This window comes from Acanthochromis polyacanthus, chromosome 13 (assembly GCF_021347895.1).
Source record: "Acanthochromis polyacanthus isolate Apoly-LR-REF ecotype Palm Island chromosome 13, KAUST_Apoly_ChrSc, whole genome shotgun sequence".
Classification (NCBI taxonomy): Eukaryota; Metazoa; Chordata; class Actinopteri; family Pomacentridae; genus Acanthochromis; species Acanthochromis polyacanthus.
This window is the reverse complement of record NC_067125.1, coordinates 29,164,899-29,309,077: the sequence shown is the minus strand read 5'-3', so window position 1 is coordinate 29,309,077 and position 144,179 is coordinate 29,164,899. Positions and strand designations below refer to the sequence as shown.

At 39.2% G+C, this 144,179-nt stretch overlaps 6 protein-coding genes and 1 pseudogene across 9 annotated transcripts in view; 1 reads left to right on the top strand and 6 right to left on the bottom strand.

The window, feature by feature from the left end:
• The window catches only part of postnb (periostin, osteoblast specific factor b), an 11,767-nt gene extending 10,624 nt beyond the window's left edge, over nucleotides 1–1,143 (bottom strand). For both annotated transcript variants that reach the window (XM_022189181.2, XM_022189182.2), the window contains exons 1-2: nucleotides 977–1,143; nucleotides 374–472 (exon numbers count right to left, since the gene is read on the bottom strand). In XM_022189181.2, the coding sequence (XP_022044873.1) occupies nucleotides 374–472; nucleotides 977–1,095 (218 nt within the window). In that variant the 5' untranslated portion in view covers nucleotides 1,096–1,143. The remainder of the gene's footprint in view (nucleotides 1–373; nucleotides 473–976) is intronic.
• A 7,304-nt stretch (nucleotides 1,144–8,447) lies between these two features.
• On the bottom strand, nucleotides 8,448–11,236 carry trpc4b (transient receptor potential cation channel, subfamily C, member 4b). Its single transcript, XM_051958267.1, is given in 9 exon segments — nucleotides 8,448–9,866; nucleotides 9,970–10,059; nucleotides 10,179–10,220; nucleotides 10,358–10,374; nucleotides 10,377–10,457; nucleotides 10,460–10,550; nucleotides 10,649–10,785; nucleotides 10,788–10,842; nucleotides 11,003–11,236. Coding segments are annotated over 9 exon segments (1,284 nt in total). The 3' UTR covers nucleotides 8,448–9,329.
• A 385-nt stretch (nucleotides 11,237–11,621) lies between these two features.
• Nucleotides 11,622–18,409, bottom strand: LOC127536679 (short transient receptor potential channel 4-like). The gene is given in 9 exon segments (XM_051957719.1): nucleotides 11,622–12,002; nucleotides 12,005–12,044; nucleotides 15,455–15,477; nucleotides 15,480–15,612; nucleotides 15,614–15,973; nucleotides 17,354–17,416; nucleotides 17,418–17,600; nucleotides 17,602–17,768; nucleotides 18,189–18,409. Coding segments are annotated over 8 exon segments (1,209 nt in total). The 5' UTR covers nucleotides 17,734–17,768; nucleotides 18,189–18,409; the 3' UTR covers nucleotides 11,622–11,727.
• Nucleotides 18,410–34,111: 15,702 nt separating this feature from the next.
• frem2b (FRAS1 related extracellular matrix 2b) lies at nucleotides 34,112–83,922 on the top strand. 2 transcript variants are annotated; one of them, XM_022189184.2, is made up of 24 exons: nucleotides 34,112–39,308; nucleotides 40,455–40,544; nucleotides 57,046–57,192; nucleotides 60,865–61,095; nucleotides 63,233–63,358; nucleotides 64,017–64,268; nucleotides 71,498–71,647; nucleotides 72,569–72,778; nucleotides 72,889–73,086; nucleotides 73,201–73,365; nucleotides 73,578–73,760; nucleotides 73,856–73,986; nucleotides 74,121–74,276; nucleotides 74,549–74,852; nucleotides 75,058–75,186; nucleotides 75,425–75,756; nucleotides 77,761–77,953; nucleotides 78,094–78,198; nucleotides 78,574–78,701; nucleotides 78,798–78,932; nucleotides 80,201–80,327; nucleotides 80,940–81,127; nucleotides 81,221–81,367; nucleotides 81,550–83,922. In XM_022189184.2, exons 1-24 carry the CDS (start codon nucleotides 34,298–34,300, stop codon nucleotides 82,051–82,053), a joined length of 9,342 nt encoding a protein of 3,113 aa, XP_022044876.2. In that variant the 5' UTR covers nucleotides 34,112–34,297; the 3' UTR covers nucleotides 82,054–83,922. The 2 variants fall into 2 exon arrangements, with proteins under 2 accessions (XP_022044876.2, XP_022044875.2); XM_022189183.2 differs by having other exon boundaries at nucleotides 74,118–74,276.
• Nucleotides 83,923–84,685: 763 nt separating this feature from the next.
• Nucleotides 84,686–100,908, bottom strand: LOC110947873 (tripartite motif-containing protein 3-like). 2 transcript variants are annotated; one of them, XM_022189185.2, is made up of 13 exons: nucleotides 100,742–100,907; nucleotides 91,639–91,811; nucleotides 90,880–91,120; nucleotides 90,578–90,729; nucleotides 90,270–90,450; nucleotides 89,420–90,149; nucleotides 89,039–89,142; nucleotides 88,778–88,945; nucleotides 88,506–88,674; nucleotides 87,939–87,998; nucleotides 87,623–87,693; nucleotides 86,953–87,093; nucleotides 84,686–86,852 (listed from the first exon to the last, which is right to left on the bottom strand). In XM_022189185.2, exons 2-13 carry the CDS (start codon nucleotides 91,782–91,784, stop codon nucleotides 86,700–86,702), a joined length of 2,316 nt encoding a protein of 771 aa, XP_022044877.1. In that variant the 5' UTR covers nucleotides 91,785–91,811; nucleotides 100,742–100,907; the 3' UTR covers nucleotides 84,686–86,699. The 2 variants fall into 2 exon arrangements, with proteins under 2 accessions (XP_022044877.1, XP_022044878.1); XM_022189186.2 differs by lacking the exon at nucleotides 87,939–87,998 and having other exon boundaries at nucleotides 100,742–100,908.
• A 2,409-nt stretch (nucleotides 100,909–103,317) lies between these two features.
• fhdc4 (FH2 domain containing 4) lies at nucleotides 103,318–108,882 on the bottom strand. Its single transcript, XM_051957718.1, has 11 exons — nucleotides 108,455–108,882; nucleotides 107,455–107,516; nucleotides 106,651–106,753; nucleotides 106,434–106,519; nucleotides 106,247–106,347; nucleotides 106,069–106,139; nucleotides 105,874–105,981; nucleotides 105,691–105,761; nucleotides 105,461–105,578; nucleotides 105,201–105,365; nucleotides 103,318–105,120 (listed from the first exon to the last, which is right to left on the bottom strand). Exons 1-11 carry the CDS (start codon nucleotides 108,818–108,820, stop codon nucleotides 103,837–103,839), a joined length of 2,535 nt encoding a protein of 844 aa, XP_051813678.1. The 5' UTR covers nucleotides 108,821–108,882; the 3' UTR covers nucleotides 103,318–103,836.
• A 10,396-nt stretch (nucleotides 108,883–119,278) lies between these two features.
• On the bottom strand, nucleotides 119,279–125,568 carry LOC110947874 (arfaptin-2-like; annotated as a pseudogene).
• Between the last annotated feature and the right edge of the window lie 18,611 nt (nucleotides 125,569–144,179).

Here is a 144,179-nt window from a genome sequence, read left to right as displayed (position 1 = left end):
CCTGGAATCAGTGGTTCACCACTGTGGCATCCAACAATCACCAGGCTTCTTAAGTTATGAAAACCCTGACTTACAGTTTATAGGACCAAACGGACTGTCTTCAATACAAAGAGTTTAGGGCTGCTTCCTCAAGTGTGTTTTTCATTTTAAGCGGTAGACTAATTTAAAGCTAGATAACAGATGTCTATCTCTACGGAAACATCCAAGTTTCCATGAAACCCCTTGGAAAAGAAAGAGCAGAAGAAGAGGGTGCAGACAGTGAAGAGACATGCATAACTGATACTAAGGGTAAACTTTTCAGAGACTAAATTTGCCTTTAATGTCTGTAAATGGAGAAACAACTTGTCCCAGTGGATACAGAAACAACACTTACGCTTTATTTCCACAGATGGCCCCTTGGTACCAGTTGCGACAAGTGCTAAAGTACTTCTTCTTGGTCCCCATGACTTGCTGGAGTGCACAGACATTGGGTCTAATGATAATTGATAGTAAAAAAGGAGGGAAAACATTAATCAACAGGTAAAACCGGAATAAGAATCTATGAAACATTAAATAATTCTGCATGAAGCAGCCCTGCTGTGTAAGACATCACACCATCAAGTATGAATAATTTTTTGGCAAGTACGCCTGCTGCCTCTGAAACCAGACGGTCAGATATGAATAATGATATTCACCCTTGCTGTACATAAAAAGTATTTTGAGTTACAGCTGAACAGCTATTCCCTTACTGGTTTCTACATTTTCTGATTGAAGTTAGCTGTATTTTTTAACATGTCTTAATAAACAACTGATATTTGTGCAACAATTGGGACTACACTACAATATAGAAGATTTTGTCTAAAAATAACAAAGATACAGGTGGGCAAAACTTATAACTACTCATGCTCAAAGTTCATGCATGCACAATAAAATAAGAAATCACAAAAGTGAAAAAACTCTCCAAGAATAAAGTAATAAAACATATTGATAAGCTTACCCTTCTTTTCTTGCCCTGATGCGACTGTGGGCAACTATTTTGTCATAAGCTGAGGAGTCAGCATTGTCAAATGTAGAGAGTAGAAAGACAGCAAAGGTAGTTACAAAAAGGAGCTTCATCCTTGATTCCTTAGCTAGCTCTTCCAGACCCAGAGTAACAGGAGCAGACTCAGAACAGGAGTTTATATACCACAAGTCTCATCCTCCACTCTAGGAGGATGGCAACATTTCTTACATGTATGGACCACCCAGATTCTTTCAGAAACCACATTTCTATACACAGATATACTGGACTTTATTTATTTTGTTGTAAATTATGAACTATAAATCTTTTTATTTAGAGTATTATTTTCTATACGAAATGAGATTAGTAGAGATTAGTGAGTAGTAAAATTAGGGCCACCATCACATTTGGTGTTTTGTAATCAGTGTCATTCCTCATTTGTACAGGTTTGAAGCTATACATATTTTTAATGTTTTTGCCATAAAATAACCTGCTATTTTGAAACATTCTAAACTTGTTGGTTTTACTTGTGTTTAGAAGTGTTCTATGAATTTTAAAAGTCACTTATCAACTCAAGTCTAAAGAAATAGTTTGGCCATTAAATTCAAATGTAGTCAGTTGCACTGCACTAAAAACAAGCAGTTATTTGGATACAATGACAAACTTTTTCAAATGCAGGATTTTAGGGTTTAGCGTGCATTCTCAGTACGCTGCTTCAAAATAACTTGTGCGTTTCTTAAAACCTAAAAGCTGTGACACATTAATAGACGTAAATTGAGCAGATGGGTTGAACTCTTGCCTATAAAAATGTCATTTATTTGGACTGCAAACAAAGAAAAATTGCATAATCTCTGCTCTGAACAAATGCCAGAGCACAAACTGTATAAATCTTTCAAAAGTCAGTTTGCTCCACCTAGTGGCCGGGGAGAACTCAGGCAGTGAAGATCACACCTCATGCACGTCACATTTGTTTTTTCTACAGGGGAGAGGGACTAAATATTGATGTAAATAATTATTTGAAAATTCTATTAAGAAGAACAAAATAACTTAACCAGAGCACCCAAAGTAAAGTCTCCATTTTGGAAGATTAGGAGTTTAGAAGTTTAGTTTAGCATTTATTTGTATACTTATTCATTTAACCTGGATGCCTAGCAAACTATATTTATCATATTGCCAAGTGTTATCTCAGTGGAACCACGCTAGCTTTTAAAAGCTACAAAAGTCTACCCTTAGGTGTTCAAACATGAGAACATAGACATTTGTAATTTTATGTTAACAGCAGTATCTTAGATACAACCTCACAGACACAACAAAACACAGGAAACAATTGCCTGTGAAACGTGTTAGGTATGCAGAATGTAATATCCCAAAGCTGTTACAAGGAAATGACAATAAGCTGCAATTTATAAACAGCGTGAGCACATGTTAAACATGTGAAAGCAGGTACTTTATTTAAAAAAAATCCTTCTGGGTTCCTGCAAATTACAATTTATTTCTTAACTAATAAAAAAAATGATCTATTGCATTGGTTTATGAAACACTGCATAATTCTTGACATGCAAACACTATGCATTCTAGATGTGTGGGTATTGTTAAGCTTAACTGGTCAGTGTTGTAGGATGAATGCATACCACATGTTAATGGCCACATGTTCCAAATCAGATTAGGAAAGTGATGTCTGACTGGACATCTGAGTCATAAAAACCCAGAACTGTGGGATAGAATATTGCAAAGACCGAAAGCACAAAAAGCACTGGCCTAACTTGCTCCAGTGCGTTATATACATTTTTTTTTGCATATAACACACAGTGAACATGAAAGTAAAAAACAGCATACCTCATGTCCAAAAAAATGACAGTCAGGAAGTCTTTTATAACCCCAATTCATGGCTTATTCAGCTTATATAGGAAAAGTAAAATCCGCTAAAACCCCCAAATACTGCAATACATTAATTTTGTAGCCCTATTATACCGTGAAACAGGCCATGTTTAAACTAAAGACTGTGCTTGCTTGCACAGAAGAAGGATTGGCATCGATTAACTCACAGTGATAATAAATGCAGTGTGGCTTTGGCACTTTATTTGAACACACTCTGAGTCTTTCTCACAGACATTGACAGAAACACCACATGTGCTACAAAGAACATACAAGTTCTGAGCCCAAGTATAATCTCTGCTTTCTGTATACTGCTTGGAATCTTTTTTGAAAGTTGAAACGAAAGGGACAAAATGCAACTGCTAAACTGCATAAGCTGCAGATGTAGTACAAAGCCCAAAACAATGTTGACTGGCTTCTAAAGATAGCGTGGCTGCTATGGTAACAGAAACTGACTTCATCCAGTTTCATCCAGCATCCGTGGTTGTTTGAAGTTGTATATCAGCGCAAATACAAAATATGAGTAAGGAAGTTTCAATAGCACAACACTGCTGAAACTCAGAACTGGTAGTTCTGTAAATTAAACATACTCTTATTTGCATGTTTCTTCACAGGTTTAGAAGTTTTATACCTCAAGGAACATGATTGAGTGCCTTCATGTAACCCACTACACAAGGCCCTTTTGCTTACACATCAATAGATGGCGCTGGATGCCTGGTTGGTAGTTGGCACAGCTCATTTTTCTTCCAACCACATAATCACTTGCATGTGAAACTATATTTTGAGAAAGGGAAGAAATAATGACATTAATAAAAAAAAAATCTCTGATTTATGCAGTACTTGGGGCAAGGTTAGTATCAAGTAGGTTAGTAACTTTAACCCACTCATGAAGAATTTTTCCTTTCAGTCTTATATTACTGCATGATAATTACTGACGCATTGAGATTTAGTATTACTAACCTATTTCACTTTAGAATAGTTAACACATAGCAATTCCGGTTTTATTATCAAGCTGTTAATTATGAAGCTAATATCAACTTACAGGTTTTTGATTATAAAGCATTATTTTCATTCAAAACCTCTTTCAAGTCCCCACAATACTGGCCTAAGAAGAACAGAATTAATGTAATTTTAAGTCATATTAGTAAAAATTGAGAGAAACACCGTGTTTCTGACTTTTCCTTTAGGATTAAAAAAGTTTTATCTCATCTGATCTTAAAATCAGTGCTTACCAAAGGCTCTTTAAACAAATCCTCCTTTTCTCTAAAAAGCAACCACAGACTGCATATAACAACTGACGACACCTCGCTGTTGGGACAAGCTATGATTTCAGTTTTAGGACTGATTAAAAAGGATTTCTCATGCCAAGTGCTGATACAGTCAGTAGCTGTTTCCAATAAGTCAAAGCAAAACCAAATATTTACCAAGTAAAGTAGCCATAAATATTGTTTCTCTGGCAGCAGTCTGCAAAACAATTTGGGGCAAATTAAGCCAAGTTTTAGTCAGTTTTAAAAAAGATTTACACTAAATATTTAGGTTGCTCTAAGTTGATGGGCTACATTTTTTCTTTAAGTGAAGGCAAAACAGCTTTGCTCAAATTGATAAATTAATAAATTAAAGCATTTTCTGAATTTTCATTTTGATTGTCTTACATTAGGTTATCAAATGACTAAAACATGTAGCTGTATGTAACAAACCTTATTTCATTCCATGGTAACTTATGCTGTACATCTAATTAGGTCTGGAGCAGGTTATTGTTGAGATGACACATCCACATGTGTTATAACACACCGTCTACTGACCAATCAGTTCTCTTGGAAAATAGTATCATCGTTCTTAGAAGATCCCACAGAGATAGTGAGAGGGAAAGGTATGAGTTTTTGAGCTGCAAGTAATTTCAGAGTCAATTCATTGTTCTATATACCTTTGTAGAGCAATATAAACTTAAAACAGAAGCAGTTATGGTCTGCTTCGTGACCTTATGAGATTTGTGGTAAGCCTTTACTGAACTGAATGATGTTTTTATATATGCTTTTTACTTGCTCCCAAGACTGTTAAGCATCACCAGGACTGCAGCTGAAAGAATAAGGCTAAAATGGATTCGACAAATGTTAATATAAAAACAGTTCAGTCTTTAATAGTTTTATTCTTTTTTGTGAATAACAAACTGCATCTCTAATTTTATCATGCAAGCTTGTGATGCATCATCTATTATTAAAGAAAATCTTAAGTCATGAACAAGAAACCTAACAAGAAACCTACACTACCAGCCAAACGTTTGGAAACACCTTCTCATTTTATGGTTTTTCTCTATATTCATGACTGTTTACATTGTAGATTCTCACTGAAGGCATCAAAACTATGAATGAACACATATGGAATTGTGTAGTAAACAAAAAGCATGAAATAAGTCAAAGCATGTTTTATATTTTAGATTCTTCAAAATAGGCACTCGTTGCCTTGATTACTGCTTTGCACATGCTTGGCATTCTCTGGATGAGCTTCATGGCTTTCAAAAGTCAGTCTGTAAATAAAACAACTATAAAATAAATAAAACCACCCAAAACCTTTCTCAAGCTGTCATTACTCTTAAAATCCCAGGTAGGAAAGGTGTCATGAAATATATCTGAGGGGATTTATGTTTGTTTAGTGTGATTCAAAAGTGTTCCCTAACATTTTCCAAAACCTATTTGCCAACATCCTTGTCAGCGACACAAGAAATAAAAATTAAGATACAAAAAAGACAAAAACGTTTCATTTCAAGATCAGGGAGAGTAATTAAAACGCAGGCCTACCTCCTGTCGACAGATACGTAAACACTATTCCGGTTTTGTTTTGGCGTTTTCCTAAGGAAAGCGGACGATACGGTGTGGAGAGAATTTTATAATACGGCGCTTCCTTCTCCACCAATCACAGCAGAGCATCAATCACACTACGTCCCTTCGGCTATTACCGGTCAAAGAGTCATAGACAATTGTAGAGATAATTTTGAGAGGACTCTGGCAAATGAGTTCTGTTAGTTCCTTCTACTTCCGTGTTTCTAGTTTATTTGGCCTATTAAAAGGTGCACCGACTGGTTCTGTGGCGTTTGTCTCAGGAAAAGTTCTAGTGGGTGAGTTCTCTCTGTTCAGCTGCACTCTCCTGCTTCATCCTAAATACTATGAGCATACTAATAAATGCAACTTTGTGCTGCACCTTCCACCTATGTGTTGAATAAACCAGACACAAGAGGTAAAGCAAGTGAGTTTATTTGTGTCACACGTTAAACACAGGTTATTCAATGTGCTTTAAAAATAAATATTAGAAAAATAAATTAAAATAATCAAAAATAGTACAGACAAGTTGGAGAAAGTACACACAGATTTAAAAGATCATTCAAAAGATTGAATGTAACAGCAAAAAGACAAATGATGAGAAAAAAATATAAACATTTTAGAGATAACGCATATATTAAAAAATAAATAAAAATTCTGTGAATAAAAGTACAGACAAGTAAAGGCTGATGTTGGAAGCTCGGTCTAAAGAAATATTTTCTCCCCCTTTTTGTTTATTTACGGTCAGTATTCATTAACAGTCTCCTCATGTGCACACACTTTGTACTGTAGAGTATTTTTAACAGTCCTTGTGGCCTTTAACTAATCAAATGTAATAAAGTTAATGCTTTTTAATATTTTAATTGTACTGTGTAAAGGACGAATCCTGGAATCTTGGCGATTCCTTTGTCCCTCCACCTATTTCTATGACATACCGCTGTAACAGATCTTGAGACTTTTTAGCCGATTAGAGGATCAGAGGATCAGTGCAACCTAAAATGAAAAAACAAACCACATTATGGCCTGGCAAATCACAGTACCCCTCTATCCTTTTTCACTCTGTGCACTTTCACAGATGGTTGGGGAACATTGATAGGCACAGCCAAAAGAATCCTCAGCAATGAGAGATCCAAGGCTCAGTTCTCTTTGTCTCTGCTGGGAAGACAGCAGATCTTTGATGGACATGTGTCCCATATGTCGAAAGATTCATTGCAAAAAATAAAACTCTGATGGACATTTGCTCTTTGTAAATCCCCTTTATTACAGAAATTTCCACAACACTAAGTCTTCAGCATTCAGTCTGAGTTTCTTGCTCAGCCCTCTTCCTCTATGCTCCCTTTGTCCTGACAGATGATGATGGAAGCCAGCTGGTCCTTGTCTTCACCTGAAACCGTTCTTCTATATGCCTCACCATTTTCCCCCAAGGAGGTGGAGAACATTCACATCCACTCGCAAACACATCACCTCTGTTATACAGTATGCTTCAACCTCCACTCTTTGCCTTGTTCTCTACTTGAATCAGTTACCTCTCTGGTAATATTTGCACCATGATGAAACTATTCATAGCCAGTCTAAAATTTGTTTGAGTGGTCTGCTATGGTTGGTTTATGTATGTAAACTTGACACTGTACTAACAGAGGATATATAAACTTGAAATTGTGTGACAACCATGCAAGTAAACGCTTGCCCGAGTCACAGGTGCACTCTGGTAGACGACACAACACCTCTATCAATATCATCTGAAAAGTCTCCTGGAGGTTGACCCTTTATATGAAGGTAAGACACAATTTTATTGTCATTGCACACAACAGCACAGCAAAATGGAGTCCTGCTTGTTAGAAAGCTAGGGTCAGAACAGAAGGTCAGATGGGGTTATAAGGGCCTTGCTCAAGGGTCCAACAGTGGAAACATGGCAGTGCTGAGGCTTCTGATCAGTAGCCTTAACAATGATCCACCGCTGTATGTAAGGTGTTGTTGTAGTTGTTTTTCTGGTTTCTTTTTGACAGGTTTTACTTATATTGTGGATTTTAATTTACATGGCAGTTGACTTCCCCTTCCTACTCTAATGATAATAAATCATTTCTTTGACCTTGGCTTATATTGTATATATGTATCATATTACTATAAATAATATTTCTCTGCTGCCTTTACATTTTCAGTACTGAGTAGATATGATATTTGGCTTTTTTCTAATACCAGGGAGGGAGAGAGAGAGAGAGAGAGAGAGAGAGAGAGAGAGATATCCACTGCTATTCATAAAATATTTGTGACTAGTCTTGGACACTTGGGCCAAACAATGCGACTAGGTCCAAGAATTCATTTTAAGTTTATGCCAAAAGCGGAGTTAGTTTAAACCAAACTTACAGGATATAAATTGTGCCAAATTAGTTTTGATTCTACAAATAAGCGTGTGTCTTCAGTGATGTTTCTCCTGTGACAGGTCAAACAGTCCAAGAGAAAAGAAACATGTTGACGTAAACTGTGCATCTAGTTCATTATGTCAGAGGGACAGCTGTATACACAGTGAGAGAGAAGGTAAACTATTTACCGGATCCTTTTTTCTAGTAAACACAAGAGATTTTGTCAGTAATGAGAAAAGTCACTTCAAGTGCTACTCATTTGTTCAGTTTATTCCCACTTTACCACATTTGCCTTAATTTCAGTTTTTAGCATCAATATGCATCATTTTGAAATTAGAGAAATGGAAAAAAAATGTTACTTGCAAGTTAAGGGGGAGAGCTACTTAGTGTGTTGTTGATGAGACCAAAAAATACTAGAAACACTTTTAGTTTCCACTTTTATTTCATCACAGAGTAAAATCACAAGTTTCTAAGCTGCACAGTTGTAACATATTTCTAGAAGGTCCTGGTGCTTGCAAGTTATAGCAGCTGATATAAAAGCACATGGTTAAGGAGTAAATCCTGCAACAAAACCGAACCAGTTTACATTGCCTCTTCTGCTCCAATAACAAAATCAAGAGTAAAACTGTCCTTTATACCCTAAGCATGTTAGGGAGGTAAAGGAGTAAAAGTGAAGCTGCCTCTGATCTCTGAATTAGCTCGGTGCTGCATTGCTCATTAATTAACTAGATAATAACATGAATGAAATATAAAAATGCAACAGATTTTGAATGCAATGTATGTGTTTATAGTTAGTGGTAATTGTATTGATTATTTATTCTTGTATAACTAAGTTTAGAAAAAATTAGATGGGCACTGTCAGCATATTAGGACTAGTGTTTCTTCTATGGAACATTAAGCTACATTATTTCTGCAAAGTACAGAAAAAACAAGTTTTTGTGAACATAAGCAGCAGGGTATCAGGACTTCGCTGCTAAAGGTATATCATGAATTACAAACCTTTTCCACAATTTCCTGAGTGTGAAGTCAGCACTGAGGTCAATATTTGCTAAATATTTCTGTAGTATGCATGTAATGTAACAAAAAACAAGCAAAACAAAACATAACATTATTGAGCCATTATACACATGACAGGATGCATAATTATTTAAATTGAATATGCTATTTAACCACAGTACTGTTTAACATGAGTAACCTTATTACAATAAACCAGACTGACTGGTAAATGAATAAATGACCATTTAAAAATTAAAATGGAAAATGTTGCTATGACATGATTTACATTTTTCACTTGCTGACAGATTAATTTTTATATTTTTTAGGTCCATTTTTCACTTTCTTAGCACGTTCTTTGCAAGAATGTTTAATCGTCTGAATTTCCTCCACTTTCTGTAAGACTTCCACAATATGTAGTTGTTCTTGGCTCTGTCCACCTGATTCTGAAATACCTTCTTCTGACAATGAATATCTTTCATCATGCTTCTGAGAGGGGAGTTTAATTTGTCTCTGAAGGCATTCAGCATTTGAAACTTCTTTGGATAGCTCGTTCTGAGTCTTTCCTGATATGGACAAAACAACTGAACCATTGGCTAGACTACCAGAGCAAACAGAGCTAGTGGTGTTGGCAGCTCCACTCTGCAGGGTAGTGGTGGTGGCGATTACATCAAACATGTTCATATTTTGTTGAGATTCATCAATAGGGAATTTGGGAGAATATTTGAATGAGTTTCCAGGGTAAGCCAAGGTAGAGCTTGCAATCTTACTGGCTCCACCATGAGGTTTATTCTTCATCATTCCCAGAACTTCATAGCGGAAGCTGGAGATATCCTGCTTAAGCTCCTATTGATTATCGAGAACCAGTGATTAAACGGCAGCACAGATTACAGGGCAAAAATAGAGTCTTGAGTGATTAAGCTTCAAATGTTGAATAATTGCACTCTACCTTGAAATTTTCTTCTGTCAGCCCTTCTTCTGTCTTGGCATCTCTGATCATTGCAGCCACATACCGCTTCACAAGGTTCCTCAAAACCTCCTAAAACAAAAGTTATTTTAAAATAAATGTATTAAATTTAGTTATAGTTCAGTTCAAATATAGTTTCATCAAAATCAAAAGCAAAATATTACTGTTCATGATGGACAGCAAAATGATACCTGATACTCATGGTTTAATCTCACATTTTCAGCGGCACGTCTCTACAGTTAAGAAAGCAAACATGTAATTTTTTTGCTGACTTTCCTTATGATTTACATTAACATAGCACGTAGCATAAGGTATATTTATGAAATTTAATTCTAACTCAGGTATAGAAAATTTATGCAATGCTACTTACCCCCAAAGTTCCAAAGGTTCAAGTCTTTTTATGCTTGGTCTCCGAAACAAATGTCTCTTAACCCATCCAATTAGATAATAAACAGACTTTGGACTAGGTTTATATTGAATGGAGATGGCAACGTTCCTCCTTCTTCAAAATAACTCATCCATAATTTTGTTCTTGCAAATTTCCACTCTATATCTGCATGATCCTAAAGGGAAAAACAATTTATCAAAACCTTTTGCAAAGGAGAACCAGACAAATTGGTGTGGTAAAACTATTTTGAAAAGGATAATATACAACACTCACAGCAATGTGCTGGTAGGAGTTGTTCATCATCGCAATTAGCATGTTTAGAAGCACTACCAGGGAGATGATATTATAAGTACCAAACATGGTGCTGCCCACAAATTCTGTGAATTTATGTTCTGGTTTCACATTGGTCCATAGAGAGAAATCAGGCCAAATATAGACCAAAATAACGACTGCAGCGTTTCAACAACCTGAAAAGCAAACAACCATACATCATATTATGCCCTGCTGAAAAACAGACCTATTAATTACTAACAATACAACTTTGTCAGAAACAATTAATTAAGAAACTTGAACTTGCGTTGAGAAAGCGTTGTTTTGTTTACTACAGCGAATACCCTTGCATTCAACCTCATCTGTGTCATAGTAAAAGTAGAGCTGATTGAGACCATTGGCAAAGGCTAACAGCACAAGACAGTAGATGAAGAGGAATTTCAGGATGTCCAGAAGCATGCGGCCCAGTGAAATCTGTAAAGGGCCCAGATGGGAGTTGGCAGTGAAAGGCAGATGAGGCGCAAGGAGCTGAAGATGTTGGCGATGGCAAACAATGCCTCTGCCACCAAAGTAGGGTGCCACATTTCCCATGTGCCTCTGGATTTCTCCTCATTGTACTGTTGAAAATGAGAACAAATACACAAAGTACCATTAAACATAGAACTTGCGAAAGTTTCAGGTTTTCCAGCACACTCATTTATACTGTGATATGATGGGATTGTTACTATAATAATGTCTTTCAATCCCTGCCTGTCAAACACCTTCATACACATTACCTTTGCATATGCAACAATCTTCAGAGAAATGGTTGCGAGATACAAGGAGTTCATAATGAATCCATCAAGTTCCACCAGTCATCTATGTAATCCTCAAAACCACTATCCCACATCTGTTTGATCTCAGTCCATATAAAGCCTGGGAGAGATGAACAAGAAACAGATGTTTTTGTAGATGTAGCACTGACACCGACCAGCAGTACTGACAATACATAACAGTGAATGCTAACAGGAGAATTAACAGCAGTCTCTTGTGTGTATGTGTGTGTATGTGTGTGTGCACTGTTACCAGCACCCAAGGCAAGATCATCCATTCCACAGTGGTGGGTGGTGGCCTTGAAGGTTTCGTTTTGCAGGAGCAATATGCTGCGAAGCCAAGAACAGCAGGAAGAGGAAGGTCAAGTAAGAAGCAGTGTGACAGATGAACTTGATGAAGGGCTTCCGGATGAATAAGCCATAGCGATTCTTTGGAGAGATCAGGTAGAGGATGGATAACAGTGGAAAGAGGAGGCCTATGAAGATACAAGTGATGAGCTTTACTGCCCAGTGACGTCTCCTCCAGCCAGGGAATTCATCATACACCGAGACGCTAGCAGCTGTTGGCAGTTCGGCTGAGCAACAAACTGAGGGAAGGAGAGAAAAAGTAAAAACATTTATGTTTTCTAAAATTAAACTGAGGTGTAGTGTAATTTAAATCATAAATGATAAGTCAGAACAAGAGAATTAATCTTTGACCAGCTTTTGCAAACGGTATGCAAAAACTAGATTAGACACAATTCATCCCAATTCCTTATGTTGGCATTTGAAATGTTAACTTTGTGTCTGAATGTAGCTTCTGGCACTTTTATTTAGAGATGTGTGAAATCCAATTACAAGAGTAATTATACAACATATGACTCATGAGATACAAAGTGAGTAACAGGAACATATCTTGTATATGCACGCAAGACAAAGTTTCAAGAGGACAAAATGTCATAAGTGTTTTCTAATTCTTGTTAAGATGTGACTGTCAAATCTGTTTTCCATACACATTTACTCTGCCTCTGAGATTTGATATAAACATCTGTTGGACATCTGCACCTGGGGATGGAAGGTAATTTCAGCTTAACAAGTTATGGCAAAATGGATCTCCATTATGCTACAATATGACATGAAGTTATGGGTGATGAAGCCATGCATCATTGCAAAGTCTGATATTTTAAATTTATCTTAACTGTCCTTGTGAGATTGTGACTTGACATAATATGACTAGAGGCAGAAGGTGCATCTGGAAGGAGCAGATTTTGTCAGAGGACATTTTTGGACATTTTTTAGAAGGTCAAACGACTCCAGCCACAGGTCTCACTACAATCTCCGTATATTAATTCTGTCTGAAAGCACATGCATAGTGACAACATGCTGTAGAGAGCAAATTAATTAAGCAAATTAATGACATTTAGTCATTTATTCATGATTTGAATTTTCACCAAAAATATCCCCCTGTCGCCGTTTTTTAATAGACAGCATTAGAGACAGTAAGAAAACTGTTTATGCTCTTACATTTATAGCCATACATGTGTGTCATGCTTCACTGTAGCAATGTGAACAAATAGCAGAGCAAATAGGTTTCTGTCTGCTGGTGTCATGTGATTCTAATTAAGGCTGAAAATGATGGAAGTATAAGATTCAACTGAGAGCTACAACTTGTAATTTTTACAATAGCTAAACTTTGTTCTTTATGTAATAATAGAATTTCATTCAGGCAAATAAAAAAAGACTTGTGTTTTAAATCAATCAAAATGTGTACTTTACATTTTTTTTACCATTACAGATGTCAAAGAAATATTAGCATACAAGATTTTTCAAATGTGAGAACTCAGGTCAGAGAAGAGGAAATTTTGCCACAAATATTGTGTACAAGCAGTAAGTGCTGGTGTTCTTTGTAATTAATTAAAACTCTGTGAGCAGTTTAGATCTTGAGAGAGCTCCATATTTGCAAATCTTCCAGAACGGCACAGCTAAAGGACGTGTTACTTGCCTGGCTGTTAACAGAACTGAACAGATGAACAACACAATGCACTGACAGAATACAACAACCACTCACTGGCCCTCTCTGTGCATTCAGGTCAGAACAAACAATGGAAACCTAAGTATGCATTTTCTTGTCTTATAGTACTTCCAGCATAAATGTACATGTTTTGGTTGCAAAATAACTTCATGCACTGTGCAGTTCTCTAAGGCATCTAACTGTCTTTGTCCTTAATAACTTCAAAAGTGTTCATATTAAGTTATGCTTCAAACAGACAGACCTCTTTGAGAGCAAGTCCAAATCTCAAATCATCCAAGATTGATTAAACTAAAATCTAAAGTATGTCACAACAAAATTCAACTGACCATTACAACTAGCATTACATCTTTTTTTAAAGCTTTCCCAGGTTAATTTTTAATTAAATTTTATTTTATTCAACTAACAAGGGGTTGGCCTATGTTTGCAGTGGCCCTGGCCCACAGAACAATAGAAGAGCATGGATTTTAAATATTATTTCCTTGTGCACAAGATGTAATCACAATGACCATAAGCAAATTTTTTTAATTAAAAAATTCAACTTATCATAGTATATATGGGGCATAAATAACACACAATTCATTAGTTCATTCAATTCAACATAAACAGTATCTTCATCATTTCCATGACATCCAGTTCAACACTGTGATCATCCATGAGCATGAATAAGAACTAGCACCTAATATTAGCCACGATGAGATGCACGGCTGTTTAGAGGTACATAAGTTGAGTGAGGCAAGGACCTTGAAAACAAAACCTCAAATGGCAAAAGCATGTTTTTTAAAAAGGTTTTGGTCTTTTTTAAGTTATTGTTCTCTACCCATCTGCATTCCAGCTGACACAGGCCAAATAATTAAATACATAAGATGAGTGGTTCAACTGTAAAATCTCTTCCATGGAGACCAAATGCGGCACAAATGTGGAGTTGCTGACAGTCACACTAATCGTTCATTTTCACATTGCCAACTGTGTGATAAAAATATAACAGAAAACCCAGAACACTGAATACAAACTCTAAAATGTTTAGTGCTTGGACTAGATTTAGATGTACACTGTTGGCATGAGTCATTAACTCTGTAAATACTACTCTTGTTGTTGTATACAATTGCTGTATACAAACAAGACCCAAAAGCTCTGAGTAGTCTTTTTAATGAATGGAGCAAATAAAAGACACCCGCTGAGTGTACACAGTGTGGACTTTTCATTGCAGTCTGTTTTGCAGGAAACAACAAAATCAAAAAATTGAATTTCGTAACTCAGATTTTTAATGTGTTGAATTAGACCCAAAGTTATCTAATTTTAGCAATTTCATTGCCGCCCAGTGTGGATGAAGCAATCCAAAGTACTTATGTCTACGATTTATATTCATGATGAGTCGTAATTGTTGCTATTTACTCTTATATGAAATACGGAAACATATCTATTCTGATACTGCCTTTGTGTAATCCACAAGGTAATTTGAATTGTTGGCATTGTGGAGAAAACATTCAATGAAGATGTTTAAAAGACAGTAATGTGGTTCCTCCCCAATTAAATATTATGATGATATTTCGAGGAAATGGCCATACTTCTCCGATCATACCATAATTATCCTAATCATCCTGGGACTGCTCAAGAATAAGTGCTACTGTAATCATTGCTAAGAGCCAGCCTGGCAGTTTCATGTTGTTCTACACTCCAGAGGATATCTCCACCCATCTCAGGCCATTTACAGCCCATCTTGGCACTTTTCTTGTCATCCAGTCCCTGTTGTTCAAATAGTGTAATCCCTGCTCCTTGTTGAACGTGTTGCACAAGTGCAGTTTATACTCTCAGTTCTCATATGCCTGTATGTGTATCAACATCACCAACTACATTTCTGTACTTTTCACACTTGTGCATATTTTATTTTTTTACTTTGAAGATGTCCAGAAAAAAATGCTCTATACTGCTGGGTGTGGTGTAGCAGTCATGTGACAAAGATGATATCACAATCAACAAAGAGCTTACCTCTTTCTGACAATATTTGATGCTAGCTTCAGTCGGGCCAGATCATTCATGCTCTCATCCAGCAGTGGGTTGATGTCATCACGGTAGTTGAGGATTATCTCCAGCTCCTTCGAGCTTCGAGTTTGGTCCAAGAGGTCCTTTGCAAATTGTTTACCATGTCCGTGACAGCTCCTCGTATTCTGACTTGAACTCATTCTCCACTCTGCTGAGCTCCTTCAGTTCCCAGCTTAGCTGAAAAGCAGTAAGGAAAGGGTCCTCACTGGAGAGGGCGATGAGAGATGGGCTGGCGAGGGCCTTGTAGATGTTAAGACGAGAACGTGAGTGACGTAGGCTGTCCACGTCGGAGCTGGACACACACTCCACACAGTTGCAACGCACTGCATGAGGCTGAGGTATAGAAACACCTCGCTGCACGAGCAGTTTGATGATTTCATAGTTGTTGGTGTGAGCTGCAAGGATGATTGGAGTAATGTCTGGGGTGAAGTCTGAAAACTGTTTGTCCAGTAGAATTGGTGGAACCTATGTGGGAATTCAAAAGAGAACACACAACGAATAGACATAAGAGAATGCATTTACAGAACACAGATATTTTATCAGATAGCTCACAAAAGACTTTTAAATCCCCTCATGAGAACTGTTTACATGGGTCCAATTTCACCTGCCTTTGGTCCCTGAGTATCTTGTCTAACAGCAAGCACACAAATAATGGCTTGTGGTTCAGCTGGCCTCAACCACCTTCATGGTTGGAAGCAACAATTCTCTCTTTTTCTTTTCCTTCTCTGCACAGAATACACCAAGTTGATTACAGAGACAAGCAGCATTGGGAAGAAACAATTTACAAAGATGTCAAGAAGTTGAACACAACAGTGCTTTTATCAAAGTGCCTGACACACAAACAGTGGGAAATGACTTTCTGTTGTGAAAGCTGTGACAGAAAGACACACAGCAGCATTAGCTCTGTAACGTTTGAGCAAAAAAAAAAAATAGCTTGATTTCTAAAATACATATGGTCATGCTTGTAAAAAAAAGAGAGGAAACACATCATTATGTGGTGCCTTTATTTCTTACTGGTACAGTTCAGTAAGTTCAGTCTGACATAAAACTGACATAAATGGCTTGTGCTGTCTTAGTAGCTTAAATCTACTGTCCAGCTTGTACTACTGTTAATTAAAGCAAGGCCTGCCCGAATCTCAGACCTATAGTCTCTACTATTTTTTCTCTTCGGGGTTGTGAAGTACTAGAGTGTAGCCTGAAGGTTACACAGTTTACCAGTGTATCCCAGAGGTGGTTTTTGAAACTACATGAACAGATATGATCAGCTGGGTGTGGACTTAGCTCTAAAACACTGCTGGAAATCTACTATGGAAACAAATTTAGCTTTTATATTTTGTGCGCCGAGTGTGAAATATTGGTCTACAGTGAAACTGATCCATGGAGCATGAAAGGAACCCAATTAGATGTATTAAGGCACTGCATTATGTACTTGTTCCTATAGTTAGTCATTTTGTTTTTACTGGTATTGACATAAGTGCATTTCACACAAACATAATGAGAAGATGTAATTCAAGAAAACAACCATTAAAAGGGAACCAGTAAATAAGTCTGGTTGGAATCAATAACTTAATGTGAGATACCAGAGGGACACATGCCTGAATGCAACCATGTTCAGTATTCACAAAACCTCAACAAATGCCTCAGGAAATCATATACATAAATACAATTAGTGTAGTGTACAAAACAATAATCACATGAGGCATAATTGTGTGACATATTCTGTTGTGTGAAAAAGGCTTAAATAAAGTTTTCTGAACAGACTAATCATTTAATAAAAACAAAGCTACTGGGTTGAAAGGTCAGCAATAACTGCATGTAGGATGTGATCATGGATTTTGATAGTACCTGTTTCTCTCCACGTGGCTTCTTGTGGTTGAGCAGCAGCTCCACAGCCCCCACTACTTCTTTTGCGGATGGCGTGCAGCAGGGCATCACCCACATGTGCATTATAGCTGAGCAGCAGTTCAATGATCTCTAGGTTCTCGTTCTCAATGGCAATCAGCAGGGCTGTGCGTCCCAGTGGGTCAATGCAGTTGATGTTGATCCTGAAGTAGATCTCAGCCTCCTCCAGGGCTTGCTTCACACTCGCATAAGTCGCCCTTCTCAACAGCCCCCAGGTAGGCCCTCTCCATGGGAGACAGTTCAGATTCTGCCCGCACAATCCGGAGAGGGATGCGGTCCCTGTATGAGGAGTTGTCAGCTTTCTTGTAATACAGCTGTGACATCGCTGCTGCAGTATCTCAGTCTCAGCTGAGAATGACTGAGATATGAAAGGACAAGAGAAATAAGCGCTCATGTTTCAGTGTGAGCTTTGATGCTTCAGATACACTGGAGCTTTACTGTACTTTAATACACCCATTTAAACAGTCTACTTTTAAATGGCAGTTATATTCATTATCAGTTTATGATGCCACATTATAGGACAAGCAACATTAACCAAGAATAGATGGATTTATGTCCAAAACATTTTTTAAAATATGTTGATTTTGGTGAAAACAAGTATGCCTGATGTGAATCTATTTACATAAACAAGCTGAACCAAGATTAAAAGAGTAAATACAAAGAAATCTATTACAGCACTTCACAGTAGATGAATAAAATACAGAGTTTTCATTTCAAGGAGCCTAATCCTCATTTGATCAAATAATTTAATCATGCACAGCACAAACAGAAACTTTACCGTTCTCCTGTTGCTTTCCAGCAGTGATTTACATGAATCACTCGACGGGCTGCGACTGCCAGGAAGGGAAGTTGGCTGCTCAGATCCTCTCTCTAATCACTGAAGTCTCCACCAAAGACGCTGGAAGTTAATGGCGTGCCATATCCCCTGCCCACCCATTTCGCTCAAATTACCGACCTGGAATTTTCTCTGCAATTACTCCTAAACGCGTCGGACCAGGGGGAAACAGCTACTGACAATGTCTGCTGGCAGAAACTGAACGGACAGCCATAAACGCTCATTTAACCGAAGCTTTCCTAACGAGCATAAGTCTGGTGTAACAGGTGCTGGACAGGAGTTACCAAATAAATGCTTTTACAGCTTGTTTCCATATTCTGTAGACTAATTAAAGCAAATTGTATAGACTGCGAACATATTAAATCCCAGTCGTTTTGTTAAAGTATCACTACATTATTACCTCTTAGACTGGGTAAAATATGACTAAATGATAGATAACTGAATTTTCACATCATCAGGAATGCTTGCATGCACTAATCAACAGATTCTATTTGTTTTCCAGATAGTTTATTTGTTTTGTTTTTTTTTAGGTTTTTGCATTGTTTCACAGCAATATTGTTGGGACATTTCCTTAACATTTAGTTTCCAGTAGTGATGTTACCAGATGTGCCGAGGCTTCGAAGCCTGTGTCGAGTAATGGAGGGGGCGTTTCCACGAAGCGCGTGTCGAGGCTTGCTTCATTTAGGGGAGGAGCCAAAATGATAACGTCCGAAGCCTCGCTGCCTGGCTGAACCACGTGACTGCTTGGGAAAGTGGTTCAGATTTTGCCGCGAGGTCTGACAGCAGAATAAACCCCTCAGGCTCCGTTCAAAATGTGGGTTTTGATAGAGAGTTGTGGTCAGTCGAGAGTTTGGATAGAGTTTTGATAGTCTGGATACTAGGGTTTGGATAGTTTTTATATAGTTTGGATATGGTTTGGAGATTTAGGAGAGTGAGGAGAGAAATATAGGTGATAGGAAGGAGCCAACCGGGAGGTGGAAAATTTCCCCTGTGTGGGAACATTTGATTTTTTTAACTCCTAATAAGGTAAGCTAAATCTAACATTATTACAGACACATTAGGTTTGCTTATCAAGAATTGTATTTTTCACTGTTTCTTATTTTATTCAAATGTGAAGTGTTTATTGTGTGTGTCAAAAAAAGGCATCATTCAAAACCAGAAACTGTTGAAAACCATTTACTTATGAATAAAATCTCCCCTTTCCTGTACATCATTGTCTAAGTTATACAAGCATATTCAGTACAGTCTTCCTAGTTCCACAAGCACTTTCACTGCCCTCTGCCTGCATAAGGCCATGCCATTTTCCTTAGGTGACAGAAAGACATTATTACACAACCTGCTACATTATATGATACTACCATTTTGGGGGGAAATTTACACACACAGAATACATGAAAAATATATTTTATTATACACATGTGATCATTTATATATAGAAATTATTTGATCATACATTTTTTTGTTTTTCATAGTCCTTCCCAACAGTCATAATGAACAATGATTCAATGCATCAGGCATGTGGTTCAGATACAGCTGCCTGTGATTATACACTTAACCAGTAGGTGGTTTCGTGTGCTCATGAAGCTTCAAGAAATGAACCCTTTCTCGAACCAATAGACCCTGTGCACGTCAAAATGCTAACTTCCGGGTTCTGACCGGAGGGGCTTACAGGTCCTTCCGGAGGCTATTTCGCAGCATGGATAACATGGAATCAAAAAAGAAAAACGTTGTTTTCTTGGCAAAACAAAAAATCAGATTTCAGCCTGTTCAAGGTCGATAGGGGAGGTACTGTAGTGTACCATTATGTTCGGCTTCTGGTGTTTATAACAGTTCTATAAGCCTTCACCGTTTTCCAAAAGACCGGCATTTGCGGGCTCAGTGGATTGCCAAAATTAGACGAAAAAAATGTTTCACACTGAGCTGAGGATCGGGAATATTAGTGCATAGTCACTGATCAAACAGCAAATATCTGATAAACTATAACAACAATCCGTGCACTCTTCAATCATTTGTTATTCCGTTTTGACACCTAATAAAATATAGAAGAAATCCAAGCATTTGTCATTTTGTTCAAACAAAACTACAAATATAATATGTCTTGCTGAACTCGACTAACCCTTTAAGCTGCAGTCAATTTCAGCCATTTTCAGTACAAAAAAATCGCTAACATTTGTAAATAAAAATATGACGAGAAATACAGGGAATATTGGACGTGCATCGCGAGGTGCATTTCCTTGAAAACGACCTATTCGTGGAGTATATACCGACTTCAAGACATGTTTTGGACAAAATATGTTACTGGCTTGTTTTGTCTGGATGTCCAAGGTTGGATTATGGCCGTTTTTTGTGGAATATTTTCATCCGTGTGTAATAATGAACCCAGAAATGTGAGTCGCGCTGTGTACGTTGAAGCCGTGTATAGAGAACGGATGGATGGATATTCGTTGTTTGTCGGACAAATGTGTTTATATTACCCGCTGTGGTAATCACATCTGAAAGTGGTTTATACCGGCGGATTCATGGGAATCTAAGCTTTCCATCGGCGTATAGTGTTTGTATAATCGCGTTTGCAGTTTCAGACATTTCGCAAATTGCTTATGCAGATCTCAAAGTGTACCGCGGGCAGCACACTGAAGCGCAACGGGCTAAGTACCAAAGACTAAAGTGTAAAGTGGATTCTAGTAGCTAACTAAGCAAAAAATAGTAACGTATAAATACTAGAAAATAAAATGATAAGGTACATGTTTGGCAAGCCCTACAGTTAAGCCAGCACTAGTTATGTAGGATGTGATGCCACTTACTTTCAAAGTTATATGTGTACTAGGATATATAAAATTTGAATCCCTTTTCCCGTTTGCTTTGATGAGCTGACGAAAAATCATCAACGAGACGATAAACATCGTCAACAGAAATTTTAGGCAAGTTGCCTAGGCATCTGGAAAAGTAAAGTGTACTGCTGGCTTCTTCCATTTTGACAGCGCTGTAAGCGGGACCGGAAGTAAATGTAGCACCCGGAGTTTTTCAACCGGAACTAGCACATGCTATCGTGCACAGGGTCTATTGGCTCAAGTGGTTCAATGCCTCGTGAGGCTTCATCTCACCATCACTAGTGAACACTAATTTGCTTGATATTTGATATTGCAAAAAAGGACATTGTGATGTTGTAAAGAATAGTGTTGGAGATTAGCCCTTTAACTGATGTTCTCATATTTGTGAAATTTAAGTTGTGATGGAACTGTTTCCTTGCAGAGGACAAAGAGATGATAGTGTCATTAGAAAGTGCAACACCTTTTATTTTTAAAAATTGAATATTTTTATTTCATCTTTTATTTAATTTTTAAGGTTTGGATATCCTTGAACACTTATTTGAACAGAATATAGATTCTGATATTGTTGTAAAGAATAATGTTGGAGATGTACACTCATGTTGGAATAAATTCTCATTGTGAAGCAACCTTTACTTGCACTAAATTGGAAATATTTTAGAAAAGCACACTGGATAAAACGTACCTTGGTCAAAGACAAGGCTAGAATTGCATGATTTTAATAGTAATACGTCATGATCTAAAGTGGGCCGGTCTGAGGCATGAAAGTCCAGGGCTGAAAATGAGTCCCACTCCGGCCCTGTTTGTGAACCCTCTGTGAACATTAAAAGCTTGTCATTGGCTATCATGGCTTCACACAGCTGGACCGAATGACTGCACAACAAAATCACTGAATAACCCAGCTCACTTGTTCCACAGCCTGCCTTAAGGAAAGACACAACAAGGAAATCAGATGAGAGTTCTAACTTTCAATAATATACTGAAATTGTGGCAAATGCAATGATGTTATCACAGATATACTCAAGCAAACCAATGTTAATGAATTAAGTGGCAGTACATTTTTTCCCAGTAAATGCAGCCACTGAGAGAGTCTGTATTCTACAGAAAGAAGAAAGATTATGTTTCAGTTTAAATGGAAATGAAAATTTGTAGGGAAACCGACACTGATAATAAATAATGCACCCTGCCTCTATCATCTTGCAACAGTGGATCAGTTTTTTGGGGGAATATTTAAATTATGTTATGTTTTTAAGTCATTTTATCAGCCAGTTTTGGACAGCTAAATGGAGTGTTCAGGTTTGTCTTTCTACAGAATATTTATTTCAGTCGTGTGCTTTGATTTTTAGATTTATTTCATAATCTGGCTGCAATAATGATTAACTACACATATAAATAAAAATACAATGAACTGAACTGGATTTTTTCCCTTTTTAAATGAGTATAAAACATTGTGCTAACAACTTTCCTTTTCCCACCACACTGCACTGAAATCTCAAACAAACAATTGAGATAGTGTAAAAATTATTGACATTTGTAAGGTAATTCTATGTGATTCAGTAAGGAATTCTTGTATTAATGTTTATCGAAGATCATAATGATGAGTGGGTTTGATGAGTGGCACTTGAAAAGATTTGTTACAATGCTTTAGCTTTCCCATTTCCCTTCAGCATTTTTCCAATGGAACTGCATAACTGCATAACACTCTCAGGTAAAGGCCACACTGTGTGATCAGTTAGTGTGCTCTATATTTCTGTTTTTGAGAATATTTTAGAGGAGAGTCATTGATAGTGAAAGCCGACACCAGTGTGCAGAATTAAATCTGTTATAATATACTGTATATTATCTTTCTAGTGCAGGCAAACCATAATGGAAGAACTGCAGGTACATATGTGTTATTTTTGTACATTGTGTATTGTTGCTTTGTGGCATTTGTCTTTAGCATGCCATGGACCGAGAGCTGGGTAAAATATTCCTACATTTGTCTGTTATTTTCAGTAGTTTTTTTTTTTTTTTAAACTGATGCCACAATGTAAGTCATATGTTTTGATTATTTGTGAATGTACAGGGCCAAAATTCAGATTTAACTTTTAATGAAAACACTGTAATTGTTTCAGTGATTCACTGATCTCACTAGCCACTAGAGGGCAGAGAGAGAGATTTCCTATTCCGTAATCCTGATAAGCCTCTTTTAATGCACAGATTTTATAGCCACCAAACCACTAACTGCATTTTTTTTATATCTTTCTGTCTCTTGATGGCACACTCCACATTTGGTATTGACAAAAAAAAAAAAAAAAAAAAAAAAATCACTCTCTTCCCCCATTACAGAAAAAATATTCCCTAAGAAGTTTTCCCAATCAGAATTACAGAAAAGCCGTTTGAGAAGCATACAAACCTCCTACAAAGGTTTATGTTTAGTGAGTGCTAAAAAAAATCTGGGCCAAATGTTTGTTAATGATGTTTGCTATTGCCAAAAAATCCTCTGACCCAGTTCCTGGTATGTTGATTACTGCTTTCACTTTTCTTAAGTGTGCAATGACTCTCACTTTCTTGTGCCAGCATTTGGGATTTATGTCTTTAATCTGCATGTAATAAATAATGAAAACTGCAGTACACTTAGAGAAAAAGTATGCGAGTTCTCTGTTGTAAAGTTTTTATCAGGTCTCTGGTTTACCAGCTGCCAGCAGACATTTATAGAAATATAAATATAAATTAAGTGGAAAATACTGATGTTATGCAAGTTGTCACATGTATTATTAAGAAATATTAGGAGCATGATAATGTTTTCTCTATGGAGATAAATGTCTACATTACTGAGCCAAAGAATTGTTTTGAATGTCACATTTGTGTTCCAGAATTAGATACAAAAACTCATATCCATCCATCCATCATCTATACACCACTTAATCCTTATTAGGGTCGCAGGAGGGCTGGATTAGGGCGAAGGCAGAGGACACCCTGGCCAGGTTACCAGTCCATCACTGGGCGACACGTAGAGACAGACAAGCACACTCACATTCACACTTACAGACCATTTAGAATGACCTTAGCGTGCGTTTGGACTGTCGGAGGAAGAGGAAAACCAACGCATGAACAGGGAGAACATGCAAACTCCATGCAGAAAGATCCCAGGCCCAGGCCAGGATGTGAACTGTGGATCTTCTAATTGTAAGGCGACAGTGCTAACCACCAAGCCCACCGTGCAGCCCTTTATATCCATAGTCCATATTGTAATTTTTAACTGGCTTTGTTGATATTCTTTTGAGTTAAAAGTTTGCTTTAGCAGAATTAAATCAAGACTATGGGACTTCTACATTTACTTGAATGTCTCACATTACAGTCAGTGTTTCCCAAATAAGTTCCCTCAATAGAGATTCAGCCTATCAACACCAAGAAAATCTCTACATATCACAGTAAACCAGCTATTTTAAATCTGGTTTCTGTGGTGACATTTCTGCACTGGCACACCAGTAGGGATGCATTTTATGTCATTTAGCAAGGATTTGTCTGTCAGAGCTAATCAAAGGTGCAATCAGAGACTATAGTAACTAGGAGCCTGTGATAGTAAAAGCTAGAAAGGTTTCTGATGCTCCAGATAAAAAACAACTCAGTATCCAGGGGAAGAATTACAGTTTAAAAATGAAAAGCGATCCACAGCAAAGCATACGTCATAACCCACGTAAACTGTGTCTGTGTAATTACTATACTTCACTGCAGGTCAGAATTCATATTTGTGTGAGTGCATAACAAATAGCTTGCATGTGTACAGATATATACAGAGACAGATGACATGTTTCATGAAATCAAATAGTCTTGTTCTTGACTTCACAGGTCCTTATTGGCCTTTGCTGTCCATGTGGGTGTAGAACTCATTTGGCATTGCAGTCCAGCTCTCTGTCAATTAGATCTAGCATGTATTGGCCAGGTTTCGACCCTGCTTCTAAAAATGAACACTGATGCAATAGTCAAGCTGGCAGCAGAAGTTCAAAGTCATTAGATAAGGTCTTGAACTAATTAGACCTGCCAGTCTTTTGGTTGTGGGAAGACAGCTCGAATTTGTAGATTGACAAGTTGAACCAAACTGAAAACATCTGAAATTTTTATGGTAACACATTCTCACTAACGTAGAGGCAAGTGTCACTGCAAGACGACACTGAAAAGTTTTCACAACATTTATATGCATTTAATTATGACCCCATGATAATGCTGTTTCTTTCAAAGAAGATATCAGATGGTATTCCATTGATTTCTCAGTTTTTAGGTTATGCTCAATGGTAAAATAAAAGCTTTAATATTATAATCATTATAATTAGCTTCATTCAAATTTAACAGACATGAAATTACAAATTATCAGTGGCACCACCATTTCTTCACAATATTTTTCTCTTAGCATATCTGTCATCATAATATATTGCTGATAGCTTGCAACACACTAGATGTATAATGTGATGTTGCCATCTACTGGCATTGGCACTTAAGTATATGGCACATGTTTCTATGACTGTAGTGTGGCATGCAAAAGTTCAGGCACCCCAACCAAATTTCTGTCACTTAAATAGCTGAGTGATCACAAGTAGTACTGGTCTTTAAGAGGAATGAAATTTAAGATAACTTTTGATGAATTTTATTAATTTCTACATTTTAGGTAAGGTTAGTGTATTATTTTGTTGTTACAAACTTAGAATGAAAAAAATGGAAAAAGCACCTTGCAAAGATATATATATATTATATATGTGTGTGTGTGTGTGTGTGTGTGTGTGTGTGTGTGTGTGTGTGTGTGTGTGTGTGTGTGTGTGTGTGTGTGTGTGTACTTAATAAATATCAAATGTTTAGATCAATGTTCAGTCCACACAAAATCTATAATTATGTTCAGTGTAGACAATGTGGAAATTAAAAAAAACTTCTCAAAACTACTTGGGTAGCTACTATGATGTTTGTATTGGTCACTCATGCATCACAACTATTTTAGCATATTTAGACCACAGATAACAGCAGTGTTGGCCCATGGATTTGCCAGATAAAGTTGTCTACAGTAGCTGCATGGGCTGTTAACTCATCTAATGGTAAGTCAGCAATTAACATTTCTTTTGATAATGTTAGTTGCAGCTACTTCAGCAGTATGAAACGACATATTGTGAATATACTGTATATGACTAAACATAACTTGAGTACAACTGTGATACAATACCTTGTCCATGAACAGGATTTTTGCCTGAATCATGCCAGGTAGATGTGCGTGAGCAATGATGGTGAAGATAAAAACTCCCATCTTAACGCTCCACTTCACAATATAATCAAACTTGCAACATTTGTTATTGTTTTGATTGAAAGGCTCCCAGTGCAGAAATTACATATTGTGATTTTAAATAGCCTGTTAGGGCTTTGGGTTGTTCAAAGTCAGTTGGGAAATGCTAGGTGATGCAAACTCTCCTTAAATATATCTCAAATCATGTCCCAATAATTAATAGCCATTTCCTCCTGTAATTAGCTTGGTACAAATACTAAAATAACTGCTGGTCTCAAAGCAGGAGACAGCTAAATGAAGAGAGTAAAGCGTTTTCAGGTATAGCTGCTTTCAAATTTGTAATTTAAAAAAAAAAAATCACAGTCAATAGGAATGTTGAAGGTCAAGTTGAGGAGCAGAAGAATAAGAGTACCTTCAGAGAGAATTTCTCATAGGATTGCTAGAAATGAAACCCCCAGTTTGACTGCAAAATACCATCAGGGAGATTTAGTGTCTCTGGAGTGGTGGAGCACTGTTTAACTGTGCACTGCAATATGACCTTCATGGAAGAGTCATTAAGAGAAAATCTTTCCTGCATCTTTATCGCAAAATTCAGCATCAAAAGAAGAACAAGTCTTCTGGTCTTCTGGACTGATGAAATTGAAATAGAACTTTGTGGCCACCATGGTCAAAGGTGCATTTAAAGGGAAAAAAAGGTGAATTTCATCAAAAGAACACCTCTCCAGCTGTTCAGCATTGAAATCAATCAGTCATGCTTTGAACTCACGTTGTAGCAAGTGGCACAGGGAATGTTTCACTGGTTGTGAAAACAAAAGAGCTGTAGATGATGGCTTCTACAACAGGATAATGATCCTAAACTACTTTAAAATCGACAATGGGCAATGAGGTGCAAGCTCAAGGTTTTGCCATAACCCTCACAATCCCCTGACGTCATCAAAAATATGGATAGACCTCAAAAAAGGCAGTACATGCAAGATGGCACAAAAAATGCCTAAGAATCTAAGAGAAGTACAAGCTTTTGGCAGAGGAGAATGATTTAAAATCCTCTAAACAACATCGGAAAGACACTTAGCTGGCCAAAAAGAAAAGTATGAACAAGCTTTGACACTTGCCAAAGTAGCTTTTAAAAATCAAGTCATCTTTTACTTGCTTTGCCTTTGCAAACCTTTCATAACTGTTAGAATAAACAATACATATTTTGTGCAAATTTTTCAACAGAAAATGATTGGCTTGCCTCATTATAGGTGCATAATAAACTTGACTGGGGTTGACTCCAAACACTCTGCAGGGATTTGTTATCTCTGTTTGCTACATGTAGAGAGGCGATGATGCTTGGAGGTTATAGGTTCTGTTTATGTCAGTCTGAGGGAGTATTTACTAAACTCAATGAGATCAGCAGCATCCATTCACCTGACGAAAATGAAGAGTTTGTCAGCTTGTGTGCCGGTGCTTATGAGAGTTATCAGCAGGGGGGGATGTGTGTTTGTGTGCTCGGCGGTCAGTGGGTTAAAAATCATCCTGAGGTCTCATAGCTAAAACTCACATCTATCAGGAAGCATGAAAATCACTTTGTTACGGCAGTTAACTTTAACAGATGACAGCTGGCTTTGGCAACTAGGGGCAAATGGAAAGATTAAGTCAATTATAGCTTGGCAGGAGGTCTTAAAAATATTTGAGACATTCTCCAGAATCTTGGAACAATAGTCACCCACATATGTGCTGTCACTTTGTTGCAGTAAATTCCAGTAATGTCAGAGTAAATACAACTGAATGTGTTTAGTTCTATTTCCAAAGTGTAAATCTTGATAATAAAATAATGATAATAGTGAAATGCGGTCAAGTTGAAGGCATTATTCTTCCCACAACTGCAGTGTTTGCAGCTTTTACAAGACAATCTAGTGAAAGCACTCTGCTTCATCTAAATGGCATTCCTGACTTAGTCCCCAACTTTAAATCAAACAAGGAAGAGACAGAACACATTAAACTCTTACACTCTCCAAAACTGCAAACTCAAATTGTTTGAGGAAGATAAAATATTGAAATAGTCTTATAATAGGATCAAATAGAAAATCCTTTATTTCTGGCCTTGATTATTCCCACGAGGGGAAGTTTGGAGTATACAAGTATATACAAGTATACACACACTATATATACAAAACAAATGAGAAAAACAGAAGAACAAGGATACTATGAATATAAATTTAAGAATATTTACACAAATGAATTGCACTTGGGTTTATATATTTACATGAATTAATGTCTTGGCAGTATATGTCATTTTTATTGTCCAACATCAAATAGTTTTCACTGTTTTTTTCTCTCAAAGTGCAGGAGGTTAGAAACTACAGAATTTCTACTTTTTTCCCTAATAATCAAGTCTGAAGGTTTGTAATCAAAATTTTCAGCTGATAACATGAAAATGTACAGATGTCACACAGTGATTCCCACTGGGTGGATTCTCATTTTTCTTTCTTGTTGAGCTGTATAAATGAGTTCAGCCCACAGGGTGGACATACATGTTAAGTGCCTCTTAGTTTGAAAACTCATCAGGAGTAGGAAGGCCTGTGGGGTATCCGGCAGCAATCCGATTAAATTATGTAACCTTTGGCCTGTAGGTGACCACACCTCCGCAGGAAGCCAATGATTTTGAGTTTTAATAACATATAAAAGTCTGCAGTCAAAAACATGGTTTTCAGTTACGGATGAATGCTTAACTGGCCTTTGCTTGTGTCCTTAGCTGCCACTGTATTAGTCAGGTTAGTTAAAATACAATGAAGGCAGTTTTGACAGTACCCTGGGGCCCCTACAATTGCTTTTGCACAGTTGCACTGCAGAGGCTTTTACGCACAGCATTACACATCATAGCTTATTAAAATCTCTCTGTAACATGGTGTCCTTGCAGGAGAGCAACAACAAACAATTAATTCCTCATACTGAGCAAATTAATTCGTTGCAGTTGTTGCTGAGACTGTGTTCAGTTAAAACAAATGCTTCATAGTGTTCAATGTTTTTACTGTGAAGTTGCACAGATCACACTCTAACATCTTTCGTATCATCAAAACCTACAAAATATTCTATGAACTGAGCATTTTACATCACTTAAAAACAGCATGCAATTTAGCAGCAGCCATCTAGTCTCCCAAAACTTACATTCCAATACAATGAAACTGAAATCTGAGCTTTATTTTGGTGGTTCGGTAACAATATGATGTAGTAACAAACATTCCAACCTTTAAGGAGCCATGTCATGACTTCTGCATCAGTTAATTTCTTCAGCCACTCTTTCACTTCATTCTCCACCGTATTCTCTTGAGACTTTCCAAACCTGCTATTTTCCGCCTGACCACATGCCTTCAGACTTTCCCACCACTCATAATCACCTGATTTTCTACACCTGTCTGCACACCTGCTCCAATTTCCCCCATTATTCCAGCCACTACTTACACTAGTCCAGTATTGCTTCTGCTTTGCCAGGTTGTCAGCGTTTCTTATGCTTTGCAGCCACTGGTCCTGGTTCTGGTTGTTCAGCTAAACTCTGCAGCCCTGTAACACATGATGGAGAATTCAAGCCATGTATTTTTCTTGTTATACCTTAATTTGCATCGGTGTCCTTCCATCTGCAAACATAGCTTAGTGTGAAAAATTGTAGCAAATCTTGAATTTCTGTTTATCTAAAAATGATATGCATTTTGATTTAAAGGCCCCTGAAATACTTACCAGAAGACATTTACATTATGTTTCAAAAGGCTATTATTCCTGTTGATTAAAATCCATAATTTTCAATAGCTATCTCTTTATAGTGACATGTTTAATTGTTTTCTATTGATTAAGAAAGTCTTTACAATCTGTTTTTATGTCACAATTTACATGAAATGAACCTTTATGAATGTTTAAATTTCAAAACGTTTAGCTCTCCTGCTGAACAAGCTTCATATTCTGTGATGCATGTGAGCCTCATCTTTGCTCTGATTGCTATTCATAACACACATGATTAAAAAAAACAAATTAAAAGTTTTTCTTTGCTGTTTCAGCCTTACTGTCACATTAACATAAACCTAATGCATTAAGAAAAAGCACAAAGAACAGAGCAACAAAAAGAACACAATCAGGTATACTGTCAGTAAAACCGTTTTTTTGTGATTAGAAAGTGCTCAAATGCTAATGTATCAATCACACTGGCACCACTACCCATTTCATTCTCAGGTTTTACTACTGCATTGTGAAGTTAAAATGCTGGGAACAGTCTGTGGATTTGCAGTGATTTAAGTGGAGGTCAGTATAATGTGTTTACAGATACATTTTAGACACATGCGGGCACACACACAGGTATATGTCCCCATTCTAATTTGTTCTTTCTCTTTAGATTTTTCCTAGATTTCTGCAAAGCACTTGGCAAAGAACCTATTTGTTAGAGTGTTCTGTAAGTAAACTTGACTTGTTCGGTAAGCAGTATGATTACTCTGGCCATATGTCATAGTCTTAATACATGGGTCCACATATGCCTGGGGAATATGGGAGTACAAATAAAGAATATGATTAAACTTGACTGGCTCAGCTGCCTTTTTAGTTCTGTAGTTTCCCAGGAGTAACATAAGCTGGGTAAGATAGATTTGGCTGCCGGTTGGCTGTACATTGTGTTTCTATAGGTTACACAATTTACTTTTAAAACGGAGGACTTCAGAGAAGCTGCCGCCACCATTTTAGCTTCGAGCTTCAGCGTAGAAGAATTGTCTGAGAGAGACGCAATGAACCAAAATAGCCTTAATGAGATCAGTGAGGCCACGGTTGTATTGTCTCGAGGGAATAACCGCCAGTAAAAATAGTCCTGATAAGTCCAAGCAATTGTTACAATGGAGTCACTTTAGCAACACGGAGACAAACATTGGGGTAGCACCAAATGAGGCAATTATCAAGAACATTTCTAGCAAGAGAGAGACACTGGTCCCATTATTTACAGTTAGAACAGTGATAATACTAATAATGACAAGACTGTGCTTAATTGGACATTGTGAGGGAAAATTACCTACAAATTCGTTCAAATATTGTATTATTCAAATGCTAGTCAGCTTTTATATTTGATATGAACAACTGTAATTTGTATTGTTTATTTGAGAGATTCTGCATTATTTTTTAGCCAGGTTGCGTCTTTGTCACCCTTAAATTTAACAGAGGACTGCAATATGATACAAGCATGCACACTAATAAAAATATTTGTCACTGTTAATAAAGGAAGTAAACATATATAATAATGGAACAATGTCAAGAGTTTGCTAGACTGCACATCTGATCTCACACCAAACACACAGATGGTCCATCCAGCAGCACCTCATTATCCAAGTATCAGGTTGACTTGATGTCACTCCTCAGAGCCCAAGGCGCCTTACATGATGTATATCTCTGTTAATATGGTTATAATAACAGCGGTGTCACTGGCAGGAGGGAGTGCAAGCCTTCCACTGTTTGGCCTGTTCGTGTTGTGTAGTGGTGACAAGTCAAGGCGTTCAGCTGACAGGGAATTGAAAGGTAGAACCACTGCAAACAATGAGCAAAGGAGGATATTTATAGATGATGGATGTATCAACTGTAAGCTTCCACAGTTTTTGTTTTCTTCTAGGCAGTCAGTATCTTCAGACTTCTGGTAGAAGTACAGTTTGTTGTCACGAAAGTCATCACAGAGTCAAACAAACATTGTTTTTTTTGAAAGTGCTAACAAAGACTAGATGAGTTCCTGAACAAACACCTTTGAGTATTTTGTTGTCTGTATTCAGCAGTGAGACTTTACATGAATGAGCAGCTCTGAATCATCTGTTGTTATTCCCGCAAACATAAGTGGTGAGCTTAACTGCAGTACTTCAACCTCAACCCTACCTGTGCCATGTGTAACTGCCTGACAACAAATCTTCTGCACATCAGGAACGCGATTACAATCTTCAAGTCTTTTCCAGACTGACAGTTCTATCTGCTGAGATGGATTGGTCATTTACAATAAATTTATTATAAATGTGATATGACAGAATATCATCAAACTTCCCCTTGCCTCAAAATAAGCTTGAAGGTTTGGGTATGATCCAATTCCCTCTCTGCCATTGCTGCTGTCAGAAAGTTCTATTCATCTTCTTTTTCATTTTCTCTTGTAACTAGGAGCTGTCAAGGCCTGGGGGCTTTGCCTTGCAGTTTGCTTGGCTATATTTATAATTGGACCCTGTCAACAGTGTCCAGTGCAAATCCAGTGCAAGGTTTGTTATGGCAGCTACTGTGTAGTGATTTCACCACATGCCAACTGTGAGATGGTTTGTATGTCATTAATGTGTAACTATAGGTAGGTGCAGACACAGTGGTTGCACCCACAAGATTGTGGATGGAATGAAAATCATCTAAAAGGGATCAAAGGAGGCAGAACACAGCTGAAGTCAAATTCTTCCAGGCAATACAAAAGCTCTAGAGGTGCCATGCATTGAAAGGGATGTATAGATATGTGTGTACATTTGATATATACAAAGGCTGTGTGTTTGCTCAAACATACAGAACAACTGTGACTGTAAGTATGTGCAATGAATGTCACAGTTGTATTGCGTATATCAGATTTTTTTTCCAGTTTGATGACTTTTTAATTGAACATAGGAACAGTGCAAATGTCAAGGAGGAGATATAGAAACTTGCCTGGCTTTATCTCTCTGTTCAACATTCTTATGCTCAGCCTTAAAAACATATCTAAATCTATTCTAACAAATCTGCGATTCCTATTTTGGTGTGGAGCAGTGCACTTTGTGCCAAACTAAAGACTAATTTTATTTTAATTCTCTCACTCTGACCGACTCCACTGTGTTGCACACTATCTGTGTGGGTGTTCTCTAAATCAGCATGGGTGCTCCAGGTAAGCGGTGCAGAAAGAGGCCAGATCATGACTGGGCTTGCCAAGAGTCAGAGGAGAATGTTCTCCTGTGGGAAGCATCTGACACCCAGAGGACCTATGTGATGAGAAGAAATGGGACAACGTCACTGCATGACTCCAGTAAATTGAACTTTTTATCTGCTTAAGAGGATTGTGGGCAGGGTTCAATATCTTGAGATGAAATGTGGTATTTTTGACACATGCATTGGTTGTTTGCAGTTCAGCAGACAGAGTCAAATTTGTGCACTGCTCCCTTTCATCTACTCTCGTGTCTATCAAGTGTCTCACATTGCAAAGTGTGACTTTTTGTCATATAATCTACAACATTTAATCATGGCGCCCAATGCAAAAACCTGTCTGACACAAGAATCTCACGGTAGAATTGATTTTTGATTGACGGCTTCAGGAAAAACTGGGTAGAAAATAACAGTGAGTGATAATGATGGATGTGAGATCCTCCCTCCTCAGCAGAGCAAACCAGGAGAGGGAGACAAAGCTCTTTTCCAGTTAGATGGCAAATTGAGATTGATTTATACCGCTGCACTTGTGACTGCTTTCTTTCATTGTCAGAAATACTCCGGAGGGATTGAACAATAATTCAAACATATAGGCAATCTGATCTGTTTAGGATGTGACAAGATGAAATAATTCGAACATAATTTCCACTGCACCTCCTGCTGCAGGATGTAGTCCAAGTGAAACCTCATGCTCAAATATATACATGTGTGTGTATTTTGATTTCTTATTCCTTATTCAACCTGATGAAGTCCATCCTACCGGGCATTGTTTTCTGTGCCCAGAATGACACAAGCCACGTCCATTTAAAACCTGACAAACGCATTCCTTCGGAGACATGGACCAATTGGCTGAGAGGAGGGCGTGACTCTCTTTACTCTAGCAAAGCAGGAGTATGAAGTTTAGGTTATCAGTGCACAGCTGCTGTGAGAGAATGGTGCACGTCAGTGCTCATAGGTGCGTGATATTGTCCAGCTCTGATTTTATACTCGTGCAACTTTAACCGAGGTGCGTACTTTACAAAAGGCTGTTTGCACAAAGTTCAACGCGTCTCCTCTGCGGTTCCAGTCTACAAATGGCTCGGATTGTCAGCCCGCATCCGCACGGGACCGGCGCTGCTTTCATTCTGCTCGCAGTGATTCTGACAGGTGATGCGGTCGCACAGGTTTTTGACAGCTATGGATTATCGTACGCCCTGAGGTCTGAGCCGTCAGAAGACACGATATTGGTTGCCAATAATGGGATCCGCGTGCCTTTCGGGAGATCAGTCTTCATTGATCCCATCAACGATTTGGTTATTCAAGTTCAGCCCGGTGATAGATGCAGCATAACAGTCCTGGACAATGATCCCTTGTCTCAAAGGCCCGGGCACCTGTCTCCGAAAAAGTTTCCCTGCGAATTTGGCCCCAACGACGTGAAGTATTCTCACTTTGGCTCCAGGAGTCCTCCGAGGGACAGAGTGAGGTTACAACTCAGGTATGACACCCAGACGGATACAATTATAATCCCCTTCATGATGGAGGTGGAGGTCGTTTTCACACAGCTGGAGGCAGTAACGAAAAATATGCCTCTCAGTGTTGAGAAACTACTCGGCACAAGTAATCCCATCGACAGAAGAATTTTAGAATTCACTTATGACAGAAGTGCACAACAATGTAAAATAGCCTCCCTCTCCAGTAGCAGCGTGCTGCCCAGGTATGGGAAACTTACGGATGAGGAGAGCCTGGGAACAATGGTGGACTGTGATGAATTTCTTAAGATGAACACCCGTTATCAACACACATTTGCATTTAAGTCACCAAACAGAGATTACATTCCGATGCTTGTGGAATTGCATGATAAAGAAGGCAATTTGCTCAAGCAGGAATTTTTCCAGATTTTGGTGAGAATTAAAGAGGGAGAGGACAACACTCCTCCCAAACCCAGCTTTGTTGCAATGATGATGATGGAAGTGGACCAGTTTGTAATGACAGCAATAACCATGGACATGTTGGCCGCAGAAGATGTTGAATCCAATCCTGACGAATTAATTTTCAACATCACGTCCCCCCTGTCCTTTGAGGAGGGCTACATAGTGAGCACAGATGATAGGAATTTACCAATAACCTCGTTTTATCAGGGAGACCTCAAAGATTTGAAAATCGCTTACAAACCTCCTGCTGTGGATTCAGACACTGAGCGGATTTTCCAGATTGAGTTTGAGGTTGTGGACACAGAGGGGGCTGTGTCAGACCCTTTTGCTTTCATGATTGTTGTTAAGCCCATGAACACGCTGGCCCCCGTGGTGACAAGAAATACTGGACAGTTACTGTATGAAGGTCAGTCCAGGCCTTTGTCCAGTTCACAGAATCTGGAAATCAGTGACGAGGACAATTTAGACAAAGTCAAAATCACTGTTATTGATGGACTGCGGCATGGAGAGCTGACTGTTCTCGGCTCGAGGCGGAAATTTTTCACTCCAGCTGACCTCGATGCTGGAATAGTAGTTTATCAGCATGACGGTAGTGACACATACAGTGATAACATCATTTTCAGAATGACAGATGGCACAAATGAGGTGGAATTCCTGTTTCCCATCACTGTTGTGCCAACAGATGACGAGCCTCCCATCATCAACGCCAACACAGGTTTGGTTTTATTCAAAAACCAAATGATGCCAGTCTCCTCACTAATGCTCAGTGCAGCAGACGTAGACTCAGAGGATTCCACCATAAGATTCACATTAGAGCCTCCTTTTTCCACAATCGGGCAAGTGATGCTACGTCAGTCTGAGGCACCAGAGGATCCATCAACCTGGAAGTTTAATTCAGAGGATGAAATGTATGAGAAAGTAGTGACTGAGTGGCTGCAGCAGGATATTACTGATGGTAAACTGTTTTACAAGCACATCGGGCCCCACAGCACCAGCACAGTTATGGATCAGTTTGTGTTTAGAGTTCAAGATGACAATGACCCACCAAATCAGTCAGGCGAGAGTTCATTCATCATCAAAATACTCCCTGTCGACGACCTCCCACCTGAACTGTACCCTGGCACGACCCTGCAGATGACCGTGCATGAGTATCAGCTTACTAACTTCCGAAAGAAATTCCTCCGTTACACTGACCTGGACTCAGAGGATCGGGATCTCAAATACACAATCATCCAGCCGCCGACAGACATAGATGAGAATAGCCCTGTTGTACTGGGAGCTCTGGTGCTAACCGAGAAGCCAAGCACTGAAGTCACAACTTTCACTCAGGCACAAATTAACCACCATAAAATAGCTTACAAACCACCGGATCTCGAGCTTGGAATTACCACTCATGTTTTGCAGTTTAGGTACACTGTGGAGGATGTTTCTAGAAACAGTATAGAGGGAGTTTTCACTATATTTTTACAGCCTGTGGACAACAAGCCACCTCAGATAACAAACTCTGGGTTTACTGTGCTTGAACGTGGCACATATATCTTTACAAGTGCTGAGCTTGACACCACAGATACGGATACTGATAGCAAAAAGATATCCTTCACTATTACTCAGCCACCACTACATGGTCAGATCCGATTTAAATTCACTGACATGACAAAAGGAGACTCTTTCAGCCTGGAGGATATTGGGAATGGTGTAATTTCATACATGCATAATGGAGATGAAACAGCAGTGGATTCAATACAAATAGATGTCAGTGACGGGGTTCACATTGTCCCAATAACGGTGAAAATTAGTGTGAAGCCAATTGATGATGAGACTCCGACTATCAGTCTCCCAGCTGGCACAATTGGCTCCTACATAGATGTGATGGAAAATGGAGCAACGGAAATCACAAGTAATGTCATTCAGGGCAGAGATGAGGACACTGATGACCTCCGTTTGACCTTCATTGTCGAAGACCCGCCAATATTGGGTGAAATCCTGGTGAGAGGTGTCCCATCTGGCACATTCACCCAAGCTGATATTATTAATGGTCATGTGGTCTATGCTCATACCAGTGGGGAAATAGGCTTGAACACAAAGGAAGATTTTTTCAATCTCACTCTGACGGACATGTCTGATGAGTGGACTGTTGGTGGAAATAAGATCACAGGTGTCAGAGTGCATGTAACTATTCTTCCCCTGGACAGTCAGGCTCCAGAGGTATTTGTGGGGCCACAGTTCACAGTTACTGAGGGAGAGAAGAATGCAATTCAGATTCTTCATTTAAGTGCTGATGATGTCGACACCCCCAATGATGACCTCCTTTGTACAATCATTGTACAGCCAACTTCAGGATATGTGGAAAATATTTCTCCGGCCCCAGGCTCAGAGAAATCCAGGTCTGGGACAGCCATTAGTGCTTTCACCATCAAGGACATCAGACAGAATCACATTTACTATGTTCAAAGCATTCACAAAGGAGTGGAGCCAGTGGAGGACAGGTTTACGTTCAGATGCTCTGATGGCATCAATTTCTCTGAAAGGCACTTTTTCCCCATCTCCATAATCCCCTCCAATGATGAAAAGCCTGAGATTTACATGAGAGAGTTTGTTGTTATGGAGGGCATGAACATAGTCATTGACACTCCCATTCTGAATGGCGCTGATGCAGATCTCCCCTCTGACCATCTCACATTCATCGTCACCAAACCCCCCAAGCACGGATTTATTCTCAATCAGCTCACCACCGGCACTGTTCCTGCCTCTAACTTCACCTTGGATCAGATCAGGGAGGCCTCCAGCATTGTGTATGAGCACGATGACTCAGAAACCACAGAGGACAGCTTTGATATCGTCCTTACAGACGGAAAGTTCAGTGTAGAGAAAACAGTAATAGTTATGATTATCCCTGTAGATGATGAGACCCCAAGGATGGCAATCAATGATGGCCTTGAAATTGAGATAGGTGACATGAAGATTATTAACAGCAATATTTTAAAAGCTACTGACCTGGACTCTGAGGATAGCATGCTAACATATATTATCAGATATGGGCCTGGCCAGGGCTTTTTGCAAAGAACAACACCTTCTGGGGCATTACAGAATATTACAGTTGGAATGAATTTCACTCAGAACGAAGTAGATCAGGGTTTGATTGTGTACATCCACAGCGGGCAAGAGGGAATTCGAGACCTCATCAAATTTGATGTGACAGATGGCATCAACCCTTTGATTGACAGATATTTCTATGTCACAGTTGGGGGCATTGACATGGTTTTCCCTGATGTTGTCAGTAAAGGTGTTTCCCTTAAAGAGGGTGGCAGAGTTACTTTGACCACAGACCTTCTCAGCACTAGTGACCTTAACAGCCCAGATGAACATTTGGTTTTCACAATCACCAGAGCTCCAATGAGAGGGCATCTGGAGTGCACAGACACACCTGGGATGCCCATCTCATCCTTTACACAGCTCCAGCTGGCTGGTAACAAAATCTACTACATCCATACTGCTGACGATGAAGTGAAAATGGATAGCTTTGAATTTGAAGTGACTGATGGCTACAACCCCGTGTTCCGCACTTTCCGCATCTCCATCGCTGACGTGGACAATAAAAAGCCTGTGCTGACAGTACACAGTCTGGTGGTGACTGAGGGGGAAAACAAACTCATCACACCTTTTGAGCTAACAGTTGAGGACAGAGACACCGTTGACCGCCTCTTGAAATTCACAGTCACTCAAATCCCTGTTCATGGTCGCCTGCTCTTTAACAACACCCGGCCTGTCACCTTCTTCACAAAGCAGGACCTGAATGAGAACTTGATCAGCTACAAGCATGATGGCACAGAGAATGCAGAGGACAGTTTCTCCTTCACTGTCACTGATGGCACTCACACAGACTTCTACGTCTTTCCTGACACCGTATTTGAGACTCGAAAGCCCCAAGTGATGAAGATTGCTATCCTCCCGGTGGATAATGGTGTACCGCAGGTTGTCGTAAACAAGGGTGCCCCAACATTGCGGGTACTGGAGACAGGCCACCTGGGGTTTGTGATCACCAGTAAGACCCTTAAAGCAGAGGACAGAGACAGTATACAGAATTCTGTGACCTTTAGGATTACTGTAGCCCCAGTACATGGCTACTTGATTAACCTCAGCAAAGGAAATGCCACTGTCAGCACTTTCACACAAGGTAAGAGAGCTCCTTTTCAAACTTCTTTGCAATGCTGTGACATCCTGCCAGATTTATGAGCTTGCAGTACCCAGATTGAAGACATTTTTTAATTCTCTGATGTATTTAGTGCCAATCCTAAACTCACTCTGCTGAATGCACTCCCAATTGATGCCTGAAAAATGCTGAGTTCAAATATAAAGATTTTTGTTTTCACTCCAGAGTTCCTATTTACAGAGATGAAGTATGCCAGTGCCTCAGGCTGACTAGAGCTCACTAGAGGAGTGCATTTTTCAAACAATGCCTAATGTATTGCACTTTGGGAAAGAACTGGTGGTGATTTGTACATTACTTGGAGTAATATTTTCTAACAGAAGACATGAGAATTACAGACATAATGATGGATACTGTGAACATGCAAACATGTCAAAGGGAGGGAGACATTATAGTCTGGCTCACAGCAAATCACTGACTGTGTAAACAACACTGTGCAGTACAGGAGACACATTTCAAACAGACCAGAGGGGTATGTTGTTAAATAGTAAATGTCTTGGTGGCTGAATTAGTGTACAGTCAATGTCCATGTATTCCCTGCTTTTATTTACTGAGCTACTGTGAGCTTTCCCCTAGAGGCCTGTTCAATATTTCAGGAGATCTCACAAGAGTAAACAGGCGGTAAATAAAGACACTATCTCCTGGGCATTTTAAAATTTTGGCTCTGCTTCTTTATGCATCATCCCCTTTGAAGAGAGATATTTTGACATCAAATATTGAAGACAGCAAGCATGTAAACTTCACAATCTTTCAAATTCGGTATCATAAAGAACCCCATCTAGTGCCATGCTATCAGGATGGCAAACTGATTGTTGTGTTAAAGCCAAAGGAGTCAAGCAATTCTTAATATTCAGTGTCATTCAGGAGTCTAATAGATGTGTAGCCTTTTTATCAGGCCATTTCCCCCCCTTTCAGACTCCCCTGATGCTATTAGTGTGCACAGTTCATCACACAGCCTCACTCTGCTTCTTAAACAGGGTTTAGGAATCATTGACACACAGTCTGACAAGAACAAATTGCATATATTTTCCTATTTGGTATTTTAGCCAAATAACTAATGTCAACTTTTGTGATATACATCAATGTTATTTACACAAATTTTCACTTTTTCAGCTGAGATTGATGATATGAGCGTCTGCTATGTTCTGAGGGATGGTGACAATGCTACAGATGACATCTTTTATTTCTCCATTGAGGACAGTGGTAAGTTCTCTTATTTAAACATCTGTTCTTGAAGTTATATTGAGAAGTTTGAAATAAGTAATTGTTATGCTGATGAAATAGGAATTTTGTCACACTGTCTCAACTTGGACTTTGAGAAACTAAAATTTATCTAAAAGGCTTGCATGCCCCACACAATGTGCCCAGTTAAGCAGAAATATTAAGTAAAAGGGTATTTGTACCATAACTTCAGTAAAGTAAATGTGAAAGTAAGCACAAATTAAAAGAGAATGAAAGCTGTACTATTTATGGATAACAACTACATTGATTCCACTAAACCAGGAGCTTAGACACAAAATTTGACTGCCAGGCTTCAACGCTGATTAAAATTTTATCTGAACATTCCTGATTGTCTTACCACAAATTATACCATAGGTATGTCAGTTTTATAGCACCATCCCTTAATCGCTCCTTATTTTTCATAAAGTAATGGTTGATTTAGAAAGTAACTAATTAGTAGAGCAATTAGCCAAGACCTTCCCTTTACTGTAGATATGTAATCGGGCACAGGCTGAGTGAATGGTTTGAGGCAATCATGCTGGTGTTGCCGATTAGCAGAAGCAGTGTGCCTCACAGTGTGTCCTTTCTGCTACCCTTCAGCTGTGATGACTGAGCTCAAAGGAACAGTCTAATAGGGGCCCTCTTTTCCCACAAGCACCTCAGTGGGCCCCCATACCCAATTTCTCATTTCTCATTTCTCAGGTCTAATCTGTGGCTTCAGTGTAATAATAGACAAAAATCAATGCCAGCAGGGTGCTCGGTGTGTTCACAACTGGTGATTAAAATGCAGGAAATGGCACTCAATGACAGTTCTTTACCTGAGCTGGTGGCAAGTGTTGCGCCCATGCAAACTCAGTTGTTGCTGACTGAGATTCCATCAGTCCCTTTGTTATTATCTCACTTGGGTTATTTGTCGTGGATCTCCGTGGGCTTCACTCCCTCTGTGTCATTTTCTTTCTCTTAGTGGCGTGCTTGATGCTCGATGACATCTTACGCGAGTAGTTGATCTCCCAGAACTGGTAGTTAAATGCATGTTTTCAGCTCTTGCTACAATCTTTTACATTACTTTCAGGCTTGATTAAAAACAGCTTGTGTCTTATTCTGTACTTAGTTATAGGTCTGTGCTCAGACAAAACAAAGAATAAAATTGCTACAGTCAGACACACGACACATCTCAAAAATGTCATTGTTTGACACAGTAATTCTACTTTGTAGTGGCACCTAAATGGCTTCACAAATGCGTGAATTGTCTTATTGGATGGCCCATCCATAAGGACTCGACACATACTGCACTGCAGCTTGTGAGGCAGTCAGAGAACATGTTTTTAATAAGATTTAAGCTGTGCTGGTGGCTGCCCTAAATCCCCAGACAGAGCCTGCAGCTCTTTGAACAGCCGTGTTGTGTGGGAGCTGAATGGTGTACACTGGCACACAGCTGCACTATGTCATGTTCAGCAGTGGAAAACATTCTCCTCCTCACTTCAAGTTCATTGGGAATTTTACCAACTGCACTTGGGCAATGTTTATAAGGGTGAAAAGTTGCTTTTCATGTCGCAGCTGCTCAGTGGGATTCCAGGAGTTCGTGCCAGCAGCTGTGATGAACTTGTGAATATGTGTACAAGTAGATTCCTGCACTTGTCTGCTTATTAATAAGTGGGTATGTATGTATGTATTCTATGATGGTCATTTTTTAAATAGTACATGTGTTTTGTTGCCTGAAAATCGAGGTGAATTCTCTGTAGTGAGGAGCACAACTGATTGTTATAGGATATCTGTGTGCTCAACTGTCATTCTAAGAACAGAGTGACTTTTAACCTGCTTTTATTACAGAGCAGGGCACTAATTTATTCTTGGTATGTTTTCTCACAAAAGGAGAGTGAATGGAAGATGCCAAGCCATTTACTAAGCTCTATCCAAATACTTATGACAGTCTGACATCTGACCACAAAGCTGTTTTAATTGTTGGAGCTGAGATCACAGTTTTCTAAAAGATGAATTGTCTTGTGACGGGCACAGTCTTGGTTTTTAAACTGAGCCACCAGAGTCTGAGTTCTTCTCTGCATCTGCTTCTTTCTGCGCCATTTTACCAGTAAATTGTGTGTTCACAGCCTAAATTTAAAGGTACGCTGGACTGTTGTGACATAGTTGTAGTTAAGTGTTCGCTTGCTTTAAGAAGGCAGATGATTTTTGAGAACTACTAAAAACGATAACAAACAGCCAGTAATCAATTTGTTTAGACAGATAAATAATGCTTCTGTAATTCAGACTCTTTCACTCAATTAACTTGGCGACATAAAGACAGCAGATGGGCTTTTCACTACAAATAACAACATCTTAATTAGACCACATCCCAAAATGCTTATCAGTTTTAATTAGTTATTAGTTGGAATCTCAGAGTGTGACTAGAACACTTCTGTTTTTAACCCTGGTGCAATATAAGAAATAGTGTAATGATGAATTTACTTTAAAATTATACTGCACATCCTTTGTAATAGCCTTCAACTTTGTAATCATGGGTAATTTGTGGGCTTGATGTGTAATTTTCCCTTGTCTCCATTTCTATTTCATTTTCACTTTAGTAGCTGCCACTGTATGCTTTTACAGCTGTATTTAAGGTGATTTTGCCAAAAAGGAGGTGACAGAAGTTATTTTCCCGGAGCCGTTTGTACGTCTCACTGTTTGCCAAGCTTGTCAAAGCTTTGAATGAACAATCACAGAGGTCTGAAATTGCACATATTAATATGTTGGTGTCTTGTTTATTGTTTAGAGGAACATCACAGCTGGACAGAAAAGTCACAAACAATGGGCTAGAAGCATCTTTAATTACATAGAAAGTGTCTTGCTCAGAAGAAAACTGATATCTGGATGTTTGTGTATCCATGTGTGTGCAAGGGAGGGTGCTGCGCTTGTCATTCTAAGTCAGTTAATTGCTGTGTTTCGGTGGGCTCCAGCCCTCCCCTTGTCTCCTGGGGATTCAGGTGCATTCAGGTGAGCTTACTTGAGCACACACAAGCCCTGGCATTCCCAGGCAGTTGTTTATGGAGCTGAATCCCTCTCTGCCTCCAGCCAGTCAGTCAGCATCACGGATGTTCCTAATGACAGACACACTGCTATAGTCTTTGTTTTTCATTCCAGGCATTCACTACTACCTTGTTTTTTTTCCTTTCACTGAGCTACAAAGAGGCAGCTAAAGATCATTTATGCGTTAGTCCATAAAAATGTGCTATTTCTGAAGGTCACACTGCATGGGTATGCTCATAGCTTCCTTGTAGTTGTCCAATTGACTAATAGGACTTGGTTAGTATAAAAAGTAGAGAGAATGTATGTCAGTGAATCCCATTTGTTGTGAAAAGTGTCTGTAGAGCGCAAAATAGAGCAAATTCCTGACTGGAACATTTTTTCTTACATCGAAGCGCCTGAAACAGTGGAATGTTTCTTCTCTCCAGTTCCCAATGTGTGTCTATAGAGGCCACCTCAACGAGCATGTTCTGTTTGTTATTTCTGCTTCATGTAACAAGATAAGTTCAGGTCACCATGAGTACCTGACCTGATAAATCCTCTGAACCATTCTGGCCTGTAGTAACATCCGATATGATGGTTGTCAACATCTTCCATGTTATCGGCGTCTAATCGCTTGTGACACTGAGTGCATTCTCCATCTCCTTTTTCTCCCCTCCTGTTTAATTCCAGGTTAGAAGGGATTATCTTACTCCACATAGCATGCAAGAGCACAACAAAAGTAAGGTAAAACATGCACTCACATGCAGTTGGGAGGTTAGTATAGACTTTGTGTATGCTATAATATCCCCATCACAACGCAGGAGATGACTCTGCAGTTTTGCAGTGTTTCTCTCCTGTTATTAATGAAAGTGTCTCCCCCTATACTTTACTTAGTGGGTGTAACATTCCCCTGTTCTTGGGACCTGTGCTATGAATCATATGCATAAAGTATGCTGTAAGCTTCAACAAATTATATAGCTAGTCCAGTTGTTGTTTTTTAAAGAGATTTTAGAGTGTTGGGATTTTCTTTACAGTCCATCTGTGCTGCCGCTAGTAAAATGTTAGGTGTAGTCTTTTTTATTATTATGGAAAAATGTTTAATGATAAAACATCTGGGAGATGATTACAGAGCCATTCCTGTGGAACAGCTGCTTCACTTTGGGGATGAAACACTGAATTGCAGAAAGGATTTAGGCTAATCGTTTTAGTCGGAGAGTGATTTTCGTCTCTCACCGGTCCCTTATGCCGTTAGTAGCTAACTTGGTGCTGTAATTTTCTCACCAGTTTGCATTGCAATTATGTTTGCTATGTTTATTACCCACCACCGGTCTTCTTTATTCAACACGGCATAACGAGGTGTAGCTGTAAGTTTGTTTTTCCTTAATGCATGTGTGAAGAGCAGAGATGACTGAAGTGAAAGCAAATCTGCAAAGAGCTGCAGCAACAAAACAAACAGGTGAAGAACCTGCCCTCATTTGGCAAGTAGATTAAACCTTCACTGTGATCCAGCACACCTGAGACAATGTAGAAAGAGATTCAAAAGCTATTAATAATGATTAGTTCATTCCCCAAGACAAGTAAGCCAAAACATCTTGGTGAGAAATTTCATTGTTCTATTATAAATTGGGCATTGAATTAGCGAGTGAATTTTTTTCTGTCTTTGTCCTTGGGTTTTCTTTGCCCAAGTCTGTCGGATTACCATCAGCTCGTAAGTTATGCTTCCTTTTCTCCATTGTAGTTCATTTTTCTCTTGAGTACAAATTACTGCTGAAGAGCCCCCATAGTAGAAACACATTTTCTGCTGCCTTAGATGTTTCTACTGCAAAGGACAGAAAAAGAGAGCACCAAATGTATTAATGATAAATGTTGAATTAGAAGAGCCACAGCAATATCTCTCTGCAATATTTTTTTCATTCTTGTGATTGTGCTGCTGAGTATCATTGAGAATTTGGGTGCATCCCTGCGAAAGCATCTAAAACACGTGTAAACTGATTTGCCCTCATTTACCCTTCATAAATCAGAATGGGATCCCTGCCTGATGATTCTTTTCACCGTGTCTTCATATCCTGCCCAAGTAAGTGTATGGAGTCAAGGTTAACAAAGAAAAAAATCCCAGGCCCAGACTTGTTCTGTAGATGATGATGTGTGTCATCGTAAGTGCCTTAGGATATCAGTCTAGCAGAACTGAGATTGTTGTAGCAGCGAGTTTCAAGAAAATCCCTCTATTTTGTGTAAAAAAAAAAACTTGCAGGCTATAATTTGTGTCATCAGTTTTCAGGACAGTCCCAGACATGTCAGTTCTAGAAAACCTGATGTCCACATGTAAAAAAAAAAATACATTCAGTACAGTCAAAAAAGACATTTCCAGCCAGTAAAATAAAAGCAAATTTAAAATTTCAATGTCTTATCTGACGGTTCCATTTCTGTCTTGTTTGATATTTGGGCTTAAAATTTCAGATCTTTTGATGAGACTGTTTAGACAAACATGCTAGTACCAGAGAAAAGCAGGAATTCTGAGTGTCATTGATGTTACAGTTGCTGCTGTGACATCTCTCTTTTCACAGTAGCAAAGCTTTGTTCGGTTTTGCAAAATCACTCTGGATAATGTGTTTTTGGCCCCTGCATCCCAGCAGTGGGCTGAAGCTGCTCTTCCCTGCCCTGCTGCATGATAAGCCTCTGACAGCTGGGCTAAGGCTGTAATGTCACAGCTCTCTACAGCAGAGCCTGGGTTTCACGATTGGAGCCCATTGCATCGTACACCTCCTTTGTATGCTTTTTTTTTTCTTTGCACATTTACATACACGGTCATTCACCGTCAATCTGCCATGGGGCCAGCTGCCTGATTCCATAATCAGAGATGAAGCTGGCACTGCTGAAATGTTTCATCAAGATGCTGGGTATCAACTGCAGTTTAATTGATAACTGTTTTGCCTTTGATTTCAAGCTGTTGTCTCTTTTGATTAGGGTGCTGTAATGTAGACCAGGAAAAACACCAGCTCCTTTTATTTTGCCACCATCAGCATTCCAGTAGGACAAGAAAATATATACAATAGATGGGAATTGAAAATGCTACACAGTTTGATGCAAAATCTCCAGAGAAGGTTCATTCATTTTCACACACAGTAGGAGTGCATCTTGGGAGTAGCGGGGCTCTCATCTCATAAAAGGTGCTGATGAAACCCTTTGGGGATTCTTTGTGGATCAAGCTCCCACTCACCACCACCTCTACCACCCGCTTTCCGTAAGTGTAGCCTGATAGGCAGGATATAAGGAGTCATCTGGTTGAGAAACAGGGGGGAAGAGCAGTCAGGGGAGATGAAAGATAGAAGTGCTCTGCTGGTCCCAGTATAGGTGGGGGCAAGGCGTCAAGCTGCTTCCTGTCGCCTGTAGCGCTGGTATGAATGTGCTGCTGTGCATTTCGTTCTCTAAACTCCGCCTGTGTTGACAAGTTGTGAGAGCTCAAATGTAGTAGGTGAGCCCACATGAATGTGACCTAATTTACATATGAATAGAAAATCTGTTGATATTTGCCGTGGACTTGATTAGCTGTAAACAAAAAGTTTGCCGCAGGCTTGTATGTAAAGTATGGATCCCACTTCTCTACATTTCTAAAAATAAATGATAGCCTCAAACTGTGTTGCTATTTATGTCAGTGAACATTCCTGTTTTTTTACCTGATGTTCATGTGAGGCATCTATAGTAAAATGTCATCTAATAACAAGTGCAAAAAAGATGTTTTTCACTTGTAGTTTCTTTTTAAAGCTATAATCAAGTGGCTAGTAATTCAAATGAAAACATGTCGTATTTTGTGTTAAAATGTAGATGCTGCCCTGTAAATCAGTCATAGTTACTTGTGCAAGCTTTCCAGAATGAAGCAGTATATAACTAACCAAAACAGTCTGGTCTTTTTAAGCTGTTTCAACATGCACACCACTGTTGAAGCATTTTTTTTTTATATAGTGTTCTGTTGCTGCCACAATTGTACTCAGTGAGTGTGTGAGCTGTTGTACATGTGAGGAACATTAAAACAAACAAATAAACAAAAAACCTTAAACCCTCATCTGGAACAGCCAGGGAAATGTCCAGAGCTCAGATGAACTCTTCCCTCATTAAGAATACTAAGGAATGTCTTGCTGCCTGAAATTAACTCGACCGTGCATGGGCTTATCTTGGTTTTTCAGGACATGGGCTTGGAGTGAAGAGTTACATATTAGCAAGCAAATGGGAGGGAAAGAAAGAAAGGCCAGAGGGTGCTGGTCTAGTAACTGGGGAATCTGATACAGGGGTTATATTTTACTCCTTTAATCCCCAAAGTAATTGGCTAGAGCCATTACAGTTACCACTAAATCGTTCTGTATTGCATTAAAGGTTATCACTGGTCACTGAGCCATATGCAGGAACCGTTTTTGCAGGAAAAGAACATTTAGTGCTGCTGAGGTCTTGCGAAACCTTTGGGAGAGTCAGCTAACAGAATTAATTAACGCTTAACTTAAATTTTAAAGAGAATTGATTATGTTTTAAAGGGCATTCAAAGTGCCTGTTAAACTGTTGCAGATAAATCTGTAGCAACAATGAGACTTCTGCACACATTTAATGTATATCTTCTTTGACCTTTACATTTTATCTTTCCTACCTTATAGTTTTCATTGTCTGGTAAATAGAACTCATCACGTCTAATTACTTTATTGCATTTCTTGGGGTGCAAAGTATCGTGATGCACAGGTTGTTTATCTGAGTGTGTCAGAGAACACTGCTGTCCCGAAGAAGTACACATTTAAATCTCTATAATTTCCAGTGTGGTGCTATACATACAATCACTGCACTGCAAACGGGTTTTGCATGTTATTAGCCACTACTTAAAGTGCACAGTCACATAATTCATCCCTGCAACAACAAGAGCATCTTTGACTTTGCACCAAAGGTTTTTTGAGATTTTTCCATCTTAAGATTCACAGTTTCCAAGAAAGACGTCCAGAAGTAGCTTTTACAATCCTTCAAATGCCAAGAAAAATATTTGCAGTGTGAGTGTCTAAGTGAAATTTTGCCTGCATCCTTAGAAGTGTTCTTATTTTATCATGCCAGCACATTTTTTTTAACCCAGGGTTTGTTCCGCTGCGCTGACTAATCTTCAGTCCAATATTACAAGAAGGAGACAATAACAACACTAAATCCTTAGACATTTTCTTTCCTCTTTTCATGAATGCAGAATAGCATGCTTATCTTTAACATGCAGGTTTGCACAGTTCTACTTGATGGCTCCTATTCACCAGTCATAAACAAAGGACCAAGAGTCATTTAACACTTCTTTAGGAATTACCATTTCAGCTTTGCAGTGTGCATTTTCCTCTCAGGCAAAAGCCCTTCTGCATGTAAGGATTTGCAAGTAACAACTGTGAAATGCAGCTGAATCATGTTGTTATAAGTGAAACCAGAGGAGGCCGGCCCTGAGAACAGACTCAACAAATACCCAGCTTTATTAGTATGGAACTCATGAGTCTGTGGGACTGGGATCAGGTTTTATATTCTATGGCCTCACACTGCTGCTTTCAGCAAACAGTCCACCATTATTCGGTATGACAAGAGAGCAAACACTGTGCATTCAAGGGTCAAGAAAAGCACGTCCCCCTCTCTTTGTCAAGTCCTGTCTTCCTCCATCCATATGTTGCTTTGTTTTCTCTCTCATTTTCACACTTCTACTTGTATCCCCTTGTTATTTCGCTACCTCTGCTCTTTTCTGGTCTGCCACTAACTGCAGACTTAAGGAAAAATTAACACATGCACACTTGTAGCAGTGCATGACTTAAGCTCCTGCGATGGAAACAGATTTTTGTCTCATGAGCTCATCCTGTCAGTGCAACCGTAGTGTCTGACATGTCTAGGAAATGTTTGTTTTGTTATTGTCAAGGTATGCTCAGAAAGAGTTGTTTTTCTCACAGTGTACATTTTGGGAACTTGCTGTAATAACTACATATATCATGCTCAAAAGGTTTTCAGATTTTGCAGTTTTGCTTTTATGCGACTTTTTCAGCACCTTTCAGAAAATTTGTTAGTTCCTTCAGCAACCTATGTGTCAGGGTGTTCAAACATAATTGACTGGTAACGAACGAGAAACTCCCGATTTTAAACCCGTGGTGACCTTTACATGTGAATGCTGAAGAAAATCCTGTAGCTGCTAATTCAGCCTTTTGTTGCTACTTCCCCTGCTATTGAGAGTTCGGGCTTTTGCTCTCTAAACTGTGCGGCTGACTCTTAATTAAGACACTCGAGGCTGCGTCCTCTTTGACAGCCAGGAATGCTATTGAAGGGCAATCAAGAAATACTTTGTCTGACCTCACCAATACAATCAAAACAACCAAAGCCCTCAGCAACGGCTTTTTGGATCCTGTGCAGAGATACATTTCAACTTTTCAGTTTTCTGGCAAAATGGTCTTCTTCCTGCTGAAAAAGGCCAGAGAAGCAAAGATCTCTCTGAATGTCAGTGAAATTATGCTCGAATGATTTTTGCTTCACATTTAGCATTTGCCAGATGAAGATTTGCTTTAAATCTTTCCAAATTGAATTTATATAGATCATGAGCTGGCTAATAACTGTAGCTTAATCAAAATGAAAGAAAACCTTTAGAAATTTCTGTGGCTATTCAACTCAGAACAGTTGTTTGTCAGACCTACAGCTGTAGCCATGATTGGGGATAGATCCTGACTTTGTGAGCCTGGCAGGACAGTCTGTGCCCTTGGAAAACAGTAAACCACAACAGAGCAGATCTGCTGCAGAATTAGTTAGGGCTGCTTGTTAATCCTCAAGGATCCTCCTCAAAAATTCTAAACTAGTATTTCTAGCTGATGCTAATAGGATTATACTTAAAAACCCTTAGTGTTTGCACGTAAGTGATGTCAGTAATTGGCAGACACAGAGAGGTATTGTCCCTGGCAAATATACAAAGGGAACTGCATTGGGGTGTTTTCTGTCTGCAGTTTGGACTTTTTACACGTGTACAGATTTGTATTTGTTTCACAAATAAAATTTTAATGTACTGAAGAACTTTTAAAAACGTAATCTCTCCCTCTAAGTGTTCTCATGTGTGAAGTTTGCTCTGTAGCGGGCGATAAATGACGTCATTTGTGGCAGTGTGTGAGGATACTGGAGCGTGAAGCAGACTCCCAGGACAGGAGTGACCTTTCCCTACAGTCCTATTGTACAGTATTTCCTCTCCCACATTTCTCTCCTGGGCCACAAATAAAGGAGCCCCATCTGAAATAAGAGCTCCGGGAATTCCTTTTGTCTTTCCACACATGTGGGGGACTCCTAGTTTTTGGACCCAGAAGAAAGTCACTGTGCAGTTTCCACAACAACCTTTTTCCTGCAATTTGGAAGTGAACGCAGCAAGTGTCAACTGAAGGTTGTTGCTTTGCTTTCAAAGTTTCTTACTGTCAATCATAAGGTAGAGGACATCGTTCAAATTATAAACCCTGAAGTGAAGTGCTTTATCTTGAATTGCTTTCTGTGGATGCTGGTCAGCAGTGAAGCCTTTTCAAACAGTTTGCCTTGTTCTCATGACCATCATCAGTTTCTGTGCTCATCCATTATGTATGTTATGTATCGGCTCTGAGGAATTGAAGAAATACATAGTCCATCTTTTGGCATACAGCAAGCCCAAGCAATTAGGAGACTGTAATAGTAATGCAACTCATTTATACACTCTAAAATGGCCAGAAATGTATTCTAATTGCACATATTGTAATTGTTGCCAACATAAGATAACTATGTCTCCATAAAATCTCTGAGCAGAGATGCAATATAGTAAGTAAACACCACTTGGTTATTGCTTTTCTAGATACATCTAAACAGTTTTAACAACCGTATTCCCGATATGGTCATTTAAGACAAAAGTAAGTGTAACTATTGTATTTCAAATTTTTGAAAGAGGACGGAGAGTATAATCACTCTATAGTTGTGGTTCAGATGTTAATCTCAAAGAACTTTCCCTGCTGAGAGCAAAGCATTGCTTGCCTTAAGCCTAGCGTGGCTGTCTAACCCAGCACTTTTGTTCAGAAGCACCTCTGGCCTTTCTTTCAGTCTCCACAAATGTCGCCTCAAAGTGACCACTGTGTCAGAGTGGAAATAGAGGCAACGACTGCCAGAATGGACCCTGTGGAGGGGCCAAATTTACGGCAGATCAGTTCCCTGAAAGGCTGAGCTGCTAGAAAAGGGTTTAGGGCCTGTGAAATCATAACCGTTTTAAATCTCTCAAGCCATGGCCAGCTCCCCACTCGTTACTGCAGATACAAGGCTTAGGGTGATTAGACCATATTGCTCTCTCGCTCTCTCTGCTCTGCCATGTGTTTTTTCTCTTTCAACAGGATTATCATATCCCTTTTCCCTTAATTGGAGAGGTGAAAAGTATGCTGGTATTGTCTGGTACACTGTGGACCTCAAACACAGATCATTTTATGGACTTATTAAAAATTGTGATGATAAAATATGTTTACTCTGCGTCCCAGAAATTAAACTTTATTGTTTCCTTAGTACAGAATTAAGTCATAATTTTTCTCGAAGTTAGTAAGTCAGCTGGCCATGAGTCCATGAGTCTTTAAGTCAACTAGAAATGTACAGATCTCAAAGACAATGCAGCTACTGTAACATAATTTAAAATCAGCTTAATTAAAAGCCTGAAAGTCCCACCTACACCCCCAAAATGCTGCAATATGTTGCTGCAAAAGAGATTTCACAGAGTTTTCTAGATAGCATGGGCGCATCTTCTGAGGAAGTCTGACCAGGACATTTTATCATACAGGAGTGTATCTACCTTGTCATGGGCAAAAAGTTTTGACGAAACAGAAAGACTGGGGTATCACCCTCAATCATCATCATCATCATCATCATCATGTATTGTGAATATTCATAATGATATTGCACTAAATCAAAAGATTTATGGCAGCCTGGTCAGTAGTGGATGCAGTGTCTTGCGTAGGAACCAAATGTTGGAGAGACAGACTAATAGACTGACTGTTGCGATCTTTTGAATCTACTGCTCAGGTGTATGGACGAAAAAGAAATGTTTCTTTTTGTAAACAATTACTTTCTGCTGCTTACTAATGAAAAATATCGACAATTTGATAAAGATTTAGGGGCTTTGATAAATTGTGTAATTAATATGAGTGAATTGGCTTGAGCAAAGTGCTTTATAAGACTCCCAGTGCAGGTGCAAAAGCTCCTTATCCAGCATTTTCTCTTTCACGTAAGTATTTTTATGCATGTAAACAAATGGTATGGGAAAATGAACTGCCCCACATTTAGGCAGGTTTTTCATTTTTAAGAAAAACTGTTCTTGCAGATGAAACCATTTTTTACTGTTTGCGCTATGTTTATTGCTTAGTTACTACAGTAAATTAAGTGTTGCTATTCTCTGTGTTCCTCTAGCGTAAAAAAAAATCTCCATTTATGAAGCAGTATAATTAAAATTTAATTAAAAGCTAAAACCTATTTTACAGCTAATGATAAATAGTTATACTTCACAAGTGTACAGATTCCATGGACATTTATCAGTAAAAGGAAACTTAATGAAATGAAATGCACCTGTGGCTTTGACTTCCAGTGTAGTCTGTTTTAATTATTTTTGATTGAATTTTTAATTAATCTAAAATGATTCATTGTAGATCACACATCTAACATTAAATTAATATCACTTTGTTGGTCCTGTGCATAATTGTTCACATGGCTTTTTCTTTTCTGATATTTTAATGCTGCAACACATAACACTTTGCAAGTCAATTGAAGTATGGGATCATTAAGTATTTTTAGATGTATTGTGCCCATTAAACAGGATTCACAGGCTAGTCCCATTTTATCCTGCCTAATCAGTGTGGTTCTAGCTCTGTGGGCAAAATGCCGCCGGTCTGTCTGCCTGGCAGTGTCCGTGGGGCACCGTGGCCCCACGATGCTTGACTGTAACCAAATAAGGGCCGTCTGCAACATGTATGCAGAGAGGAGATGGGGGCACTAAGTTGGCACTGTCCAGCCTCTCACATTCTTTGGCCTCTCTCAAAAGGCTTCTGTCCCTCAGCACACATCCACAATAAGAGTGGACAGACTTTGTGCAGCTACATGAAATGTAAAAGTGGTTTTGTGAAATGGTCATTGAACAAGGTTGGCTGTGGTTAAATGGTTGAAACTGTAGAGGTTGACACTTTGTTCTGTCATACATACATGTCACGTGGTGTCCTCTAATATTTAGAGGTACTTTTACCATGAGTGCTTTAAAGCTTAATAGAAGCCAACAGGACAGAGTAATAAATTAAGATTGCACTAGAAAAATGTATGTTATACTGCAATACAGTTTGATAATAAGTGTAAGCATAGAACCATGCACTGAACTGCACAGCAGAACAAAGACCAGAACATAAGGGATACCAATATTGTTCACTAAATTGTGTCTCAGTGCTGTGAGACCTAGTTAAAGATTAACTCTGGTGTTTTCCTTGGGGCCTCTTTGAAGTGGACTTACTCCAACCCCTGCTTATCTTAATTAGAAAGAAATCTAGAGGAGTGAAGTGGTCCTCTGGAAACAAGCACCTCCGCTCCCCGGCTCCCTGATGGCCATGCTGCAGCTTTACTCAGACTTTAAGGCCTCCTAAAGTCAATGTTTGCTCATGTCATTCTGCGATTGTATGTGCTGTCGTGTAAACTGTGATCATAAATCATTTTTCCTGAGGTTTGAAAGTGCAGTCCTGGGATGCATCCTCTTTACACCTTGCTGAATATGAAAATGAATAATTAATAGAGCTGGCTTTTGCTCGAGAAAACCATTGAAGGCAAACAGGTGTTTAGTGTGATTCATCTTTAAAAGGAGAGCATCGTCTTTGAGGTTTATTTTGATGTATAGACCCCTTCTTCAGTGTCATGTAAATACCGTTGCAACACACATCATCCATCTGCATTGTACATGGGAAAACTCTATCCTATAATTTCTCCTGGTGTTTTATTATGCATATATTCTATTCTGCTTTCTATACTTAGTTAGATTAAGTGTATTAACCATGGTATAGCTGTTGCAAAGTTTGAGCAGACAAGTGAAGTCAGATAAATAACTCGGGTCTTTTTTTTTTTTCCATTACGTCAGTGGAAGAAAGACTCCACAGCTCAGAGATCACAGATGCAGTGTTTACAGTGGCATGAGCGCCATGCCGCTGGCTTTAAACCAGATGGTGTCGGGAGGTCCTGTCATGCACAGGTCATCTGTCTGCACAAGAATTATGTGGAACACACAGGAAGCGAAAATTCTACACTGTGGTAGACCTCAAGAATGTATGGCTCATTAAACGTATCACTTTTTCATAAGAGAATTACCGGTAAATACGATACAGAATGAGTCACCTTTTATATGTGTAGTATTTGTTTTTTGAAAGCACTCGGTTCTGCTGTTGTAGCTTCCATTAAAATGGTGTTTTCACTGGTGTTGCTAGTTTTAAAAAAAGCATAACAGACATACTGCTTGTCTGTGATTTTGTTACATCAAACATAATGCTACACTAACTTTTCTCTTTGTACTTTCATGTCTTCTGATAATTTTCATGTTGCTTGTGATGCTAATTTTGTCAGACTTCAAAATGCTTCACATATGAAGTAAACCATCATTTAAAACAGCTTGCCTGGGATAAAATTAAGTTTAGATATCTAAGATTTTTTTATTTAAAAGCACAGTTGAATAGATTGCATCTTTAACAGAGACACTGAGATCAATTTATTTCATAGTGTGAACTGTGAAAGAAACCATTCTTTTCGCCATAATGAGGTTGGAGAGCCATTAACACATTGTACAAATGTACTGAATTGATGTGCCAAACAACAATGCCTGTTTTCAAACAGAGAGCGAAATTCTGTGTTCATGAGAATTTCATGAAATTCTGTAGATACTATTAAATGATTCAAGCTGCTTGTTAATTTTGTAGGGCAGATAATGTCGTCTAGTTTTTCCTCAAGCTTCACAGATTCTGAGCCTTTTGGCCCAATTACACCTCAGTGGCATCTCTGATCTGTCTGAGCTTCACTCTGAACCGGATCTGTAATTTCAAGGAACATCAGCATCTTTCTGTCTGCATTTTTCTCAGTGCAGTAGTTCTGATGAAGGCCAATCGAATGGGTATTCACAAATGAATTAGCCAAAGGCGTGTTTCTTCAACATTTTGCTGTATTTTTAATCTTTACAACTTTAAGACCTCTATCTGGTTGGAAACATCAAAGCACCCCGTTGTGTTCGTTAGAGTTGTAGATTTGCTTTGATAAACGGGGTAAAAGAACACTTTTTGCTGCTTGTCCTTGTGCATCAGTGAGTTTGTCCTTTTGTCCCAATTATGGCAGCATATTGTCAAAAAGCATCAATGTCACCAGCGTTCAGGCCCAATTCTGTTCTGTGTGAGTGTAAATATGTACACTATTAGACCAAACAGAAAAGCCCTGAACAGGTGCAGAGAACATTTCAGTGTACACACACATACACACTCAGACACACAAACTCATAAATGCATGCATGCTCACACATAATAAAACACCCACAGTGAATGTGTATAAGGTTACCCCTGTCTAACGAGGAAGGAAATGGACACAGTGGAGTGGTCGGCGCTACGTGACAGATTTACTGACCCGAACAACAAGGTTAGGGTGAGGTGGAGACTTTTAGTGTGTGTCTAACATAAACAACAGCAACTCTCTGAAACCTCTGAACAATGCCCCTGTACCCTCCTGGCACTTTCACTTTTATTCCAACTCTTTCAGAACTGCCAGATGTTCAATGGCTCAGTCATCTGGATCCCACCGTCCTCATCCACTACAGCAGGCAGCGGGTTTCACTTTGCAATCTGGGGGATACATTTAGATTTTTATTAACCAGTGTATTTTAATTTAGCCTCATAGCCATTGCTCTAGAAATGACAGTATTAAAGTGTGGCATAGCTTCTGTGTAAGTCAGCGCGTGCACGTTTTTGCGCTTTTTTTTTAATCACCAGACTTTGTGTGTCTGTGTTTGATGCCTGTGTATGTGGTTCTGCTTTGAGACTTTATGGTCAAATGGTAGCAGTCGTGCCCTCCAGGACTGGAGCTTCAGCTTTTGAATGCAACTTCAAAAGGCAAAGATAAAATAAGCCCGTTCAGACAGGAAGCAGACACCTTTTATCTTAATTAGAAATGAAGCAATTAGATGGCACAAACCCTATTCCTTTTGCATAAGGGTTGCGCACACTTCATACCCACCCACTGAGTGCTGGCTAGAAGTCAAAGTCAAGACCTGAAGTTATCCAAGAAATCCTTCTAATAAGTGGTACTGGAAATTTCTGAGCTAACCAAGAAACAAAATGATGTGGTCATTTTCATAACATATTTTGATTTTTAAGCCCTGGTAAGACTATGGTTTTTTTGTTTGTTTGTTTTTTTTTTTGCTTTGTGAGTTTTAGTATTATTCAGTCATCTTTAACTTTGTTATTTCTGTTTGCAGGAGGAAACAAACTGAAGAATCAGCAATTTCGTCTGAACTGGGCTTGGATTTCTTTAGTAAAGGAACACTACGTAGTGGATGAGGAGGTCAAGTACCTGGAGGTGGTGCTAAAACGTCGGGGCTACCTGGGGGAGACTTCATTTGTCAGTAAGCAGACTTTACGTCAAGTCATTTATCACAGCCAATCCATCCATGGTGACAAAACTGTCCAGAAAATGTAAGAAATGAGACAGAATAATAATAAATATAACACATAATAAGTAAAATTTAGATCACTAACAAATGAGATTAAGAAGATGTAATCCTTTCCGTAACAAACGGTCTGGAAAATCCTTCAATCTATTTTCTTCTGTGTTTCACTCTTCACTTTTTGAACACCTACTACCTCAGGCACTCACAGCACACAGACTTACGTCTGTGTGCTGTGAGTGCCTGAGGTATTTATTTTGATTTATTTTAGGACAATTGTAAGACTGACCTAGTAGGGTCAGACAGGTCATGATCTTTCACCTCTGTATTCTGCACAGTATTTATGTTGCAGTCACACAATAGCACAGGACAATTCCTCCGGCACCATGTGTGCATATAAGAGAGGTCATGTGAAGTTAGCGGCTATAGAAAGGTGCCAATCTATATGTTAGTTGAAGCAATTTACTGGGCAGAACGAAACGAACAATAACTGTTAACATTGTTAAAAGGAAAAAGCAAACCGCTGGAAGCATTTATGAGTGGCAGGAATTCTTACCACTGGCATCAGTGGCCTGTTTTAGTGCTGCCATTCATTCAATCTGTAAAGATGAGGTTTGATTTACAGGAACAAATGTTAAAGGTCAAATCCAGTAGGATTATTTACAATTCTGTCATCTGTATCTCTATATGCCCCAGGGCCCAAGACTAATGAAACATCTTTGAAGTGATATGCAAATTCTGCTGACCTTTCGAGTGCCTCAGGTTGCACAGAATATCTGCTAAAACTCAGTGACTCACTGAAAAAACAAAAAGGTATCAGCTCATATCTTAGGGCCGATCTTCCTCTACTGTACTGCAGGCACATAAGGTCAATGATAATTTACAGCAAGAAATAAAACAAAAACATGTGAAAATGAGAAAATGCTTACATTTTGTTGTTCGTGTTGATAAAAATTCAGGAACAAAAGAAACAGAAGATGAAAAACCAACTAAAACGACCCCAGAATGATCCCTCGGCAAGTTACTATTAAACAACAAAATAGGATACAGTGTGTAAGGAGGCTGGACAAATAATCAAATAATCTACATTTGCTTTGATTTTCTGGAGCGTTGGTCCTGCTTTATTAATGATTGCATTATCAGTTTAATAAGCACTGCTTTGAACTCTGGATGCACTGTGTTCAGAGCCCAGAGAAAACAAGCCTTGCTTTCTTTTTAATGTCATGTGCTTTTAGCTTTTCATGGTACAATTTCCTTAAAATTGCCACAGCATGAAGGAAAATGATAATGGATGAGGGAGGAAGATGTACCTCTGCATGCTGATGATGGAAAGCCAACAAAGGCAGGAGTAATATAGATATTTCTTTTTTAAGTCTGAACCTTTTTGTTGCGACAACGGCCTCAAACTTCAGTTTCAGCTTTATTTATATAGCGACTTTCATTTAATCATGCAGCCCAAAGGACCTTAAAAATAGTGGCAACAACATTCAAAGAATACAATATGGAAAATAGCTAAATGGCGGTTACTAAAATAAACACCTTGAATAGAAATAATTTGAGAATTTAGATTTTAAAACCTGAGACTACAGCAGTAGGCCACAAAAATTTCCAAATGAAAAGCCAGGTTAAAAAGATACATATTTAATTTTGAGAGGTCTTGCCATTCTAATATCCACATGTTCCACAGTCTAGAGACATAAAAACAAAAGGCAGCCTCACCAGCACTTTCATGCGACACAAACTACCAATTCTATAGCAATAAAAATCTCCTTCTAAATACAAAAGTGGTGAAAGCTTTAATGTCGTCCAGTTCTCATTACATTAAATGAGTCCACATTGACATCCTCCTGCAGTGGTGCTTTGATATTACAACACTGTTCTTTTTTCCCTTCTTAACAAATAGTCATGGAAATATGTCTTTCCTAATTTTGAGCCAAGAAAAACACTCACAGAACTTCAAAGACCGCACAAAGCCTGCTGTTAAACTAAAGTATATTTGTCAACCTTTTTACACATTTTCTGCCATGTTTCAGCTTTAACAATAGCATATTAAATCTTTAGAAAGCAGCACAACTGCATTGCAAGCTTTAATGATTTATTTAACTTAGTTAGAAATATAACCTTAGGAACAAATACTTTAGTTTCAAACATCTCTTTTATTTTAGTTATCATTTATTGTGGTGCTTCAACAATACCTCTACAGTATTTCTCCAGCAGGTACACAACTAACAACACATCCTGTCTCAGTAAGGCGATATTCTTCCTCGTAAAAACAAATCTGGACCGTTCATGAGTTTCCTCACAGTGATCATTTGGATTTTTGCTCTTCTTCTGCTGTGGTGAGGAAGGGAGAGCTAAAGCAGCAAAGCATTTTGATTAACTGGCATGTACAAGCCACTAGAGCAACGTAGCACTTCAAACCATCTGCCTCGATGTTGGGATGATATAGAGACAGGGGAATATCTCGACTTGCCCAGCTCTGCCTGAGTGAACAGTGATCAGAGGACCCCACTCATGGGTTATTGCTTCACTGGTCAATGTGCACAGTACAGGTGGTACCAGTCTGAAAGCTTCAGCAAGCCCACCTGCTGTGAAGCCTCAGAGCGACTGCTGTGATCAGGGCCGTCCAATCCAGGCCTTGTGCAGAGGATAGAATTAAGGGCAATTCATGTTCTCTCCTCTCATAGCTGCTCTTTGAAGACTGCTGATTTATCAAGCCCTATTGAGTTTGACTACTTTATCTCAGCACATATGTGCAGTGGCATTTTCCTTCTCTCTGTACTAGCATATCAAAGTCTGTTCTCATTTTCATCATAGAATTAGATGGTAATTTTTGAAAAAAACAAAACAAAAAACTAATTCTGCATTTGTCATTCTTGGTCTAATGAAGACTTTGTGAGTTGTCCTACTGTGATATATCAGTTTTTCTTTTTTTTTAACTCAGTTCTGAACATACAGAATTTAATGAAAACTTCCTCTTTACCAATGCGTCATTTTCCAGGAATTTCTTGTTCTCTACATTTATGTCAGCTTGCATGGTTGCTTTGGGGTGTGCAGCCATGTTTTTTCTATTTACTGCCAGACCCCCGCTGCGTGTTGTGTGGCCGGTTAGCGAAGACAATGGAGAGGCTGTGTGACATTTCACCAGCTCCAGTGCCCCTGCTCAACAGGAAGCCTGCCAGTGTCACAGCAATGGTGACTATGAGCTCCATCAAACAGCTCACATGCTGAAGGTCAGACAGTGCAAGGCAGCCTCCAGCCCCTTCTGCTGAGACCAGGCTGACATGAGGGATAATTAGTTTTAGCTCCACTGCGATCATTTGAAACACTGGGGGTGGGAAAGTGCACCCAGAAGATGGGCAGATATTGTTGAGTTAGACCAACTGGGGCATGACATTTCCCTGGTTGTACTGGGGATGAAAATTAGTAGCTTAATTGAATCGTTTTTGTTGTTGTTGGCAATGCCTGTATAACTATTTATAGCCACGCAAATATCAGGAAGGCATAGAGTGTACATCTATTAAAGAAAGACAAACATGAAAATTAATATAAAATATTGTTTGAGCTTACGAGATGTTGCCAAATTATGAAAATAACCAATCATCTTTTTTTCCCCATGTTTTCTCAAAGGTATTGGAACAAAGGATGGGACGGCAGAAAAGGACAAAGATTTCCGGGGGAAATCTCAGAAACAGGTGCAGTTCAACCCGGGCCAGACCACAGCCACCTGGAAGGTCAGGATCCTGTCAGATAATGAGTATGAAGTGTCAGAGACTTTCCAGATTGTTTTGTCTGAGCCAGTGATGGCAGCCCTTGAATACCCAGAGGCAGCTACTGTGGAGATCCTGGACCCTGATGATGGTCAGTAATGATTTCACTCTAAATTTGAATGTTTACATTTAGTTGTCTTGCATAGAATTTTAATTGTGCTAAACTTCAAGTTCCTGCTTTACAGCTATACCTCAAAACAAATATTATCCATGCATCATGCATTTTTTATTTTGGTTATTGCAGCCTAGCAGTGCAGCTCAGGACTTACTAGTGTTGCTACAGTGGAGTTTGACAGCAGAGAATTTTTCCACTATGTTAGATATCACTGAGCGTTTGATGCCTCATGTCTTAACATCAAAGACTCTCCCCTATCATTTTGCACAGACGTTCAACAATTATAGAGAAAGAAATCCATTTGTAGAAGGAACTAAGGTGTCAGGTATATTTTCAATACAGGCAGCACACCCATGACAAAGTAGCTGGTTACTTTGATTACCAGCACACACAATGGGACACATTCACTTTAACCTGTGCTTCATGACATAAAAAACTGCTAAAGAAAGAGTAAGAGAATACATTCATAGTGAACTTTGTACCCACAATTATGAGAAAATGACTGAATTCAGCTACAACGTCAGAGCATCCAAAGACTGTATTTTTCAGGCAGCAGAGAGCTCCTTTTAGGAATCCTTCAAATCTCAATCACAGAAATTCCTCTTTTAATACTTTAAATATAGTATTTATTGACAAGACTGAAAGCTGGGATAATATGATACAATCACTATTCCAATTTGTTTATGAAGATTGCTACATAATGAGAAAAAAAAAGTGGGTTCATGGCCAGTATCTTCTTTCCACCAGTGTAGCTAACAAACTCAACAATGATATGGTGTAGAAATAGCCACACTGGCCTGACGTGCATGATTATAATGTAAATATGGAACAGATGAGCAGTGTTTCTGTAAACAGCTTGACTGCAATAGGACCGAGACACTGAGAACTGCATGATATAAATATGGATAATGCTCTTCCGCTTCCCATAGGACTTCATTGGTAAAAAAGCAAGAATTTGCTGTCAACAGTGTATGCTAATTATTATGTTTAGGTGGAGCTTGTTTCACAAAACACAAGTCTCTCGAGGGCAATCAGAAAACTGGCAGCTTTCTCTCTTCAAGATGTGAAATTCTATTTTTGCTTCCTCGTGAGTTAAATAGACATTGTATCCCTACAGCTATATCCATTATCATATCATTATATTGTTTATAGTTTCTACAGTTTTCATGTGTTTTGGCTTCTCAAGGTCAAATAACCTCTGAAGGCTTATAAAAATGTATTTTATGTTTATTTTCACTGAGAGCAGAATAATGGAATAGCCCAAGGGCTGCCATTATGAATCTAAATCATTTCAGACCAGGCTTTCTAAAATAGCCGAGACTGGAGACAAGTTTTGTTGACTTCCCAACAGCTTGTTATTGTGCCCAACTATGATGCTCTACGAGACGAATACAAAACTTCTGTCTGAGCTCTGCGAATTTCACGGCTGAAATGTTGCTCGCTCATTACCTTTCTGAAAGTCATACACAGCTTAGAGAAAGCAGACAAAGGGATGGAGAGCTGCCAGTAAAACATCTGAAGAAAAAAATGGCTTTTTAACATGTCTCTGCTTGCAAACAGTGTTAAGAACTAACAATAGACTTCTTTAGTGAATCCAAGTGAGTGAGACAGAGATTTGTACGTACGGTTTTTGATGTCTTCAAAGACTCTTATTCTAAACAACATCACCTGACACATGACATTTCAATATCTATATGTGCCACTTAATAGCAATATCTGTCAGTCTGCTGTGTAAGCCAATTATAGGTGGGATATTGCTGCAAATAAATAGTGAGTCGATGATGAAGTTTGATAAAAACATAATGGAAGCCCCATCAACAAAGCTGTAAGAGGAACTGCTGTTGATCCCAGTGCACAAGCCTGTGTATTAATGGTTTATTAATGCAAATGATGATTTGTTTGACATCGTGTTTTCCTTTTCTTCATCTCTAATCAAACTTCCCATTCACTTCACTGCCTATTCAGTTTAACACTTTGATTCCATAAAAGTTAATTTGTATCCCATACATAAGACATTTTCTGATACAATTTTTATGGTATTTAATCAAATCATACAAACACAACATGTCAAAGAAATCATCTTGTATGTTGATCTTTCATTTTTTTGTTACAGAGTCGACAGTGTTTATACCCTCAGCTGTGTACAACATAGAGGAGGATATTGGTGAGCTGCTTATCCCTGTGCGCAGGAGTGGAGATGTCAGTCAGGAGCTCATGGTCATATGCTACACTCAGCAAGGTAATGCAGTAACTATGTATGAAAATTATATTGAATTGATTATTTTCTTGAGTTACTTAGTGCTTCTTTCCGCCTCATCTGGTTCCCAATATTTGTGATTAATAAGTATTGGGAGCTTGATTCCCTCTCTTAGGACAGAGGCTCAATTTCTTTAACTTGCATCTGTACAGCAGATCATGAAGGTTGCCATATTGATAATAAACCAAGAGAAAAAATTACTTTTGCACTCAATTCTGTCTGCTCAGTGTTTTAATTTATTTTGTTCTTGTGCATTTAAAAAAAGGTTTACAAATTTTCTTCTTCACCATTGCACAAAATGCACATTTGTGAAGAAAAATCAAAAGACAGAACTGCATAATATAACAGGAATGACAAAAACTGAGTTGATAGGTCCTGGACAAACGTTCAAGTTGCATCAAAAAGTTCATGTAAATGGAAAGATGCAATTGAGAGCAAGCCTTCCATTCCTCTATTAAAGCATACTTGTTCATAAATTGAGAACAAAGTTAGGTTCATTGTTCATTAGAAAAAGAATTACGAGGATAAAGGAAATCATTGTTATGTATTGATTTTTTTATGTGAAGAAAAATATACTGTACTATGGGACAGTTTGAATAATTGCCTTTGCTTTCTGTAATTGTGTTTTCTGCCCTCTCAGTCTCAGCCACAGGCACAATCCCCACCACAGTGCTGTCCTACTCTGATTACATCTCCAGGCCTGAGGACCATCACAGCATCCTGCGATTTGACAAGGGGGAGATAGAGAAACCCTGTCGGGTTGTGATCATAGATGACTCACTGTATGAAGATGAGGAAAGCTTCAACGTAACCCTCAGCATGGCCATGGGGGGCCGCCTGGGCTCAGAGTTCCCCACAGCCAGAATCACAATCATTCCTGATATGGATGACGGTAAGATGACGTTACACTTGTCATGCATGCAGTGGAATGCAATCCAGGGCTAAGTAGTCCGTACACGTTAAGAATTTCTAAGGCTTTAAAATACTTTGTGACATTAGAAGGAATTTTTGTGCTATTTTCTTTTAATTTAAAAGGTTTTTCAATTCTGATTAAAGCCTCAAGAAAAGGCATCATGAATTTATTTCTTGGCCAGAAGGTCTTTTATCTGCCAATGTCTCAGCAAAAAGCGTTTGAGTTTCCGATCTCTCTTCCTGGAGGCAAAGCCTTTATCTCATATCTGCAGGCTCAGGCTGGAGGGCCGATAGTCTTCCATATCTTCCTGACGCCTCTTTGTTCCCCAACACCTGACGGCCTACCCTCAGTTCTCTATCGCTCTGACGATCTCCACAAGCACTGCTATGAAGTCAAGACTCTATGATCGCAGGCAGGCAACACTGGATAATTGCGAAACCGTCTTTATGTTCTTTGAATCAAAAACTTTAAGAAGCTAGATTATGGAAGTGATGATGCAACATCCCAGCCATCATTCTGTTATCTCATTATTTAGTTTAAGCAGCCAGAAAATCATGAGCATTGGGAAACAGGTACCTTTTCCATGTCACTAATCTGTTTAAAGCCTGACTAACAGATAATTTCCCCTCCTATTCCCCTGGGACCTGAAGTGGACGCGCTTAAAGTGTGTTTGTTTGACCTTTTTAAGGATGGAGGAAGTCTGGTGTTTGGAAAGTTTTCATACTGTAGCAGCAGATGTGACCTGAGAATGAACGCAGGGCCTTTTAACCTCCACTACTAGTGGGTATTGACTGCAGACTGCCAAAACAGCTGCTGAGACACACAAATTTTTAATAAGATGTACAACAGTCAGTCCTTACAGCATTCTGCTTGCTTCACAAACAAGTACTGCTCCACTGCAGCAATAAAATGACATTGCCGTGGTCTTTATAGATGCTCTGGCTCGAGAAGTGCAAGTCATGCATGCCTTTCAAGCTGCCTGACAGCTCATTGATTGGAAACATTATTGATTAATCTCTTTCTATCACTGTCTGACTCAGTCACATACCGTTGCTTGTCATTTACATTTAGTTTTGAGGGTTTGGGATGTTTGAGAATCAGGTAGAATGACAATGAGGCATATAGATATGAGGAAGTAGTTCAGAGGATAAGATAAGCCAAGAAGAACAAAGGCGAAGGATTAATGGTTCAAGAAACTACCCTTCTAGTAGGGCACTGTTTCCTGCTACTGACAAATGGGATGCTCATGTTCCCGCATTACTGCATTCTCATAGTGTTGCATAAGGCAAATTCTATTTTTTTATGGTTGTCCTTGCTTTATTGAGAGTCAGCCAGCGTATCTGTGTGTTTACTTCAGCTGTTATAAACAATCACTTATCTGCGTAATCCATTCTTTTGTAGCGCAAAAAGTCAATTCATAATAAACCCTACTAAGAAATCTTTTCACTATACACATTTGAGACAACCTTTGCCTACATTAGAGGTCCTCAGTGTATTATCACATAGCAACAGGAGAAAAGAAGGCTCAGTGCATCATAGGATTAACTCGACCCAGACTGACAACCAGCATTAACAGTCTGTACTCAGGTTTATTCCAGCTTTATCTGTAATCATGTTTTCTTTGCCTTTGGCTTTTTTCTGTGTGGTTGAGTGACAATCAAAATCTTCTTATGCATATCAGTTGTCAGAAAGCTCCACACTCCACAAGGGTACCCCTCCCTGTGCAACATGAGTGTAAGAAATACAGAGTACAACTCCTGTTTGTAAGCCTCCTTTGTGTGCATTTTCTCCTTATTTCCAAATTCAGATTCTTACTGTTGTCAAGTCTTTCAGTGTGACATGGAGAGAAACAATGCCTGGAGCTATTGTCCGACAAGTTGGCTCCTTATTATAATGACACCAACACCTGACATCAGATCTGCTGCCTGTACACACATATATGTACAAAAGGCACATGTGCACACAGAACATGTGTAAAGTTGGCACAGCAAGATCTCCAAAGTATAATTTTAGGATTAGGCGCTGGATGTGGCTGGCATCTACTGAATAAATGGAACGTAAAGAACGGGGAGAAATAAGGTGTTGTCAGCCCTTCATATCTCCCTGAAGGAGGTGATAATAAAATGGCTTGAGCACTGATGGCAAAGTAAATAGTAAATAGCTCTGAGGCAAGCAGAACAAGACCGATCTCCTGTCTGAACGAGAGAAAGAGAGGCAGCAGGAGATTCATTCCCATTTTCAGTTCAGCTCTTCTGGCAAGGTCTTAAATTCACGTGTGTAATCCAGGTTCCTTTTCCTCGTGCACTGTATATATGGAACTGAGGCAAATGGGGGCATCACATCCTTCTTTGTCATGCTTCCTGTAGGAATAGTTGACAAGCGGGGGCTGTACTTGCGGGGGAAGGAGTCAGTGCCTGGCCAAACACCTGTCCTCGCCTCAGAGGTCTATGCTGGAACTCCCTAGGTGGTCTTTCAGCAGCTATGCTAGTTTGTGGGCTCAAAAAGTTCTAAGAAATGCATACTACTGATATTTGCAAATAAAAAAAAGCATTTCAGCAAGATTTCTTCTTCCCTAACCGGAGGACCATGCTGAAATCAGAAGCACTGCAAAAGTATATGCACTACCCACTCCATGCAAACACGCAAACCTGGCCACCTACGACGATACAAACGTGCAAGAAACCTCACAAGTGCAGTGGAAGGTGGAGTTGGTATTGTCTGCCAAGAGTCTGATGCTAATCTGACAGTTTATGGGATTCTATATTCAGAATGTCTGTCGCTTTTACTGTATACCTAAATGAGCCGAAGTTTACGGCACTAACTATCAGTTTTGAAGACCCGCATCATGGAAGGGAAGGCATGTTTTCATTCCAACCAAAACATTAATTTCACTAATTAGCACACCTTCACCCATAGAAAGGTAGTAATCAGATCAGATCTGCTTGGAATGAAAACTACCAGAGTCTTACATGGCACAGAAAAGACAAGGTTTGGTTTTGAAGGACATTTTGCAACTACCAGCAGAAAGTATGACCAAAACAAAAACAAAAAACTCTGAATGGTCCCTCAACTTTTCTAATTTCATATATTCATGTATATCATTTGGTAAAAATGATATGATGGGTTAATTTCAGTACCTCTGGAGAGAAATCCATTATCGCTACATGTGAAAGTTTATGTTGTTAGAAATCTCTGTAATTTTAATTGAGAAACCATTTACATTGGTCAGTTGTTCAGGTTGTCCATTGAAAACTGAAAAGCCAGGTAAAAATAAGCCTGTGCTGAAAAGGCCCAATTGGTTACTCTAAATTGCCCGTAGGTGTGAATGTACATGTGATTGTTTGTCTGTATATGTAGCCCTGCGACAGACTGGTGACCTGTCCAGGGTGTCCCCTGCCGGCCCGAGTCAGCTGGGATAGGCTCCAGCACCCCCCGCGACCCTAGTGAGGATAAAGCGGTGTATAGAGAATGGATGGATGGATGGATGGATGGATGGGTGAAAAGTCCCAGACTCAAAGAGACTCAAAAGTCTTTGTCTTTGTGATTATTTGTTTAATTTAAAATTAAATAAGTATCAAATGATGTGACACACATTCTTTCTTTCTGCATTGGAATACCACGCACAATGCACACAGAATATTAGAAACAGGTAAAAGGCACCCAGCAGGTCATTTTTGCTCTGGGCCCTCTGCCAAAAACAATTACAAGGGAGAGGACAATGAGGTAGAAAAACAACAGCAACGGCAAAGAAATCCACAAACATAGATGAGCAATAAATTAAAAAGACAAAGAGAAGCCCAAAAAATCTAAATAACAAGTAACGGGCACAACAGGACTAGCAAACAGAATCCAAATGACAGCAGAGCATAAGTTTGAGGGAAACTGTAAACAATAAGGGGAGATACAAATTGACAAGGTCAATAAAAACATAAAAGGCTGTGTGGTAATTAGCAGAAAAATGTGTGCGCATGTGCACTACAGGATCTGATTGTTTTGTTCTGCTAACAGAGAGATCCAAACACACAGCCTAATAACCTTTCACATGCTTTTTTTCCTGTCTCCTCAGCTTCTCAGCACCATCCACATGCACAGTAATGCACAAACTGATGCTTTCTACAGAGCTGTTGTAAAATTAGTACAAATATTTCGCCAAGTTTAATGCCAGACTTTACATTAACAATTTTCTTTTTTACAGCATTGACATGAATTATAATTACCTTTTTTTCTGCATCAACATAAATCTTATGGCAGCTTAATACTGTAAAAACTATAAAAGTTTAGACATTCTACAGTAGCACGAACAGCTGCTATCCGTAGAATACCTGCTATTTTCCCAGCGGCAGACCATCTGCACATAAATGGCCACATCCTTACAGTTTCTACTCCGGCTTTTGCCTCTGATAGCTTCGGAGAAACTTGTCCTTTCTTGCAGAGGTAATTGCTGTTTGATATTGACTCTGTATCCGGGAAAATGTTTTGGTGGTTGGGGCTGAAAGACATGAGAATGCTTGTACAGCAGGATTTGACTGGTGTATTTATAGTGTTTTTTTCACTTGCCTGTAAATTTTGTTCTGGTCCTGAAGGTATGATTATGAGCTGTTTTAAAGATGGGCGGGCCCAGTGCGTGTGCAGTATATCCTGGATGGGGATAAAATGAGGGGGAACTCAGAAACCCTGTCATTATGCCTCACCTGGATTTCCATTCATTCTGATATGAACAGATGTCCACAGCACTTAAGCAGAGAGGTGCTGACTTTAATCGACAGTCTTGAGATGCCCAATATAAAAAAATCAAACATTTGTTGCTGTAATATGCTGCTGCTTTTGTATGCTCTTTTTCAGGGACATGTTTCTTTTGCACACAGTGGGCAGAAGAGCATTTGCCAGGGCTCGATTGAATCTCACCATTAGAGAAGCCACTTAGCGCTGTGGGAATGTCATGCAAAGTTCAAGTGAAATCAAGCAATCAGTGGGAGTTTAACATTCCCCTCAGGGATGTCTGTGTCTCTCCTTACGCCTCTTCTTTTATTTTATGTTCATTCATAAGCGTACAGATATTTCCTTTGTTTGCCATTCTTCTTTTAGCATATAGTACAATAAAGAGACCAGCAATAATGAGTACTTGTGAGACACTTTGATATCTGTGTTATGTTTTGTATTTTTAATTTTAAAAAAGTAAGCCCCGTGGTTGTTTTCTAAAATCAACATTTCCACTGTTTTGTTGCTTTGAACAACCACAAAAACACAGCAACAAAAAAAATGCATTTTGAGTGCTGGAACGCATGTTTTAGATTCAAAGAGTTTAAAAAAGTGAAAAATTGCCAATGGTTATAGAAGTCAATACAAACTTCAAATATTTATATATATTTTTCAACAAATGAAGATTTAGTTCATCTTACATAATTTTCCATAATAAGTGAGTCTAAATCTGGATCTTCTCCGTTTACTTCCTTGTAACCTTAGATGTGCTTTGTGGCATAGGACGCTGTTGCTGCGGAGGTGATGGAGCCCAGGAGTCAGTGGTTTACCTTTCAGTTAATGGGCCATACCTCTTTGAAGCTCAGTGTTTGTCTGCTGCACAAACCTTATCTGATTACTGGACTAGTACAACAGGGCCCGAGTTCCTGGCTGCCAACCTCAGGCTGGTAGATCTGATTACTCCTCCAGTGGGGGACGTAGTGCAGGCAGCCAAAACCATCTTTGTTTGGTTTCTCTGTGGGGAGAAATTCTGGCAGCTGCAAGCCTCTCGATGCAGCACTCATTGTCCTGGCCATGCTCTCAGGACAGATTAAAGCATAAAAGTTTTCTGTCCTTCGCTTGCACTCAGGAGTAATATTATTTCAGCCACATAGATGCCTTCTATGAGAACCACAAACCCCAAGGCTTCACTTAAAAAGGCTTTTCCCCCTTTAGAACTTGTCTTTACTTGTGAATATTGAGCTGTTGAGGCCAAAGCTGACTGCATCAAAATAGGCAAAATCTTCTAAGGCTCAGATTCCTTGGAAGAATAATTATGTTGTGTAAAATAATAAACACTTTTTCCCCCTGATTAGTCATTTTGCCTGGCAGCGCTGTTGACTGATGGTTAATCTATGTCTCTGTCTGTCTTTTCTACCGCTCTTATGTTTTGGTCTCACTAGATAACATAATCATCATGCACAACAGTATGGATTTGTTTTTGTACAGCGCATTTATCGCTCAGTTCCACCTTCTCCATTTTACCTCTTACTGTGTGATGAGACATAGCTAAGCACCGTTTTGTAGCTGCACAGTTGCATTGTCATGGAAACCATAACTCTGCCCATGGCCATCACTGTTCATTTAATTTATTCATTATTTGGTCACAGCGGATTTCAAAAGTACAAGGTTTTTACTTCTCAGCTGTGGTATGTTCCCATTAGTGATAACAATGATATACAGCATTTAATCAGTTACGTGGATGTAAGCCTTTTGTAAGTTAAAATTAAAATTGGATTGGTTTCAGCTTTTGGTTCTCCAGTTTCTGAATTGCTGCCATTGAAGGACTCCCCTCAGTTCATGCCCATAAACAGACATTTTATGACAGCACTTTATTTAGTGTTGAAAGGGAACACACACAAAGGTCCAAGCCCTTAAGCAGCCATTTCACAAGCAGTATTACATGTTCAGCATCACTGAGAAAAAAAAAAACTGACTCAGAAAGGGTTAAATAGAGTAACAGTGGGTGAGTTTGGCTGCAGTGGAATCTCAGCTCATAGAAACACTAATTACAGTGAGGCAGGCCCAGGCTGGCACATCGAGACTTACATCCCCCAGACCTCCTGTCAGGCCTCCTGTCTGCCTCTCAGACACATCACTATCAAAGTCAGTTCCACCACCAGACTCATCCACACACAAAAAAAAAAAAACAGGAAATGCAATTTTCCCTACAGCTTTTTTTAAAAAAATGTATTTTAATACTTGTTGCAGCTTTAGAAATACCCTCAAAATATGCCAGGAAGTTAGAGTGCTGTTTAAGGTCGACAATTACAGTGTTGAGTACTTGCTGATGCAACAGAAATGCTCTGTCAGTTCTCCTGTAATCACACATGATCTTACAAAATAAGTTGTTAAAATTTAAACTCAGCTATTGCAGCAGGCATTAAAATACCCCAAAGATTATTATAGACTACATGCTCTTGTGTACTTTTCTTCATCTATTTCAATTTTTCCTCTGTTGTTGTTCACAGACCCCGTTTTCTACTTCGGCAACACAGACTACCATGTGGATGAGAGTGATGGCTTCGTGGAGGTGCAAGTGTGGAGGACAGGGACTGATCTCTCCAAAGGAGGAACTGTCACAGTGCGCTCCAGAAAGACAGATCCTGTCTCAGCTGAAGGTACGTGTCCCTTATAGACGCCTTTCTCTGACAGCTTCAGCCAGCCTGCGCTTAGATAAATGTAAACCACTGAAGACAATAGACCTAAGTCGTCACCATGTCAGGCGTTGTTTTCCTGAACTCAGCTTTTGCAGGGCGATTTAAACGTTGGATATGTTGAGTGGATGACCTGTGGAATGTAAACATTGTATTAGGTAAGGAGGAGAGGTAGCCTGGGCTTCTCTGTTGGAACCTCGTCTAATAGGCATTGGATCTACACATTGTTGTGGAGATAATTGTAGTCTGAGTGAGGACAGAGTGTCAGGAATGCATACTGATTGTTTCTGCAAGGTTTTTAGCGCTTTGGACCCTGAGGCTGGTTGCTATCTCCTCAGGTCTTACCTACATCTTCTATTAGCTCCTGCCCCCAGGCAGTCTTCCCCCCACCCTCCTTGCATATACTCTTAACATCTCTGCTCCTTCCTGTGTTATAACTGTAGAAATAACTAGCATCTAATCCTATGCAGCACGGTAGAAATGCAAGCCCACACTTACACACATAACTGGGTCATAACTACATGAAATACAGCCTGTGGGCAAGGGGTGAGTGCTCAATACCCAGACTCTTCAAAGAACAGCAACAGAATAACCTCTTTGTGCTCTGGGAGATGTCCAGTTTCTTGTAGGGCTGCTTTAATCACGCAACAAATTGTAACTGTACATTTCTATCATCCATGAGATAGAAACAGTCATTTTGTCAGCATGAAGGGTATATCCTTTCATCTTGCTTGCTGCATGACATTTATAAATTAATTATGAAGTAACATTAAAGCTGCTATTGAAATACAGTCAAGTGCTGGTGTCCATTTCTGCTTTATCTACTATACCCCATGAGCACTCTGTTCTTTGAAACATGCCTGTCCTGTATTGTGTTTGGAGCAGCTGGTGTGGATTATGTGGGCATCAGCCGGAATCTGGACTTTGCACCAGGGGTCACCATGCAGACGTTTCGTGTGACCATCCTGGATGATTTGGGCAAGCCAGTACTAGAGGGGCCAGAGAAGTTCGAACTGGTTCTGCGGATGCCAATGAATGGGATCCTCGGGGAGCCGAGCAAGACCACCATCCTCATCAATGACTCAGTTTCTGACTGTAAGTGGAAATTTTAGTTGTAATCAAAATTTATTCAGATTACACGCAGTGATTTATGATGTTCATGCTATATGTGATTTTGATTTATGGATTCAATTATGTTGTTCTAGTGCCAAAGGTGCAGTTCCGTGATGCTGTGTACGTAGGTAATGAGAACTCTGGCCAGATCTCAGCTACTGTGTACCGCAGTGGTGATATCAGCTACAAGTCCACAGTACGCTGTTACAGCAGGCAGGGATCAGCCCAAGTCATGATGGACTTCAATGAGCGACCAAATACGGATGCTTCCATCATCACCTTCCTACCAGGTTGTGTAGTAAAACCTAGTACATGTCCCTTTGCATGATTTGAGCTTTCCTTACTTACTTACAGAAGCACACATGCGGGTACCCAGTAACACTTTTACATTACTTTTTTTTCAGGAGAGATTGATAAACCTTGTTTACTGGTGTTAGTTGATGACACAGAACACGAGGAAGAGGAAGAGCTGCGTCTTGTATTGGGAAGCCCCAAGAGTGAATCTCCATTTGGAGCCTCCATTGGAGGGCAGAATGAAACACTCATCAAGATCATAGATGATGCAGACAGTGAGAATATTTTGTTTTCTTGTTGTGTGTTATTTCTGAAAGCCATCATGTGCAACATTTTCACATGATTATGGCATTTTTCAAATTAAATCATATCTACCATAATGTCTTTTTTTATGGTACTACCACAGGGATAACAAATTTGTCAATTCCTACCCTCAGTTGCTTTAAAGTTACAAGCATAACTAAAGTAATATATCATGGTTTTTCAGAGGCAATTATTAGTTTTGGAGAGACCAAATTCAGCGTGAATGAGCCAAAGGAAAGTGGCCAAGTCGCTGTGGTGAAGATCCCAGTTCTGCGTGTTGGAGACACTTCTAAGCTCTCTGTTGTCCGAGTTCACACCAAAGATGGCTCTGCTACCTCTGGGGAAGACTACCACCCCATATCTGAGGGTAAATAAGACTGCCAGGCACATTTTTCTGGCCAGCTACACTCATAAATTTCCTCACAAAATATTTGTCAAATCTCTCTTTGTCCTTCTTGGCAGAAATTGTTTTCAAACAGGGTGACACAGAGCACTTTGTAGAGGTGGAGATTTTATTTGATGGGGTCAGAGAAATGAGGGAGGCGTTCACTGTGCACCTGAAACCCGATGAGAACATGGTGGCAGAGATAAAGGTGAAAGTCAGGCCAAGTGCATATATAATTCAACTTTCCACTTTTTAAGTATTTACTAACTGCTAACTAGAACATCATATGCAGTAATTTGTTCTTCATTATCCTTATAATTGCTCTTCTTTGTCACTCAGCAGATGAGCAAAGCCATAATTTACATTGAGGAGACCAACAGCATGGCAGATGTCACCTTTCCCTCAGTGCCTAGAGTGGTTTCGCTGTTACATTATGATGACATTGACAGAACCAGGGACTCTCTGCCTGTGGCTGGATACCCTGTAATTTGTGTCACTGTAAGTTCCAACTGATAGACCAGTAAATACAATACCATGTATTTTTTTAGTAATTTACACAGTTAATGATAAGCTTAACAAAGCTTTTAGTCTCACATGTCCAGTTAAAAACAAGGAAATCGGTTAATAAGGTAGTATTTAGCACATGGCACACTTTGCCTTATTACCAGCTACCCTGAGGGCTCCTTCAGTAGTGTGCAGTATAATTTTACCTACTGCAGCGGCTTTTAGGTGCACTTCACTCACTGCATAATTTCTTTCCTCTTTTCCAGGCCTGTAACCCCAAGTATCCAGACTATGACAAAACAGGCTCCATCTGTGTCAGCGAAAACATCAACAACACCCTCACTCGTTATCGTTGGCTTGTTAGCGCCCCCACTGGCCCCGATGGCGTCACCAGCCCAATGAGGGAAGTTGACTTTGACACCTTCTTCACCTCCTCCAAACTTATAACTTTGGATTCAGTCTATTTCCAGGCTGGCTCCAGGGTCCAGTGTGCTGCAAGGGCTGTGAACTCGAACGGAGATGAAGGTTTAGAACTAACCAGCCCCATAGTGTCCATCAGCATGGATGAGGGTAGGTTCAGTTCATTCTCTAACTTCTAATAGTTACTCTCTTTCATAAACATGGCTCAATGCAACAAGGAGCTGCTGGCTGTGTTTTGAACTGGCACCACAGTAGTTTTTGTCCTGACTCTGACAGAAAACTGAATCGTCTGTGGAGAATTTTCAGGGGAAGATCGCATTTGATGTTTGTTTGTTTGTATATGGCATGGTTGCAGGAATGTGCCAGCCTCGTGTTGCAGGCACAGTGGGTGCTGAGCCCTTCTCTGCCAAGCTGAGGTACAATGGAGCAGACACAGACCACCCCAACCTCATCAAACTAACTGTCACCATGCCTCACATTGATGGTAAGAACAGCAGATTGAATGTTGGAAATAATTTCCATCACTGAAGATATCACCTCCAAGTAGGTTGTTAGCTTGAAGCCCCTCTTGAGTTCAGAAACTCGGAAAATCCTGGTTCCATATGTCACTAATCAACCAAATTCTTTTAATGATATCCTAATTCAGTTAGTCAATGCATAATTGTTAATCTAGCACTCTTGCTTTTCTGCCTTTTAGCTACTAAGTATATTTCCCCCCACAGGTATGTTGCCTGTTGTGTCCACCCGGCCCCTGTCTAACTTTGAACTGACACTGAGTGCTGATGGTACCCGTGTTGGCAACCATCGCTGCTCCAATTTGTTGGACTATGCTGAGGTCAAGACTCGCTATGGCTTCCTTACTGAAGCCACCAAAAATCCAGAAGTGATCGGCGAGACCGCGCCTTACCAGTACAGCACGTCCCTCAGGGGATCCAGTACGCTGCGATTCTACAAAAACCTCAACTTGGAGGCTTGTTTGTGGGAATTCACCTGCTACTATGACATGTCTGAACTGCTCAGTGACTGTGGAGGCACTATTGGGACTGATGGACAGGTAAGCAGCCCCACCTTTGAGCTTTGGCTCACCTTTAACCCATTTTTTCATCTCTAGACATGAGTTGAAATGAGTCAGTTCAATAAGGCCATCACCCGCCTTGAGGATAGGAATGTGGACTCAGCAGTTGCCAGTCTGTCCTATAGTAAAACTTGCCCATTTTCAGTTTTAATTAATCATTTACTATCATATTAAAACCTTGCTTGTTTTTTAAAAAAAGATCTTAAAGTAAATACAAGCCAGTAAAGACATCGGTTATTGTTAACCTCCATGGTAATGTCTAACCCAACATCCTGCCGCCTCATTTCCTGGTTGAACCAGTTATTTGTCTTGTCAAATTGGCAAACCAATAACCAGTAGCCTCATGAAAAATCCTGATTAGTCTTTTCTTTGCTATACACACAATGTGGTCTTTGCAGATGTTTTATTTTGTGCTCGAATGAGGGGAGCTTAAGTCTTTCTCTATCCTCCTGGCACACAGGCCTTGCAGTCTTAACATATTTATTCACCTTGAAAACTTACTTGTGGTTGACTTTCAGTTAATTAAGGTAGAGTGTTGATAAAGAAGGTCTGGAGGAGTGTAGGGGGCACATTATAGTGAGAACTTTCTCTACCATCCCTACTGAGGATTATTAATTCAAGCCCTAAAGCACCGGCAAATAAATTTTGATTCTGTATGTATGTAAGAGGGTATATTGGTTTTCTATTATAATGGGAGTTTCTCATTTTACACAGCTTGAGGTTTATTTAATAACAAAGGCAACACCCAGGTGATAACAACCTTTCTCAACAAGTGGAACTTTGTTGCCTGTAGCCACATGATGTAAATGTGAATGTGGCATTAATAAACGTGTCTTGACAAGTAAGTCTCATGCCAGAGACAAGACAAACTTTACCTCTGCGAGTAGTAACACCTACAGATGACATTATCAGACTCTAATTTCTAAAAACAAAAAAGGCTAAAATATGAAAACAAGTCATTAAGAAGATGAATGATATCATTCCATTTAGAAGCTGAGTTGTATACGCCATCTGTGTTTACTGTTTAACAGAGCAAAAGACAATACGTAGATGTGTAGAACTGTCACTGGTTCAATTTTAAGATCTGTAGGACAGGATCAATGGAAAAAGGAACAGCCTTTGTTTGCAAGTGCCCTGTGACCCAAGTGCTTCTCTAACTGGACAGGCAGGATGACTGGACAAAGCTCTTTGGAGGCTGAAGCCAGTGTCATGACACAAACCAGGGCTTAATGCCCAGCTTAAGAGAACCACAGGGATCTATTAAGGCCCAGCAGGTTGTGTCAGAAGGCCATTCTACAAATCATTTGCCTGAGCTCTCAATGCCCAGAGGCATAGACACGTCTCCACATGAACACAGAGCCAGTGCAGGCAGGTACCTCTCACAGGTCAGAGGAAAGTGCAGATACCAGAGAGCACTCCCTCTGAGGACTTTCACCACTTGGAATCCTTGGACCATTTTAGAGACAGCTCTTTGAGAGAAGGAAAGTCTGAAGCAAGTCAGTCTCCCCAACAGTGGTGTATGTTATGCATTCAGGCAGTGCACTTTGTGAGAGTTTTCCATTTGCTGTTAAATGTACAGGCACACATTACGATTTGAACATAGCTCATTAGCAGCCGAAATTATAAAAAATGCATTACCTCACCTGTAGCAGGAATACATTAAAACTTACTGCCGTAGATCATCAAGTAAACTTAATGATGTCTGTGTAATGGCAACATTATCAACATGATTTCCCAGCAAAGTATGTTCTAAGTTTCCTCATATATGAATTGTCAAGTTCTGTAAGCCTCTGGAAAAAAACAAAAACACTATTCAGACTGGAACCTACATTAACTATAAAGCACAATTTTGCTCTTTAATTTGTATTGTACTTTGTTCAGGGTGTCTTCAAGCCTATGTCCTGATAACTCAGTAACAAGACTGGGTTTATCTGTGAAGTTTGAATTTAAATTTGTACTGACACATGTTGGTTTTCACTGCAGGTGCTGAATCTGGTCCAGTCCTACGTGACTCTAAGAGTGCCACTACATGTGTCTTATGTCTTCCACTCCCCTGTGGGAGCAGGAGGATGGCAGCACTTTGACTTACAGTCTGAGCTGAGGCTCACATTTGTGTACGACACTGCCATCTTATGGAGAGATGGTATCGGTAGCCCACCAGAGGCAGAGCTACAAGGCAAGATTTCAGCAGTAGTTTGTAACATGATGCACAGTTAAAGAATGCTTAAATGTGTGTGTTGTAATCACAAAATGAGATTCTCCCGAGGCAGATTAATTAACTGACCAAATTAAAGCAATCTGTCACTGTCTTTCCAGGTGCGCTTTACCCAACCAGCATGCGTATAAATGGACAGGGACAACTGGTAGTCAACTTCCGTACGGAGGCTCGATTCAGAGGATTGTTTGTTTTTGCACATCCAGGTATAGTGTGCAGTACAGAAGAGATTATATATATATATATATATATATATGTGTGTGTGTGTGTGTGTGTGTGTGTGTGTGTGTGTGTGTGTGTGTGTGTGTGTGTGTGTGTGTGTGTGTGTGTGTGTGTGTGTGTAATATTGAATAGATGTAATCTAAACTTGATGTAATTTATGATCCTGTGTTATAGGACATCATATAATTTTATATAAAAGCTGTTTAGTGTAGTAAAAAGGGACAGCTTTTACCTTTTATTTCTCCTTAGTTGATGACATTGATGTCAATTCGTCTGTTAAATTTTGAAATATTTTAGCTTACAACAGAGCATTTTGATCATTTGGGTGCAGATAATTTAACTGATGTACTTTCCATCAGCTTCTCCACTTAGCTCCATGGTCATGTGTCCGGATCACCCTGGTTTAACCTTTAACCTCAGTCTTGTGAGGAATGAGCCAACGTACAGCCAGCCCATCCAGCAGTGGACATTCATCTCTGATTTTGCTGTGAGGAGACAGTTTGCTTTCCAAAAAAACACTTTCACTTTTTTGACAGTTGTTTGTTCATATCAAATTCTCACTGAGTGTAATTTCCTCTCTCAGGTGCGTGACTACTCTGGCGTGTACACAGTGAAGCTGGTCCCCTGTACATCCCCTCCCAACTTGGAGTACACCATCCCTCCTGTCTGCAATCCCAGGGAGCCTCTCACCTTCGACCTGGATATCCGCTTTCAGCAGGTAATTTCAACATCTAAAAATATCATTTTCAGAGAAGACACTGGGGCAGCACAAGTTCAGAGTGTGGTGCAGTGGTTAGTGCTGTCGCTTTACAGCAAGAAGTGTCTGGGTCTGTACCTACTGGTTGTCTGTGGGCTTTCCGTGAGGAGTTTGCATGCTCTCCAGATGCCTGCATAGGGTCTCTGCAAGTGCTTTGGCTTCCTACAGTCCAAAGACATGCATGGAAGATTAAGTGGTGATTTTAATTTGGTTGAGAGCGTGAATGCTTTCTGTCTCAGCGCTGTGATGGACTGACACAGGTTAAAACAGGTATGGCTAATGGGTGGATGGATGGAAGTGGGACACTTCAGATTTATCCATTTATTACAGACAGACATACATTTGTGTCTAGCTCTGAACAATCTGAACAAGAATGACACAGACAGTCCCAGAGATCTCAAACTGCCTGTCAGAGAGTGAGATTCACCACATTTGAATACAGTTTTACAAAATGAACAAAGAAAACTGTTTTTGCTAATGCATGTGGCAGCTGAGGTAATTGAGTTGCAGATATAAAGATTGCAGGTCTCGGCTTATGTGAGAGGGATGCAGTGAGCACAGTGCAGATGGAATGAATGAATGTTGCCTATGTCATAAATCGAAATCGTGAATGACTTGACAGACCGAAGACTGGGACTGAAGCAATACGTTTCCTCTTTCCACTATTTTGTTTTCATGTCTGTCCCCATTATCCACATCTATTGAAAAACCTCAGAAGAAACCTTCCATCTAGCCAAGTGCCCATTAAACAGCAGCTCTTCTCATTTACTCTGACAGAAACAAATCTCTAGCCAGTGTTCTCCATTTCGTCCATTTAGCTGTACCTATAGTGTGTTTAGCTCCTGATGGTTATTCCAACGTCTAATTAGCCCACAATTAAAGCATGGTAGAGGGGAATAGGAAAGTTGATCAAATTAATTAATCAAAATAATGATACATCCCCATCTAAATGAACCCCAGCTAATAGAGATGTCTGTAAATTTCAGATTTTGTCTAAGCAATACATGAAACCTCCCCAGTATTCCACCAGGAAATGCAGAAGAGCAAGCCATTTCTCACATTTGCTGAGGTTCACCAATGTGTTGTTCTGATTATCCAGTATGTAAATATTGAGAACATTGAAGCTATTTGCAAATACGAGTTAGAATACTGTGAATTAAATGGCAAAAAAGTGCAAAAGGTAACTTTGTCTTTAAATATGCTTTTTGCTGTCTTCTGTGTGTTTCTAGGTTAGCGACCCGGTGGCTGCTGAGTTCAGTCTCAACACACAGATTATCTTACTCTCTAAACGGACACTCTGGCTCTCAGATGGCTCCATGGGCTTTGGACAGGAGAGTGACACTGCCTTCTCACCGGGTAAGGCAGTAACACACAGTCATAAAATGCAAGCTCCCCTTGAAATTGTGTGAAAAACAGAAGAACAACAAAAGAAAACAAGCCTCTGAAATTTATTGAAATTGAATAGAGGGCTGTGGTTGTTTTTCTTTGCTCTGTTTCTTGGACCTCTCTCAGTTCCACAGATCAAAAAGAAATCCCTGTGTGATGAATATTTTTGTTGATTTAGCAGAACTGCTCCCCATTATTTTCTGACTCAAAAAGATGAAATAAAAGGAAAATGAGGCATCCATGGAGTGCCATTTTGACTACTTTCATATCTTTTCCATAAACAAACTAATTATGAGAGAGCCTGAAATGTATTTTCTCAACAAGGTCTTGAAAGACTTTGAAAAGCCCTTGAAGCTGCTGTCTGATTGTAGAAAGCTGTTGTTGCCAAGACTGAGAGAGCAATATAGCTGGGGCTTTAGTGTTCTTCTCAGTACTGTAGCTGCTCAAAATATAATTGTTTGAGAAAACTGTATCAGTGGACATAATAAAAACCATTTTAGCTTTCAATTAAGCAGTCAAACTTATGCATCTGATGCATTTCATGTGTTTTAGTATAATGAAACTGTATTTCTCTTTCTTCAGGGGATACGATTTATGGCAGAGTGATGGTGGATCCGGTGCAGAACTTGGGCAGCTCCTTTATTTGTAACATAGAGAAGGTGTTTCTGTGTACTGGAGCTGACGGATATGTCCCTAAATACAACCCCAGCAACTTCGAGTTTGGTTGTTTGGCTGATGCTCCTTCACTACTCTACAGATTTAAGATTATCGTATGTAGAAAATTGATCTCTCTTATCGTGTCTAATGTGTTTTGTGTCTATTCAAATCTCAGTCATCTTTTCTGTGTGATTTGGCCACCCCAGGATAAGGCCCAGCCAGAGACCCAGGCCCAGGCATTTGGTAATGTGGCTTTCAGCGCCTTTCTGGCAGTAGATGACCCTGGTGCTTTAGCTCTGGTGAGACAGCCAGGGGCAGATGGCTTCAGAATGGATTCCTCAGCTCTCTTCCAGGTCAGTTTGAAGATCCAGAAACCGATATACAACACACTCTCAAAAGTTTTGTGTTCTCATATTTCACAATCCCTTCCAGTGGTTGTATTGTGCTGGAGTTTGCTTTTTATTTGTCACTTTTATTTGGCTGTACTAATTCCCTTTGGTCTGTATTTAGTCAAACAATAACTTGCTTTTTCCAGGTGGCTGCAGGGAGAGAGTGGTACATACACACCATCTACACTGTTCGTTCTCGGGACAATGCTAACCGTGGCATCGGCAAGAGAAGTCTGGAATACCATGTGATGAGCCAGCACGCAAATCTGCTTCCAAAGAGTCAACATCGCACCAGGAGATCAGCCAATGATGAGCCAGACCTAGTCGAGGAGATCGGCGTGAATAACAACCGTGGCACGAATATCCTGCACATTGCGCTGGACCGTAGCACCCAGCAGAGGACGAGTCCAGGGAGGGAGATCTTCACCAAAGGAAACATCCCCCGTGAGCTCAACCAGAGAGACAGTGATGACAGACTAGTGCTGATCATAGGTGTCGTTGTTGGATTGCTCCTCACAGTGCTCCTCGTCATTGTGGTGGTGTTACTGGTGCGGTCGAAGCAAGAAAAGAAAGAAGTACCGAGGAACTCCAGCAGCGCAGAGCCCATGATGACACAAGGCCTGAGCAACAGTGACAGTTCAGAGGTCTAACTAGCAGACTGACGATTGAGAGATTTAGTTCATATTTTTATTTTGCAAGTGCCTCACATTTAAATAAAAAATTGAAGATTGTGTGTGAAGCATCACAAACTTTAAGAGCTTTGATTCTGTTCAGAAATCTACTTGAAATACTACATCACTCCACAGCCAGGGAGTGGTCTGGACACGAACTAGGAGATGGACAGTGTTAGTAGCTGTTTTAAGGCACTTGCCAAGTTGTCACCTCTCACTAATTGATTGGCTTTGATGCCACTTGATCCAAAAAAAGGTGTTATTTTGTTTCCAAAGGTGCTACAGAAGATGCCTCTTAACTTGAATGGCATTTGGTGTTTTGCTGAGTAGGGCAAGAGAAGCAGGATATTTTGCATACTGCTGTAATTGTTAATAGCGACCTTTGTATATTTGATTGCTGCACCAAGACACTGTCCACTGTTTGCTTACGCTGGAAGAATCTGTCTGTTCCCAGAGAGAATGATTTGTCCTTAGATCCAGTCAGTGTGTGCCTAAGAAGTCATGGGATTTTGAGGTTTTATGATGTAAAATGTTTGTCCCGTGTGATCTTGTGCTCATGTTTTTGCATGCTTCTTTTTTTTTGTATTTTAAGGTTCAAGAAAAAGGCCTAAAGGCAAATGAATTGTGACAAATGTGTCTGATCTACTGTATTCCCACTCATTTGTATTTCATAGTATATCCCATGAAAAACAGTATTTATCGGTAGCTAACTCTCATTGTTACATTTTCCCTAATATTTAGTTGGTGAAGCACTGTATGAGTTTAGGACCTCATAATTGACATAAAACACTAAATCAAATGAGAGACGTGAAACTCTTCTTGTAAAGAGTCTCTAGTACTGCAGCAACTTTCAAGCCAGCTGGTCTGCAATGTACAGTGTAGTATAGTAATAGTTCCAGATTCACGACTTCCAAGAGGAACTGCTTTCACTCTTGGCAAAATTTATGCACTTAGTTTCTAAGTGTTAACTACTGTACCTTTGTAGCGATAGCTGTGACTCTAAATCCCTTTTACAACAGCTGTGTGTTGACTGTGCTGTTTATTCCCCCCCCCCCGATAGGTTTATTGGATTTCACTCAAAGGGAATGAAATGTTTTAACCTCAATCATCATCTTTATTGTCAGTAATGCTCTCTGATTCATTCATTTTGAACATGTTTATTTATTTTTTCATGCCTTGCTGTTTTTGTCACAAATCATGTTCTTCTCTCCCTCTTTAATTTGATTTGAACCATTCTTTCCTCAAAATGTATGCCATCTTGCTTATTGTGATATGAATATACTGTAGATATGAACAGTTTGTGTGCCATGTTTGCATCAAAACGCCGTAAACGTAAGATGAAACATTCTACAAGCTTTCTGTTCATCAATTTTTGTTTTTCCTCAGATCCAGGCACCGGATTGCCATAAAATCTGAATACCTCTTACTACTGTATAACCTGTAATGATTGCTAACTTCATAATCACCACTTTATAAATGCCAGTTTATTTGCAATTTTAGTTTGAAATTCAAAGCAATTCTATGCAACCTGTGATATACCTTCATCAAATGTTTACCCCACATATGTATTTTTTCTGTGCACAATTTGCTTGCTAATGTAGGTTTGACCCAGTATCAAAGTACTGTGGTTGTTTTATTACACTGTAATGCTTTGAGTGCATTCTGAGCTTTTTATGCACATTTATGTATGTATGTATGTATGTACATATACATCATATATAAATATACCATTTGGATGTTTTGGGAATGGTTCCTGTTAAAAATGCATACTGTATGTGCTGTAAGTATTTGTAACATAGACCAGAAGCACAACATGGTCTCCAAATAAATAATTTTTCAAGAAAACTATATGAAATTCGATGTATTTATCAGAGGCAGGATATGCAAAATGCAAGATATGTAGATATATTAAGATATGTGGTGCAAGACCATAAATACTTATACTTAATGTTTCGTTTCACCCCCCCTCTTTTCTCAGACGAAAGGAAATCAACCAAGATTGTTAACGGGTGAAACTAACAAAAACTGCACAAACAAACAGAAAATGGGCTTCTGTGGTCTAAAAGAGGATAATGAGTGGGTGAATACCACTATCTCCCACTAAATCTACCAAAGGTAGTAGCCCAAACAAAAACTAAAACCCCTTAAAAGAAAAACATTCCCCAAAACAAAAGCAAGGAAGTGCCGGATTCTGTGCACAGACACGACAAAAAGGCAATTAGGTTTCGATAAGAAGGCAGACTGATGGTGTCAAACCTTCCTGGTCACCCACCCACAGCCATCTGAGCAGTTGGGAGATACCTCCTTATATCCCCGCCCAGCTGATTGGCAATAGCACACAGCTGAGCTCAATCACACAGGTGCAGCACATTGAGCTTGATCTGAAAGCCAGGCTGTGAACTTTCCAAGTCCATAACATTAAGGTTGCTCTTACTGCTCATTTCATGATTGTGAAATCGAAATTTGTAGCCAATCTAAGCCAAGACCAAATAAGCCTGCAAGGCTTTTTATTTTTCACCTCTGTTATTTAATTTTAATGTGCTAATTTACATGAAAAAAGAGATCTAGTTTCATTCAGAGCAAATCAAGCAGTCCAAGCATACACAACAACTCAGTAAACCATGTGCTTTTATTACCAGTGCATATTCATAGAGAAAACAAAATTGGGTCAGGTAAAATGCTTTAGACACATCTCAAAAAGGTGAGCGTTGACCCTTTAAAGAAGTCTGCGCTCCCGTTTGGCAACAACTCAAACGACAGATCAGGTGCATCAAAAACTGCAGCTTCCTGGTTGACTGAACTGCTGTCATATCCGAGTCTTGTAGCTCAGAAAAGCTTCATACTCCAGACTGTTAATGTTTGTGTTTGTGGCATAAGCACAGTGCTGTGGGTGGTTAAGTCAGACCAGAAGCCTGTCTCAGCTGCACCTGGTCCATCTTCTGCTGTGGCACCATGTTGTCTTATGATATTACACAGAATGAACACAAGGGGGAGCATGAGCAGCACCAGCTCTACTGGTACAGGAGTCCTTCCATTGGAGTCATTGCTTGATGTAGTGCAGGCAGGAACTCAGATCTAACGGATAAATAGCTTACAACTGTATCATAGTGAATGGTTTCTTAAGCGTGGATGTGTTGAATAGCCAATGTCATATATTAAATGGTCATTTACAGTAATATATTTGTAACGGTTTCTTATGTGAAAGCCACAAATTAACAAAGACTGCAAACAGAATTCATATTCCATCCCAGCCATTTCTGTAATCCTAAATCAAGACTACACTTGCACAAATGGATAGATTTTCTCACAAAGCTTCTTCCTGTGATAACACAAAATAAAAAGAGTTAATTTTCTTTTCTACTGACTTTGCGATCAAATTTGGATGGATTTCCTGAGATATGCATATTATTTCTGGTCAGGTGGTAGCACTTTGATGAATTAAGCTATTTAATTGTTAAAGACAAAACAATCCTGTCATGAATCCAATCCATATATCATATCTGACATTATTCTGAACAAAGAAACTTTAAAAACTATATTTTATTTTATTTTTTGTTAGTATCTAAACTGAAAACCTAGATGGGGTTATAGCTTTGAAAGAGAGCTGCCCATGTGCACAAACACTGATCTACATTTTCCAGATGTGGGTGGATACTGAATTCTGCTTTAAGGGGAAGTTTCTATAAAGGAAAAGGGAGAAAGTGTGAAGTTCCATAGAAGGGAAAAAAAAGCACATCAATTTAGAAAAATAATTTGTAAATGCTGAGCAAGTATAAAATAAAATAAATTAGCATTTTTCATCATTTTTCCCCTTAAAAGAACAGATATTAACAAAAATGAATATTGTGCTGCTTACATTAGCAATAAATATGACACTCTTCTTCTTTGAAGCATGTGCTGGATGTGTTTTAAAAGCACTCTTTTACAGCTGCCATACACACGTGTGAAATCTTGAAATCCTTGACTGCTGCACTCTGAAGAGCCAAAAGGCTGTGTTTCAAAATCGTAGCACATACATACGGAGTGATCTAATATACACAATATACATTTATGTATATACAGTACATACAGCAAATCAATGCACAGATGGTGGTGACATTTTATGTGAGATGTTAGTAAATAAGGAAATTTTACATTTCATTGCTGGAGAAGCATAGCGCTGTTCATTTCACTGTAAGCATTAACTAGTTCATGAGAAAAGCAACTGATGGTTACACTGTGTTGTTGCCTACAGGCAATGAGATAAAAGAAAACTTCATGCATCTGGACAAGTTATGGCTGATTAAATACTTCAATCTATCTTCTACTCTGTCTGGTCTCGCAGAAAGTGTGGTTTGATAATACCGTCAACAGCGTATATTACACAAAAATGTTTTTGCACGTTCTCCAAAACCGGTCCATAAGCTTTATGTCATTACTTGTCCCAAAGACGCTACATCTCTCATCATCAAATTCAACCTTCAATACACATCATAAAGGTAAAGTGAGGTGACATTTGATTAATATCCTGGAAATCAGTTGATGTGCACATCAAAAGGCTGTACTGGAAATATCATTGCACCCTGTGGAATACATTGGTTGTGTCGTCAGTGCTTGTGTTGGTGATCCAGTCTGTCTCGGGGTCTCTACTGCAGGTAGCGATAGACCTTAAAGCAGTGGTTCCCAGAGTCTGCCACTGCCACATGACCATCAGATGTGAGGGCCAAGCCCTGGGGGCCATAGAGCGGGTCAGCTGTAGTGTTGATGTAGGACAGGAAGGACCCTGAGCTGTCGAACACCTGGGTAGTTACACAGCATAGAGGCACGGGTTGGGTGAGTGACTGATTGACTATAAAATGTTTCTCTACATTTAGTGACATATAGTTTTTCTAAGCTGACCTGGATCCGACTGTTGCCCCAATCAGCAACAATGATATTTCCATTGGAGTCCACAGCCACACCTGTTGGAGCATTGAACTGGCCATTCCCTTCTCCATGGGAGCCAAATTTAAACAGGAACTCCCCGTCTGCATTGTACACCTGTCAGGGAGAAAACATAAGAGAGAACGGGAGAATGACGCCGTCACGCATAATAAAAATATGTAAACAAACATAGGATACAAAGCATATTGCTATAAATATTTGAAACAACACAGCCAGTCAGCCACAGCAGCTGTCTGCCCTTTGTTTCCTGTTTTACGATATTTATGTTTGGCTCAGTTTGCCTTTTCTTATGTTATTAAAAACGAGTCAATTTCAAATCGACTTTATTTTTATTGTTATGCATGCACCACTGACAAGGCGAGTAATATGATTGTGGGAAAATACGGGAGAAAAGACAGCCAAGCTAACCATCAACAGGCAGTTCTTTCAGATTAATCAAGTTGTTTAAAATAAAGAAGAGGAAGGCACCACAAAGCAACGAAACTATGGGAGAGGTTCGCTGCAGGTTTGGCAAGATAAACTGGCACTGCTTGATATGTTTTCCTGTAAAGCATTTATTCACAATACTTCCAGTGCAAGTTTGCTACAATAACTAACGCAGACATACACTTGCAACACACCATACCTTGACTGAATGGTTATGGAAGTCTGTTACCACAATCTCATTTTTGTTATTTACAGCCACAAAGTGAGGACCTGAAAATAGCAGAGGAGACAGAGAAGGAAATAGTAAAGATGAGTCATTCATGGCTTTACGACATACGAGAGGAAGTTCCACATTATTTTTGGACTTTGAAAACAAGAGACAAAGTGGTCACAGAGAGACTCTGACAGTGGATGTGGGACAAGATGTGAGACAGGACAGAGCTGATGCATCAACATACAAAAAGAACAAAGATTCATTTTTCTTAGTTCACACTCACAGTGAATTAATTACTTACTGAAAACAGGGCCAGATTTACTAAGCTTTGTTTCCAGTGCAATGTTTGCACCACTTTTCTCTAAAAGAAAAGAAAAGGCCCAAGTGAGAAATGAAATTGAACGAACCGGTGAGTACAGCTGAAACCCCATCAGTGAGGGATTCCAGCAACACAAGCAACTTATTGTTCCCTCCAAGTCTGAGTGAGAGGCAAGGACAATCATCACATGTTCTACCAGAATGATTGAGTGCATGTTTACAGTTTGAGGTAATCAGTGCACAAATGAAAATAAAACATTAACAGTGTATTGAAGTGTAGATTTCAGCAAGCAGTTATACATGCCCACATTAGTTGGACTCTGAAATAAAGAGTGCATAGAAACATGCTGATCACGTAATGGAAGAAATTTTGTACAAATCAACATTCCTGTGAAGAAAAGTAAATAAAATCTGTAAATCTGGCCCAAATACATGCCCTGAAACATGAAGATTCAACATGTGTGAATTCCTGCCTCTTCCTGTAATAGATATTCATGGTAAAATTAGAATACAATTGTAATACTGTTGGTTGCTTGCAACGGCGCAGTACCTGCAAAGTGTCTGTCTGATGTTCCTCTGGCTCCAAACTTGGTCACCAGCTTCCCATTTGATTGGAAGATGAAGACACAGCAGGCCTTATTATCAACTGTGATTATATGTCCGTTCTTATCCACAGCCACACCTTTGGGTCCCATCAGTCTTCCTGCCCCAATTTTATTCTGCGACAACCAAAGGTGCAGTTTGGTCATTTATTGATTTCATTTTTCATTTTAAGGGATTGTTGTGAAAACACTCGTTTTTTTCCTGACTGAGATGACTCACCTTGAACTTGCCATCTGAGGAGAAGATGCTAATCCATCTATTGTCGTAGTCAGCTACAATGATGTCACCGTTCATGTCCACTGTGACCCCTGTGGGGCGCTGTAGCTGCCCTGGTGACCGACCCCTTACCCCAAACCTCATCTTAAACTGTCCGTCATTAGAGAACACCTACAAAAAGAGAAAATGCACTTGCTCCCAAATCTAAGGAATGAAATAATTCGGTACATTGCTTTGCAGCTCAAAAAAATCAAAGACAACGACCTGTATGCACTGGTTGTTGCTGTCTGCCACCACAATCCGCCCATTACTGGAGGTTGAGATGCCTTGAAGGTTAGTGAATTCTCCTTTATCTCGTCCTCTTGTTCCTGTAATATCAACAAGACATCAGTGTACTTCAGTACTAAGTATGTGTGAGAAGTTGTTTGGTATTTTGCTTAGGATATTTCTTGATAATTTCAGCTTTTATGTTGCATTTGATAGTTCAAAAGAAGACTCTTTGTGACACTAAAACTAAAAACTCTGCATCATCAGGTGCTCAGACTATCCAGGGATATGACACAGTGTGCGCTCAAGAGAAAAACATCATGCAGCTCAGTCAGCAGTTACTATAATTAACAACAGAACTTGGAATTATTCACGTACCAACTCTGTAGATCAGCTCGTCCTCTATTGGGTTTTCCTTTTTCTTGGTGGTGCTGTACATGCTGGAGGGCCTGCGCACAGCCTTCTGTCGAACATGACCTCCTCCTCCACTTGGGGACTTCACTCGTCTCTTCACGTCGTCTGGCGACTGCAGGACGTCTGAAGGTTTGACGGCGCGCAAACGGAACGGACTCCCCCTCACAGGCTGTTCATACAGCAGCAGAGAGAAGGTGAATTCTCCCTCAGAGCGGAGGGTATATCCGACCTCGTAGGTGCCGTTCTTGTTATCCACCACCTCAGCTTCAGTGCACACTCCATCTGCAGAGACAATCTCTGCCCTGAGAGCAGCATTACCAGTCTTCACTAATTCTCCATCCTTGTCTTTAGTGGTCACGGTGATGGTGGTGTGCTGGCTGACCAATGCATGTCGCAGGCCTTCACCAGTAGCAACACTGGTATGGCCAACAGCCCCCGTTGTGATCAGGACTCCCAGATTCTGGATGGAGCGCCTCAGTCCGTCTGTCTCTACCTGGCATTCCAGATGTCCATTTTCATGAGGATATTCAGGAAAGCTGTGTCGCGCCAGAGCACTGACTCGCTCACCCATTTGTTTCTGGACCAGCAGGACCTCTGTGGCACTGCCATGGCTCAGGGCATGCTCTGTGAAGTTACAGCTGCTCTGAATGTTCTCTTTGCCCTGAAGCAAAGAGGTGAGCTGGGCTTGAAGAACCTAAAAATGCCCAAAGACACGGAGGCAGACAGTAAATGCTTGTACAATGAACTGTGAAATTTGGAACATTACTGATTTTTTTTCTCTCTCATTAAAAGAAAAACCAAAAAGACCTCCGACCTTCTGCTTGGTGCTGCAGATGTTTTCCACCTCAGTAATGAGAGCAGTCTTGCGCTGGTGTAAGGCCTTCTCAAGCTCATCAAAAGTACTACTGATTTCAGTCACTGCCTCATTTTTCCTGTCTGTAAGCTGCTTGGATATCTCATTCACCAGCTCAATGGCAGCTGTCAGCTGAGGTAGTCTGACAGAAGAAAGAGAAACACAATACAAAATGTGCAAATCAGCATTCTTTATTCTTACAATATTTTCAACATCTTCCAGAAGCAATCATGAAATGTATTATGCATTAAGGCATTGAAAATCAATACCTGTTGCGCACAGCATCCAGCTGATTTTTCAGAGCTGACTTATGCTGCTCCAGCACATCCCTCAAAGGAACTGTCACATGTTCCCTGTGCTCTCCCTCTGTGCACTCCAGACACATGGCGGTTTCACATGACTCGCAGTAAAACTCCATCACCTGCAGGTGGTGCAGTGGAGCAGAAGACAAATGAACATAACACATATAAAGGGGGGAAATGAGATCTAACAGAGGACAGTATATGAATGAATTTGTGGTTGATCTATGGTAGATCTGGCCTACTATTTAACACATTTTGTTTGGGCTTACCTTGCCCTCATGGTTGGGGCAAGAAAGGGGCTGACAAGTTGTAGCTGCATTGGCTGACTCAAGAACGTTGCACGCCTCAGGTCGGCTGCACTCTGGATCTCGCTGTAACACCTCCATTAGGTTTGTGATGAAGAAGTTGTTCTGCAGGGCTGCCACACCCTTCTCTGGCAAGATAGAAGTCTGTCTGCATACTGGACAGGACAGCGTCAAAGACTGGGGAGGGATGTAATTCTGCAGACATCTACAGTGAGACAAGATGTAAAGGAAATTCATTAGTGGGATACAGTTGCAATTAAGTACTCTAGCAGCATGAACTGTGGAAATCGGCTCTTGCTGCCATCAATGCTGTGCCATAAAAAAGGCTGTCTGTTTTTCTTGTGGCCAAGCTGAGACTAGCTAGAACCTTACATCATGGAGAAGTCACAATGATGAGAAAATAGCTGGATTTGGTGATTATTTTTTTTTGGTCATTACATCTAATTTTCACCCAATTCTAGTATATATATATATATATATATATATATATATATATATATATATATATATATTTTTTTTTTTTACTAACATACTTGAAAGCTGTTTTATTTTGGATTTTTGCTACAAAGTGTTTTACCATTTTTATTTTTTTCCCTCATTGCATTATTTTTCTTTTTAATTGTCTTTATCTTTTTACTGTCATATCAATATTAGTCAGTCACTAGCAAAGCCCATTATGTAAGGTCTTAAACAAATAAAAGCAGAATGTAATTCAGAGCTTACTTTTCACAGAAGGTGTGCAGACAAGGAAGAACCTTGGGGTTGTGATAATGATCCAAACAGATGCTGCAAACCAGGAACTGCTTGTCTATCTGCCTGACCACGGGGCTGGTGCTGCCAGTCTCACGCTTAGCCATAGTGACAGACATTCAAAGGGGGTACAGGAACCAGTTAACCTGCACATGTGGAGTGGAAGAAACAGGTGAAAGGTCAGGAAAGCCTTGAAGAAACATTCAAACAGGGTGAGGAGGGCGTACTCGTTTCCTTAGCAAAGGAACGAATGAGTCACAATGCTGTACACATTATAAAACTTCATCTACATCCTGTATACTGCTTGCAATTTGTGCTCTCTCATATCAAACTGGGTCAGTAGTATGAACTTCCTACCCAGAGGTTGTTTGACTTTTTAAATGAAAATTCCGATCGGGTTAATGCAGTGGAAAAATGAAAACATGTGATCAACACCACAGGGTAAAACTCTCAGCAAACACAACCCTGCTGTCTAGAAGCAAACATGTCCGTACTTACACTGGTGTTTGAAGTACAATATATGTGTGTATAAATATGCTGTTAACAGAAATGGCTTGGATACGTCTTGTGTTTCATTCCTGGCAATATTTGTCCGTACACCGTGGCATTAATTAATTTGAATTCCAGATGAGTGGATGCCTGCTGGCTCTGTGTTCAGATGGCTGAGTTGCTGTTACATGAAACTGTATCAGTGGGTCAAGCCCAGATTAACTCAGTGTGCCAATGATATGTTGTACATCTGTCATATTGTGCATAGGCACAAAAAGGATTACATGAACCACTAGAAACACAGACATGCTGCTTTAAAGTGGTCACTGCTTACAAAAGAATCAATCTTCATTTCAAAAAAAGGTCCAGTCATTTGTTGTGCTTGTTTGTCTTGTTTGTTCAACTTAGCTGTGTATGATCAGAAACTATTAAGTCCTCTGTTTTTACAGTGTACATCAGGGAACTTCAGCATTGTAGAGAATGCCATTAATCAGTGCCTTCTTGTTGTTTTTTTTCTATATTTCAATTTAGAAGGGGAGTGCTTATATTAAATTCAAACAGTGACGTCTAAAAAACAGTTTAGTATCAAAAATTAGGACAGTAAATAACTGTGAAAATTTGTGCAAAAGGATTTAATTTACAGCTTCAAATAAAAAGGAGACAAATCAAAAATAAACGCTAAATTTTGAAAATTGGAATGCATTTCTCAATAGGAGCTAAGAATGGTGGCATATAATTAGACCTAGACACAGGTGTTCTGTATGTTTGCTTTTTGTCTGTTTTTATTGCAACACCAACATCCTGCCTGATTAAGTCCTGAGGATGTGGTAACTTTAATGCAATATAAAATCATGGATGATCAGCTACTTCTTAAACACTCTGCGAAAGGCTCCGAGTCTTGTTAGCTAGGTGAGATTTGCCTGATTTAATATCTAGCAGAAATACCACTGGAAACTTTCATCTTCTGGAGAACACTCTAGAAATCAAAGATCTCTGAAAAATATTGTGTGAAATATGCTGAAAACCAGTTCCTGAATAACATAAAATCAAAGAAATACTAAAATGAAAAGGTTCACCCTGTGGTAGTGGTGATATAATCGAAGTGAGAGCAGTGGAATGTGACATCTGTACTTGAACTGTAGAGCTCACAGCCGTCATGTGTGACTTGATTCAATTGCAACTTCAAATAAAACACCTAGATGAAAACCTAAAATAAGAACAAATCCAATTCCTGTCCTAAAAATGTCTTGTGGATCAGAATCTGGTATGTCATCACTGAATACAGAACGGTATTGTATAGTTACTGATGATGAATATTAGTTCAAAGAAACTGAACCTTCATGTGGATAAAGATATTAATATAAAAACAACTCACAGTTTATTGGATTACATTGGACACAGACAACACATGATTCAATTTAACTGAGACTCGCTATTAGTTTAAATGTTGCATCACTGAATTGTCAGTAGCCCAGTTTAAACTGCCCTCCTAGCCTGACCTGGGATGAAGCTAATTATCAGGCCTGTTTCTCACCAAACACCAAAAGCTTCCCATTCTGTCTTGAAGTGCTGAGCAGTACATTGACAAATATAGCTAGGCCCCTTTTCTTTGAAAGTAAGAAGAGGAAAGAGGAAGCTTTTGCCACTCCCCAAATTCCTTCTGGTTCCTTCCCTTGACTCCAAACAGGCTGAGTTCAGGAACCACCTGTCTGCGTGTCAGTGGGGAGATGGGGGGGGATTCACGGTGAGCTGTGCTGCCTCTCTCACATGAGCAAGCAGGCCTCCAAGGCAGCTGTCCCTCTGCAGCACAGAGCAGAAAGCTCTAACAATGGCATTCCAGCTCTGCTCACAGCTCAGCACCCCACATCTTGTCCCCTCCCTTCATCGCTTGTCCTTCTTTTTATTATTCTGTCATTTTTTCTCCTCTCTCTCTCAACCAAATAAATGCAATCATAGCATCAGCAGGCCTGACCTCTGCCACAGGAATCTTGCAGATGGGGCTTTTCTCAGGCACCCTGGCTCCATTGTTGCTTCGTCTCAAGTGATTAGAAGGCCTACTGACTAAGGAGCTCTGCTGAGCCCTTTCACTGTCCACACAACAAGCCCTTCCCCAACCCTCTGTGCCTCCCCCTTCTCTTGTCTCCCCACACAGGCCCTCCCTTCCCTGGGCTGTCTTCCCTTTACATGGACTGTGAATTGTAGCAGCTGAACAGTGACATCAGGAGGTAGCTTTACGAGCCAAAGCCTTCAGGCTCCTCCCTGTTTGGCTGGCTGGCTGCTGCCTTTAGGATTGCAACAGTCTCCCCGCCCTTCACTTCCCTTCCTCCCTTGCCTGTCTGTTCCCTCAGCAGCCCTCCTCGGCTCAACTCCCACTTGCCTCACCACAGAAAGAGGATCTTTCTTTAAAAACAGTCTTTCCCTGACAGAAGCTCTTAGTAGGTTAAAGAAAAAGGAAAAATAAAAACAGGGAAGACAAAAAGAATGTGAGTGAAAAAAAATTACGAATGGTTTAAGCGTGCAAATTTATAAAGCTATCCTTAAAAGCTTGAACAGGTTCTTTAACTACTAGCCATACATACAGTAGCACCTTAAACAGATATAAATTAATCCATGAGTTGAATTATTTCACACATGTCTGATAGAAATATACACATAGCAACAGTGACAATGGAACACAGGCTGGGGACATGTAGTATACTGCAACGTTTGAGGAAGCATGTGATCCACCACAAGGCTTCGTCATGGGAAACGTATGATCAGCAACTTCATACACATCAGGTCAGCTATTCCTGGCAGTGTGCAGCACTGTTTGCTTTCCTTGCATCTGTCATGGACAAACATGTTGCCTGCAAAAAGCCACAGAATGTGAATGTTTGCAAATTCAGCTGCTTGATTGCGAAGCATCATTTGCCACTCTCACTCTGTATTACAGTTAAGTGGCTTAATGTCCTCCTGCAGGGGCAGTCCCTGTCTGCCATCTGGATTACCGTGTCTCCCAGATTCAGATGACACCTTCATGCCACTGTCAGGTCAAATCTGACTTCAAGTAAATGCTTAATGTGCACATAAAATGATAAGGGCAGCCATTGCTTGTCCATAGACCAAGCAATACAGATGTGTTCCATCCTTGAGGTGAGTTGTTTGTGTGCTAAACACCTTTGCCCTGACGGCAGCCAGGGACATCTAATATGAATAGTTTAATTGGATTTCAGCAACATGAGCCCGCATTCAGAGAAAACATCGCTCTCAGCTTAATCTGCTTGGATTTTGTCTGCTGGTAGTTAGGGCAGGTAGCCATGCCCTACTCATCACTGTTCTCGTACAGTGCTACTTGTTTTTGTTGCTGTGATTTGTCAGCTAAATTGAATACAGACCTGTAAAGTTTTCTGCAAATCATCACTCTGAGGCATTCTGTCCTTTGTAATACAAAAAGCAGTGACTCATGTCTGCTAGTTCATTTCCTACTTTGTAAAGGGATTTTTTTTTTTTGCCTTGTGACTAATGGATGAAATGAGTGATGCCATCTTTTCTGAATGAGAAAACATCCCATCCCAAAAATGTCAGACTCAATAAATGACCTGCTTGTCTCACCCACTGTTTTTTTAAATTATTCGTGAGTTCATAGAATTTATGGAAAATATGACCTCTTAATGAGTCAGTCAGACCACTATCAAATCGAGAGCCCAATAAATTCACTGACTACCACAAGTATTCAGTGAGTAATTATAAGTTTCAACATCCTATATTCAAGTCTTTAGTTCATGAAAATCAATCCAAGGGATATAATTTCCTACTAAACAGTTTTTTGTAAATAATGTGGCAGAAAGAAGTATTTATTAAAATATCTGTGGATTATCCTGAATAACTAGGACATGGTTTGAGAAAGATTTTTTTGCTGAGTTGTGTGTCCAATGCTTTGAGCCCAACACATGAAATTGCTTTCACTATGTTTTATGGGGTTTGAAAAAAAAAAAAAACTTGGCTAATAAAACAAAATTGTCTGTTTGACTCAATACCTGTGTTGAGTATGATCACTAATCACATAATGTAACATTAAAATAATACAGATTAATATAATAAAGGATATTCTCATTATATAATACATTATGCAAAATCACATATTAAATTCACTGAAAGTTGATAAACGATCAAACAATAAAAGGGAAACTAGTCCTTTAAGAAGGCTGTGATTTGTAGATTGTTAATATCATTCCTTAACTGTGACTATTCAGGATTCCAGGATGTTTGTGCATCAAGGGTCATAAAAAGCACGTTCCTCTTCCCTTCCTTTTCCCTCGTTTCAGTAAGAGACAAATACCTTTAATCACAACTGTATCCAGCATTTCAAGTCTCTGTTTTGGTCTGGTTCGATCTACTATTTTTGCACCATTAGTTGAAATAAGGTCCTTTGAAGTTGCGTTACAGCAGAGATGAGAATTCAGACAGTTTATTTCAGCAGCTGCTTGTTTGCTGAACCGGCAAACATTGGCAAAAGCCTTACTGTCCTGAAGTCAGAAGTTTAGGCTCTTGATGATGTGCTCCCAAGATTGTGTTTAAATATAGACTGTAGTTTATGTTTCCAACCACATCTGTTGTGCCCTGGTTCTTGTGTCATTCTGCAGTGATTGTTCCTAGGCTCTCACCACTACTGATTTTGTTAAGTTTTAGGAAAGAGTGTCTCAGTGTTATGAAGAAATATCTGTATGTTTGAGTAAAAGAGAAAGAAGAAGAAAAACTTCAAGTCAGAAAGGCAGCTGCTGTGTATCAGAGACTTTAAGGGAGCTTTGCCTCAGGGACTTTTCTGGAATTACATAATAAAATAACTGAGCTGTTTTCTACATTACTGTCAACATCATACATCAGCTGCATTGCTGTACATATCTTTTTTTGGTTGCGATTTAACCGTCATAACTCTTTCAAAAGACTTCAGAAATTTCCTGAGCTTTTCTTGTTCACTAAGTAGTAAATCATAAAGCAAATAGGAAACCCTAAACATGATCATTATGGCAATACGCAGACATATCTGATGGAATCTAATTCAGACAGAGGTCAAGCCTGACAGACTACCCACGCTACCAATGACATCCTAGAACCCTTGTACTGTTCAGGACAACAAGGCTGATATAGACCTGAGAATGAGATGTCTTTGCCATCAGACTTCTGAAGGTACATTAAGGGGCTGCTGAGGGGTCAGCAGGGGTGCCTGGCTCTGCGATGACTCATCAATCATTATTCACACAACACAGAAACTTCTCCTCAAACTAACAAGCTCCCCTTACACCTCACTGCATCAGATGAAGGAATCTGTCTCACTGCATCACTTTCTGTCAGAACGGTCCGAGCAGTGGGTTTTACATGATGAAAGAAAAACAGTCTGTGGCATATTTTATGAGGCGTTTGAGAATGGTAGACTCGACAAAGGACACAGCTATCTAAACCAGTGCTGTTTGTATCATGTTACGTCGTTTTTACTGAGTTCATCTTAGACACAAATGGACTCACTATTTATATTTATTCTTTTTATTTGATTTGTATTCTGTTGTGCTTGCCTGACTCAAAGTGCACAGGAATCAATATGCATACATAACAAAGGCCTGACTCAAATTTGCTGAGTCTGTCCATTACTAGTATTGAAAATGTGTAGAGATTAACTCTGTAAACTCATGTTAAAAGCAAGTAGTTTTTGAATTTCTGAAAACTAACATTGTACTAGTCAATTATCTTTATTGTCTGTAGATATTAGAGAGATAAGGTGCAACAGCTAATAAGAGGCGATGAGAGACACTGACCACATCGTGTCAGGAGATATCTTTGTCTCCCTGTGGGCACACTATCATAAACATTGGCAGAAGACAATGCGGCATGCAGGCAGTGTGTCTGCAGGCACAACATACACTGCAGATTTCACAAAAGGTCGATCAGTGCACAAGCAGTGCCTGCAATGCTTATTCACCTGCAGTAAGAGCTACAGAGTGACTGTGTGTGTGTGTGTGTGTCATACTGTGACTCCAGTGGTCACAAAATGTACATGTCATCCTGTGTAATCACACCAGCAATATTTCACTTAACGATTTGCTTACCAGGGGTCAGTCTGTGCTCTATGAAGCATAATGGTGCTGCAATTTGTTAACAAAAGATAAATGATGGACTGACTGAGATTTTACCTTGACAGATCATTGAGCAAAACAAATGGTTTGATGAAAAACACCATGAATGTGCTAAATGGTCTCTGATAAGTAACTCTATCACATTAGTGAAAAAATCACTCTAAAACTGTGTCTTGGATATTTTGATTTCTAGATCGATTATTGGGACTTGTTTTGCATTGTGTTTACCTTTATTGACTTATAAGGCTTTGCTATCTTTATCAATCTTGGAAAATGTTTAAGTGCAAAACTTCAAAAATGGCTGTAGCTTTGTAATTCCTGGAAACACTTTATCAGCTAGATTTATTTTATCTTTCTATACTGCCATATAGTCAGAGACGTGTAAACGATATACTGCAGTTCAATAAAAATATGAAAGGATGACATTTAAGTTCAGTTGCTGGAATTTTAAAGATGAAATAAATCATTTCCCTGTATCTCTATGCTTTTTCCTGAAATTATTGATGTAAAGCTTAGACTATAAAATTATTTCTCTGCAGCCTCATGAAGTCTCATTTAATATTCATTATATCATGTTTGATGTGACTGCATCTCACTTGATGAGGTAAGGGTAGATTCATGAAGCCACATGTACAGAGCTTGAAGGAAACAACCATCTACTAGTGAAGGTAGTGCTAGTGAAAATGACTTGGACAAGTGGTTCAATCTAATCTGTCTTAAAGGAGGGCAAAATTATTGTCTAATGATTGATTCTGATCAATAATCAGTGTAGAACCAGAGGACAAAGAATATTTAAACAGAATACAAATAAACTGACAGTGATCTTTAAAAGTATGTTGTTGTTGCTTACTTGTTGTCCTTATTTGTGGTTTATCATCCAGACAAAATGGAATTCTACATCTACTCTAAAGCAACAATCTTATTGATAATTTTCCTGTATTTTCTCTCTGGCTAATATAATAAAATATGAGCTCCATCAGAAGCTACAGTAAAGGTTATTTTGCATGGGGTTTTCTACAGACCTATTCATAACAAGTACAAATGGTTAGGAGGGCTATTAAGATCAATTTTAGATCACTATTTTCAGATGAAGCTGAGTTTAATTGTATTTAGTTTTTACCATGTGATTTTAGTGGAAAAGTTCAGAAAATAACCACAGTACAATTTCCTGCCATGGGCACAATTTAAATTGTGATATAACCTGTAAATCATTACATGCCAGACTCAGCCTGCACTGTTTACCAATCTGCCTGTCTTCCCATTTGAGTGAATGAAGAGGGGAATGGTCTGATAAACATCCTTAATAAATCACTGCCTCATGTGTGCCTTTGATCAAATTAGTATTCAAAGGTTGTGGTCACTTCTACCCTACAGTTGGAGCTCTGTTCCTGGTAGAAAACATTTGGACATTACTTTAATGTTTGCAGAGATGTGTTGAAACATTTCAGCCTGCATTAGCACTGTAAGGCCGGGATAGCACCCTTGATTGCTCCCTTGCTGTCTTGCACATGCTGCTGGTCTGATATACCTAATGAAAACTGACATAATCTGAGATTCCCAGTAAGTGTATTCAAAGTGACTGAAACACTACAGTCCTGACGCAGGCACGGAACCCCTGCTAAGAATCTGCCCTCTGGCGCAGCATCCAGGACCGTCTGCAACCTCCCTGTGACCCAGTGCAGTCAGCCAGCATAGCAAAACCAGCCTAACACCTCTATCAGCTGCACACATCAAAAGTAACTTTTCAGATAGTTTTACACAATGATGAACCATCCTCCTGAACAACATGTAATCAATGCAGAGCCGTTGTACCATCAGCTTCCAGTCCAGGCCAGAGGTGTAAAAAATGATGCATTGCCTGATGCTGTTGCTGCAGTATAGTGCAACACAAGGAGTCACAGACTGACATAAGCAAACAACATGCTGATTCACATGTGGCTCACATAGCGTCCCAGCAGAACACCGCATACATATTCAGATCAGAAAACCAGTGAAAGATCACTAATCCTCTAAACAAAAGAGTGTGTATGCTTGATTACAGAGCCCAGCCCTCAGACTGCAGCAGAGATGCCCACCTGCTACAGAGCCGGCAGCCAGCCGGCAGCCAGCTAGGAGCTAAAATGGAGAAGTGTGTGGGCTGGTTGAGGAAGCAATACAGAATCAGAGCAGCAGAGTATTTTAGTGCAACAGTTGCTTTTAAATGAGGCTGGAATAAAATCCTTCTACTTAATATTTTCCATTAAAAAAAATAGAAAATAGAAAAGACACAACATAACAAAGGAGAAGACTTCATGGTTTATCATTACATCCCCTCTGTGATTTACCAATGCACAGATGCTGGTTGGGATGGAGTAATCAATTATTCATCTGCTCCTCTCCCAGTCATTGTATTATTGAGGACTCCAGATACAGGCACAAACAAGATGAGAAAGCAGAAATACGATACCATAAAAAGAAGTGAATGGCCAGACTGTACTCACATGAATTCCCAGCAGGAGGGACTGGAGTGTCAGCATTGCAGGCCGGAGAGAAAGCCTCCCATTGTCAGTGTCCCAATCCTCTACAACAGAATCCACAGACAGGGCGACAGAAAGGAAAGGGCAGGGTATGTCTGGTAGAAGAAGGGGACAGTAAGGAAGAGGACAAGGGAAGGGAGGAGATTAGAGGAGTGGCTTACATGTAGCATTGGTCAGATGTCTGATGGGAGGAGCTGAAGAACCCAATAGTATATGGAGGGGGCAGGGAATATGCAAAAGAGATGAAATCTCGGGAACTGACTGAGAGATAAGTCTGTCTGGTGCAAAGGGGTTTGGCTTCCTTGGATCCCACCCAGTTGCCTTAAATGGACAAAGGATGTAGTTTATTACCTTTAAGCTTTGAATTACGAGGAGGCAAAGAATTACTGGAGCATAAACACAAAAGGAATATACTTTGCAATAAAACATTCAGGGAATAATCCTGAAACTGACTTTAGTTCAGTGATTGAACAGTTTCACAGTATTTTTCATGTTATATTCTCTTAGAGCTCACATCCTGATGCCCTAGTTTTTTGTTGTTGTTTTTTTTATCTGTAGACAGGGAATTGCCAATAAAAATGTACTATTACTGAGCACTGTGTAGACTTTATAAGGGCAGGTAGATGAGAAGGTTTTGGGGAAGGTAGAAGGATGGGTGTGTGCACTCAGCATGAGAGTTCTAGTAGTTCTGGTAATACGGTTCTTTGGGTAGAGTCAGGTAGTGTACTGGATTAGAGTCAGGGCATTTGATCACTGTGTGTGCATATATATATATATATATATATATATATATATATATGTATGAGTGTGAGTGTGTATATATATATTGTAGGACATGCAGAGGAGAAAAGATTTTTCACCGTGGCTGGGGGTGGACAGTGTAGGTGGTCTACGTGTAAAGGCTTATGAATGCAAAAAAAGATGGCACTGTATTATGATGCGTTGCGCTGCACTGTGTGAGGCTGCTGTAGTGTTGCAGGCGGTGAGGAGTTTGTTGGGGGTGGGGCTTTGGGTGAGGGGCAAGCACAGTCATCTCTGGGTTTTATTCTGCAACGTGGAGTTGCCATGGAGACTGCTTCCAGTTTAGTCAAGATGGCTGCTGCAGTCTGACAGCAGCAGTGAACAAAACACACATGCATTGTGTGTCTGACTGACAGGACTGACACTGCTGGTGTATTTCATAACACGTTTTACATCCTATTTATAAAGAACCCAAGTTCTTATTTCTTCGTCACCTATTTAGAGAACATTATAATAGGCAATACTTCATCACTTGGGACTATTTTATTGATTTTTCAGGGACTATTTCTTGCACATCCATTACTACACTTCAATTTTAAAGCGTATTCCACGCATAATCATGTCAGACTCACAACTGGCATAATAATGTGATTATGCTAAAGCCGTGGACTACATCAGATGCTGTTCTTGTAGCCTTTTGACAAAGACAGAATAAAACACTCCTTCAACTCTCCTATCTTTAACTTGAAGTTAATTTAAAGGTTTTAAAAAGCTATAAAATATGAAGGTCAGTAAGAATAAAAACTACATTTCTGTTGTCAAGTGAAAATTGTTATGATCAGTGGAGCAGATACCTATTTCAGGTGAAGTACAGATAGTTCTAATGTATGCAGTGTCATCAAATATTACAACAATTGTAGAGCTGTAGAAATATAGAATTGTTTTTGATTTGTTTTTTTGTCTTTGGGAATATAAAGGAATCTATATGTGGTGGAAAGTAGAGGTACCTGGACAATCCAGTGATTCTTTTCTCTACATCATGAGACTCATTTATTCACCATGACTAGATATTGATACATGCAATAGAACAATCAGGCAAGTCACAACTTACATCACATCTCTGTATTTTCAGTGACCACGCATTTCAATCTAAAAAATATTTAAACATAAAGAAACATGAAAATGCATTAGATTGCTCCAGTTGGCTTTTAAATGCGAACACTAAAGAGGTCACAGACTCAGACAGCCTGACACAGTACCAGAACTAACGCTGTAACTCTAATATCTACTGCCAAGAGATGCCAAAAGTTAAACTAACATTATGAACTGTTAGTTGTATTGGCACAAGCTCACTGACCCCTTGCCTCTGATCCTAGCTAATGGGGATATTGGGGCTGTGTCTGACTGTGCTGAAAGCTGGTGTTTTCCATCATAATCAGCCACCGGTTGTTGGCCTTTCAACCATGGTAATCTCTTCTCAAGTTAATTTAGGATCAGCACCCTTCACTTTGCCATGGACCATCCATGGTTCAGCTCTGCTCAGATACAGGCTGCCTTTGTAACACTGACCCATTTAAGACCAGAACAATGGCTGAATTGAGTAAGACCCTGAAAGCAACCACAGTCTTGTGCATTTTTGATGTGCTTGTGACAACAAGAGTCGAGGACAACCAAGAATGAGACTGCAAATATATTTTTCAATATACAACAGAAAAGCATGAACACTGTATATACAGTACAAGCAAGTACTAGTGTAAAAAATAACAACCAAAGCAAGATTTCAATACCATTAGATTTCTTTCTGCTGCCTTATCTCCACATTCTACACTTATTCACTTTCTCAGTACATTCTACAAGGTTTAAATCTGACATATAACACCTACACTGTATAAACTATTTTGTCCAACTTTTAAATGTTATCAATAGAATATTATTATGCATGCATAAAAGATGAAGACAAAATGTTTTACCATGGATATGACCATCTTTCTTTTCTTAAATAGACATACGGATTATTTGAAAATGAACACCTCCATTTTCAGCTCTGTTATTCTGCCATCTAGTGGTATAACATACAAAAGTCTTTCCACAACAACAAGACATTCTCCAACCATTTCCTAAAATCTCCTCCTTATTCTTAATCTCCTTATTTGGTTTTCATGTCACAAAATTAACATTAAAGACAACACTATATCATCATCATGACTGTCAGCTATAACGCATCGTTTATATGCTAACTGCAAGTAACACTAAAGTTACGTGAGCTTTAAATTTATACACATAATGTATTTCATAAATTTAGAAATATATTTCAGAGCCTACACACTAGAATCAGTGCCTTTCTGGGTTGCTTCCTTGCTATTTTGCAGTTTGCTCATATCTCCAAGCCGTTTGAAAAAGCTAAAAAATAGCCCAGATGTCTCAGTCTTAAACCACAAACTCCGAGGTGGAATATTTTCACTATTTAACTGCAGGTTGTTGCCTGCAGGCTCCACTGGTTTGCCCTCTTGTTTTTGTTCCAGAAACCCTCCATCTTGTCCATGGGCTAAAGAAACAGCTGGCTTACTTTTCTTTTCTGCTGATGGAGAATTCTGGTTTTGAGCACCAGACTTTTGAAAGTTGTGAGAAGTTTTAGTAAAATCAAACACTGGTTTTGAAGGAACGTGTCCAGCCGTGTCTCCTAATAGTGTCCCTTGTTTTTCTGCTGCAGGATTTGGAGTTATGACTGGAGGCTGAGTCCACACATTATCCTCGTCCTCCTCAGTTTTTGGGACTTTGGTCGGCAGAGTATGCCGGCGGCCGAGGTTGCGTTTTGATGAGGACTGAGGATTAAACAAAAATTGAAGCATATCCTCATCGTTTTGCTTTCCAGGATACCCCTCCGTATGCTCATCAAAAGTGAGCTGACGAGGCAAAGTCTTTTTTGCACAGGGAGATTTCTGACTTTCCAGAGAGTAGTCGGCAGATGAGACACTGCCACGGCTGTTCTGAAAATGCAAAACTTTTTTAGATGCTTCACGTAACTTTTGGGCCTCTTCCTCATTATTGTCTTGCAGATCTTCCTCGTCGTCAGTGGTGGCTGAGAAAGATCTGCCTACAGAGGCAATGCTACCGGTCCTTTTGGCTGGGTGTGTAGATCCTCTAGGGTCCTCTTTTCTAGACGTTTTCATCTCATCTTTGTGAGAAATGTCACTTTTTGCTTTATTGTCCTCGATATTTGACTGATCTTTCTTAAATGAAGAGTCCTCTGTGAGTTCATCTACTGAATTCCACTCTTTTCTGCCCATCTCCCTGACTTTAAATGCAAAGGAGCCTCCATGATTTTGGTTTCCAGTTAGGAGGTTGGCTTGAGACGTAATTTCTGACAGGCTCCCATTATTAGGGCTGCCACTAGTGGGGCTTCCAAATGTCGATGAGGGCCTCCCAGATCTCCTCCTAGAGTTGCGATTGGTGAGGAAATTCTGTAGTACAGACTCTAATGCAACACCATCCATTTCCTTGTCTCTGCTGGAGCAGGTAGCTGTGGACCTGCGCTTGGCTGCATTTTGTAATCTGTCCCTCTGTCTCCGTTTCACCTCGGCCATCTCTCTAGCCTTGTTTTCCTGCAGAAAGTCACATGGTTAATGGAGCAATGAGAGAATTTTTAGCTTAGCGAAGGAACATTCCATGTACACAGGCTCACCTGCATGGCCCGCATGAATTTCTCACAAAAGGAGTTGAAAACAGAGCAACACTCCTCCAGTTTGAACTTCGTGGGGTCCTCACAGAAGTACTCTGCCACAGAATCACTTATTGACTGCAGTTCCTGAAGCTCAGTCTCTATTTCAGTCAAACAAACCTCTGCTTCCTAATTGGAGCCAAATTCATGACATTAGAACATGAATCCATTATCAAAATTCACACAAACTGGGATAAATTGCAGGTAAAAAAACAATTTCTCACCTTGAGAAAATCCTCCATTTGTACCTTCAGGTCTTCATGCTTCAAGGTGTTTGTTTTGGCATCTTGTACTTTCTTCATCTGTCTTTTAAACTCGGCTTCAATGTCACCTTTGTTCATTCTAAAAAAAAAAACAGGAAATAAAAACTAATTCTCATGGCGCAGCAAACAAAAAGAGGGTTAAAATATACACAGTGTACTATACACAAGGATTTTTTTCATAAGTTATTTACCTAGCTGCATCTTCTATATGTTTGAGCTGGTCTGGAAAATTCAGCAGGGCCATATCAGCCTTCTGGGCTTGCTGAAGTGAATATAAAAGTTTGCAGAGAAATCACATTTTGCAAACACATCTTAAGATACAGAAAAAACTGACTCTACATTGCAATTAGATTAACCTAATGAAAGCTACTTACCATCACGACATAATGCATAAGATTCATTCCTGGTTTATTTGCTTTGGTATCCACTAGCTTCAGCAGAGAAGACATCCGAAAGCCAATTGCACTGCCTGCATAACCGCCCTGTAATCAAATAAAGATACTGAGTTCAATGATGCATAAACAAAGTAAAGTCCTTAAAGACTCCACTATCACATGGTATATACTCACAGCATTCATGTAATTTCCAGTCTTCAGTACCAAACGAATGATAGAATGAAGATGATCAGACTCTAATAACTCTAAAAGAAGACATGTGTGGTTAATTTCAAGTCTAAATAAGCTTGTAGCTCTATTTTTGCCCAATATATGTTGAGTCTAATCTATTTAAAATCCAGAAAAACAATACCTCTTCCAGCAGCTGTCAAAGTACCAATTAATCCTTTCATTTCCTCCATGAGGGGGAAAAATTCCTCTTTCAGCACCAAGTTGCTCAGACGCTTCTCATAACTAACAGATGCAAAGTTTCCATCATTAGTAAACCACAAGTTTCATTTAGCACAAGCAACTGATGAAATTACATTCAAGTAGCTTACCTAGGAATTTTGACCAGCATGAGCATAAAACGATCTGCTTCGGGTACAGCAGAGTGGTCGCCTTTAAAGTTAACCAGCTGCTTGACCTGCATTCATGGAAAATAAAGGCAACAAATCAATAAAACAGACTGCGTTTCTATGGGGTAAAGTTACAAGTAACAAGGCTGTAGGATTTATGTGAAACAAAAGAAAGAAAATAAGTAGCAGACTCAAGTACCTCCCCGTCATCTGGCAGTAACTTGCACAAGTCTCGCAGTTTTCCAGGACCAAAACTGTGACTGCTTCCTGATTTAATTTCTTCAATCAGGTCTTCTAAAGAACTGTGGATGGAGGTAAAGAGAAAGACAGGGTTCATTTCAGTAGCCACAGCTTACCTTAATGTTTTAAGTGTTTGTTTAAGGTTGAGAGCAGTGTCTCTCTATGTTAAGACCACACTTTTGCTTGCTTAGAAAACTTGTGCTGCTGACACCAACAAGCCTTTACCTGCTCAACGTGCTTTGCGTAATCAAAACATTTCAGATTCCAGTCCTCAGAAAAGTTCATACTGTACAGGACATGAACATGATGGAGTATCCTTTGACCAAATACAAGTGTTTGGAATGAAGAGAGAAACACATTCAGATGTATAGATAGAGTATATATGTAAAAACATTCTATTGTCCTGCTGGTGATATTTATGGTAGTCTACTGACAGATGTTTAAGACTATTAAAAGGGATATTTTAGTTTGTCCATTTCCTGTTCGATTAGTTGTGTCACCTTAGGCAATACATTTACAACACCTCCTAATAACTGATCTGAACTGAATACTTCAGAGAGGTGTTGGCACCTAGGCCTGTTGGAGCTGTAGGACAGTGCAGATGAGGCCTGCCAGGACATGTTGGCTCACAAGGGTTTGTGATGCAGCCATGGTACAGACATATCTGTATGCCTCATCCTGTGTTGTTTAACACTGTAATACAGACGGATTATTGAGTAAAACCAATCACACCTTACTACTACTTATTCTACTACTGACTCACCGCTTGAATTGTTTTAGGAAAATTCCAATATTCATGCTCCTCTTGGAATTGAGGATGGAAACCTGGAAATACAAACAGACACAGACTTGAATTATCAGTTTGCTCGTTGCTAAGATAATTTTAAAGAGACACTGGATTCCAAAGGTTGAGATTTCTGTGAGTTGACTGTTCAATACAATCAACTCACAGAAAAGATAGCATTCTTTCAGTGTCACTCTTTGAAAAAAAAAAAAGTACATAGGTCAAAATTTTAATTTTGTGTGAGATTTTTAGACACATTCGTTAAACAAATGAACTTTAATCTAAAAATAGTAGGATATAGGTAGAGGGTAGAGACAGACATGCAAACTTCTTTGCTTCTGGTTGTTTTCTCTGAAGAAATGCCATTAGATAAATGTAAATACATTCAGGTTATTAATTACAATAGCTAAAATACAGAGCATACTTGGGTTACTATACAGACTAGTGCTGTATGATGACTATTACCTTCCCTTAGCAAACAGATACAAAGAATAGCGAGACTCCACCCTTGTATTGAGCTACTGTGCATCAATACATAATGTTTCTGATAAACATATTACATAATTTTTTCGTTATGATTTTGGTAATGTAATGCAGTATAAAACTTTTTTCTTTTCTTTTTTTTTACCATTTTATTCTCTCATGAGTTGAGAAAATTTCGAATCAGATATATTCCCATTTTTTAAAAAATCACTTGCATTGTCATTTATGGTAATGAGTTTAACAGAGGAGATCCTTATCCACATCCAATAGAGAGTTTGCCACAATGGAGGCTTTACATTTTAAGAGAGAGAAACACTGTGCAGATGTTTATACTAAATGTACACCAATAAAGATCAATCCAGGTCAAAATACATTGTCTCCATATCTCAGCATTATGCAGCAAAGACATTTGAATCTATTGATGCAAGCATTTGGGGCTAAATTTCCTGTGATGTATAAAGTGTGACAGCTGCATACTCTGGCTGGATGCACTCACCGTTTCCCCTCCTGTGGCTGGAGTCGACAGGCCCTTCACATTCTGGGTCTTGAGTTGCTGCTGGACCTGCTTGTGACTGAACAACTCCTCTATGTGATCGGTGTCCAGCTCATATTCCCCATCAGTCTTATCTGCTGTCCAGATGTTGTGCTTTCCTATCACACTTTGCTTGGGAAGGGTTTCCCAGTTGAAATTGCGCATCCTGGAGCGCCGGCGCTGTCCCTTGGCGAAGCCCGGGCCATTTAGTGATGGGAAAAGGCCAGGGGCTGGAGGTGGAGGAGGTAGCGGAGGAGGTCGTGGAGGTAGCGGGGGTGGAGGTGGAGGTGGTGGTAGTGGTGGTGGAGCGGGTGGACCTCCTGGTTGCATCTTTCAACAAGATCCTCTCAGCAGGTTTGGGTTTCAAGCATGGTTCCACTCATCAAGGCAGTGTTTATGCTCATTAATAATCTGCAGAGAAACAGAAGCTGTTCTGAACTGTTATTTTTCTATGAACTGTGGTGCAGCTCTTTGTCCTGGAGGTTTGTCAGTTAGGATGATGCATTCAGACTAAAAGAAATAGGGCCGGGTGTGGACTCTGTTACAAATATTCACATGTACACTGCAACAGTGAGCCGCCATATTAAGCAATAAATAAAGCATTGCAGTCTATGAGTAACTTTAGAACAGCAATACAGAAGTTACTGTAATGATACTTAAAGTTAGTGTCACCATATGATAAGCTATGAAGTAAAAGTTACACAGTGTGTTAATTTGAATCAAGTTCATTGGTACCTCACTGGTTTTGACTATTTAGTAAACTGTGTGAACTGAAAGTCTCTTTAAATAACAAAGGCTAGATAGTAACTTGTACAAGTTTGGTGCTTATTCTGCTTAATTAATCCATCATAATTTCTAAACAGCTGCAACAAGGCTTGTTTAGACTTCAGAGAAACCCTATTTTTGAGTACAATTCCAGAAGTAAAAAGAGAACTAACCTTATGATCAGAGTCCTTTTTCAATGTCTGTATTGTCCCGTTGTTAAAACGTCAAAAGCGAAGACTGACATCAAGCTGAAGAAAGCAAAAAGAAAGTGTCGAAACTACCTGGGTGGAATCGACACGCCCAGGTAGCTCACTTATGGTCATGACAGCCCACGCCTTCCTACCTTGGAATCCTGGGATTTACAGGGATTCTTTTGCTTGTCAGCTGAAGTCCTGCTGTCATGAACTCGTTTTGTGAGCAGTCTGGCTTCGTAGACAGCATGTTAAATATCCTGGCTGATAGTGGAGGCCAATTGATTTCTTTCTAGGCTTATATCACTAGTCCATTGTGAACCAGTAAATAATACTCTCAAGAAAAACAGTCATTTTTAAGGCTGGATTGCCACACTTTGGTTTTGTCAGCAAAATATATAAATTAGCATTAAATGGATAAATAAACAAAAAATAAAATGTGTCAGAAACTTTTTTTAAAACAGTAAAGATGGTGACCATGCTGTCCTTGAAGTGTTTGCAGGATAATCAATCGGTAGCAGTGAGCACTGTGACTCAGAAATGATAAGCCCTGACAAAGAAAGCTTTAATGCCTTAATATATTTGTATGCAAATCTTTTGATACTCTTTCATCTTTTATCTAATACTGAGAGAAAACTTAGTAAGAGTCTCAAGCAGATTTAAAGAACAATGAGGGATCTCTTTCCTAGCTATACAAAATCCCAGACACTAATTTAACAGATTATAAGTGTCTTATTTTTTTTTTACGTAATACATACAAATAATAAAATTAATAAAAGCCTGCCAGAAATCTGCTTGTCATTTCTGAGTCAGGCATTTTGTAAAATCAGCTCTATACAAAGTAATTCAAGTGCAGTTAATTATAAATCCTATTCATATTAAGATTCCTTCCCTTTTAATGTATTTCTTAACATGTTTTTTTTTCTTGGATAGTGTAACAGTGGTCCAGCTGGGTTCCACTATTTTTAAAAACTGACTTACACGAAAATGAGCCACTTCCAGGCTTATCCATTTCTGAAGAAAGGCTGGAAGGAGTGCCAGTAAGTAAGACTCAACATGACTCAACATTGCCAGGCCAAGTATGCGACCTCTACAAGCTGTGTGTCGTTTTAAGATAAGCTCAAAACTCATTAAGGGTACCGTTTAACAAGAAAGGAGAGGAGTTTGATGTTTTCTTCTGTTTTATGATTTCAGCTAATTGTAGCCACCCTGTAAAATAATATCGGACCTATCTAGTTTCGCTTTTTCAGCATCCAAGTGCACTTCCTATTAGCTAACTCAGAATCAGTATACTTCCATGGAAACACAATGGAAGAAAAATGCACTGTATTGAAAGTACTAAATCTTAGATTATTACCTTAAAGTGACATCTTCACTATTTCCATTCAATATTTTGTCACATGACTAATGGTGTCATATATAATAATTATGTGCAAACAATGCTTGAAACCCAATTAGAGAGGCCAACAAGACACTCACAAATGTTGAAAAGACAAAATGAATGCAGTATTTTTGAACCGATTACTTTAACAGTTGACAAGCACTCCAATACAAATTGAGCTAAGTTTGTCTCCAGATGTTATTTAAAGTTTCTGCTTTATATCAAAATGTAGTTAATTAGCTGTTAATAAAGGTGTCATTTGCAGTCTAATAACAAAAATAGTTTCCAGTGGCATAAACTGCTGCCAAAACCACAGAAATACTTGCCTTCATGCAGCAACGTGAACTTGTAGTAAAATATAAAGCAAGATAAGAAATAGAAAGCATGTTATAGATGTCCCATACTGTTTTATCATGTACATAATTAACATATTACATATATTGGAGGTTTTCTGTACATTCTCTGTGAACGCTACTGACAGATCTGTGTCAACTGCACAGTTAAGTGAAACGAAACATCCAGCAGACTTTATTGGAAACGCAGAACAAGATAAAGACAATCAACTGACTAAAACTTAAAAGAATATAAGTAACATACAATTTCATGTTACAAACAGATAAATAAATAACAGAAAGTAAGATAAATGCACGTATACATTCTGTCTTGAAGAGACACTGAGTTTTGTACTGTCACCAAAAGTGCATGTGGTATCACATGTATCCAATATTTCCATTCAGTATTCAGATTTGACACTTCAACAACAGGTCTTAAAGGTTGTTTTTAATAAGCTGCACACTGGCACCTCCCATTAGCATAGTCAAACAGACACTGGCTATGAGCCACATTTTTGATTTGGATTCGTATTTGATAACTGAGATCTTTGTATTTAGTATTAAAGCGTCTAGCATATGGATTGATGCTGATTACTGTGAAACAAAATCACTAGATCTGATGTTTTTCAGGTTTGTTTCCATGTGTAAACGCTGAAGTAAAAAACACATACTTAAAACGGTGCTGGATTCATAATGCCATACTGGTACTGGAGGTACCCAAAAATTTAGGAGATTAACCTAATTATGATTGTATATTAGGTTAGAGAAAATCACTATATTCACTATATATATCAACCCAGTCTCATATCAAATTGTGACATAGTCACGTTTGTCCACTATGCAAAACGTTACAATCTCACAATTTTGGCCTGAAAATTGTGAGATGCTCACGTTTTTTCCCGCAATTCTTTTCTATGGGTCTGACGAAGGGTCACGTGACTGCTTGCTGCAGGCTTCTCAAAATGAAAACATGGCGGCTATTCCTTTTATTTTCCGTGGAAAATGCATTATTTTAAGATAGTTTGGACAGAAAAAAACATTTTGATGACATTTTTAGCGAGAAATATATATAACACTTTCACATTATCCATTCAGTTATTGGAAATGATCTTTGGTTTGGTTTGTTTTTACGCTGAATTTCACTTCACGGCATTAAATTGTGACAGTGTCACATTTTGTGCGTTATGTTGGTTGATTAGGACGCTGCCAAAAACGAAAACAAGCGGTGTGTTTATTTTTGTATTGTTGCATTGTGTAATTTTTTGAGTTGTTAAATCATTTATGTAACTCTTAGTGATTACTGCTAGTTACTGAGATGTCTTCCCCGGCCGTTCATTAGTTGACGCGCTTCGCTCCCTTGTTAACAAGTTGCATTTCAATGATCCACAAGTCGCTCATTGTCAATGCAAACAACCGTATTTATTTCCATGAACGTGCTTTTGTTCATTTGTTGAGCTCATCCATACACCAGTCAGCGCACAGCGATCTAAAAACTTTATTCCTGCCCACAACAAGATCCCCCTCTCTTTCTTTAGCCCGTGGAAGCGTCCATAGCAACCACCATAGCAACGGTGGGAAAGGTAACAATTCCACTCCGAGACGTGAAAGATTCATCGTAATAACAAACCAGAGATCATACACAAGAACTGAACGAATATTGTGAAATTAAAATGTATATTTTTTGGTGTCGCTGTAATGCCTGAGGCTTTGCTGCTGTCCGCATTCTGACCGTGGTCGGCAAAATACAGGGGAGAACGACGTGCAGAACCTGCTGCACCTTTCTTCTTCGGTGGTGTCTGTGTAAAACAATGTCCAACATGCAAACAGCACACCTAGCGCCATGAAGCACAAAATGCAGGTGTAAATCAATGACATCTTACAATTACAATGTCCTGTCTTTTAACTAATAAAGACACATATATAAAGAACTTTACATAAGTTTGTTTGTTTGTTTTTTTAAGATCCCCTATCAGCTTTTGCAAAGCAGCAGCTATTCTTCCTGGGGTCTTCATAATTTCATTTGTGACAACACCAGAAAGCAACATGTACACAAAATACATACAAATCAAATTACAAAATACATAAACAATACAAATAACATGCATATACGAAACCTGTACTAACCAAAAGCATACAACACATAATACTCCCACCTTAAATTATAAAAATAAAATGTTCTTCTTCAAAGATACCATGACCTAACAGTAATAATTAAAGAATAATCTACCTCAGAAACCAACCATAACATAAATCACATAAATAGTGACATTACAGTCACTACATTTAAGTTTAAGATTTAATTTAATGAATGATTGTATTTTACAAATTTCTATTCCCAAGCAACCCACTAAACTAATAACTAAAATTTTGTGCTACATAATGCTCTTTTAGTTTAATTTTAAAGTTTTCAATATTCCCCATTTTTGAGAAAATCCAGATGTTATCACTCGCTCCCGAAAAAAGCATCATTTTTAAAAAAAAATATTTTGGATTTCGATTAATTAGACAATGAACAAATTGACGTAATTTCCTGGTGGGTGTGTTTATGCAGCCTATTAAATACTTTTTTCCCCATGAAATAAAGTACAATCCATACATCATGGTCCGGTGTTCATTGTTTGTTTTGTTCACTAACATAGTGCAATAAAGTTTTGTTTTTTAAACCATCCAGTACCGTAATGAATATTGAATGAATATGGCATCTCGTTTACATCTCTAATTAAGGAGCAAGAAATTTTACTGACGTTGATTTATGATTCAAGACAAGCAGAGGACACACTGTGTGCCCCTTTAATGTCCAAAAGGCCAATTAAGGTCAAAATCTCACAGATTCTTTGACCGATTTGGACCAACCTGCACATGTTTGATATTGGGTCCTAAAGCAATACTGGTGTACGTTTTCAGACCACCAGGACGTAGAACGGCAAAATAGGAGCAAAGAAGACACTGGAACAGGGGCCTTGTTAAAATGAATGAGAAACAGTGTGAGAACATCAATCAAAGTGCACCAAAGTGCATAAAGTCATAGAACAGGGTGTGCTGAATGCTCTGGGAGCAAGTCTGCAGTGAAAACACCTTTGAAGGGGTCAAGGGTCACTAAATCTGAAGACTTCAAATGAAGGAGACATTTTGTGCAACATATCAAGTATCATAAAAGTCATTCCCAGTGGAATTCAAGTCTGATATTGTGTGGGACTATTCAGAGCAGTCACATGAAGCACTGTACCTGTTTTCAAGGGTCTAGCTCCATGGGAACTTGCTTTTTTCAGCAGTGAGGCCTGCTAGTAGTGATGAAGCCTGAGGCCTTCAAAACATGTAAAAAAACATTCCTGCTCGGTCATTTTTGGGTCTAGTGACACCAAATCGGACACGCTCCTACTAGACCACCTCCTGACCTTGCATATTTTTTTTTCAGAGAGTTAGCTCAAAAGGGGCCCAACCACGGTCCTGTTTCTGACTCTACGGTTAACCCTTTCATGTCCAAATGCTTCAAAACGGGCTAAAAAGGTCAAAATCTCGCACAATCCTAAACAATTTGGACCAAACTGCACAGGTTCTAGATATAGAGGCTAATGTGAATGCTCATGCACGTTTCAGACCTCCAGGGGCCCTGAAGAAGGAATGAGGGCCAAAAAAAACCAAAGTGCATTTTTTCAGTTCTCTATACTTCTATCCATGGTTGTACTGTTTTCATAGAGGCACACAACTTTATATTGCAGTAAAAACAATGAGCCCAGGGGGATTTAAAATACGACTGGAGCAACTAGAAAACTACTTCAGGGAGTTAATGACACACCAGCATAGCAACACAACTACAGCAACAACAAATACCACAACATCTACAGAGAAAAATATCATTATTACTCTCCTCATTATTACGAAATATACAGACTTTTTATATATAAGGAACCATAAACACGCTAAAGACACAATAAAGTAGCCAAAAAAAGGTAATGAATAAAGTTTCACACAAACAGACATAAGTTTTGTGTGTGTGGGCAAAGTGTTCTTTTCAGAGTCAGTCAGCGCAGCACAGTGAGGTGCACCAAAGAAAATTAATGATAAAATGATGACTAAATGCTGAGATGTTATGATGAATAAAACAAAGATTTTCAGTGATGGAATATTCTTTTCCACTTGTACAATGACTGCAAGGAAATTGTGCTGCCAACCAAACAGCAAACTCTTTGAATGAACAATAAAGGCAACATGGAAATGCAGAAAATTACAGTTTGTCAAACGTCTGCTTGAAGCTGCTTCAAAAACGAGTAAATCTCTATGGATCCCTGCGTTAAAATGTCCAAGTTTACAGCAGTCTTTTTTGCTCCTGTTTTGCCGTTGTAGGTCCTGGTGGTCTGAAACCGTACACCAATATTTCTTTAGGACCCAATATCAAGCATGTGCAGGCTGGTCCAAATCGGTAAAAAGAATCTGTGAGATTTTGACCTTAATTGGCCTTTTGGACATTAAAGGGCACACTTCCAAACTTCAACATGGTACCATCTGGCCCCCTGTTGACCTAGGAGCTGATATTGTGTATACGACTCACAGGGGCCCTAGTACTTGTGGTTAAAATTTCGTCCCGTTCGGGTAAAAAATGAGGGTGAGGGTCAAATTCCACTGGCAAGAGTCTAACAAGACCTGATTTTCCAACATGAACACTTGGTCAGATTTTTCTACTGGGACCCTGGGGCTGATCTTTTACTATGTTATACTAGGCTATATTTGGAGCTGAACTGTGGTGGTTTGGTGTCTCTATGACCTTCCTGTGACCCCTGGCGCAGGGTCAAAATGTCACATTTTTGGACATTGAAGCCCCATAAATTAGTAATTTTTGCATCAAATGAGCTGAAACTTTTAGGGGTGATTTAGGTGACCTTGGTGAACAATTGATTTGAAGCACAAGTCTCTAGGTCGTTCCTGGAGCTACTTCCGGTTTGGGAGGGGCTAGCAAAACAGTTCCAGTGGATTTAGATTTTAGATGTTTCAGAGGTACCAGATCCCAGGTTTCAGCTCTCTGAGTGTAACAGAAGAGAAATGAGAGCAAAAGAGGGACAACTATTGAAAAACGTGTTTTTTTGGCCCTCATTCCTTCTTCAGGGCCCCTGGAGGTCTGAAACGTGCATGAGCGTTCACATTAGCCTCTATATCTAGAACCTGTGCAGTTTGGTCCAAATTGGTTAAGGAATGTGTGAGATTTTGACCTTTTTAGCCCGTTTTGAAGCATTTGGACATAAAGGGTTAACCGTAGAGTCAGAAACAGGGCCGTGCTCGGGCCCCTTTTGAGCTAACTCTCTGAAAAAAAATATGCAAGGTCAGGAGGTGGTCTAGTAGGAGTGTGTCCGATTTGGTGTCACTAGACCCAAAAATGACCGAGCAGGAATGATTTTTACATGTTTGAAGGCCTCAGGCTTCATCACTACTAGCAGGCCTCACTGCTGAAAAAAGCAGGTTCCCATGGGCTAGACCCTTGAAAACAGATACAGTGCTTCATGTGACTGCTCTGAATAGTCCCACACAATATCAGACTTGAATTCCACTGGGAATGACTTTTATGATACTTGATATGTTGCACAAAATGTCTCCTTCCTTCAGATTTAGTGACCCTTGACCCCTTCAAAGGTGTTTTCACTGCAGACTTGCTCCCAGAGCATTCACACCCTGTTCTATGACTTTATGCACTTTGGTGCACTTTGATTGATGTTCTCACACTGTTTCTCATTCATTTTAACAAAGGCCCCTGTTCCAGTGTCTTCTTTGCTCCTATTTTGCCGTTGTAGGTCCTGGTGGTCTGAAAACGTACACCAGTATTGCTTTAGGACCCAATATCAAACATGTGCAGGTTGGTCCAAATCGGTCAAAGAATCTGTGAGATTGGCACACAGTGTGTCCTCTGCTTGTCTTGAATCATAAATCAACGTCAGTAAATTTCTTGCTCCTTAATTAGAGATGTAAACGAGATGCCATTCATTCAATATTCATTACGGTACTGGATGGTTTAAAAAACAAAACTTTATTGCACTATGTCAGTGAACAAAACAAACAATGAACACCGGACCATGATGTATGGATTGTACTTTATTTCATAGGGAAAAAGTGTTTAATAGGCTGCATAAACACACCCACCAGGAAATTACGTCAATTTGTTCATTGTCTAATTAATCGAAATCCAAAATATTTTTAAAAAATGATGCTTTTTCGGGAGCGAGTGATAACATCGGATTTTCTCAAAAATGGGGAATATTGAAAACTTTAAAATTAAACTAAAAGAGCATTATGTAGCACAAAATTTTAGTTATTAGTTTAGTGGGTTGCTTGGGAATAGAAATTTGTAAAATACAATCATTCATTAAATTAAATCTTAAACTTAAATGTAGTGACTGTAATGTCACTGTTTATGTGATTTATGTTATAGTTGGTTTCTGAGGTAGATTATTCTTTAATTATTACTGTTAGGTCATGGTATCTTTGAAGAAGAACATTTTATTTTTATAATTTCAAGGTGGGAGTATTATGTGTTGTATGCTTTTGGTTAGTACAGGTTTTGTATATGCATGTTATTTGTATTGTTTATGTATTTTGTAATTTGATTTGTATGTATTTTGTGTACATGTTGCTTTTTGGTGTTGTCACAAATGAAATTATGAAGACCCCAGGAAGAATAGCTGCTGCTTTGCAAAAGCTGATGGGATCTTAATAAAAAAACAAACAAACTTATGTAAAGTATGTGTCTTTATTAGTTAAAAGACAGGACATTGTAATTGTAAGATGTCATTGATTTACACCTGCATTTTGTGCTTCATGGCGCTAGGTGTGCTGTTTGCATGTTGGACATTGTTTTACACAGACACCACCGAAGAAGAAAGGTGCAGCAGGTTCTGCACGTCGTTCTCCCTGTATTTTGCCGACCACGGTCAAAGCGGACAGCAGCAAAGCCTCAGGCATTACAGCGACACCAAAAAATATACATTTTAATTTCACAATATTCGTTCAGTTCTTGTGTATGATCTCTGGTTTGTTATTACGATGAATCTTTCACGTCTCGGAGTGGAATTGTTACCTTTCCCACCGTTGCTATGGTGGTTGCTATGGACGCTTCCACGGGCTAAAGAAAGACAGGGGGATCTTGTTGTGGGCAGGAATAAAGTTTTTAGATCGCTGTGCGCTGACTGGTGTATGGATGAGCTCAACAAATGAACAAAAGCACGTTCATGGAAATAAATACGGTTGTTTGCACTGACAACGAGCGACTTGTGGATCATTGAAATGCAACTTGTTAACAAGGGAGCGAAGCGCGTCAACTAAATGAACGGCCGGGGAAGACATCTCAGTAACTAGCAGTAATCACCAAGCGTAACATAAATGATTTAACAACTCAAAAAATTACACAATGCAACAATACAAAAAATAAACACACCGCTTGTTTTCGTTTTTGGCAGCGTCCTAATCAACTAACATAACGCACAAAATGTGACACTGTCACAATTTAATGCCGTGAAGTGAAATTCAGCGTAAAAACAAACCAAACCAAAGATCATTTCTAATAACTGAATGGATAATGTGAAAGTGTTATATATATTTCTCGCTAAAAATGTCATCAAAATGTTTTTTTCTGTCCAAACTATCTTAAAATAATGCATTTCCACGGAAAATAAAGGAATAGCCGCCATGTTTTCATTTTGAGAAGCCTGCAGCAAGCAGTCACATGACCCTTCGTCAGACCCATAGAAAAGAATTGCGGGAAAAACGTGAGCATCTCACAATTTTCAGGCCAAAAATTGTGAGATTGTAACGTTTTGCATTGTGGACAAACGTGGACTATGTCACAATTTGATGTGAGACTGGGTTGTATATATATATATATATCCTCCCTTCTATGTGAACTGTAAACTGACATTCAGGGAGGTATTCCACAAAGTGTCAGAAGAAAGATAGTGGGACGGTTTCTAAAATGATGCTATATCCCAATGTCTCTGACCTTAAATCTGCAAAACATAAGTTTGAAGGAAAATGGTTCGAGCATGCAGAAAGAAAATAAATTACAATTACAGAGGATATTTCATAACATTTTAAGCAGTGTCCCACTGACTTGCAAATCTGAATTTGTGGAAATTCCTTCCCAATCGATAAAACACTGAAATATTAAAGATAACTTCAACACTCCATTAAAAAAACAACAAAATAATGCATGTGCAAAACTGCCAAGGGAATCTCCACAACAGTCGACTATTCTGTACATAAATAAGTGATATACATGTAAATGATTGTGCTAAGAAAAGAATAAGAAAGTAACAAAAGGTGATTTTGTGATATAACAAAAAATCCTAAATACAACTGAAAAAGTTGTCCATCTATGTAATAAAGGATACAGAAATAACATTACAAAAGAGAGATCTCTTTTGCTACTGATCCTACAATATACTCCCTTATGCCTTTAATTCTTGTCCAATCTAACCACAAAGTTGAGTTTTCACTGAACCAGCGTGTCACTGTACATCTCACATAGCTGAAGCCTGGGTGCTCCATTACTGTCTCTCCAGCCAGGATGGCTTGTCTGATCCAGGGGCTTTAACTTGACATTGAATTGTATTAGAGTTTGTTCCAACTGCTGCTGGTTGCCAGCAAAGTAAGCTGAGATTGCATTATGGAAGAGATGAGCTGCTTGTGCATCACCTTCACCTGGAAGAAAAAAAAAAACACGGAAAATGTCCTGTTACAAACACAGCTTCAAGTGTTTAGAGGAAAGCACAGCCTGCAGACATCTGCTGAGATTGAAGTTTAGTAGCTGCTCAGAAGATTTCTGGAGAATTAACTGAAAAATAACTTGTACATTACATTATTTTAAGATGTATTCTCTAGCAGGCCTTTTAATAAAATGCATTATCTTAAAAAAAAAAATCAAACTGCTGCGTTATTTATTTTTCATCAATCTTGCAAAAAATTGTTGAAAGTTTTTTTATGGCAAAACTGAGGCATTATTGCTGTTTATAGTAAGGCCTGTATTTGTAGACAAAGAGGTCTGAGTACTTCATTAACTTTCACCTGCCCCAAGCCCTGATAGATACGGAAGCGGTAAAACAATGGCCATTTTCAGCCCTAAAAATTCTGCCACACCCTTCTTCATGCACCTTGGAAGTGGTTAAAGTGGTGCCGGAAAAGCCTACTCTGCTTCTACCAAAATCAACCATAAGCAACTGCTTCAGTGCGTACTGACTTGGAAGTAGCATTAACATGGGGCTGCTTAACACAGCAATCTAGGCATCATTTAACAAATCCAATGTAGTGTGAGACAGCAATGACAGACTGGAATGAATCACAACATGCTCCATCTGGTTTAAATATGATTGCACAACCTGGCTTGATTGTTTTACATTCTTTCCACATTCAGAATGACAATATCAAACCAATTTCAAGTGGGCTGTTTAAGGAACAACACCATACTGAAAGGCAGGGCTCTACTTGCCTCCCTGGCTAAAATGTTTCAAGACTGGCTTCACCTCAGAACACACCCAGCATCCATAATCCCTGAATCTGGGTGTGGTTAACTTTGTGTTCTGCTGCATGTACAACCACATCCAGCAATGATGTCATGGAGTCATCACTGCAGCATGGCAAGAAGTTAAACAAGAGGAGCTCAACAAAAACAACATTTCCGAGGATGGCACTTTGAACATGCAGAATTTACTAGGATGAAAACTCAATTGTGAAGTAAAACATTGTTTTCCTCCAGGAATTTGAGCTTGATGGTGACATCACTGCGCAAGCCGTTCGTATTTGTCTCGGTGGATCCTGGTAGTCATGCTGAGCCATCTCAATTCGGACCATGGCAGCGGCATCCCTCGGACCCAAACTCAGCTCTTCCAGATCAGAACGGTAGGCATCAAACTCAAGTCTGCGCACAAAAACAAGAAAGGATGTCACAGTCATGTTTGTTGCAGGTGATCCCTCTACAGCCATTCACATGATATTACTCAGCTTCTAAAAAAAAGAAGTCAGGGTTTCTTACCTTGCATTTTCATAACAGCCTAATGGTCATCAAAAGTATCCTTCCATCGTTTTGTTGACCAGGGTGTTGACACTAGACACAAAGAAGTTGATGGCACCAAGCAGAGCCTCACCATTCTTACACAACAGCTTTTGTGTTTCCGCATTATACCCAAACTCATCCTGCAGAGAAAACACATAAGATTTACTTGCCAAAGCCATGTCATGTCAGGTCAGGTCACATTGAGAGCTCTGGCATTACTCTACCTGTAACTCTGGGGACTTCTGACTGAGGTCGGTGAATGTGTCTCCTAGAGCCTGTTGCGTCTGCACCATGCTTTGAAAATGACTGATGAGCTGCAGTGGCCAGACTTAGGATGTTTTCGTACTTGCTCTTGGTATCTCTTAAGACGTCAATCTGAGCCTCGAGTTCCAGGTCTACTGTTCGCGAGCCTCGGCCAAACCTCTCCGAGAACATCTGGCTTTGTGCACTGCATGGTAAATATGAAGAGATTACGATAAACCCGGAGGAAACCCAGGGCGCAGCAAATCTGACAGAGGTCGAATTTAACATGACTTTTTGTTCTTAAAAAAATATTTACACTGATCAACCCATTATCAATAATTTGTTTGTTATTTTAACAGTTAACAATTAACTAATTGTTGCAGCTCCAGAAACAGTTGCCTAGCTGCCTCTGATGGAAAGGTGTTCATGCTAAGCTAAGCTAAGTGAAACTAAACTGAGCATCTCACATGAGTGTGGCTTGTATGTTCCATTCCCTCAGCAAAGAAAGCAAATAACTTTCTTTAATTCGATATTTTAAGTTATTTTGAAGTGCAAAGAAGGAGAAGGGAAAGGAAGAGCAAAAACATTTTATCTTAGAAAGACAAATTGAAGGGTTTGCTGTTGATTTTTAGGACAGAAAGTCTGAATAACTTATCAAATGCAATTTTAATTAAGCAAAATTTCAAGCAAGAAATACACTAAATTAAACCTGTTATAGGCAGTTTGTGACCAAGTTTGTGCCAATGAATACCCAATAATTTTTACATATGCATTCTAATAAATGCTATAAGCTATGTGAGAAGTTGTAAGGGTGACACAAAGAAGGATTAAGAAAATCAAACATTTTATCCACTTTTAAAAAAGAAAGAAAGTACACAATACCTTGTATGTGTTAATGCCCATTCTTTACACTGTCGAGTTTCTCCACTGCCACGCCACGTGAAACTTCTTCAGTTGAATTAGTGTTATGGTTTGCTGAACCTAAAAGGGAGAAACATGAACAAATGTCCACCATACTGTATATTATGCTGTCAAAGTTTACAAGGCAGCAGTTTACAGAAATTGCATGAGTCATGACAATAAGTAGGACAGTGTGACATGATGATGAACCTGGTGATACCTGGGTGCTGGTCTGTGTGTTGGGCAAGTCGGCTGGCTGAGGATTGACTGTTAGGCAAGCTAACACCCCGGGATTCATGCGAATGTCTGAAATGAGCATGGCGGCGATAAAAGCGTTAAGAATGAGAAGAAGACATAAAATGAGTTAAAAAAAGGAGTGTGGTGAAAGGAGCTTGTAAGTGAGATATGCAGCTGAACAGCAGAATGTGTTAGACTGAAAGGAAAATGTTAGGCTCCATGGAGGAGGATACAAAATAAGTGGGGGTTAAAGGGTTTTGACAGCAATAATAATCCACCATGCAGTTCTCTCATGCAGAATAAAAGGATTTGTAAAACAGATGAAAATGGACTTCGAGGATGAAAAGTAAGTACCAAGTCATGACAAAATAGTCATCCAAAGCACATTTTACGGTACAAAAGAGAACATCCTTATGAGACATCAATACAACATTTCAAGTGACAGCCCTGTAACATCTGGTTAGTGCATCCCTAATTTGAAAGCTGCCAGAACATTCTTGTTGCTGAAGCTGTGAGTTGAATAGGTTCAAGCAAGGTTGCATACAATTCCTATAATCAAGCATACCCAAACCTCATATAAGTGGCCCAAAAAAAAGACCACCAACAAATAAAGGTTAACTAAACAAAGACGAAAGGGTGGTGAGAAGACACAGCCACCTGGTGCTGATGCAAGGGGCTCTTCTCTGTCCAGTACTCAGGGTTGAAGCGAATTGCAGGCCCTATGGAATACGGATGTTTGTAATATAAACTGGCAGCCAATAGGTCAGTAGCTCTCTGGTGACACATTAAAACACATGGAGGAGAAAGCTCTTTGCTGTGGTTTCTTAAAGGTGCATTAAGCATTGACCTCTTTCAGTTACTGAAGGATTGCAAGAACACTGACAGATCTCTGGCACAGCTCAAGGCAGCCTGTAACTGACAGTAGACACAATGGTGGGGCAACACAAAGTAAATGGAACAGTGAAGCTTTTAAAGGGCATACATGTCAATAGAGGGCAAAGTAATTGCAAGGTCATCTGTATTGACTGACAAACCATATAAAGCTATAGCTGGATATACAGCATAATAAACTTTTGATAACAGTAACTCCTTCTTAATGCACCTTCAGATTTGTATATCTTTTAAAGAGAAAACTCCACATGTGTTTTGAAAAACAGACAACAAAGCAAAACCTGGAAGAGGGATGACAGTCAGGAGTACCTTTGATGGTGCTGGTTGGAATGATGCCCCCTGCGGTCCTCCATAAACCTCCTGAGACAATGCTGGTTTCATTCAGGTTGGGTCCAGACACCATCACCTGCTGCAGGTCCTGATGGATTGACAGCAATATATATGTTTAGATTTTAAAGGCAAAAATCTAATTTTTCATCATCTGCATGAACAGCACAATGTGCACTTTAAAAAATATTGGATGCTCCTAATAATGGTATGAAAAACATGAAAACAAAAACATCACTGGGATTTGGAAAGTTTAGCCACCCCCGGTTAAGATGTGTTGAAGCCTTAAAATAAATTCAGTTTTTATTGCAGAAGCATACTCTCACACTGAAAAATTGTAGAAAAATGTAATATAGGAGAAGATTATGTGCTGTTTTGTTGGCAAAAGGGGTTGTACAAAGCATTAACATCAGGGGTGCTAATAATTGTGGCACACATGACTTATGTAAAATAATGTGTGATTTTTTTCCCCCACTGAATAAATGCACTTTAAATTAAAGGTTGGATTTTCCTATTTTTTTCATTGTGGTCCTAGAACACATCTTAACCAGGGGTGCCAATAATTATGGAGGGCGCTGTATACATTATAAATTTAAATATATTTCATCCAATTACGTTTTATTAATATGATTATTATCATACACAAGTCACAATTTCAATAAACCCTGTTCCAAAATTAAAATATGAATAAATGAGAAGAAACCATGTAGCTTTTTAATAGTTAAAAAAAAATAACCTAAGTAATCCAGGTTCATATGCACACAGAAAACACTGAGATGACTTGCTTATGTGCTGTTTAATGTTTCAATATAATAGTACAAGCAATACTCAGTGACACTTTAATATATACATGTATGTCTGTGAATATTATCCTGTTGTTATTCATGCAATTGATGCTACAGCTTTTTTAAACTCTGTTGGACTGTACCAAAATGAAACAGAAATGTTGCACTCAGATTTTACACACAGCTTGTCAGGCACAAGGTCATATGACAAAAGCATCCTTTCACAATTTATGTCTCTCTTAATTGTCTTAACACAACATCATGTGTTAGCAAGTACTGGTATGTTCCTAGTGTCCATAGCTGCAGGCCTATGCATGGTTAGGTAACGCTTGGCCTAACCAGCCTCAGCCCTGGACTGTACTGTCAAGTAAATTGGAAAAGAGCCACCAAACTGAGTGCAAAATGCCAATCATGGTTGTATTATGTGGACATTTTCAGCGAGGTGAGAGCAAACGTGACTGACCTGCTCCAGGCTGTCATCCTCTGGGAGAGTCCCTGTGTCTCCATTGCTGTTAATGGGGATCTCCATGGTAGCAGCCTTGCTCATGATACTGTCTGCCATCATGAAATCTCTGCAAGACAGACACTAACACACAAAGACGCTATCAGGCTTGACAGAAAAAAAAAGAATGATGCTCGTGCAGCTGTGTAAATCCACATCGACACAGAATAACAGCTTGATGCTAACGTGGCTAACAGCAGCGGTGCTGATGTGGCTGGCTAGTGGGCTTCTACCTGACAGCTAGCTTCCACACCAACCTGATATTGGAGCCAAGTCCAGTCGTCCGAGAGAGAAGCAAGTCGTTGTTTGCACAGACAGCACACTTGAAAGAATAAATTTAACAGGAGTACACTGGACTCTTTAATAATCACTCCATGCTACATACATGATTATTTATCCCGAATCGTTAACATGATCTGCCTGCTTCTATGTAATTCAGACAGAAAATCCCTGCATCCAGCCAGCTCGCAGCTTTACTAGTATCATTTCAAAATAATAGTTTGTGTTTTTTTTAATTTTATTGCACGCAGCATTGGTGGGATTTAAACGCAACGAAGTTTAACCAACACACATAATCCATGCAGCTTAATGAGTCTTCGTGTACAAATAAGAGGCTGGAAGCGATACTGTAAATAGACGCTCTTATTTTGAAGGATACCAGCTTTAACGTAGCATCTCCGTCGAGCCTCCTCCCCCGCTCCATCTTCCACGTCGTGCAGTGCTGACGTCGCTTTATCCCCAGCTGCAATATAATCCTGCTCCTGAAGATGTCACCAGCAGTCGTCGCTCTGGTAAACAAAAAGTCTGACACTTCCAGAAACTCTCCATCAGCAGCTCCATTATGACCACCCCTCAAATGTTGTGAATATTAATCATTAGAGCGAGTTTGTTGCATTCTCATGGTCGCATTCATTGCAATATCTCCTGAAATCAAACTGAATAAACGGAGTCGTTTGTTTTGAGACGTGAAAGGCTTCAAGACAGACCTCACCCCAGTAAACTGACCACACTTCCAATTATTGCCTCATTTGTTTCAATCAGGGATGCAAGGAAAGTGCACATGGCCTCCAAAATGTGGAGTTTGCCTCTAATTGCTGCAGCTCTGAACAGAGAACCAACCCCTCACTCGCACACACCCTATTTCTGCAGTAATAGTTAATTTTCCTTGATGTGCTGATTACTTTTTAGTGACATATTTTCCAAAACATCTAAAATCCCATGTTGACAAAACTCCTCCCTCTTTTCAGTTTTTACTCAGACTAAATCTGACTTCTGCATCCCTGAGATCAAAGCCGCAAAATGGCAAACGATGAAGCTGGGTTATTCGTGTTTTCCTCCTGATCTACAAATCAACACGTCAAAGGCTGTTTGACTGGATATGTGCTCTCCTTTTTCATCCCTACCAAATAATAGATGTTTTTGCATTATGTCGGACTAGAATACTGCACTGTGTACAAACTTAGTGCATTTTTTAATATTTTTAAACATTCTCTGTCATAAGATGCCGAGAAGCAGCCTGCATATAAGCCAGGTCGAAGGAGCATGCTGTTCACATTGTCAAACAGTCTTCACCCCCTATTCCCACCTATTTGCACTTTATTAAAATTGAGATTAGGGTAAAAGAACTTTTGACACTTTGAAGGTGTGAGAAGTTAAAACAAGCAGGTTTTTTTAAATGGTGAAACCTCCCTGCATGCAGTACTGAAACAGGATGTGATGTCACCCTTGTGATGTGTCATAAATAATATTGTATAGCATTATTGCAAACTTTAAACAGAGACTTTGACTTTGATATGCTCCAGTTTGCTGCAGTGTGTGATAATAAACTAAACATGGTAATGAAATACACTAGAACCTCATTCTCCAGACACAGAACATCCGTGTTTATGTTGCCAACATGGTGCAGCTGCGCGATCAAAGGTGAACAAAGGTGAACCCAAACCTGTATATTAAGTAGAGCCAGCCAAACAGGAAACATATGCTTGATTTCATCCATTCTGCTACTTTAGTATAAAAGAATGGTGTAGGACGAAAACATATGTGACTGTACCAAGAAGCTGAGTGCATTGTTCATACATTAATATCACAGGTTTAGTCTATTATGGTAAGGTCCTTTACACCAAATGAAGCATATGGAAGAATATTATCTTCATATTCCCTTAATGTAAACATAGTATATCTTTATGCACTTTGTTAAATAGGCAAAATAGGCAATTGCGAATTTGTCTGGAACAAGAAAGTTTTAATCCATAGAGAGAGCTATTAAAGCTACAGTTCATACTGTCAGCAGAATGACTGAATGCAGCAAATGTTTTGTGTTGCAATGCTTATGCAGATCTTGCCAGTAAATAACTTGATTTCCATTAATGTGTTTTTACAGAAGGCAGGAACTGAGGTCACAGAAATGTAAAAATAATGAGACTGTTGTCACAAAGCTAAATGTTACATCAGTTTGCCAGCTACTTTTTTACTGTTTGGTGAGTGAATAATTAAAGAGTATGTTCTGACTTACCGTTTGAAAGAAAGTGACTGGACTCAACATCCTTTAACTCAGGTACCTTTCACCTCCACATTATTCATGGGCCAGAAGCTGCCTGCTGTTACTCAGAGTTGAATTTTAAAACCAGTTGTTTTGATTTTTGAAGTGGAACACAAGATGTTATGTGCAGCAGTCATTATGTGCACTGCAAAAGATTGCGGGCAGCAATTAGGTAATTGAGGCAGAGTTTAATCACAAATTCTCTCACGTTACAGAATGTTAATGTGACAAACATTGCAGATTGTAGCTTGACAACAGTTTTACATTTTTAAAAAGGCAGTGGCGGGGGGTTGCATGAGTTGTCAGGTTCTCTCTATCCTTGGTTAGAAATTTCAAGACCACCAAATCTCACCACAGGAGAACGTAAATTTAGTGTCGCCTATAAATTTAGACCAAGGCCAAATTAAATTTTAAAGGTCTCAGGCGGGGTCTCCGCTGAGGCAGCGCTGCATGTCACAAAGGCAGCGTATGCATGTGAGGGGAGCGTGAGACCTAAACCGCAGTGTACCCCTCCCCCTGTCATTTGAGAGAATAGTTGATCTTGTTTTTTAATGATCATTAAGCATGCTCCAGATGTTGGGAGGGTAATTCATCCTCACACAGTCACCCCTATGCTCTGCGCAGAAAACAAGAATACTGAGTGAAACAGTGGAATCCAGAAAAACAAGGCAAAGCAGTGCTGCCCGCATCTGTACTCCATGGGGAATACAAACAGTGCTCAATTTTTACATTAGAGCAATGGAAGTAATTTTATTGTGTCTTTAATGTGCCATTTCAAACAGTCTGTCAGCCTCTTCCCAATTGTGGTTCAATCAATGCTCTCTCGAGAAACAGCAATTCATCATCATAATAGATCCCTGGATACTGTGAATGTCAGTTACAGAGTGTCTGAAAAGACAACACTTGATCAAGAACAAATAAATATTTATATGCTTTCGTTTATATTACTGCTCTTAGAATAAATTTATAACTTTTGCTCTAGAAAAGGTTTCAATTAGAGGGAAAGTGTAGATGTAGGTTTTTTGTGTGATATAATATATAGGACAGAGAGGTACATCCAATTTCTAATGACTAGAAACATTATTTTGAGTGACAGATGTTTTCAAATGAATTACTGCTGACATAAAGACTCTTTGTTCCATTTTTCTGCTATCCTCCTCTTTTTGAAGGCTTTCATTTAAGGACAAGCATAGTGCTGTCAAAAATATCCTGTAAGTATTATTTATTTAAACGAAGTCCCAAACAACTGGAGGAAAGTAATGCCTAAACACATGAAAAGGAAAATAAAAACGAACTTCAAGAAGTTGTGTAGTGTGACATGTAGAACTTTTTTTAAAAGTACAAAGCCAGTTTTATTTTCAAGTCAGATTTTCTCTGTGTGAGCACAATGACCCTGAGTATATGGCGTGACAGCAAGCGGCCCCCATAAATACAGACTTTACTATTGCTCTGATGTTTCCAATTAAATTCACCTGTATATCAGAGGGACAACCAGTCAGAGGCCGCAAATAAACTGAGAGGGCAATTTAAGGATCGTAAAATCCCACAAGGGATCGTTGGCATTTTCACTCAAGTGTTAAAGTAGTTGTTATTTGTTTTCATGAATGCTACCTTTGGTTGGCACACAGAGGCTGCGGTCAGGATATGCACGGAAAAGGGCCATGTTTAGCTTTTTATACTGTTTACTTACTTTGCCATGCAATTTTCTGTTGCAGGGTTCCAATTTTGAAATCTCATTCAGTTTAGTTTTGTGCTTTTTCCCTGGCTAAGAATGAGGAATTACATATGAAGAGATTTTGAACTGATAGGTATTGTACTCACTTGTGTGTTTAGAAATGCTAAACTCCCTCACAACAACTTTTTTTCGGGAGTTGTTAGAAAGAACAGGTTATAATGACTATGCAAGTATTTCTTGAAGTCAAACTTTAGCAAACTGGGATACTTTCAATTACTGGCTTCATTTAAATAGAAAATCACCAACAGATGCAGAAAAATGTCCATCATTACTGATTCCTCCCTTAGCAAAAGGAGTTCTCATAATTTATTCCTTTGTTCTGCTTGAGATTGCTGCCTACAGTGTGCACTTGTTCAGTAATCATGCTGTTTGTCCAAGTGTGGACAGTGGTAGCTGCTGACCAAGAACAGCATGGCATGCAAGAAGAGTGTGGGTGTCCTAAAGTTCTAAAACTACTGTGAAAAAAGGAAAAGGAAGTTGCTGCAAAAATGTGAAAAGCAGAGTAACTTGTGGACATGGATCCACCTTTCACTGGCAAAAGGCTTATTAGGAGATCTTTTTATTCTAGCAGATTGTACTACCATCATTTCAATGTGGCGTTTCATGGAAAAAACTAGTGTCTGAAAGTCACACATATTAACACACATTGTATGAGCATTGTGAGCAAAACCTTAAACCATGGCCAGCTGTACCAATGAAAAATTCAGACAATGTTTTTTTCTCTCCATTTTAATATATTCAGGCAAGGGCTGGAAACACCAGTGGAATGTCAGACAGAAGTTGCCCACAGTATGTGCCCCATTTTTCAGGAACTTCCTATTTTTCCTCCCGGAGGGCCAAAAGGGCTCATGAGCAAACTCGAAGAATATTCTCTCCAGCATTTCCATGTAGGTATTAACCAGGTCAGCTTCAAATCAGTTCTGCCCAGCTTCTATATGGAGGATATTTAAGATGACTTCTTTACCTGGAGCATGGGAGCATATGAGCCAGCAATAGATTCTAAACTCTAAACTGGACTTTGATTTGCAGTGTATCTTTCCCTGAACAAGCATATCATGTCAAACTAATTTGTGTAAGCCAGAACAGAACTTTGACTGTGGTCATATGGACAAACAGCCTCAGTAAGTGCAATTCAAAAACAAGATTGTTTTTGGTCCTCAAACAACTGGAAAAGCAGTAGAAACTAAAAATGCAGTTACAATGTCTTAATAGAAAATTATACTTATAATAAAACACAGGCTAAAATGCGATCATAAAGACAAGTTTAGTTAAAAAAAAAAACAATGACATCAATGTTACAAAGGATAGCACTTGGTGGAGAAGTGTCACTTTTAAGTCCTTTGAGCAGAACAACATTTAGATCTTTTACCTGGAGCAGCAGGTTAACCCTCATCTGAATGGGAGTTCAGATCATTTTCTGTTTAACTTAATCAGGACACATGTTGCTTCACTCACACAGTACATACATTCTAACTCACTTTGTAGAGAAACATGCACAGATGTCTAAAGGCCACCTGTACACAGAGACCTCTGCAGATTCTTTAGCTGTATGTTTTAGTCTAGTCAAGTCAATTGTGCATGAAGACAAGATTAGTGCATTTTCACAACTTCTCCTCTAACTGCAAGGATTAAAAGCGCATCATTCCGCAACCAGGAAAGAATCCAAGTGCTTCTTTGAAAAGAAAGAGTATGACAATTGCCTGGAGTCTTACTTCTAGCACCTTGGCAGACATTAATCCATCTGTTTTTATTGATGCAGCATGGGTACCTCCATTCATGTTCAACTTGTTACGCTGAAGAGAAATTCACAGCTTTCAACAATGTCCAGAGCATTCAGCATTTCAGGTCAGAGCTCACTTACCAGTCTGGAGTTTTTAAACTACTTCAGGGATAATTGCCAAGGCTGTGTTTAAGATTCTCTGCAAGAAGCATGTCTATTGCTTGTGAATATAGAGGATTAGAATAAGCCTGTTTTTGTATCATCTGAACTACTATATCCTTATGCAGATTTAAAAGCTTTGTCTGCAATTGAGCAAAAAGGCCCTTTACAAAATGCAAATGCAATACTATGCTCATCCAATGCAGGTTGAAACCATGTCTAATGTATGTTTGTTTTCCAAATTTGATTGCCATGCTCATAATATACATTTTTGCAGACTGGTGTCAATCAAAATTATTGCATTTATCGATGAAAAATCCTTCACCAAGTATCACACAAAGAAGCACACATTGCAGAAATAGTTTTGCGCTGTAGTATGTCTGACCCCTGTTATTTCTTCTTTTCTTTATCGCATGGGACACGACTCTTCTGGCATGCAGTAAGTGGAACAACACCTGTAGGCGTCTTGCCCTCTAAATCACAGCAACAGGCTAGATGTGATAAGCAGATGTGGAGCCGAATGACATGTGTTGGTTAAGGTCTGTTTTACCTTCCGTCACCATCAGCTCAGGCCCCTAAGTCCCTTCAAACTGGTGCCATTTCCAAAGCTCTGCGCACCAAATTCTGTCACTCATTAAGGTACAAGCTGCTTCACAGATGTGCCTGCGTTGGTTAATGGCTCAACTACAGACCCCATCTGAACCTTTTGCCAGATTTCTACAATTTTTATGAGGTACAGTACATCCTGATAAGTGTCTTGCAGTGTTCAAAGTGATATGTAAATCTGTTTGAAATTAGGAATCTGAAGCTTGATACATATACAGAAAGTATCTGCTGCAGAAGAGATATTTCATGACTTGGCACATTAAGGAAAAATAGATAGAGAAATACTATGTTTTCATTATGGTCCCCCTTTGTCTGCGTTCTCATGTTTCCTACACGCCACAGCATAACTAACTAAACAGATAAGAAAATCTTTGTAGCTCTGCTTCGTACCCTTAAATTTTGAACTCCATGTCAGTTAGATATGTCTATTGTACATTTCACCTGCATGGCACTGTGACAAGGACAAAAATCATGTCACAAGAGAAAAAAAGGTGAAAACACCATCCACATAATCTGAATTCATCTTTCCTGGGCAGCAGTGGTGCAACAGACCTTCCTGTTTTTAAGCAATGCACGAAACAACAAAATAACCATTAGTAGGCCTACAAATTGGTATGGTAATGTCAATATCACTGATGCTGATGAGGAAGTTTTGGACTTAGATGCTGCTGCTTTAAATTATGTAAGCAGGTGTGTAGTTAAACTGTGGTTTATTTAATTTTCCCAAAAGAATGGAGTTCGGTTTGAAAATTTATTAGAAGTGAAGCTTGAACAGAAAGCACACTCTCAGCTTGTCTCTTTTTGTGGTATCCCTGAGTGATGCACCATTCAGCAGTATGTCCAAATTTCTGGAAATGTTTTTCCAACCAACCGTTTAATGTGACTTACAATGTGGGCTGGGCAGCTGTGGCCAGTTTAAACAAAGAATATCTCTTGGGTGTGTTTTGAGGCACATTGGAAGCATTAAGAGCTAGTTGGTTTATTCAGTTTCAATTAAGCGTTGTTGGAGTTGCATTAGATGAAACTGGGGTCAAAAATAGGTTAGGAACCATTGAAAATGGTCAAAATCTTTCATCTGGAAGAACGAGCTTATTAGTTCTTTGTAAAATGTGAGCTTTAAATGGAGAATCGTGATTGACTTCTCACTCTCTGAATACTAAACGGTAGTCTTTGAAGTTTTAAACCACATTTGCAAATCAGAGCACCACTTTCTCATAATCACAATCTAAGAAAGGATCAATGAGTCCTGTAGCAACTTCAGGAAGTTCAATTTTGATTCTGCAGACTCTTTACTCGGGATCAACGTGGGTGAATTATACTCCTGTTGCACTCATAGTCTGACCCCAACTCTACCTTTTCCCAGTCGTGTTATTTCTCAGGCTTGGCCTTCTTTGAGAGCAACAGGGGTAATACAGTTTTTTTTTTTTTTAAATAAAAATCAAACAGAATGCATTAAGTTTTCAAGTTCCATTACATTCAAAAATTATATTTCAAATCTACTTCTACAGTAAATGTAAGACAATGGCTTGCTTTTGGAGGATTTTCAATGTGACAACCTACCATGTTAAACACAAATGAATTGATGGAAGACCGACAAATAAGACAAATAACAGAAACATAGGTATAAAAGAGAGAGTGTCATGCAATATAAGGTTCATATGATGGTGCTATTTACATAGCCATTGCATTGCTAAGAAATCTGAGCAGGACTGAGGTCAACCACCACACTGACATTCAAAAATAACAGTAAACTGAAAAAAGGGGCTTTAAAATAGGTAGTGTCTACAGATACGGACCCGTACCCGTAGCCCGTGGTCTCCGGATACGGTAGCATCAACCTTTAAAATATCACCCCCAGGAAACAGAACAGTAATGGTTTCATCTCTGTACTGACAGCATCATGACCAATCTCATCATGAATCTCATGATAGACAAAATAGCTGACTGTGCAGACTCCAGTACTTAATTAAAACAGACTCCTCTACCAATCGCCTCCACTAAGATCTTGAATCTAAAAGTCTTTTTAAGACTGCCATCATCAAATCTTAATTTCTTTTTAAGGTTTAATGAACTGCACATTACATTATTCACAATTTTATTACATTACTTTTGCCTCCACATGATTTTGATCTGTATCTTGCAGCATCTGGATCTTGGGCAGAATCGTACAAACACACTGGACTCGAGACCTGCCAAGTAGATATAATGATTATCGGATGACCTGACCCACCCTTGAATATGCCAGTAGTGGCTACCACACAAATGTGAATTACTTTGAATCACCTGTGAAGTACTTTTAAAATGCTGAAAATGTAATGCAGCGGTGGAAAACAGTGTCTGATTCAGTAGTCCAGCATAAATAAGGTGACTATCTGATGCTGCAGTGTACAAAATAGTCCAATAATATTTAAGGCGGGTGACTCCTGAGGTTAGGGATGAAATTAAATCAAGGTTATATTTATAATTACAGGGTTGAGCTAAAAGATGCTCCAAATAACAAAGTGTGCGGCCTTACCAAAAAGCAGCACGGCAGTATTAAATTGTGCTTTTTGTAGAATAGTTGGTGTTGATAGCTTGGTGACCCATATTATTACTGGTTGTGCCGTTGTCCTTGTTGCTCATGCCAGGTTTCTTTGCTGACAAAATGGATATGAGAAAAACTCTACTGGCATCAATTCCGTTTAACAGTAAGTAAGGAAATATAAAATCAAGTGTTGCTGATAAAGGCAGAAACATGTTTCTTTAGGCTGCATTGGTGTCATGCAGAAACTTTATTGTGGCTCTATCCTCCAGTGTTTACATCATGCATACTTTTGTATTGCATAACATACAACACAGCATATTTGTATGCCTTGCATTTGTTTTTTCTTCTTTTCAGTTTCAAACCTGCCTTTCCAACAGCAGCTGGATTAATCAGTCATCTTGCTTGAAACTCAGGTCCACATGCCATGTTGTTAAGATTTTGGAGGTGTATACTCTAGCTCCTTTGCCTGCCTTCAGTTCCTCATAACTCCTTAAATTTAGGAGACTTTTATGTGTTTCATCTTACCGGCATAATTCCAGTTTAGCAGGATTGCATTCTCCAGTTAAGTCCAAGATCAGCACTGTCAAAGGTCCTTGCCAATGCCAATAGAATGGATTTATTTTGTTCTAAATTTTTGTCATTATTGAATGCTAGGCTGACAGAGCTCTATCTAAAAACATGAGCGCTTTTTAGGTGTGACATTTTTTTTCTTTGCTATTTGCTTTAGTCAAAACATTCCGTTTGTTTCAGAGGGTTAGGACTGCATTGGTATCAATTTGCTTTAATTCAGTGAGTAACAAGAATCCCACAGAGAAGTTTTCTTGCTCTAAGTATTTTATGACAACAAAAAATATTACTTGTTAATGCACATTAGCTGTTGAAGAAATGAATTCTGTGAGCTTTGGTGGTGCCATTCAGTCATCATCTGACGCTGTAACAGACACACACTTTCACAAATTATGTGTGAGATTTAACTGCATTCCTCATGTGGGTTATTTTCTGGCAACACTAAAAGCTATTTTTATGTAAGGGACTCAAAGGAACAAGCAGTCAATTTCTCTGGATATCAGTTACATTTTTGTGTGAGTTTAAAGTTTCAAACTTAATAGTTTCCTACGAGCAGTAAAAAGGTTTGCAATTATGAGCCATAACTTTTATGAGATGCTGCATGTGTTACTCCAACATCCAAGCAGACTGTGCATAGTGAACAACTTATGAGGATGAGAGAAAATCTCCTTAACATCAATATTTTTGAAGTGATTTGCAGTGTAAAATACGTAATCATTCATACTCTGTGGACAGTATCGATTTAGATGGGGAATCGAAGTGAAAGCAGATGGGACTGTAGGCTAAAATACTTTCCACTTGAAGTAGGCCACTCTTGTTCAGAGCTCTCTCAGTAGCTGGGCTTATTCCAGACACTCGGCAGGAGAAGTGAAGTTCAAACTGCTTGGCTCCCAGCACCGTGCTGTTGTTGGGTAGAGCGTTGATTTACAGCAGAAGTCTGTCTCCTGAGATGGACGAACCCAGGCCAGAGATGAAGGATGGCAACCCAAGAATGCAGACACAACAGCGTATTTTTGTGATCATTTAAATATTGCTGCCATATTATGCACATAGACAGCTGCTACAAATAGAAATTGAAAAAAAAATACTAAGAGGGGCACAAAGCAGAGTAGGGGACTGATTAAAAGAGCAAAGCCTTAGACAGTCTTGAGGTAACAAATCCTACATTATATGCTGTTGCATACCATTTTAATGTCTAACTTTATAAAATGTACAGCTTTTCTTGACTACAGCAACATTCAAGACCCTGCACACCCACACAGGTGTTTTTACTTATTCTGTCTGGTTAGATTTATTGCAGTTATTTGCATTTGACATCGTTCGGCTGATTTCATATCAAAGCGCTAGATTGTGTTTTCAGTATTCCTCCATAAAATGCCCAACAGTCAAGCGCAGTGTACTTTCACCTTTCAAGTCTGCAAGCTGCTCAGAGACGAATTAAGTGCACAAAGCATGAGGTACATGATTGTATAATGGAAACTGGAGAGGCTCTTTCACGCCTGTGTGTAACACCCACATGTAAACAGCAAGCAGAAAAAAGATCAATGCTGCTGACCCAACCACAAAGTGACTCTGCAGATGGAAAGCCTTATAATACTTTCCAACCACCATGAGATTTTTGATGAGTTTTACCTCGGCTCACTTTATTTATCCTGTTCTAGATAATCATGTCAGTGTAATGATATTCAGATAATATTATTTGAAATAATTCAAATTATTATCCAGTATCAAATCTCTTGTTTTCATTGTCTGGTTATTTTAGTTATGCTGAGTGATTCAGCTGATTACTTTATAAACCTTGTGGCTTCCAAAGTTATTTGTGATACCACTGACAAATAACCAGCAGAACACTGGTCATAACAGCTTCCAGTGTTCCCATGTGGTGATTAAATTAACACCAAGCTTTTTCCACAACTCTGCACAAAGTTCACACTCAGTTTGTTAAAGGAGACCACCAGTAAAGACAAATGCTAATTTTCCAATTTCACAAGTCGTTCACCAAGCAGACATATTATTCGTTTATAAAGTGTTTGATGAGAGATGCCAACCACGAGTACCACCCACTGAAAAAGCCTCCCCAACTTAAAATGAGGATGGTGTTCACACTAGGTTAGAAATAACAAGGACAAATGAAGAGGTCAGAACTTTCTCTTACCTCTGAATTCACTTCCAGATCATTTAACACCACGGTCATGTGAGTCAACGCTTTGATATCATTTAGGCTTGTTAATTTTTACGGAAACAAAGGAATAAACTGGAAACATGAAAACCCCACTTAATAACATGACACAAGCTGTAATCAAAAGATACAGAAATAAAGTCTTCTGCTGGAATTCTTAGCTAGTGCAATTTGGCCTTCAAAACTGTGTTGAACTGGACAAAAGGAAAAAGGATATGATTTATTATACCAATGCAGCAGGTGTACTTGATTTGTATTGTTGTAAATAAACCGCTCAAAGCACACTGAATTGAATAAACCTGAGGTGAGGTGCTAGTCCTGAGCTAGACTGATTGCTTTTCACAAGAAGTCAACTGCAGTTTCTTGCATATATTTGGCATCCCAGGTGTAGCTCATTCTTGATTAGAATAAAAAAACAACAAAGTTCTTGTTTTGAAAGACAAAGTGTACAAAGAAAAACCGACAAAGAACCAATTGAGTTTCTTAGTTGAGAGAGTGTCCATGAATCATTATGCAATTATGTGAAAGTTTAAATTGTTTTTCGGCTTGTGCTGAAGGAAATGATAATGACAGTGAGGGAAATTTAAGAGCTTCAGCTTAGGAAGGCTCACTAATCACCAACTCCTCTGTGCACATTAACAGTAACCTCGTGGCAATATCGTCTTTCAGTGTTCGCAGCAGTCTCACCATTCTTCATTGAGCTGTAAGGATAGTGAGCCTTTCAAAAAACAGCACTTGACAGCTCTGCAGACTCGGCTGATCGTGTGCACCATAACAAATCCTCAAACTGTATTTGATATAAACATAATCAGGGATCATCATAAATTATTGTTGCCCTTTCAGCTGCGACTTCATTACAGCTCTCTATCTTTTTTCCACTGAGAAATATTATATGCAAATGAGAGAAAGTGTGCAGTGACTGGCGAGGCTGAGTGTATCAATCCACTGTTCAAACCATTTGGTTGGCAGCCATGCCAATGTCTGGAGGGACCAAGCTGGAGCAAAAGAAAACACAAGGCCAAATATTACTGTGCTTGGTGCAATCAACACAGAGAAGAAACACATATATTGAAAGCCAGACCCTGGGTCTTAACAAAGATGCAGAAATCTGTTTATCAGTCTGCTAGTCGGGTTTTAAATCCAAATTGCCTGGAAGTTCCTTTCAGGCTGTTGTACATTTTGATGTCAAGAGGTTAATTAACATCAGGATTAGATATTTCTTCATGTTCTTGCTTAGGTGGTCTACTGGAAAAAGTTCAGCCTTAAGTAACCGTGTGTTCCAATGGTGGCAAGCGAGTGAACTTTTTAAATATACTTAAAAAAGTTACTAAGCCTATTGTCTGGCAACAGTCCAATGTTATTTGCTTTTATCATAGACCTTCTCTCTGTTTTTCCACAGTTTGTTTAGAGGATCACCAGCAACAAATGGGTAAATCCCAGCTCATCCTTTTTTGAGCTGTGAACATACAATACTACAAGGCTGATTATAACCCCGAGCGATTTGCAAGATTGTGGAAAGTTTGCACTTGTTTGTGAAATAGCAGTCTGAGCTGTCGTAATCATATTGAAAACTCAAAATCTTTAGTGCTGGAAACCAAGCAGTGTTAAAGATGATAAGATTTTAGTTGGTTAATAGTGTGCACCATGTTTGTTTACAGCTGTAAACTGAAGGAGAAGCTATAAATGAATGACGAAAATTGCAGTCAGCCAGGATTCTACGTGTCATTTGGCCGAGCTTCCTGAGCTCATCGTGTGTTTTCACATTTGGATCTCTGAAGTGACGTGCTGATATACATTCTTGATTTAATTTGATACATTTTATAGACCACATGTCCAGGATTGTGACAGGATTCCCATATTTTATATAATTTCTAAACCTGCTTGCATGGCTCTCAAGATTTAAGCTGACAGTTGTTTTTGCTGTCAGTCTTGCATGAAGCTGAACGCATTAGATACTGGCACAGTAATTATGTTTTTTTTCCAAAGTAAAACATGTACACTTTAATAAATGAAGGTTTAATAAGAGGAGAGGTGAAATAACTGAGGCCTTCTTCTGGTCCTTTTATTTATGTCTATCAGCACATATTTTCATAGTTCCTGATTTATTCCCCTTAGCTGGATTGTGCTGGAAGGTAGAGATGCCTGTTAAAGCAGGTGTTGAGTGCTGAGTTCTGCAGTTACAACAGTTGGAGTTTAGTGTTGGTTTTTCAGACCAGATCTGTCTAGAAACTATGTTTATGTGCCACTATGAGACCATTTCCCCCTTAATACTTAAACAATCTCCCTTCGCACCCATATGCTCCACAGGAGATAGCTGTTGGCTGATCATTATATGAAGGAACATCACATTTATCTGTCTTCTCTGAAACTACTCGGTGCTGCACAAACCAGTATATCTTTGATTCACCAATAAGACGGGAGCTGCAATCTGCTACATTTCATCAGTTTGACTTTCCAATAGTTTACCGAGCACTGAGCCAGACTCCCATAGAGATAAACTGAAGCAAAGAATCCCAACTCTCACTGCCAAGGTTAGATGAAACGGTAAATGCTAAAGCAAATATACAGACAAACAAAACAGTTTCTTTTAGAAAACAGTTTATATTTTATGAAATGTTATGAAGGTAAAGGTTTAATGAAGTCAGAAATTAATCTTTTGTTATTGGATAAATCTGTTTTCTGGCTTGGATTAAGATAAACACAGCGATTAAGCCGCTTAATCTTCTTCCAAAGTTTTAGCGAAGTTAGTTTTTTGACTTTTAGAAATATAATCAAAATATAGCATTCTGACCATCAACTGAGGTTTTGGTTTTGCATTTACATTATTTTACCATTTTAATCAAATTGGAAATCAAATGGTAATTACTGGATTTGATACCATTTCGGCATGAAAAGGAGCATTTCTTAGAGATATCCCTTATAGATGTTACTGAGCTACACTGTAAAAGAAACAAGATTACAGAAATGTAAGGAAAGAATGTCTCATTTATGTCTATACTGCAAAAATGTCATGGTGTCACTTATACAATGCAACCATCATTAGAACTCTTCCTATTGTTTGTTCCTATAGTAAATGTTGTTTGGTTTAGAGTTAAGGTTTAGGAGGAGCAATGTTGTTGTATCTATCAGTATTTGATAGTTTGGTGTGATGGTAGCGCATAAAGCGTAACAGCAGTTCCTCTATTCACTTTCATTCTGAAACTCTGGATAACAAATGGCACTGCACTAAACTTCAGGAGTTAGTTAGGTAGTTATTTTTAGCCTTATTCTCTGTTGCTGTGTATTATATTGAAATATGAAGAAATAGGAAAAGAGGTTTATGTTTTGACAGAATCGATGAAAGGCGAGTGGTTTTCCTAAGTTTCTACAAAAAATTATAGAATCTACAGAATCAGTGATGGGAAGAACTTTGTCATCAGCAAGGCAGCACACTGCTGTGAGTCATTACCCTACAACCACAAAGCTCTCCATTTTCATTCATGCCATAACGTTTGGCCCGTCAGCCTGACAGATTGCAGCATCTTTAGCCCAAAATGGCATAATTACAACCGTTGTCATTATGAACTCAGATTAGTTGTCAGTTTTAATAATCCTACATAAAAATCCTAAAGACAGTGACATCATTATATTTTTTTAACATACATTATGGCATTTTTCAGACAAGATACCATGCCACTTCTAGCCTCTTCTTAAAAGAACAAACCGAATCTTAACTTGGCATAAACAAACATTGTAATCAACTATCAGAACAACATATGATAGTCATAAAATTACGTTAAAATTATAATAATTGTGTTGCTGTCAAATAAATTATGGTTGGGTTTTTTATGGGGCTTTCACTGTGCAGCTCACAGTTTTGTTGGTATCCGTCATCACTGTTTTGCAGTCAGAACAATTGCTTCAAAGGAATGGGTCAGAAATTTGAGTGTTATTTCATAGCCCTGACTCCACTTAAATTCACAAAAATCAGAGCTGTTGCAACCCTATGTTGTAAATATATTGCTCCACAAACAGGCCAAAACAGCAAGGAATATCACATTTGTCAAACAATAAACGCCTTATACATAATTTATTGAATTCCTATCTCATCGTCTGTCTCCTCCACAAACCGCTACACACAAGAACTGCAACAAATCACCGAGGCAGAATGGAATAAATCTATGGGCTGCATTGCAGTGAATGCTTCTGGTGCAGGTCTACCAAACAATGCCTGATGAAAATGAATTAACAATGAGAGACAAATTTAAATGCAGTAACTTAATCATGGCGATTTCACGAAAAAAATAAAAAGGGTCGAAACAAATCAAAACAAAGTAAAGCCTGAAACACAAGCAGATGGCCTAGTAATGGGAAGCAGGTTGGGCTGGTTGCTAAGTGACAAGGGCTAAGATGAGGGTCCATAGTTTTGGCCGCGGTTTTGCAGGAAAAACACTTCTCCTCCCTAGTCTGAGCCACCCTCTTTCCCCATAGTGCTGTGGTTCTGACGCTGGCGGGGCAGGACAGAAGGCAGGCCTGACCAAATGAGAAACAGACCCCCTTCACCCTAGTATTGCCTATTTCTCCCTGTGGCTTTTTTGTTTTCAAAGAAAAAAAGAACGCTCTCCAAAATAGATTTGGGGCTCGCGTGCCAATGGGTTTTGAAACCTTTTTTTCCATTCCTTCTAGTCACGCAAGTAGCCTGGCAAGACCTTGAAGAGAGAGCAAGGGAAAAAAACTGAACTTGTAAGAGACAAGAGGATCGCAGAGGGGAAAAAAAAAAGAGTCTCTTTGGAGTGTTTGGAGAAAGGATCGTGGTAAGCTGAGGATGGAGCATCCCTGGAGCCTGGCCCTCTGCTGAGGGAACAAGGAGCAGAGACTTCCGTGCAAGCTTCAGGTATGAGGGGTTTATGGGTAATCCAACCATGAGCAGAGAAACGTCTCTCTGGTCTGGCCTCATTTTAACTGGATGGAAGCCTGGGCTCCTCCAGAGAAGAGACTGATCCTAACCAAACGGCCTGCAGACAAAGCAGCTCACACTCAAATGCAAAGATTCCCATTCCTTACATCCATAAGGCCATATCATTTACTTCACTACTGACTGGTCTCTGCAGCTGGTATTCATCTTTTTATCGGTCACATCATATATTATGTCATCAAGATGAGCTCAGTGCCGAGATTATAAAAAAAGAGAGACATTATTGAGCCCTGGTTAACTACCTTTGAAAGTGTGCCTATTTTGGTACCTTCATTATAGAAAGTGCTTTTGAACAGAAGACAGTGAGAAGGACCCACAGCACAAGCTCTTCTGCAGAAGCCATGCTAAAACCATTATGTCCTCCAGTCGTTAAAGTCATTATTCCTTCAAGGCTGCATAAGCCCTTGACTGCTAAAGAGCATGGAGGTTCTCTGGAACAACTGAGTAAGGGTTAATATTTTTGGCTAGCTTTAATAACAAGTAGGCAGGCTACACTGAACTCTGGTCCACTGAAAACATGTGACATTGGGTCCTAATCCTGTGATCCTGTGACTTTTCAAATGAGTAGCTCCACAGAAGCCTTATTTTTTTCTAGGATTTGCCTCTTAACACTCTGGTATAGGTTTGTATGTAAACTGACTTTAATATTATCAGAAAATGTTCTTATTGTAAATGATGTATATTGGAAGCAAGAGAAGAGAAGATAGGGAGTTAAGGAAATGTGTGCAAATTTTGGTTTATCTTTAAGATAAAGATTGTGATGTTTGCAGTTTGTTGATAGGTTCTGTAAATGAACAAGTACATTGCCTTGACATTGCACTGACATTCTTGACACCCAGAACTCACTTTTTGATAAGTTTCAAATCCATTCCCTTTAAGAAACTTTTGATATGTTGAAAGTCTTCCATTGTTGTCTTCATAGCTTTCCTTTCCATATTTTCTATCATGCAAGAACAGACAACAGTGCAAGAACCTCTTTTCCAAGATCAAGAAGCCCAAGGCCTTCTTTTCGAACCCTAAATCTAATGGCAAAGTGTTGCTTCGCTGCATATATCACAGCCATATAATATATCAATAGCCTTTTGTGAAGAGAGAACACTGGGACCTGAACAGCTGGCAATTCCAAATTAATCAAATCAAATTTTGACTTCAGGGCTTTTTCAGTGCAGACAGGCAATTTCAGACCTTTAATACTGAGACAGTTTTCACTTAGTCATAAAGTGTAATTTTGCATTCATCTTGTCAAACTCACAGATGTCTGAAGAAATTCAAACACAGCATTTTCCCAGAGAACTGTGTCCAGTTTCTATACAATATACTAGTTACATGCAAGCCTGTACTACATGCAGCATGGCACAAATATATTATAGCACTTAAACCGACTGATGACTTGCATCAGTGGACAAATTGACCAAATTCAGACCAAGAATGCCACTGTCGGATCTAAGAGAAAATGCATTACTTTCCAAAGATTTTAGACATTTTTTTTCTGAGGTGTTGCTATCGATTGCTGATATGCATTAATTCATGACAGTCAAAAGGCAAAACACCAAAATCATTCATAGGCCCTTTAGTTTTACAGACATGTCTTCAAATCTTGCATGCAGAAGATAAAACAAAATGCGACTATCACATGTGATATCATCAGAAAAGGTAATCATGTCCATATGCAGCTTATACACTTTTTTACTTACACAATATGACTTAAACAAGGAGCACCTGATTCTTGAAGCAAAACAAATACTCCACCAAGTCCTCCATAGTTTTGACTGTCAGTAAGGCCTATAATGCTACTGGAGCAGTAAAGAAGCTTCTCCTAGTGTTTTGTAAGAAAAAGAGAATATTGCATCTATTCAGAATGGTGCTATATAATGGTGACAAAAGGAAATCATTCAACAATGCATGGAATTAGTTGATTAGCATATTGTTTGATCAAAGTGTGGAACTGATCAATATGGAAAACAACACTTTTGTTCTCCACGATATCAAAGCCTGGATATTTTCTCCGTGAAAAGGCAGCTTTAAGCGTGAACGTAATGAGCACTGGTACCTTAATGAACACACTGAAAGAGAATACTAATGAGCACGCTTAGAAAATTTTAAAGGAATTTATGGTATTTGACAA

Excerpts from the sequence above, each read along its gene's own strand:
- frem2b (XM_022189183.2), top strand. The coding sequence starts at position 34,298 with ATGGCTCGGATTGTCAGCCCGCATCCGCACGGGACCGGCGCTGCTTTC. Across the intron at positions 63,359-64,016 it reads CATATGCTACACTCAGCAAG|TCTCAGCCACAGGCACAATC; the intron begins GTAATGCAGTAA and ends CTGCCCTCTCAG. Across the intron at positions 72,779-72,888 it reads CAATGACTCAGTTTCTGACT|TGCCAAAGGTGCAGTTCCGT; the intron begins GTAAGTGGAAAT and ends ATGTTGTTCTAG.
- LOC110947873 (XM_022189185.2), bottom strand. The coding sequence starts at position 91,784 with ATGTCTGTCACTATGGCTAAGCGTGAGACTGGCAGCACCAGCCCCGTG. Across the intron at positions 90,730-90,879 it reads GCCCCAACCATGAGGGCAAG|GTGATGGAGTTTTACTGCGA; the intron begins GTAAGCCCAAAC and ends CACCACCTGCAG. Across the intron at positions 88,675-88,777 it reads CCTCAGATGGCAAGTTCAAG|AATAAAATTGGGGCAGGAAG; the intron begins GTGAGTCATCTC and ends TGGTTGTCGCAG.
- fhdc4 (XM_051957718.1), bottom strand. The coding sequence starts at position 108,820 with ATGCAACCAGGAGGTCCACCCGCTCCACCACCACTACCACCACCTCCA. Across the intron at positions 106,520-106,650 it reads TACTGCCAGATGACGGGGAG|GTCAAGCAGCTGGTTAACTT; the intron begins GTACTTGAGTCT and ends CCATGAATGCAG. Across the intron at positions 106,348-106,433 it reads ATGCTGGTCAAAATTCCTAG|TTATGAGAAGCGTCTGAGCA; the intron begins GTAAGCTACTTG and ends TGCATCTGTTAG.